We start from the raw sequence: 144,179 nt of genomic DNA on the forward strand, positions 1-144,179 counted from the left end.
TTCATTTACGGTCAGTTATTTATCTATCAATTACTAATATTTGTTCATTTGTAGAAATTGGCTTTTTATAAAAAAAAAATATAGTGATTAAGTATACTTGTTTTATATAAACTAATAAAAAAGTTATTTTTATTTTATTGGCAAAATGTTTCACAAAAAAAGCTCTTTAACAATATTCATGAATATTTTGTTTAAAGTTTGGTAAAATATTGGAAAACATCGTTAAATAATTGAGACAGAAGCTTTATAAATGGTCTGTTCTCTATTTTGAAAACACTCTCGTTTTGTTCTTATTGACGAATGAGAATTATTTTAGGGAAAGTAGCCGTGCACATTAACGTTTTGAGTGAATTATCTTGCAGTTGTTTTGATTATTGAAGCTCTTTTGACAATTGCTTATAGTAATATCATCAATAATTTATAGAAGGAAGTTTTACTACTTGTCTTTACTAATATGTTTCTTTTTTACCTCTCTAAATCATCCCTGACAGCAGTAAATATATATATATATATATATATATATATATATATATATATGCAGGTTTATTCATAATTCCCTCCGGGGCTTCGAAGCGTTATAGTAAAAAACGAAGACGAACATCGCAAAAAAGAACATATGAAATTATTCCGAAGGCATTCAAGTTTTAATTTAAGCAGTTGCCGGTAGATGGCAGTAACATGCACCACTGAAGCCAGTTGTAGTAAAGAAAAATAGCGTTTACAGGCGGATGGAATTATGATTAACCCTGTATATAATAAAAGTTTCACAACACGTTAATGGAAATGAATTTATTAGAGAAATGGTGGATATAGGTACCTAAATTGTAAATATAGCAAACTTAATGAAGTAAACTTTAGTTGAGATATAAAGAAAATGATAATCGTTCTAGAGAAAAAATTTGATTTTTTATTGAAATAAAATGTTTTTATCATTAAAAAATGTATATAAAAAGTTTTACATTGAGCTGATCATAAGTATAGTGTGCAAAATAAAAATAATAAACCCCTAAACAATATAAATTGGAAAAAAATTGACTAGACATTTGAAAAAAAGTAAGAAAAAATGTATGTTCACTATTTTTTTTTATTTCAATAAAGAAAATATATTTACAAGCAAAACAACAAAAAAAAATATTGAGTGAAAATCAATTTTTCGCTTTCAAAAAACCTCAGTTTTTTTCCGGAAAGTATTTTTAGATTCCAAAATCAAAAGATGGGTAAAAATCATCGTGTGGTTATAAATTAAGAAAATAGTTCTTTCTTTACTGTTTTAAGTATTATAAGATAAATAAAAATTGTAAAAAAGTAACAAAAACAAAAGATTATCGGAAATTAACATTTTGAAACAAAAATAATCTTGAATTATTTAAGCATAAATGATGCATTCAAATTTATTACTTTCTTAAACACCTTTAGAAACTAAGTTAATTAATTTCCTTTAAAAAGTAGGGATAAAAATAAGTTAATTTTCAATTTGGATGAATTTATTTTTTCGACAGTTTTTTCTGAACTGAATAAAAGGTGGTTAATCAAACTAATTGAAAAATTCTTTTAGTTAAAAAAGTCATGTTATTAACCGATACTTCTTGAATGATAAAAGAACCAAAATTAAAGAATTACGATGTTTGAGTCTTTGATATTCATAAAGTTTTTATTTTTGACAAACGGAAAAATTATTATTTTAATAAAAATAACAAAATAAATCCGTTTAATTTTTTTCCATAAAAATCAACTTAAATTTAATTTTTATAGAACGCTATATGTAACGTAATAGTGCAGATATTGCTATAGAATGTTAATGTAATAATAGAGATTACTTTTAGTTTCTAAGTGAAAAAATATAATAGTACTTTTGATAATATTAAAAGTCGAAATATAAGCCAAATAATAGCTGTTGTTGAAAATATTCTAATGTTAAAGCATGGGATTGGTTTGGCTGCGTCCCTCAATGTCAGCCTATTAGCAAGATATATCTTGCTATAGTCTTACAATTGTAGGATGTCTATATTTTTTAATAATGGTCTTGAAATGGGTTTCAATAGTGGACCAATATTATTTTCCATGTAATCCTTATGGACTTATAATGTTGGGTAAACATTCGGATGTCAGAATGTTTCAATATTCGCTCTAGAATAGCTTTCAATGATGGGCCAATATTTTTTTTCTATGGAAGACCCTTATAAGATTATATTATTGTGTAAATATTGAGGAGTATATATTTTGTAATATTGGTTCTAGACAGTAATGAGTCTTATTCTAATATTAAAAGCCTTTCTATGACCATTATTAACAACTCTAAACATCTCAATATTGTTCCCTCGGTGCATGATCTTATAGGACTCATAATGAACCAATTTCGAGTCCAACTGGGGCATGGTAAACTTGTTGCTGGGGATAAAGCTACTGTTTGTCAGAAGCAAACCGTGTAAAGCAGTGTTTCCCAACGTGGGGCCCACGCCCCACTGGGGGGCAATTTGATTGTTAAGGGAGGCAATTCGAAAATGGACTCGACACGAGTTTAACCCTTTTACTCCGGGCCATTTAAATGCAATGCTAGATTTCGGTGCCAAAATTGAAAGAAAAAAGCAAATTCTTAAATAATTGCGGCCAATAAATATTATGTGACTTAGCGATTTTTTAAGCGACAAACCTGAAATTAAGTATCTGTTAACAGCCGATGGTATAGCATTTGTGAGTTATTTAGCCGATATCTTTGAAAAACTAAATATATTAAATAAGCAACTTCAAGGAACAAATGAAACTCTTGGTGATGCAAAAGCGAAGATATTTGGTTTCATTACTCTTATTGAGTTATTTCAGAAATGTATTAACAACAAAAACTTTGAACAGTTTCATTGGCTCCAAAAATGTGAAATAAATGATACCGCTTTACTTGTTATTGTCGATCATCTGAAAATTCTATCGGCTGATTTACAAGAAAGATTTTCTGATTTAAAACAAATTGATTTTCCAACACGGGTGATGCAGTCAATGTTAGTGGATTCGTCTGATATATCAAATATGCAGTATCAAGAAGAACTCACAGAAATGCAAATTTATGAGTCAGTTAAAACTTTATTTAATATAAAAGGAGAGATGGCGTGGCTTTGAGAGGAAGCAGAAATCAAATACCCAAATTCAACCAAGTGTACAAGAAAACTATTGTTACAGTTTCCATCTTCATATTTAGCTGAATGTGGATTTAGTGCTGTAAATGATTTACTGGTAAAAAAAAAGAAATCGTCTGGATGTACGGGGAGACTTGAGACTGAGGATGACCAAATTGGAACCTAACATAAAACCTCTGTGCTGCAAGCATCAAGTGCAAGGATCTCAATAAATTAAAATATTATAGAAAAATCTTTATTGAAATTATTTGAATTTTAGTTTTTCATTATATGTTTTGAAAATTTACTTACTGTGTTTCGCTAACAATTTCCTAGTGATTTAAAACCTATTGTTTAAGTTTCTTAACTGAACAATTAAATTTTTTAATATTAAAAATTGCAAATTGTTACATAGGGGGGCATAAGAATTTTAGAAAGGCTTAGGTGGGGCATGGCACAAAAAAGGTTGGGAAACACTGGTGTAAAGGGTATAATGAGCGAAAATAAAAATAAAAAGTTATTCACTTCAGGATAAAGAATTCTGGATCAAAGTACGGTAAAAAGTGCTGGTCCCTGAATGCAGCATCTGTAAAATCCATTTTACCGTTAAATAAAATTCCAAAATTTTTTACATTGATATTTATTTAATTACAGTTCTTCAGTAATTTTACTGTAAATATTACTATTGATAAAAATTAAGGTATATCAGATTTTTTTGTTACGTAAACTTTTAAGATAAAAAGGGATTTTAGGGTAAAAAGTACTGGCACCTTGCGTGTCGGTACTTTTTACCACTATTTGATCCGGATTATTGAATAACTCTTAACCTAATGATCAGGTTTTTACTTACTAGGCTTCCATCTTAGCTTCCATAGCTCGAAAGCCTAATTTTGCGCATGCAGACAGTGTATAAATTTAGGAAAATAAACGTACTTGAACAAGGAAAACAATATTTCAAAGAGGTTGGATTTTTGACGATCAGATTAGAAAGAAAAAAACGCAATTTACAAAACATGGTCGCTATAAATTGGTCAACAGAAGTCAAAAGTTTAAACTCTATAATGTTAATTTCACTTTTCGCGAATTTCGCCATATCTCTTAAACACTTTAAACGCAGAATTTTTTGCATTCAATTATAAAAATCATTTATCCAAATGTACATAATTCTAGTTGAGAAATTATTTTTTATTACTAATTTATTTTATTAATTAGGGTATTTATTTTAATTACTAATGGGTGAACAATTTTGATATGCAAGGAAAAACGAATCTTGATCTACGTAACTTTAAATGACAGAATAAAAAATTTGAGAAGTAGAGAAAATATTGAAGAGTAGAAATTTATGAATATGCTTATTTTTTTTTTTTTTTTTTTTTTAAATACGAAAGTGCAGAAAGTGGAACAGGCAGAAAGCGTAACGGGTCCATATTTTAGAGATTGCGATTAAATCCTCTTCTATTTTGATGATCGAGAATTTCAATGCGGTGAAAAAAAAATATATTTATTCAAGCCCAATAAAATTAGATTTTTCTATTGAAAAATTAATACTCAACATATTTTTTCATAGATAGATTCGTTATACTATTTTAAATGATACTTGAAAACTTCCCTGCTCTATTAAATTTTTTCTAGACAGGCAAGTGTGCGGTGAGCGGTTGTTTTTGATGTAGTGTTATGTGCCTGTTTACGCACCTGATAGATCCTTCTGGTAAGTAATGCACTGTTTACTATGTATTTGTTTACTCTGAATCGAATAAGAACAAAATTTTACCACTAGAACAAATAATTAAAATATTGCAAGCTCTTTCCATGAATAAATGTACTTTACAAATATATAGATATACACTTGACATTGGTATTAAGAAGCTGTATATTTTCAAATTCCTTATCAATAAAAAGTCAAAACTAAGTAGGTTGGATTCACAAACTATTTTCAAGAATTAATTGTATTTAATTTTGAATTGAACATGCAAAAACGTATCAAAATGTAAGAAATAACAGTTAAAGCAGGCAGTTGCTCAAAACTGATAATTCGCGTTAGAAGCCAGTTAAAACTTTACGGTGTTTCTAACACTCGTTTAACAAATACTCTCTTTTTCCCTTCACAATCAAACTGCTTTTAGTGTTTCATGCACCTATTTCAACTAAGATTTGTCAGATTTGCGGAGATAGCTTTTATTTTCTCTTAATTCCAAATTATCCGCCCTTGCGAGCATTTTGAATTTTTAATTTCCAGCAAAATGTATATGGATGAATTATGATTTGTTCATTTTACGTCGCACTTGAGCTGCATAAATGAGCTATTGGCGACGCTCTGGGAAACATTCCTGAGGATGATCCGAAGACATGCCATCGCAATTTTGATCCTCCGTAGGGGGGATGGCACCCCCGCTTTGGTTGCCCGACGACCTGCACGCGAAGTCGAGCACTTTACGGTAGAACAGTTTAACGAGGACCAATACCTCGGTCCCTACGCAGACTGATCCAAGTGGTCACCTACCCGTACACTGACAGCAGCTAGTGATGCTTGACTTTGGTGATCTGCCGGGAACAGTGTCTTAACGATCAGCCCACTGCGGGACTATGGATGAATTAAAGGTGGGCTTTATGGAACCTCCTGTATAAATATTAAAACTATATAATGAATTAAAATCGACGTGCTTTTATATTATTGATACTTAAATCCATAAAAATACACTAATGAAAAAGGGCGTTTTATTTTACACTTTTTCAAAAATACTTCTCAAACTCGAACTTCAAAAAATAAGTTTTTCTTTGCTGTAAAAATACTTTTTTCCGAACAAGTACCAAACCAATAAGTTTTACAGCAAGAAATAGTCAACCTATATGCGTCAAATATTCATTAGGAATCGAATCTATATTTTGCTTTTCCGTAATAAGTAAAATTTGTCTAGACGTAGCATAAATACATCTAACTCATTAAAAGTAAAAAATAAATTATTTGGATTACTATATCAGTCTTGGTTATACGAAAGTTTTTGAATTTTTCTTTAATATCGCATTTAACGAGTTCAAATAGACAAGTCGTTGAACCAATCTAGCAGTAATTGGAACCGCAATTATAGAATCAAGTCAAGGTTTTTTTTTGTTCAATTGTTTGACGAAAGATTTTATATTTATTGCATTTACTTTATATAATTATAGAGGTCATGTTTTTATGACTTGAAAAGCTATAAAATTTATTCTAAATATAGCAAAGATGTTCTTAAGGCTTTAAAGAAATACTCTAAATGTAAATAATTCTCTCACAATTAAACTAGAAAAATCTTTACCCTCATGTTTAGGAAGTTTATATAAATAAAATATTGTATTAAAATACGTAAATAAAAAAAATTAAAATTCAAAAGATTGAAATACTTATCTAAATTGACGTCACTTCACTTGCTTGTGAACTCGCTATCTATCAATGATCAATGAGTTACAGAGAGCAAACAACAGGAATATGCTTCGATTGGGATTTGAATAAGAGAAGTCCAATAGGAAAGTTTCAAACAACATTTAATTAATTTATTCCTCTCAATGATATAGTTCAGCTTTTGGGACATCTCTATTTGTTAAATGCTGGATAACAAAAACAGAAGGTATATAGAATCAAGAAATCAAGGGTCGCATAAGCACTAAAAGCAAGGATAATTAGCATCGGGTGACTTTCTGATTAAGCGTACATATGAGACTGTTCTATATTTTATGAATCTGAGAAAAATTGCGTTTCTTGATTTAAAGATACTAAATGTATGCCAGCCTGTAATGCGTTTTGCGGTTTTTATTCTCTGTGTTATTTACAATAAATAACACAAAGAATAAACATGAATAATAAATGTTGAGTGTCTATTAAGCTATACAGTCTTCGTTTACAAATTACACAACACCGCTTTTATGTATGTAAACAGAGCTATAATAACTTAAAAATGTTTAAAAAATAAATATAGAAATAGATAAATAATAGGGAAAATTTAAGTAAACAAATAAATAAAAAATCATGAAATGCAAAAAAAAAAAAAAAAAAAAAAATGAATTAAGCTTCAAAAGAAAACAAAATTACGAAAATCCCCAAATCTCAATAATTGCTCAATAAAACTAATTAATTAAAGTTCAATGATTCATAATTTAAAGAAAAATATTAAAAAAAGTTGGAAAAAGTAAAATTGAGAAACCCAATCGATAGAAAAATTTTATTATTATCTACTGCTAGTTTTATTTTATTTTAATGAAGCGATGAACTTACCTTGGCGCAATAAAACATGTTGCCCTCTGAGACATGTCCCAAGGCTCAACATATGCGTGACTTTTAATATATTCTACTTTTTTGCTGCAACGAGATTTTTTTATATTCAGATGCAATATTTTAAGGGAAATGTTTAACTCTTTAAGTATATTTTATTTTGGTGTCCTAAAACCAAATAAGGGGCATGTATAGTCTGGTTGGTTGAACATTGGGCACATGTCCAACAGATCACGAGTTTGATCAACGCCGACAGAAGAATTCCCGTGTAGTAAATGGTGACTGGTGCTCGTTAAATTCCTCCGGTCACAAAGTTCCCCTCGTTTCCATAAGAAATCATACTTCTGGGGCTACTAAATTGAAAATTTATCATTCTCTGGTTAAGGTCAAAATTACGATCTGTGGATGGATGACTGGGTCCACCCTATGAACAGACAGTGACGTGTGTGTAGCTGATGTTGTACTCTTTGCCATAGATGGCATCACCGAAAAGCAAGAAACGCACCCTCTGAATAAAATTCGCTTGATTTCACCAAGCAGGCTTGCTGATATTGACAAGTGGCATTAGAAATAACAACATATAGCTTAAATGTACCTTAAAATATTTTACCTCGTTAGAAATGTTTATTAAAAATTAGAAGCTTGTTCCTGTGATTGCACCTATAGGGAGACTTAATTTTAATTATGTTGGGAAAATTATAAAACTGAAATCTATTGAAATTTACAAAAAGGGATCATTTTAAATTCCTTACTTTATTAGTTAGTTAAATTTTTCTGCAAATATATTCTGTAAAAGAAAAAAAAATCTTCGTCTTTTATTTTAATACCCCATAAAGAAGGGGAAAATGAATAAATAGTCATGCCCATGGGATGCAAAAAAATTGCGTCCAATGTAAATGTCATTTTTTCCCCACCAATCTAATTCTCAGGCAAATATTTTCCAGTACTTTGGTTCTTATTCGTATGCAATTATCGCCAGCAGTGAGAATAGTGCTTTACATTAGCAGTATTGCTATTTTTTCGCCAGAAAATGAAACGAAAATATCCATCAATTTTTTTCACTGACTCCAAAGATCAAGGAAAATGAGTAACACAAGAAGTATTTGGTGCATTTTGTTTCAACAGAAACATACGTTTAGTGCATTTTTGAGACATTTTGCTCTCCCAGAAACACTTGTCTAGTACATTATGTGCATTTTGTTTCCACAGAAATATTTAACTGTTACATTTGGTACATTTTGTTTTTACAGAAACATTTGACTGGTATCTTTAATAAATTTTATTTTACAGAAAAGGGATAATTTTTTTTCCTATTTATCTTTTAAAAAGCAAGAGAAATGCATAAAGCAAGTGTTATTCATTTCTTCACAAAAAAAGTTAACCAAATATATGCATAGTTTATTCACTTATCTTCCTTTCTATACACCATATGAGTAACGCCAGCAGTATTGAGGTGTTATTTTTCTCACAAAAAATAAAAGAATAAATGAAAATATCTACCATAGTTCTGCACTTAGTTTTCAAAGAACAGGAAAGAAATGAGTAACACAAGCGATATTTGGAGATGCTTTTGTTTCACAGACAGTTTTGTTAAACAGAAACATTCCTGATTTTGCCAACCTTCTGTCAAAGAGTGGGAGGAAATGAGCGACACAGGCGATATTAGGATGCCATTCAGATTTCACCGAAGTTTTAGGCGACACCGAAACGATAGATTGCTTTTAGAATCGATAATAACCATGAGGTCTTGCTAAGCCAAAATTTGATTGAGATTGGATTCAATATATTGTTCAAAATATTAAATAATTATACAATTGATACTTCTTCACTGAGGAAAAAAATGTCTGAAACACCAGATTTGCTTTATTCCTGGATCTATGGAAACACCAAAGAGCTCGATAATTTTGATCGCAGTGATTTATGATTTTTTATCAATTATGATTTTGGTAAATAAGCAAAATATGATTTTATGATATATTATGTGATAAAATTTGGTAATTTTATAGTGATATTTCAGAACAGGGTATAAAAAGCATTTATCCGGCGTAATTAACTTTTCAATTTTGTATTTCTTACTAAATGTGTGGTAATAAAATCCATATTTTTAAAAACTACAATTTCTAGTTAACCTTATGAACCATTATCATATGAAAGGAAAAATTACAAAATGAATAGTTTACATACCGTATATTTCGGTATTATTCAAAAGAATTATATTTTTCTTCTTACTAGAAATGTCATTATCATACAGTACTATAATTTTACCAGAATTTTTTTCTCGGTGTGAATTTCAAATTGTTTTAGGATTTGAATATATTTTAATTAAATACCGCATGCCTTTAAATACCATATATTTTGTTTTTTATTTTCAGAATTATGAGTATTTTTTACAAAGAATGCCATTACCAAGCAGTACTATAATTTTACCATTTTCCAGTGCTTATTTCAAATTCTTACAAGAAGGTTTCAATAAAAACTATATAATAATATAATAATAAACTATAATAGATATTATAATAAACTATTATTTACAATAATATTTTAAGCTTAGTTTTGGAGAGAAATTATTGCTCTGTTAAAAAGTTTAGCTATTTTGTTTTAAAGTTATTATTAAGTAGCGCAAATATAATGTTAAATGAATAATTATTTTTATTTAAAGTTAAATTTTGATTCTAAACACTTATATTTTCAAAAACAATTCAGAATGGATTCATAATATTTTTTGCTTAAACTATTTTTTATTTTATTACGTGTGTAAAAATTGTCGTTATGGTTGAAAATTATGTTAACATCAAAGGAGCAAAAAAAAACTTTTTTTTCCAATCATATTTTTGAAACTATTTCTGTTTAATCCCAAAGTTCACTTCACAATGTGAAGAGCAATTGACAAAAAAATATTTCCAATTCACGTTTCCTAACTTGGGTTTTGATATTTTTCTTCTTTCATTTAAAATTTTTTTTTTTCAGTTTAGGTGTATTAAATCCCATATGAAACATAACATAGCAAAGAAATTTCTTAGAGCAGTTATACTCCATTGTTCTCCTTGTTAGAACGAAGTAAGAGGTAATTCGGCACTTTTTTCTCTAATTTTATTTCATTGGAAAATTTCATTGCACAGCAGAAAGAAAGTTTATTTGTTTTTCGAATGATATTGTTTGAACTCTAGTGAGACTTTTTTTTTTCTAAATTCAAAAAACTCGAGAGATTCTATACCATCACCAAAGTGCAGTTTGACAAACATTATTCTTTATAATATTTTTTCTAACCAGCATTTGAAATAAAATATATTCTCATGCATGCTTTAAAATAATAAGGTCAAAGATATAAAATATTATTGCGATTCTCAGGTCGATTTTAGATATTTTACTAGAAACAGGTCAGTCTATATAAACTCACCGCTTCGCTTCTGTCCTGGTAAAAATGTGCTAAATAATTTTTACTGTCTATTAGGCGTATTACCCCAATAATTACAAAATGTCAAATTATTCTTTTTTTTCATGTTATCTTATGCATTTTTCGAAATATCTCGGTAAAGATGGTTAAATAAAAAAATTTTAACTGTTTTTTTTACCATATTCAACCAAAATAGTCAAATAACCATAAATAAATGCAATTCAAACTGTTAAGTATGCAAAAAATACTTATTGATTGTTTTAACCTAAAACGGTTTAACAACTAGAATGCTATTCACGCTAATTACACCCACCTTGTGAAGCCATTCTGTTTCATGCCACTGGGTGCATACTGCAACTGAGATAGCTAAGCTGTCAATCTCCAGAGAGGCAGAACAGAGGTTCGAATCCCAGCGGTGATACTATAATATTTCCTTTAATGCATGAAAAGTTTCTGCACTCTTCAGTAGGTGAACCTAGACTATGAGAATATGAAACTATAATCCATGCATAAATGAGGTAGCATCGAGATAGCTCCAATGAGCTTTTAAGCTATATTTTTATGGTTTTGAAACTACGCTAGTTGTAAATGGTTACTAAACCGCATATATTTGTACTCACGATTATTTAACTGTACCAGTTGTAAACGGTTTCAAAACCATAAAGCTAAAGAATCGTTCCTAACAATAAACTGTATGATTAATCAGATGGACAGACTGCTGCCGGCTATTTTACAGTAATTTCAGAATGAAAGTTCTATCAGTGTAAAGAGCACATGAGGTAAATTTGAGACTTCTTTTTCTGGCAAAAACGTTGTACTTAACTTTACGGTAAATTAGGCTATTTATCCCTAATTTTAAAGAAATATTGAAATGAAAAATTTTAGTATTTCTCTATATCTGATATGGAAGACATGTCCCAATTTTGTGACTTCTTTCGTGGTAAAAACGTGTTTAAGCATTACTGTAACTTTTTTTTAAAGTTTTTCGTAATAAAGAACACATGATCTGAAAATGAGACTTCAAATTTTTTAAAAAATTTATATTTAGCATTAATGTTAACTGGGCTATATGAATAATAGTGTTATTTTTATAACTACTTAGTTGATAACCTTTTATTCATATAGAAAAAATATTTTTGTGCCTGTTTTCATTGTGGTGTTGCTTCCCCTTAAATTATTGCAAGGAATTTGTTTCGGATTTAGGAAATGCTTGAAAAATAATTTAAAGAAAATATTACGTTGAATCTCCAATAGGCATCATTTTTAGACTTATGAAATAATAGTTTTATTACAGTTAGGGTGATAGTAACTATATATATATATATATATATATATATATATATATATATATATATGTATATATATATATATATATATATATATATATATATATATATATATATATATATATATATATATATATATATATATATATATATATATATATATATATATATATATATATATATATATATATATATATATATATATATATATATATATATATATATATATATATATATATATATATATATATATATATATATATATATATATATATATATATATATATCCCTCTACGTCTGATCGAAAAAAAAACTACATATATATATTATATATATATATATATATATATATATATATATATATATATATATATATATATGTGTGTGTAGTTTTTTTTTCGATCAGGACGACAAAATTCCCTCTACGTTTTCTTAAACAGATGTTTAAGAAAGCAATTTAAGGATTACATGGTTTTAAAAAAATTTCCTCGTCGTCAGAAAAGTTTTAATCTCTTATTTTTATATTTGTATATATTTTTCTAATTAACTGTAAAATTTTTTTGATTTGCAATGAAGATTTAAATTTGATGGATAAAAGAGAATATTTCATTAAGTGCACCTCCCTTTATTAGAAATTTAAAGTAAAATTTTCTCAAACATGCATACTACTTAACTCCAGTATGCATTTAAACCCCGCAACCTTACAAACCTTATTAGCATACAGCGCTGCTAAATGAGAAACACTGTTTTCAAAATAACCAACTACTGCAGCAAAAATGATTTGCAATTTTACAACAAAATTAGTAAAGGACTGTGTAAATATTTTAGTTGGTATTGTATAATATGCAACAGAAAACATTCATATATTTTTCTAGTTAGCACTACTATCTATTGGCAAACGTTTTTAAGCCATTTCTAAATTTTATGGGAAAATATTACTAGCAAAGGAACAAACGCAAACCATGCGTTGCTTTTTTCACGTATTTTCTTCAAGTGATGTTGAAGACCATCTTTTTTTGGTGTATTTGGTGAATGTTTTAACGCAATAAAGTGACAGAGTCATTTGAAACATGATTAGAATTTTATTCATATGACTGAAATCCAAACAATATATGAATATATATAATACATATTGTATCATTATCACGCATAAAAGAAATTCGACTTCTATATACTTGTAAGTACAACGATGATATAAAAATTAAATAAATTGACAAAGATTCTCTCTTTGTGATAGTTGAAATTTTACAATGAGCTTCTTTTTCAAAGCTATTAGTGTAAACAAAAATAATTTAACGAAATGAACGTGAAAACATCAGTTTGTTTTCTTTTACAATGCAAGCACCTCACTTCAAGAACGAATCAGTTTTTTTAATCGAACAAAAGTGTCTTCATTTTCTCACTCACTATGTCGGTATGACCTCAAGGTAACCTAGAAAAGTATTGCACATAAGTTATAAATGCTTAATGCAAAAAAGTAAAAACGAATAAGGTAATAGAATGTTGTATAAGTTTAGACAAAAAAGACAATAAGTAAAAAAAATGAATAATTGTTATCGAAAAAAATTTTCATTTATCTTCTCATATTTTAAAGAGTAATTAAAATATAAATTTTTGAATGTATCTAACTATTTTGTTTTACTTTACAATAAAATCCAATTTTTACAACTTTTAAAAATACTGTAAGACTATAATAAATTGCAACAATCACATATACAAATGTTTAGTTTTAGCTTTAAAAATGTGCACTCATTCTGTCGACTAAAATTCAATGCATGTAATCATGTTTTTATCATTAACTGGATATAAATACACTAAATTAATTTCGTTATAAAATGCAACTTAAACAGCTCTATTCTTGATATACAGTATTCATTTTCACTATCGCAACATTAACTGAACCTAACCTTTCCGTAAAAATCGATTCGCTTTGCATTTTCGCCGATTATATTGCCTGAAATCAGAAAATATTTCGTTAATACAGCTGTAAAAGTCTTTAAACTTTTTACGCTGGACGAATTTGGTTAATTTGTATTCCTACGAATTTTCAAATTCGAATTTATATGGATTTTATATTTGAATTCATCATTATTTAAATGATGGAGACTTCCTACAAGGATTACGTTTTTTTATTTGTATTCAAACGGATTCTACGCTGATGGAATTTTTCATTTCGAACTTATACGGATTTTATTGTTGAATTCATCATAACAGCATTAATTGGATGCAAACTCTATACAAGGATTAATTTTTTTTCATTTGTATTCAAACGGATTCTACGCTGATGGAATTTTTCATTTCGAACTTATACGGATTTTATTGCTGAATTAATCATAACAGCATTAATTGGATGCAAACTCTATACAAGGATTAATTTTTTTTTCATTTGTATTCAAACGGATTCTACGCTGATGGAATTTTTCATTTCGAACTTATACGGATTTTATTGCTGAATTCATCATAACAGCATTAATTGGATGCAAACTCTATACAAGGATTAATTTTTTTTTCATTTGTATTCAAGCGGATTCTACGCTGATGGAATTTTTCATTTCGAACTTATACGGATTTTATTGCTGAATTCATCATAACAGCATTAATTGGATGCAAACTCTATACAAGGATTACGTTTTTTTCATTTGTATTCAAACGGATTTTCCGCTGATTACTTTTTTAACTCGAGTTTTCTTGAATTTAACTGAGCTCATTACTACTGCATTGATTAGGTGCAAACTTTTTACAAAGACAATGTTTTTTTTTTTATAGTTATTCACACGGATTCTTCGCTGAGGGAATTATCTGAATTTGAATTTACACGGTTTTTATTGTTGAATTCATTATCACAACAATAACCGTAAGCTTTCTACGTGGATCAAACTTTTTAATTTCAATTTATGCGGATTCTAATGTTGAAAATCGACATTATTATAATCACTATCTACGTTAACTAAATGTTAACCTTCCGAGTGTCTCTAAACAACGACACACCTCTGATGGACGTTTTGGTCCTCTTTACCTTCGGGCTCATGACTACAGGTTGAAATTCCAATTTTGGCAGGACTTGGCATGGGAGTGCCCATAAGAGGACTTGGAGGTGGCTGAGGAGCATCGGTGGGGTCCACCTCCACATAACAACATTCGTCACTACTCTCTCCCGAACATGCGTCCATTCGAACAGATTGAACTTCCGGAATGGAACAGGCACCCATTATTCTTGTGTGCTTTGTTCTGACGCAGCCATCTTTGCCCACATCTGCTGTTACCTGAGGGTAGGAAATACTTCATAAAAACTCATTGCTTAATAATTTATCATTACTAAAAATTAAGTGCGTATACTACTGAAAAAATTCCAGATCATATAACTGTAAAAAGTACTGGCATTTTAAGAGCCGGTACTTTTTTTACCGTAATTTGATCCGAAATTCTAAAAATCTAATTAGCCGCAATTTTTATACTGTGTTATTTACTGTAAAATCACTGAGATATTAAATTTAAATAAATATTGATATAAAAATTACAGTATAAACTTTTACTATAAAAATGAGTTTTACGAAAAATATTTACTAGTTACAATACTCAGGATGCCAGTACTTTCTACTCTAATTTGATCTACAATTTTTACAGAGTACAAGGTTAGCAAGAAACATGTTTTCCTATTCAGAAGATTTTAAAATGCATTCTATTGGTCTAAAGGAATATTAATTTAATCTACAGCGAATTCGAATGATGCGTCTGACATATACTAAACAAAAAAAAATTCAGTATAAAAATTCGCATTAAATAAATGATATTTTTTAGTATATATTGAAGAGATGAGACATCGTTTAGTGCTACGTGTCCATCAACAATAAGAAGATGGCGGCGGCACGAGCTTTTAGTTATTCACATCATTCCCCACTTGCAAGATAAAGCGCTTCTACTGGTAGAAAGTCGTTCCACCAGAGTCACCAAAAACTCTGTTGCTTCAATCAGGCACTCTTTAGAGCTTACATAGCTTTTTTATATTTAGTCTTTCAAATGAAAAAACGATTTAAATTGATCATCCTTACACTCTCAGATAAATCGATCAAATATCAACCATATTATAGGTATATTGACACTTAGTACGGTGCAAATTTGCTCAACATTAAATTAGATGCAAAATTAAATTATGTTTTCAATTGAGACTGGCTTTTTATCGCTTAATGAAATCAAAAATGTTTTATTTCCTCCTATAATATGGTTCAATTCAGAATCTTAATTAGGCTGCAGCAAATTTGAACTTCTCAGAGCGATCTAGAAATTTATAAAGTATTATATTCAGGAAAATAAGCTTAAAAAGCAAATATGCTTAATAAGCAAATAACTGCGAATAGTTAGAGCAGCAATATATTTTTTTCCGTGATAGTTAAACATGATTTTTATCATTCTTCATTACTTCATTAACCTCATTTTATATTTTATAAAATACATTTTAATCACAATTTTATATTTAAAAAACTGTATTTATTTAAATTTTTTTGTTGCTTCACTAGTAGGTTTTGAAACTGTTTTTGAAAATGCACATAGCTGTTAAAAAAATAGAAAAAAAGAAAATAGAATCATCCCAGAATCTGTTTAAACTACTTACGCAGGAAAGCATAAAACGCATTAGATATAAATGCATGTTTGTCTAATACAATTTACAATTTCACACAATCACCTTAAGAGTTAATTTTTTAAATAATTTTTAAAGCATTTGATTTTGAAAACCGCAACTCTTTTCGTGGCTTTCTTCTGAGAACAGGTGTATTATTTTAAGATGGATGATTTTCAAAGTTCGAATTTTTGCGCAAAATTATCCTTCTTTAATAAATGCAAAGTTAAACTGCATTTGCACACAAATAATTGTTGCTTTTTGCATACTACCATAGATAGTACGAAAGCTAATTCGGTGACGATCCTTCGAGAAAAAAAAGGAAAGAAAACTAAAATTCATACGACTTTTTTGAATTCCTAATTTCCGAATGTTTTGTCAATCACCCCTAATTCTTTTCAGGGGGATTTATGAATTCTTCATTATCGTATAGAAATATCAATGTACAGTGGTGTAAGAAATTAAGAGAATTTGCTGACTTGCTCGATTATCTCTAGAACAACAGGACCGATTCTAATGAAATTTTATATGTACATACATTGATACAATACAAAACAAATAATCATTCAACAATTGTAACACGCACGCATGATCGTGCGTAGCACTCGTTGGAGTCGGAAGGTATGAAATTGCCACAGGACAATCCACGCCAATTGCCACAGGAAATGATAAACTGCCTTATTTCAAGTATGAAATCACACTGCAAGGCCCGTGTATATGTAAGAGGGGACCATACGCACCATTAACCCATTTTTTTTGTTTGTTCTGCAACCGCTGTTTCATACCTTTCGACTACAACGAGTGTTACGTACGATCATGAGCGTATATTGCAATTATTGAATAATTATTTGTTTTGTATTGTATCAATGTATGTACACATCAAATTTCATTAAAATCGATACTATAGTTCTAGAGATAATCGACAAAGTCTGCAAATTATCCTTTAATTTTATTCACCAGTGTATTTTTTAAAGAGTAAATAGAGTCATTACCGATTTTTTATTTGACACACATGGACTTTTTGACTGATTCGTCTTTTCGGACGGCGGTGATCCTTCGAAACAAGGAACAATGTAGTTTATAGGATGTTCTGCATCCGCAGATTCTGAATGTTTGGGTGATTTCCCAATTTCATATGTATTGCTTGTTCGCGTTATATCTGGCGCTGATTTTTTGCTGGGGCCAGGACTGGATCTCCTTTGGTGCCAGGTGTGCGGAAATGCAAGACTAGGAGTGCATGGAGCAGAGCGACCTGAAAAAAATATTTTAGAAAGCATATTTTAGAAAGCAATATTTTCAATAATTGTGTGTATAAGAAATAGATCTAAGCAAGGAATTTATGTCGATAAACTGTAATTATTCACTAAATGGCCATTTAGTTTTTAAAGTTTTGTAAATTTGCTTATGCTAACGGGGTAATCATGCCAAAAAGGGATGATATTTTTTTTTCATTTAAAAATTAAAAGTTTACTTTATTATCAATTTTTTTCCTTTGTGAAAATTGACATTTTCAAAATAGCCTCTTGATTTTGTTTTATATAAACATATTAATGAAGAAATACAATTCTATATAGAGTTTATGTTTCTGCAACCCATAATACCATTTACGCCACAATTCGAGAATAATTAAAATGATGCCTGTCATATTTTGTCTTTACAAATTTATCATTATTAATATCATAGCTATATCTACTTAGACCAGTGGTGACGTGACGGAATATATGATTAAATACAACTCTAACGAAGTAATGCAAGCACAATACTCATGATCAACATCGGGCGATTAAGAACTGAACTAAACTTGAAAAAGATTACAGCAATGATATTTGGGTATGGCTAAAAGATGGATTGACAGCACTCAAAGTCGACTTTAAATTCAATGTGAAAACAATGCTGAGGTAAAAACTCTGTGGAACACACACTTTTATCTTTTGGTGATAAGTGCGTGTTCCACTGAGTTCTTACCTCAAGGATTGACCTTCAACACCGTCGAAACTAAACTCAGTGGTGCGACAGCCAATAGAGAGACAAGGCTTACTGTGCCTATCTCAGTTTTCTTGACCTTGGGCTCTGGAGTGCAAGAGCAGATGTTTCGGTTAGGTGGTCAGCCGAAAGCAGAAACCCCAGTGTGTTTAGTTCCCAAACATGTTTGTACTCATTTATCGACTCACTGAAGGAATGAAAGTCTCAGTCAACCTTGACTGACCCGAGGATTGAACCCAGGATCTTAAATAGTGTTTACCTAGTGGATATTCTTTAAGGATAGGAAAGAGGATCGCTCTTAGGGAAAAGACGTCGCCCTAACCAATCGGCTGTGTCACGATCGTCACTCTGCGCCACACCATATTCCTAGTCACACGTCTGTATTTTTCCTCAAATTCCAACAACGTACAAGGTAGTATAACTGCCTCAGGCTGTCTAGATCGTCAAACTGATGCCCCGGATGACTACTTTCTGTTTTTTTGTTTTGATAGAATTAAGTTACCTAATCGGTACTGACAACAGCTTCAAAACCGGCAGAATGCGAAAGAAAAGCCTCCCCAGGCTCACCTATTCTGATAGTACATGTGCTAACTGACTATGTACACTTACTAATACGAGATGTGATGCAAGAGTCACCTATTCAGATCGCGTCTGTGTGATTTTGGAGCCCCTAGATTCAGAAAGACTCGTTTTATGAATGATGGCGTTGGCCATGAAATGGAAGTCGCTCGATTAAGTTTATGTGATTACGATACAGAAAGAGTTATGAGGAGTGGAGTTCAAGGCCTCCGAGGAGGCGTACACGAAATGATTTTGTATGTTGTAAGAGCGTGCTCGAAGAAATTATTTTGAAAACTGATACAACAGATATCGTCTATATCGAAATTGATGTCGTCAATAAATCTCTTTTTGAAAAATATACGACATGCACCTGGTATCCGAAACTCTCCAGAATGACAGCATATTGCATCCACAGATTATTATCTGCAAATTGGTATCTGAAAATTAACGTAACAAAACAGCATTTGCAGATGATTACCCACCTCAGAGTTTTAAAAAAAAAAGGGTAAATGAAGAAAAAAAATTGTAGCAGAAAAAACTGAGAGTAAATAAAAATTAAAGACAAAATGAGAAAGAAAACAGTTGTTCTATCTTTATGTATGAAAATTAAGGAATACTTTTCCTTTAAAAAATCTGTTACCTTCAAAAGAAGCTTAATGCTTATTTTTATAATTGTTGTTTATTTGTCTTAAAAATTACCTGTGGTGGTGCGGTAATGCTAAACATAATGAATTACATTTAAAAACGAGCAAATCAGAATATCGTAAAATAAAATTCTGGTAAGTCCTTACTCTAAAATTAAAAATATATATATTTTATATTGTAATTATAATCTGCTTGTTAATTAATTTTATAAATACAGTTTTTTTTACCTTTTCAGATTTTATTATAAATAAATATTTTTTTCCTTATTTTTAGGCAAAACTTATATTTGACTGTATAAAATTCAAACGAATTCTAAACATAAAGATTTTATTTAATTTACTAAACTAAATTGTATTTTAAAATAATAATCATTGACTGACTTCACCAGGAGTCGCAGGCAAATTTGAATTTATGAAGATTGTATTACAGATTAACTATATGAAATCTGCTACCAGGATCATGACCTACTTGTTCGAGAAAAATTACTCTAAAATTAGTTCAAAATATATATTTTCTGGTCTTGTAAGTTATTATGAAGGAAGAAATATCTGTTAAAAAGAAATCAATCTGTTTGAAAAAAATTATTACCAATGAAATTCCAAGAACGTCCTTTAGAGTGAGTAATCTTTGTAGGGGATGTCTTGAAGAAGCTGTGTTTTGCTGAACTTTGCTGTATGGAAAGAACTGCCTTTCTCGCTGACCAAAGCTCTACAATTCCTTTTAACTCTCGAATGATTTCCGTTCCTTTCTGAGTTCGAAATTGGAAAACACCTTCTCCCGTTATGGATCTCCTGCAGGAAACAATGCAATTAAGATAAATTTTGAAAACACTTCAGAGACAAAATTTTAAAATAAGCTTAATTTTTGCACTTAAAAATCATATTTGTCCTATTTTTTGATGCGATTGATTAACTGCCATTGGATTCAAACAAATTTAAATTGAATTCATATTGATATTGAATATTTTAGATTTAATGTTCTATCAATGAAAATCATGCATAGATATTGAGTTGGTTATCTCAGATTGAATATCCTATCATTAAAAATCATATATTGATGTTGACTTTTATGTCATAGATTGTGTTTAGTGTATTTAGTTTATAGTTACAAGTTTTTTAAGTGAGTAATCAATGCAAATGTACATGGAAAGCAATAGCAGAAAGAATGAGAGAATAGAACTAGAACTAGAATATTCCAAAAAAAAAGATATTTGTAAGAAGAAGGATAAAGAATACAAAACAAAAATTTATGATGACAGAAGTATTTTTTTTAAAAGAAACTTAACAAAGAAATAGATAAATTGAAAAAAAAGAAGACAAAGGAAAAATAAAAAGACACTGATACAAGCAGTATTAATTTAGGAAGGATATTCTTTTAATAATATTCCTTAGGCATTGAGGAAAGCTATTAGAAACGCAAATCGTGCATTACATGTATCTCCAAGCAAACGTTGTACTGCTCTATGCATACTCTGTAACCTTACTATAAAAACAAAAGAAATAGCCTAGTAACTAAGTTTCTGAGGAAACAAAAAAAACTTGTAACAAATTTCTACTCATCTGATAAACTTTTTTACCAAACTTCTGGTTGAGCTGAGTGCATGATTGTCAAAGAAAACGGACAGAAAGTCAACAAAGCCAAATGTGCACCATGATGGAAGCATATCAAGTATCAAAGCAAATACATTCAAACATAAAAATTGACAGATCTGAGGTTTGCTGTACCTGTTAATATTTTATGCGTTGGTAAACACCATATAAAATGCGTATGTGCTACTCACGAAAATGTGAATTTTCTATTAAAATCACAGTTGTTTGTCCAATAATTACATAGAATTACTAAATCTAGCCACTTGTGGCAATCTCTCAATTGACTTTTTATTTAATAACCGTCGTTGAACATCTGATCCAAATTTGAGTTTACGGCTACCAATGTTTAACTCCTTAGCCTTGTAATTTTGAACCCAATACAAAAGACAAGAGAACTATTCGACCGGTACCCCTAGAGGTATTGATTTGTTTTGGAAACTTTAAGGACTTTGGGCCCCGACATATTTAATGTACACCAGTCACAATTTAAAACACTGGGATTCTTTTGACGTTGCTATGGATAGTTTTGCAAGCGTAAAAAGTTCCAGGAAAAAATTGGGTAGTTAATTTCGTTGCCCAAATACCTAAAATTGAGAAAGAAACAACCATTGCACTGTTTTTTTTAAACAGAGTCTGGTAAAATAAAAACTTTCAAATCTAACTGCAAAAATGTAGCACGGGTTTCAGTTATAGCAGTGCTGCCAACTCCAACTTTAAATAACAGAAGAGTCACTTTTAACAGTGATATTTCCCATTAACTTTTTGTCAAATTTGTAAGACATGTTTCCTCTCTGTTGCGATGCATTATTTGGACTTAGAAAAAGGGGGGTTGGAATTCAACTATTTTTAAACTTTGGCTTAAGGAGTACGGAAATTATTTCCTAAATCAGGACACTAACTGATCTTTCATCAGTTTACATAGTTTGAAATCTAATCACAGGTCTGAGTGTTCCCAGTATCTACGTCACAAGACTGATTTTTCTAGTATCCCACTGTTTCCTGACATTTAGAAATCTGTTCTAATTTAATAATTTGAGCCCTAGGTTCTTTCGAAACCTCCTCCTACCTGTTCGATAATCTTGTTCAAACTTGTCCCCTGTCACTGTTGATTTAACTACTTAGTACGTGCTTGACTCTTTACTTCTCAACTATTATTTGGTTCTCAACTCTCACTCGGTCATTTTTTTTCTCTTTTATACCATATAGATATATTGATGAGGCAATGGCTTAAAGATTGTGTTGCAATTGTAAATAACATATTTTCGATAGTTTCAAATAAAATAACAAACATTTTAATAGAATGGTTTCAGATATGACACTTCTAATCCCTCATGATTTCGTAAAATTTTAAATTACGAAGGAAGATATAAATAAACACATCAGAAAAAGAAATATGAAAACAAAAAATAACATACTTGAAATTGTAAAACGAAATTCTATATCGCAGCTAGAATTATTTGCGGTCTTCCATTAAACTGATTGCTTTGGAAGTCAATTTTAATCTTCTGAGAATATGAGTGCTTGAATTTCGTAGAATGAGTTATAAAAAAATATTTTTACTGTTGTTTTAAATTCATTGGAGAGTAACCTTGTAGATTGACAATCAGCAGATATCTAACAGCAGGTATCACATTACTTCACAGAAAACGCTTGGCAGGGAAAGTAAGACGTTTGTTAACAGGCACATTCTAAAAGTATTCTAAAGCAAAAAAAAAATACGTATTATAGAAAGAGAGGGCTAAGATTTGGTGAGCGATAGTGTGCAGGTAAAGAGATTTCCCTAATAATTATTGATACAGACATTAGATATAGATTTGAACTTGGGATTATGAATTAGAGAACACAGAAATAAATGGCTCTTTATTTAAAAATAGCTAAGATAAAATATTCCAGCTGGGATTTTTTTTTTGAATTAAATAATTTGAAATCCGTCGCTTGTTAAAACAAAATTTTCTTATCAAGCAAATTAAAAAAAACTATATAAAAGAAGGCTGTGAATTATATGTTGTTTAGATTTAATTTAGGACAATTCTTTAATTACAGAGATCATTTGAATTGAAAATAATAACTGTAGAATAAAATAATAAATACTAAACTGTAACTGTGAAAATAATAAACTGTAGAATTAATTAACAAGGAAAAGGTCCCACAGTGGGCTGATTGTAAGACCACCAGTAGATCATTGAAGCCAAATATCAAGAATAGTCCAAGAACAGTGAACTGATTGTAAGACTACCAGTAGATCATTAAAGCCAAGTATCACTGGCAGCTATCAGTTAGCAGATGGGTGAACATTTTGATAAGCTTGCAAAAGTACCGAGGGTGGGTGTTGTTTGCTCTTGTTAAGTTTGTTTCGTACTCGAAGTCAGGCACTACTGTAAAGTACTCGTCGTTGGAATACCAAGGTAGGAAATCCATCCTCTCAGCAGAAGATCAAAATTGTGATGGTCATTAACAGCCCGTTAGTCAAGTGTACTGTGACGTAACTATACCAATACTATTACTTCTACTTTAATTGCTTTAATGATCTTTAATGATTGGTAACTATACCAATACTATTACTTCAACTTTAATTGCTTTGCACTTTAGCATCCAAATAGAGTCTCGGTGCTGCCATCTAGTGTGGCAGAAACTAGGCGTCCAAGTTAACTTGGCCAACGGTATCTCACCCATTGTGGTGGTCCTGAAAGAGTGGATACCACTTCTTGAGAACGCACTAGGTCTGCTCATCGGGAAGACTGATTGTGCAGCTCATTGGAAATTTAAAAAAAACTTTAACTGCTTTTAAAATTTATTTTCCCTCATTGCAGCTATCTCTCAGGATCATTTTTTCAAGTAATTATTGTGCTTGCTCGTATTGGGTAAAGTGTATTAAGTTTTGAAAATTTATGTAAGAAGAAGCAGTGCAAAATTTCAAAAAATAAATGTTTCCAGCAATGTGCTACGAAAAAATGATTATCTATCTCATTGCAATTTTTAATAATATATTTATCATTGTTTTTAATTTATTGTAAAATATGTCAAAGCAAAAGAGATACCTTCCTACTTCTAAAGACACAATCGTGGTTTTAGTTCTTCCCGTTGACCCTGTCGACTCGTGAAGATATTGCCGAATGTAAGCAACTGGCCATACAACAAAACACGAGGCCATACCAGGTTTCGCTAGTCCAACTCCATGACTGAATATCGCCAGCTGTAAGTCGCCACTCATGCCAAGACGTTGAGAGTCCTCTGTTGGATTGACTGAAACGTGGAAGATTTCCCGAGCAAAAGACACTACAGAAACAAATGATACATATTATCTCCATTCTGAAATCATACAAATAATCTGCTTTAAAAGAAATGGAATCACGAAAAAAAGTCTTAAATCTAACCGGAAAAAAATTCGTTTTAAGACGTAACTTGCTGATTATTGGATGGAAAAATAAGCTTAAATTCATACATAACTAACGAGTACTGAGAATTTATGTATTCAAGATTATCTATAATTACAGGGGGTGGACGAAATAATGAAAACACTTCTATACTAATACAATTTTTTCATATTTCTCCAGAAATACCTAACAAAATATTTTATAACTTCAAAAGTGTTTAGATCATGCGATTATTCGTACATATCAAGGAAGTTAAAAGCTTTTCGAGGTTTGAGGGGCCAACAATAAATAACAAACGGAAAATAATGCTTTTGAACTCCCTATGCCCAAAAATGTAGCAACAGATTTGTAACTTGTGGTTATTAGTTTGGTTATTATATGCAATAATAAAGCAAAATTTCGTAAGTCTGACTTAAATATTTATGGAAATATGAACATTTTTCATAAAAAAGCTAATTTAGTTTTTGTCTTTTTTTACTATAATGTTTAAAATGTTCCATTAAACTGAATAAATTTTTTGGAACACTTTAAAATTAATTAAAAAAAACATTTTCTTTGAAATTTGAGAAAAAATCGTTTAAAACTGCGCAAGCAAGCTGTTCTAACTATTGCAGGAAATATTCACCGACTCAATATAAGCTTCGAAACTAAAGTCTGTCTTCCAAAGATTTAAAGATCAAAACAATTAAGGATCAAAACAACCCCAGCGTCACTTCTAGTATTAAAAATGTACGATATGTATATCTTAGGTCACCTGGCACGCACACACATCAACGGTACGTTCTATAGAATTGTTTTTATAAAGGTCCGTCAAAGCTGTCCCCGCTCTGGAGGATCATAAACTTCGACCTTCAAAAATTAATACTTAAGATATTATCCTCACTTAAACTTTGTCATTCACAAGTTTATGCACGCCAAATGACAACAAAAATATTTACAAGGGGCATCCCTGCTTATGTGATGGAGACTGGATGAAAATAGCTATGGAACACAAAGGAGGAGCTGCTTCACCATCGGAATGTGTGCTCAGTTGGACATTCACAGCATGAACCAAAATCAGTGTAAGAGTATAAATATTCTATCACGGTTTCTTTAACGTTACATATTTCTAAAAATACAGTTCTTTAATAGAACAACACATGGGAGGAACTGGTTCACCATCGGAATGTGTGCCGGGCTGAACATTCACTGCATGAACCAAAAAGAGTGTAAGAGTTTAAATATTCTATCATTTTTTTTAAGCGTTACATATATCTAAACATACAATTGTTTGAATGTTTTCTCTTGCTTTACCTTGCAAAGGACCGCATCTTGCCTATTTCTAGCATGTATTGTTTCTCGCGCGGGAGAATTTCTTAGGAATGCAGCAGCCTTGCATAAGGGTTAGGAACATGAGCCTTGCACTACGCTGTAAAAAATTCCGGATTAAATTCCAGTAAAAAAATACCAGTACTTTGGATGCATTATCCGTAAAATCCCTTTTACCATAAAACTTATTTTTACCGTAAAATAACTTTTACAGTAGCATTTATTTAATTTGAGTTATTCAAGAATTTTACAGAAATTATTGCAGTAATTGGATTGCCAAATATTTGGTTTTCAGAAGACTTTTCGACCGAACGAAAGATATATGCGCTAATTCTTCAAATAATATGCGCTAATATGCGCTAATTCTTCAAAACAATGATGCCGTAAAAATATTTGGTTTCAAAAATTGATAATTATTGGCTTCCTGCACCAAACTGTATTGCTATTGAGATTTATTAACCAACGAAAAAAATTGATTTTGAAAATCAGCAAACAACTTTTTTTCTGTTAATTCCTTGATGGTCCAAATTTATTGGTAGTCTCCTTTGAAATTTACAGTCCAGAGTTTTTTAGAATATATTTGTGAATATATTTAAAATCAAAAATGTTTATAATTTCTAATATTTACGATATTTACAAATACTGTTGATTTTAATATATTTCCTTAACTTATGCGAAAAATAGCATAACTAAAAATAATTTCTAATATGCTACAACCAAAATTCAGCTCAGGCAGAGATTATTGCTTTCGCTTCAGTTATCTCTTTGAGAACTACTAACCAGATTAGAATAATTAAAAGACTAGACATGGGATTACCAGTCAAAATAGTTCTTTCCAAACTTTTTTTTCGAATAAAAAAAAAACACAGATTTTTTCTAATAAGGACGAAAGAGAATGAAAAAAATTGAGAATGGAGCAAATGAAGAATTCAAATGTATGCTCTGCTAAAATAAGCACTACGCCCTGTTTTCATTCCCTTTAATTTTTTATTATCTGCTACGTCTGAAACTATCTTTGCTAAGAGATTCTAACATTCGTGACTTGAATCTTATTAAAACATCCGATTTCATTAGATATCCTGCATTTCTATCGTAAATTAGTTTAAAGTATCCATTTGCTTTTATACTTTGTTCCTTAACTAACTTTACTTTCTTTTCGTTCTTCTATTTTTTTAAACTAAGGCAGTTTATTGATTTCAAGTACATGTGTGTATCTAGAATATCGGAAATTGTTTTTTATAATAGTGAAGTATGTAATTACTTCTTACCTAAGTAAGAATTTATGCTTAAATTTTGTAACAAAGTTTTAAGCTGAAGGTTGTGAAGATAATTTTTATTGCATAGTGTGCCCAGTAAAAAATATTCTGAATAACTTTTGATATAATTATTGGATTATCCTTTACCGGTATCCACGTAGTATGCACATGAGGTGCAAGGGTAGTTTAATTATTTAATTCAAATGTTATTTTATTTTCAAAATTTGAGCACAAATACGAGTAATCTTGCTGTAAACATTTTTTCTTTCCCATGTCTTTTTCCAATGGATTATAATTGTTAATCATCAAAACATGGAGTCTATAACAGGCCACCATGTTTTGATGATTAAAAGTTTTGAGGATTAGCAACGCCTATAATGTTAATTTCACATTTTGCCTTTATCCTCAAATCTCTGAAATTAGCAAACACAAATATGCTTCTAAGTAGTTACAAAATACGTTTTTATTGAGAAAATACAATGCAATTTCTTTAACAATTTATTGCGAATTTTTAATATTTAATACAATAATAAGGATCAAATCATGAATGATTTGCTTAGTGCGCAAATTTTAATTTAATTGCAAGCAATGTATTTTTAAATTTCAAAATCTAAAATTGAACAAAATATATTTTATTTAAAAGTTGATTGTAGAGGAAAAAAAAAGCTCTTTGGACTTGTCTAATCCAAAATATGAGCAACAGGTATATATATATATATATATATATATATATATATATATATATATATATATATATATATATATATAGCATTGGACTTCGAGGAGACTAGGACATCTGGGTCAGAATCTTGTGCCAAACTCTTCATTTATACATACTTTAGAAATAGCAACTAAGAATGGGGAACTTTATAAATAAACGCCATTGTAACTCGGAAGATCTTTTTGGGCACATAAATGATTTCGCTTGGTAATCATTTTTTTATATAACATTTAAAATTAAATATATATTGTTTTATCAAATTTGGTGAGTTACATCTTTAATTCAAATTTTTAGCCGACCAAACAGGCTGAAATATTAAAAGTGATTGCGCATAAAGCTGATCATTAAGTTCTAAAACATTTAACGGAGAGCTAGATTTAAAATATTAATTTCAAAGATAATAAGTTTAGACTTCGATTCAAGTTAGTTAATATTAAAAATGTTGCTTAAAAGGTAATATCCCAGAAGTACGTTATTATAACAAAAAACAACTCTTTAAGTTTTAAACTTTTAATTCAGAAAAATATCAAATACAGAAAAGTAATAATTTCGAAGTAAAATAAGAAATGGCTCTGATGTAGAATTGGGGCATCCTTGGTTTGGCGATAATTTTCGTTCAGTTTTGCTGAAATTCCAATTCTGGTTACCATGATATACTTAGCAGTCTTTGCTTTCAATGACGTCAGCTTCGGGTTACCGCAACTTTTGTCTTTCTTTTGTTTTCGTGATTTTTTCTTGTCTTATTAACATACATATTTGTTTAATTGCAATTTACTAAAAATGAGAGGGACTCCAGAATGTCAACTATTACCCAAGAAATATAAATATTACAGGCAAATACCTTTAAATTTCGGATACAAAAATATCTTACAGGAAAACAATGCTTTTATATTTTTGTATTAGTTTTATGCTGATGAAAACTAAAAAATATAGAAATTAATGTGAGGAAACTAGATCCTACCATGTGAATTTCGGGCCAATTAAAGTGCATCGACAACATTGGAAATTAGCTACGCCATCTATTAGACTTTTATATATATTTGTAAATAAAAGAAAATAATAATTTTCTTGTGAAAATTTACTGAAATTAACTAGTTATACTAAGCCCCTGAAAACCAAAAAACGAGTTTCTTTTAATGATATGGCAGTATACGCAGAGAAAAACACGTCCCTGTCCAGATAAATGCTTACCTTCCTTCCAATATATGGATTCACCTACGATCACTATATTGGCGTATAGGGATAAAACTTAACTCCCGGATTACCTAGAGCTTTGACGTAAGAAAAGAAACTCTTTTTTATACCTAAAATAAAAGCCGATCTAAACTTTATTCCGAATAAAAATTGAGTTTAAAGAGAAACAATTTGGAACAATAAAACGTTACTTTATTCAATGTAGAAGGAATATTTACTTTGTTTAAGTTTTCAAAATTTCTACAAGTGATGCAAAACATTTTTTTTCTTTCTTTCATTTAAACAATTATGTTGCATAAATAATTTTCGTAAATTTATTATAATATTTATATTGTTAAGAAACTATTTACAAGCATGCCATATGAAATCTATTTACATATCCCATTTTTATGAATTTAGTGAGTCCCATTGATTAAGAATTGGTGTGTTTTAACGGTTTGTATTCGCTAAGAAGAATTTAGTTCAACACTGATCCTTCCTTGCGCTAATTACTTTTGAGAAAGAGTCTGCATTATTTTTGACTTCTCACTCTTATTTAACATATTTTATAGACTTTTTTTTTAAAAAAAAAGAAAGGAAAATTTATTTTTCATTTCAATTGTTGTTTTAATTACTAAATTTTGAGAAACATGTTTTTGAATAATAAATTTCAGAATTTCTGAATTTCTTTAAACATATTTCATTTTTTCATCATTTGTACATGTTAAACCTATTCTAGAAAAAGCTACTGTCTGAATATTCAAGAATGTCAAATAATAGGGAGATTTCGCACTTCTACGTTAGCTTCCGTACTCTCCCGTAAGTAAGATTGAAGCAACTGAACATGCTTGCGTTTATTTACGCGAGCTTCCTTACTCTCCCGTAAGTAAGATTGAAGCAACAGAACATGCTTGCGTTTATTTACGCTAGCTTCCTTACTCTCCCGTAGGTAAGATTGAAGCAACTGAACATGCTTGCGTTTATTTACGCGAGCTTCCTTACTCTCCCGTGAGTAAGATTGAAGCAACTGAACATGCTTGAGTTTATTTACGCTAGCTTCCGTACTCTCCCGTAAGTAAGATTGAAGCAACTGAACATGCTTGAGTTTATTTACGCTAGCTTCCTTACTCTCCCGTAAGTAAGATTGAAGCAACTGAACATGCTTGCGTTTATTTACGCGAGCTTCCTTACTCTCCCGTGAGTAAGATTGAAGCAACTGAACATGCTTGAGTTTATTTACGCTAGCTTCCGTACTCTCCCGTAAGTAAGATTGAAGCAACTGAACATGCTTGAGTTTATTTACGCTAGCTTCCTTACTCTCCCGTAAGTAAGATTGAAGCAACTGAACATGCTTGCGTTTATTTACGCGAGCTTCCTTACTCTCCCGTAAGTAAGATTGAAGCAACAGAACATGCTTGCGTTTATTTACGCTAGCTTCCTTACTCTCCCGTAGGTAAGATTGAAGCAACAGAACATGCTTGCGTTTATTTACGCTAGCTTCCTTACTCTCCCGTAAGTAAGATTGAAGCAACAGAACATGCTTGCGTTTATTTACGCTAGCTTCCTTACTCTCCCGTAGGTAAGATTGAAGCAACTGAACATGCTTGCGTTTATTTACGCGAGCTTCCTTACTCTCCCGTAAGTAAGATTGAAGCAACAGAACATGCTTGCGTTTATTTACGCTAGCTTCCTTACTCTCCCGTAGGTAAGATTGAAGCAACTGAACATGCTTGCGTTTATTTACGCGAGCTTCCTTACTCTCCCGTGAGTAAGATTGAAGCAACTGAACATGCTTGAGTTTATTTACGCTAGCTTCCTTACTCTCCCGTAAGTAAGATTGAAGCAACTGAACATGCTTGCGTTTATTTACGCGAGCTTCCTTACTCTCCCGTAAGTAAGATTGAAGCAACAGAACATGCTTGCGTTTATTTACGCTAGCTTCCTTACTCTCCCGTAGGTAAGATTGAAGCAACTGAACATGCTTGCGTTTATTTACGCTAGCTTCCTTACTCTCCCGTAAGTAAGATTGAAGCAACAGAACATGCTTGCGTTTATTTACGCTAGCTTCCTTACTCTCCCGTAGGTAAGATTGAAGCAACTGAACATGCTTGAGTTTATTTACGCTAGCTTCCTTACTCTCCCGTAAGTAAGATTGAAGCAACTGAACATGCTTGCGTTTATTTACGCTAGCTTCCTTACTCTCCCGTAAGTAAGATTGAAGCAACAGAACATGCTTGCGTTTATTTACGCTAGCTTCCTTACTCTCCCGTAGGTAAGATTGAAGCAACTGAACATGCTTGCGTTTATTTACGCGAGCTTCCTTACTCTCCCGTGAGTAAGATTGAAGCAACTGAACATGCTTGAGTTTATTTACGCTAGCTTCCGTACTCTCCCGTAAGTAAGATTGAAGCAACTGAACATGCTTGAGTTTATTTACGCTAGCTTCCGTACTCTCCCGTGAGTAAGATTGAAGCAACTGAACATGCTTGCGTTTATTTACGCTAGCTTCCGTACTCTCCCGTAAGTAAGATTGAAGCAACTGAACATGCTTGCGTTTATTTACGCTAGCTTCCGTATTCCCCCGTGAGTAAGATTGAAGCAACTGAACATGCTTGAGTTTATTTACGCTAGCTTCCGTACTCTCCCGTAAGTAAGATTGAAGCAACTGAACATGCTTGAGTTTATTTACGCTAGCTTCCTTACTCTCCCGTAAGTAAGATTGAAACAACTGAACATGCTTGCGTTTATTTACGCTAGCTTCCGTACTCTCCCGTAAGTAAGATTGAAGCAACTGAACATGCTTGCGTTTATTTACGCTAGCTTCCGTATTCTCCCATACGTAAGATTGAAGCAACTGAACATGCTCGCGTTTATTCAGGATGATATTTATCCTTACGTTATGTTGGCGTAATTTGCGCTACAAAAAAAAGCTTAAAACACGCTGTGCATAGCTGTTAAATTTTGTTTTCTATTTAAGCCTACCTTTGAACTAAAAACATGGACATAGAAAATGAATTTGATGATATGTATTGATGATATTTAGAAATGAATCTTCTGATCTTACAACTATTTGTTTTTTCAATAAAAAATAATTTTATTGGTTTCTGTTCAACATTATGTTTATCCAATTGCACTAACGCCCAAAGAAACTAAATATCTTTTTGCTGTTTCATAATTATAAATTATATTCATTTTAAGTACAAAATTTAGTTTAAATAGGTTCTAAAATCAATGGAAGTTCAATAACATTTTTGTAGGTATAATTATTATTAATAATAATAGTAATAAGTTGCATTCTTTATCGCTAAATTCATCAATTCAATAATCTACGAAGTTTTTCTGCTCACAGATCCAAAGTTTTACGTTTAGAAGCATCTTGAATCATATGCCACAGCTTTAAAAAAATTTGTCTCCATCCATTGTAAATCTTTTTTTTGGTTTTTTGATCAAAGTTAAAGTGATATTCCACTAAGTTAGCTTTTTTAACTTATGGGTTTTCGCAAAATCGCTTACGACATAAGTTCGATATTTTTTCATGGGCGCGTGCGCATTTCACCAGAATTGGCACATGCCTTCAAAAAGAGCACTTGCGCAATTACTTGAGATCTTACGTGCGGGAGTGTACAGAAACTAACGTAAATTTGCGAAATCTCCCTAATAATTAGAATAATTACTTAACATGGCGTTGTTCTGATCAGAAACCATAAAATGCATTTATTATGGGGGGAAAACAGCTGATGAAATAAAATCATTGACTTTAAAAAATGAGAAATAAACAAATAATTTAAATAGAATGTTTCTTACAGTCCATATCATTGTCGTTATATTCTTCAGGCAGAAGAGTAGCCGCAGTACTCTCCACTGATAACGGGGCTGATGACTCCTGAGGTAAGGAACAGGTATCTCTGTAGGCAGCTTTGTTCCTATGAGTTCGTCTCTCCAGTAAGAGTGAAGGTGGTGGAATGAAGGATGTTTTCTGGCACTGAGCTAAAGAGGACATCACTCAATTTCAATTTTATCAGCATTATAACAATTCAGGACAAGATTATAGTACTGTAATTACATTTTCTAGCAAATTTGCAATCCTGCTTTATTACATACCGTGACAGAATAAGAAACGGAACCACCTTAATAACATCTGAACCATTAAGATACAGCGCTCTAAGGATGCATGTGGCACTTTAATATGTTAATTAATTAGTGAATGTCATATTTAAACTCAAGAAATCAGACGCATAAGCGTACTCTCTCTGATTAAACATATTCGATTTTTGACAAAAAATGCAAATTCGTGAAAAAATAATATATTTTTTTGCTAATTTGTATTGCTCATTTACTACGCTCAAACTAAAATACAGAACAAAATAAATAACGTCTGAACTATTTAGATGCAATGCCTAAATGTTTCGTGAGATTCTTATATATACTAATTAATTAGTGCCGATCGTAAACTCATATTTGTGAAAATTGCAACACTATGAAGGACTTACGCGAGTGAGCTGAAATTTTCAGGAAATGTAAAGTAGAGCATAATATGCAAATGATTAGAATTTCAGACCCGTAGCGCATGCGTATGCTGAGCCGCTCCCTCTGAACGGTGGATGAATCCGAATAAATAGACGGCTGTAGCGAGGCGTGTATGGTTATCGGTGGTTATCTGCTAGTGGTAAACGTTATCTCAGACGTTACTTATGCCTCTTTGACGAAAGAGAGCAAGATTTCAACAACTTACGGAATTTGAAAGGGGGAGAATCATCGGCCTTCGTTAAGCTGGATTGTCTCATCGTGCAGTAGCCGCTCGTGTGCAGCGTAACAGCAGCACAGTGATGCGCGTTTGGAAGCAGTGGACGGACGAGTGTCAGACAACTCGGAAATCCGGGAGTGGACCCCGAAATGTCACGTCAGCTCGCGATGATAGACACCTGGTCCGCATGGCGCTGACAGACCGTACGGTTCCCTTTAGACAACTGGCAGCACAGTGGTCCATAGCTACAGGTGTTTCATTATGTGCATCATCAATTCGTGGACGTCAGCTGCAGCGTGGACTGCACGCAGGGACTCCTTTATTCAGGATCACCCTCACGCTAAACCATAGCCGCCAGCGGCTACAATGGGCCAATCAGCATAAGGACTAGCGTGCTGATTGGCAACATATCGTGTTTTCTGACGAATCCCGCTTTAATTTGTGGTACCATAATGGCCGCATTCGTGTCTGGCGCTATGGCTGTGAACGCCACCTTCCAGAGTGCATTATCGAACACCACAGTGGACAAACACCCGGAGTTATGGTCTGGGGTGCCATAGCATATCATGGACGATCTCAATTGCTACGAAATGTGGGTAATCTGAACAACAACCGGTACATCAGTGAAGTTTTACAGCCCCAAGCTGTTCCCTTCCTTCAAGCCTTGCTAGGCGCTGTATTTCAACAAGCAATGCCCGCCCTCATATTGCTAGGACTGTTGAATCCTTCCTTGCATTGCGGCAGGTATATCTTCTTCCTTGGCCTGCGTATTCCCCTGATACGTCATTGATTGAACATGTGTGTCATTTCGTTGGTCGGTGCTCGCTCGTGATCCTCGTCCTGTTGCTTCTGCAGACGAACTTTGGGTACGCATACGAACTATATGGAATGTTCTTCCTCAGACACACATTCAAAATTTGCTTGACTCCATACCACGTCGTGTAACAGCGCTTATTGCGGTGCGTGGTAGCTACACAAAATACTGGTTTTGATCTCTTGTTATTGTTTTTTTGCTTTGAAAGTTTAATCATTTATTTGTACTACTACCACTCAACCGTGTAGTAAATTTCATTCAATTATGACGATTCCTTCATGGTGTTGCAATTTTCACAAGCAGGAGTTTGTTTAAAGTCATGAAAACAGACTTACATTCTCTAACTAAACGCGCTTTTTCTTGGCAGATTTAAATTTTTATCCCTTTAAGTATGGAATCATTACTAAAAAAAAATAATTTACACTTTATGATTCAAAATTAATAACAGTTCATATTGCTGCAAATATCGCTAATCTGTTCTACAAAAAGCTTTTTCTCTAACAAACAACATCATCTCTCGTCTGAAGATTCATGATGTGGTTGTGTGATTTTTGTAGCAAGTGGATAAGATGTCTGCTTTCTCGGCATTTAGAAGTGGTGGTTAGGCTCACTGAAATCTAGAACGTTGTTCCACATGACTGTCCCGTACTTATTAATATTATAATCCGTGGACAGATTAGGGATCTCCGAAGACTTAGGCTCGTGGCACAATAAACCCCATTAATTTACAACTCCAGTAAGCTATAACATAATCTCCATCTAGGTCAGGCGCGTGCTGGTTAGCATTTCTTCTTCGTTCACGAGGCATCATATTTTCTTTTAAGTCAAAAATAGCATTTAAATTCAAACTGAAGTATAAGGAATTATTCTCACGTTTCTGTTCCATAAGCATACTATAAGCACGCTACTGTTTCTAGCTTTGAATGAATATGCTGAACAGCAAATTACTTGCATGTAACTCTATGCTTTATTCGTCTTCACGTGTATGGCGTGCCATCTTCTCTGCTTATCAATTTTAATGGCGAACAGTGCATTTAACATTCCTTAAGTCAAGTTCTTGAACAATTGGTACTGCGACTTAGCGATCGAAAATCAAATCATATTTTCAAAAGTTATACTGCTGTTTCAAGGTTTAGTTTCTGTACAATATATTGCACGTGAAAGAAAGAAATGAAAAACCTAACAAAGCTTTTATAGTTTAACGAGCTAATTTACTTATTATAACAAGAAATTTCATTTTTTGAATAAGAATTGCTCAATTCGCAACTCATTTTAGAATTTTTTCCCTAAGCCATATTGTCATGGTTTCTCTTAGTGAGATTCTTAAAAATATATTTTTAGTAAGAAATATAATGCTGAACAACATTTTTTCCGACATTATTGAGAATTCAGTTAATATTTTTTTTATATTTTATTACTTTTGAAACGTCACTACTTTTCTGACTGCATTTTATATATCCATGGAAAGAATTTAAATAATTTTTCTCTTGTTGTTTTATTATGTTTTATACTGCAGATAATTTTGCAAGAGATTTTTATTTTCTCTTGCTCAGAGTTAAAAGAAAAATTATATTATTGTTATTTTTTGAATAAATTAAGAGGAATAAAATGGAGACATTTTAAGCATGCTATGCAATAAAATTGAACAATTTTACGAACTTCTTTTGTGAAAAATATTTGTAAACATTCGGAATTTAGTTTAAATTAATTCAGTCGATTTGATAAGCCATCTCTAGTCTAGTTCGAAATCGACTATTAAGATTTAGATTAAAAGAAAAGCACTTTTCAACACATTCATTTAAAAAATCAATCTATTAACCTTATAATAGTATACGATTACTTTAATATACGCTACGCTAGTCATTGTCATTTTGAACTATTATTTGATGTTGCATTTTTTTGAAAGGTTTCAAAACTGTTGTGGTTAACTAGCTACAGTTGTTTTGCTTTTATCCATGAACTATGAACGCAAAATAACTATATATCTCGTTATACCAGTCTATAATTATAACTGTTTCATAATATTTTTGATTTCTTGAATTATAATTATTTTATAATATTTTTGATTTCTTGAATTTTAACTATTTTAATAAAAGTTTCTTTTAAATTTAAATTAAAATAATACAATGTCTGCAACTTACATTCATTTAAATCAACAAGTATTCCAATTTAAAACAATTTGATTAAAATAAAGTGTTATAAATGCAAGTTAAAGGCAGTATTATTTCAATTATGCAATTCAGAGCGTTTGTAAATTTATTATGGTCTTACTAGAGTTTCCCTTATGAGTTATGAGACCTAAGGCCAGCAACCAAGATCTCGCACTTAATTCATCTTCTGCTGCTAAGATAAGAGGTGACCTCCCTTGGCAAACGATGACCAAAGCATAAGGAAATCTGGAGGAGTCGGAAGTGAAACCGATATGGACGCACTGCCCCAGGTCAAGGATCAATTTTGGTCCTGCAATGCCCAGAGGGGCTGTGAATAACTCATCTTTCTCGTACATCTCCAAACAGGGACTTCGATCCTGTGTTTCGTCTCTTAGTACGAAGTATCGCTTGTGCCAGGCCTGAAAAAAAAAACGGAATTAATTCATGAAAAACGAAATTTTTTCAGATAAAGGGCAATAAAATTGTTAATTGGAATATATATATATATATATATATATATATATATATATATTATATATATATATATATATATATATATATATATATATATATATATATATATATATATATATATATATATATATATATATATATATATATATATATATATATATATATATATATATATATATATATATATATATATATATATATATATATATATATATATATATATTTATATATATATATATATATATATATATATATATATATATATATATATATTATATATATATATATATATATATATATATATATATATACTAGCCGCCTAAGGCGGCCAGCTGTCCGCCACGCTGAAGGTTTTCACAAATAAAGTTTTTTAAAACATAGCAGGAAATCTGAAGATTAGTGGACAATTAAAGTGTTCCTGTCCTGCAATTTTGTCTTCATATCCAGTTCTGCTGTAGATGTGTTATAGCTCTTGAGGATGTTTGAAATTATATAGCTACAACGCTTAAGAAAAAAAAAAACTAAAATGCCAAATACATGAAAGAACACGAAAACGAATAAATTTTTTATGGTATCAATTTTTATTTCTATATAATTTTTTATGGTATCAAATTCTATTTCTATATCTGTTACGTCAAGCACTCAGGTATTATAATTTGATCTAGTTGTGCTTGTATAATTTTGATCTAGTTGCGCTTTCTACGTCATTTTGTTAACATCGTTTGATTTGTTATTTAACATAGTTTGGTTTGTTATTTCTAAGTTAACTTTCAAAAAATTGGCTGGCATCAGCATTTTTATTCTTTAAGTTGTTTATTTTTTCTTTTGGAATTCGTTGCTTTTTAGCGAAATGTTTTTCAACCTAATCGAATTCTTTGCCGACTGTTCTCTGTATATATAAAGAAAATAAAGTAAATATTTTTAAAGTGTTGTGAAAAGAATTTTTAGTTGTACAAAGTACTACAATATCGCTACAAAAATTATCGTCTTCGCTTAAGAAAAAAAATAGAGCGTGGAAAGAAGAAGAAAAACTTATTATAACAATTATGAACAGCGACAAATATATCTAAGCGAAGCGTTCTATTTACGTATCGAATATGTTGCAACATTTTTAATACAAAAGTTAAACTTTTCTCCACTTTAATAAATGTAAACTAATGCGAACTTTACAATTAAATTATTAATTCCTTCGTATATTATTGGTTTAAGTTGTCGAAAATTAATATTTCAATTGTAAGGTTCGCATTAGCATACATTTATAAGAGTGGGGAAAAGTATATGCATTTTTTAATAGTTTTTTGAATATGGCTCTTTGAAGACGAAAAAGCAGACGAAAAGCATAGACTTACAAAATGACTGATAACTAAATAACTAATCCAAATTTTTGAAAAAGAAAAAAAATACTTCTTCATTATGTCAAAACACAATTATGTGCCGAGTTTCGTGCCTGGGCGAGGCTTCTGGGGCAATATATTGTGATTACAGACACACACACACACACACACACACACACACACACACACAGCCGCTTTTATTATTATGTATAGATAGATAGATAGATATATATATATATATATATATATATATATATATATATATATATATATATATATATATATATATATATATATATATATATATATATATATATATATATATATATATATATATATATATATATATATATATATATATATATATATATATATTATATACATATATATATATATATATACGTAAAAAAACAAACATAGGAAACTCTGTTCCACTTCTTTAGAAACCAATATCAAATGCATAAATAGGTACTAGTACAACTTTGTATTTTTTGTACTTATAGCTCCCATAGCTTCTAAATTATTAGTCTGATTGTCTCTGAATTCATTAAGTTCAATTTAGCGAGAAAAAAAGAATTAGAAACGTTTACTCACTTGCTTGTCTCGAAGAAATACAATTCTCCTCCTCAAACCATCCTCATTTCCCTCGAAAAGAAAAAAAAAGAAGGAAAAAAAATAGTGCGTGGAGTCCCTCCGCGCGGAAGAAGTGAAACTTCGTAATGTGGAAATGAAAATAGGAAGGGGTAGAAATTGATTTTTAGTGAAATCATATTGTTTCTTTAAGACAAACTTTGTTAACATTGCTTACAATTCACAATTGATCGCATCTTTTAATTATCATTTTCGAGTGAAGAAATATCCAAATCTATAACATTTACAATGGGATTATGATAACTAAAGTAAGATACGAAATGTTTGAGTTCTATTTTTTCAATATTTCTTGCAAAAACTGCATCAAAGGTAGTTCCCCCTTTGGTTGTTGGATCATTCCTACCATTTATCATTTCCAATCCAAATTTGTCTTTAAGGAAGGTTAATAATGTTTCAGCTTCAGGTAACGAGAAATTCACATTAAAATCTCCTGCAAGGATCACAGGCCGCTCGTTGCCATGGTAGCGTTAAACGTTTAACGCAACCTTGCATTAGAAGTTTCACTTCAAAAAAGAAAACAGCGAAGGGAGCATGCGGAGAAGAGCTGGGGAGATTTTAGGTACCACACACATTTACATTAACATAGCAAAGTTTTTGTCCAAAAATACCTTGAATATTAATTTTTCTGATAAAACACCATTTTTTTGGTATAATTGCTGGATTATAAGAAACGTCAGTAATGAATAATTTTAGAATCCATTGTCAAAATGAAGAAAGCATATAAAATACTGGGGAACTAAGGCCCTTGTTTGCCGCTGCTTACCAACCTCGTTTCGCAATAATTGTTGTTTCTTAGCATAAAACTGTTTTTGTTTTTTGTATAAAAAGTTGAAATTATTCACTTAAAATGTAAGTACTATTTTCTGTATGCTTACACTTGCGCCTCCACTTCCTGAACGTTAATTTCTTCAAATTAAAGGCATGTAGTCAAATTTGATTGGTAAATCGTATGAAAGATCTCGTAGGATTCGATATCCCTTATGACTCTATTATGATCTTTTAATGAGCATAAATAATTGTGTTAATTAATCATTTCTTAAAAACATTTAAAATTGAAGGTATATTGTTTCAATAAATTTGGTTAGTTCGCAGCCGTAATTTAATATTTTCTCTTACCAAACAGGCTGATATATTAAGTACAATTTGTGCATGCATTGCATTGTACGCAAATCTGATCGTCAGCAAATTACACCATCAATAGATTTTATACAGTATAGTTGCATATGGTGGAACAAATTAATATTTCAGCGCGGGAAAAAACCAAAGGTATATCGCAATCTAATGAATCACTACTGAGATAAGAGAGAATGAAAACATCTACTGTTGAAATACCGGATGAAGCAAAGAGGAGTGGAAAAGCAGAATAACTTTACACAATATGTTTTCGAAATTTCTGTCACTTTTGTATCAGTAGTGGATCGTCAGACCCTAACAAAGTTTTCATCCCATGTCATATTTTTAGCATATATTTCGCTACATTTTAAAATTACACATACATATACAAAATACTAAAATATATATTTAAAACTACATATAAGACTATAAATGATATAAAATTATGTATCTCGAGTGTATTCCATAGCAATTATTAATTACTATTTATAAAATATATTAAGGATGGAGATTAAGAAATACTCAATTATATAATTGACAGTGCGTAATAATTGCTAACACTGGTTGAAATATAATTAATTTAAATTTTCATTTGAAATAAAATTGCTGTTCATAGATATTAAAGACAATGGAGCAAACTAAAAGAAATATTTTTATAAATTAAGGTACTTCACTTCTTTGAAAAAATATAGTTCGTTTCTTTTCAAGGATCTTTAAAAGAAGTAAAAATTGCACTAACTGGTTTTGATAATTATAATTTTAGTATTTGTTTTAATTCTAATCAAAATTAAGGTAATTAATTTACGAAATTAAGGTTTATTTTTAAGGTAATTAATTTGTTTTATTTTTTAATGGGTATTTTTAATTATCATGAAATCCAAAAGTCTGTAATACAACCTATTCAAAATTATTTCAGAAAAAAAATTACATCACCTAAACAATTTTCAAAAAAGTGAAGGAAATTTATAATGTTTTTAGGATATTTTTCTGTGTTATTACTTATAATATAAAATATATAAAATATAGATTTGTATTATATAGATATGTAATTGATAGATATATAATATCTAAATATTCAATAAATAAATGTATAATATATAAATATATAATATATAAATATATTATATATAAATATATAATATATAAATATATTATATATAAATTTTAGATATATAAATACATAATATATAAATATATTATATATAAATTTATAATATATAAATACTTCAAAGGTATTAATTTACTTTTAAATTTCGCGAATAAAGTGTCAGAGCTGTATATGCTGTTCTGAACATCATATTTCTTTAACGTATCATTCCTTCAGAAAATTTATTTAATTTTTACTAAACGCGTTATAAATGAGGAAAATAAACAATTTAATCAACACTATATTCTGAACTTTATTTTAATGTTTTTTAATGTCAGTAAATTAGCAATTTCGAATTTTAGGGTCAGATTTATTTCTTTAATTGTAATATAAACCTTTTCAAAGAATCACTAATAATTTTAAACAGCTCACTTAGAGAAATGTATTAAAAATACGGGACTTTGAAGCAATATGTACGTTTATTTCATTTGTGTAACTACCACCATTCATTTCTGTACAAACTCTTCATCAAAAATAGAGGATATAAATATAATTTTACAAAGTCGAAAAGTAAAGTATGTGCAAAGTGTAATGAGATCAAAATATGATTTGACCTTCATACAGCAACACTACTAAACTGCATGGAGATAATATGAGCAGACGAGTCAATTATATAAATGTTGCAAGTTAGAATCACGCATGGAAGGTGATTCAACGCAATTAGAATAACATCGGATTCAAAGTTTCGTACAAACTAATCAAATAAAAGTCTTGAGCCATTGGATAGATTGGATCCATTGATGTCAATTCTCTTAAAACTAGTTGCTTTAATGAAGGAAAGATTTAAAGTCCTGCTGTATGCACTAAATAATTTTATGGATCATGTTTTACTTGTATAAAAAATTAACTTCATACAAGAGTTAATTTTTTGAGTATTTCTTGGAAGAACTGAATGAAGCACATTGAGTTTACGAATTTGGTAAGCGGTAAGGAAATTAAAATTATTATTCCAAATTTAAAGAATTTTTTTGTTGCTTTTATTCATAAAAAATGTATGCTACTTAAAATTTTATCAGAAAATTATATTTTTATGAAATTTTAAAGATTATTAAGCTTTTTTGTGCATTTATATTATAAATATTAGGTGCCCTAAATTTGTCTGATGGCTCAAGAAAAATTAAATAGGTAACGGCTGAGGTTTTTGAAGAAAAAAAATTTAATTCATCTTAAAATTCCAAGTGAGACATAATGAGTTTCTCCTTTAACTGTTTTTAGTTCATCATTTATTCGACAGATGTCGGTGCAATTAGTAAAACTTCAAATAAAAAAATAATAAAATTTTCAGAAATGAAAAAAGAATTATAAATTTTCGAGACCTCTCAATGAATAATTATCGAAATATGTTACTTTAGAAATGTCCCTCATCAGCCATAATGACGTATCGTAATCAGAGCACTAATTTTTTATGCATAATAAAGAAACGGGTAAAAATTGTGAAAGGAGCTTGCAGTGCCATCTGACGAGAAAAAAAACTAATTTAAACTAAGAACTCTGGAACAAAAAAACCATGCCCTAGCACATAAGTTTTATACAAGTATTGTGTTATTAACATGAATTGTTTTTCTATTATGAAGTCTTGAAAACCGATGATATAATGTAGGTCACAATGCACATAAATTATTTCAAATATTTATAATTTTCATTAATCATGCAGTGCATTTTTTTCCATGTTTCCGATGTATTTAAAACCAGCTTTCTAAATTAACTATTGTAAGGAAATATATATCATTTCAGCACTGAAATGTCAGCTTCAGAACATGTGTCAACTAGAATGGTAATAGACATCTTCGTGTTCTATTGTGCCCTACGGTTAGGAAGAATAACATTATGACCGGAGAAAGCAGGAACTTAATGCCATTATGTCACCCAATTGTTGAAAACTAGCTATTTTCTAAAAGTATCCTCTGAGTCTCTTTTACTCTGATTTAGTAGTTCTCCATACCACAGTCCAATGTATGTTAAACACATTTGGCTGTCAAAACTCAAGAGTGCAGCCAAGAAAATTAATTATCGTAGCCAAGTTCATTTTATTCTCGAGCTCAGAAACGATGATGGGAATGTTGCCAAAACAATTAATTCAGTTTTCAGTTTTGTAGTGGATGTAGAGTTCTTTATAAACTATATTTTATAATTTCAAGACACGCGTAAATATTTAAAAAATGTGCAAATATCGAGTTTTTTTAAAAATATTAAGTACTTCAAAACAGTTACTATTTTAAATTAATAATAAATATATCAAATTTTTAAAAATAAAGATTTTCTAGCAGAAGTAAATCATAATTTCTCATCATTTCAGATTAGAAAAGTTTTCGGCTTTGAATTTGTTAAATGTGAAGTGATATTTAAATTTCATGATGTAATTTTAAATAATAATTTACTCAACTTTTTCTACCAATATTTTTTATATAAAATTAAAAAAAAATGATGAATATTTTAGAAAGGTAGATGTTGTGCATGAAATTATATTACGATAAACATGCTTGACAATGATATGATATAAAATTCTTTTATTTCATTTAAATGGTTTCATTGATACTGATAAAATAGGCACTTCATTGATAAAATAGGCACTGAGTGAAATTGGTTTTAAGGGTCCAAACTTTCTACCACTTTTCTTATTAAACTAATGGGACAATATTTTTCCGACCTCGGTTGCAACCCATATTTTGAGAGAGAAAAAATTAGAATCAATGGAAAAATATGGTATATTTATTCAGCGAAAGTTAGTATATCGTATGATATCGTTACTTAAAATGTTATTGTCTGCATGAATATCTTGGCATATTTAAAGCTATCGCCACGAACTATTAAAATTGCATGTTACTAATACCGAAACAACATTTTTCTTTAAAATAAAATTACATCTCACACATTATTTAATGGATTCATATGTTAGTTCATGTGTGGGCTGAAATTATTAAATTATTTCTCTAGAAGAAAATTAATATTAAAACTTTATTCGCGAATAGCTAAAATATATATTCAAAATAATGCAAAACAGTTTTTTAAAACTATTATTTATGCCTTTTACGTTCAATTTTTTTTCTTGCAAGTATAATAATGTATTGTTTTGATGTAAATAAATTGCTTTTAAGTTTAGTTTCAAAATTCAGATCAAATCATATACACTTTTATATACGCTGTAAGAAATTTTCATAAAAATCAAGTTAATTTATGCAGCCAGATACCTATTTTGAGAAAAAATACAGTTCCTGCAATTATAACACACTTCAGCAAAATTAGTGACTGTTAATCTAAACGGTTATATAGTTTCTTGCTTAATTCGAGGGAATTTGTAAATCCTTAACCATATTAAATCTAGAGTCGGAAAACGGTCACAAAGATTCTGGGTTCGAACCCAACCAGCGCCAAAGTACACCTCCTAGATTGGTGACCAGAGTTAACGAGCACGCAACTCTCTTCCTCCTGAGCAGATGGTAGCACTATATTATTTAGACTTTTTGCACTATTTGCATTTATTCGGCAAACAAATCGCTTGAGTCCAAATAACGTCAAAGTTTCACCTAACTGAAGATTACGTGCATAACGCTAATTTACGTTCTGTAACCATATAAAATACGCGAAGCAATATATCTTCAAACCTGTATTCTTATGATTATGATAGCTTTACGGGCATAAATTTAGTATCACGTTCGGTAACTGGAACATTTTCTACCAGTCACTGACCTTAATATAGCGGGGAAGGTCTTTTAAGTGCATATGAAAAATAGAATAAAAATTATGCGTATAATATATGGTCTTGATAAAAATTTTATTTTTAAAAATTAATACTTTCTAAAGACAGTATAAAAAATTATTCGAAGGAATTAAAGCTATTCACATTGATTATTCGTAAACATGGAAAAAACTTCGCATTATCATGTAAGTAAAGATCGAAATAAAAATAATATTTTTAAAAGCCAAGTTTTTGCAGTGGAGAATAATAATTAAAAAACAAAAATTTGAAAACTAAAAACGTGGTGTGCATGAAATACATAACAGTAACAGTATGTGTGCTCATGAGAATATGTGTGCGTATATTTGTAATTGTATCTGAATATGTATGTGTTTGTGGTTGTATGTGTGTGCATGAGTAAGAAAATGTGTATAAGTATGTGTATTTTTACTGTTATGTATTTCATGTGCCAAACGCTTTTCGTTTTTCAAATTTTTGTTTTTTAAATTATTATTCTCCACTACAAAAACGTGGTTTTTAAAAATATTATTTTCATTTTGATTTTTTTTTTGTACTCACATCCAAAATTTCAATTTTTTCACTCACTGTACACAAAACTTTTCAACTGACATGTGACACTAATTTGAAATAATCGAATCGACAACAAGAGACAATCGCGAAAATGTTAATTTTTCTTTAATTTCAATTTCATTTTACTTTATATGTCTTTTCTCTCTTCATTTTCGTGCATTGTTATCCAATTCTGAACTATGTGCCATTCTGAACTATGTCGGGAAGTTAGTTTAAAATCGATTACAAAATTCCACCCGAGCAGACATGCACGAAGGCAAGTTAATATAAACGTGGTAAAATAGATCACAACATCTAAAGCTGGAAATATAGATCACATCTGAACCATACAAGAAATAAAATGAAAGAGTAGATAGAATTAGAAAAAAAGGGGGAAATCGAATTCGGTTTTAAATGTGTATTTGACTTCTTCGTTTGATGATAGCTTTCTTCGAAAAGTGTATTTTTCAGATAAACGGAAAATAATATTTGATATTTATATTTATTTTAGGTTTTTAAAGATACTAAAATCTCAGTTTTATAAAAAATACTGATTCTAAATTCTTTTTGAACTTAAAACATTTTAGTTCCTAACATTTCGAAAATGAAAGGGTTCATTTTAACTTTATTTTGATTTTATTTCCGTTGAAAATTTTAGTGCCTCTAATAAAGTGTATGCTTTAGTGCAAGACTCATGAAATTCATTATAAAAATATCAAGATATAAAGATATTAACTAAGCCTAGGCTTAACTTTGAAATAAGAAAGGCAATCATATTTTGGTATGAAATCCAAAAAGCTTTTTCGTGCTCGTATAAAGCAAAATTTAAATGTCGAAAGCTTCTTCTAAGGCTGAAAAGCATATATATTGGATATGTACATCCGAAACCACTGTAGCTCATTAACAGATGTAGGGAAAGATTTTAAGATAGCACAGACTTAAATCAAATGTTAATATGATTTGATGGTACATAACAAAGGTAAATAATGTTAGAAATATATTTGGATAGTTCATTCAAAGTACTTGTGGATTTATTAAATGCATCATTAAACTTCCAATTTTTATTTATTTCTTACGGAAGTTTCATTATTTCTTAAGTAACTATGAAAGGTTTTGTAGCGTAGTTACTTTAAAAAAATTAATTAGTATTCTTGGAAATAACTTATCTTTTCTCCCATTCAATATAAAAATAAGGTTTAATTCAAAGATCCTAGCTGTTTTTGTCAAATAAAGTTTCAATACCTTAAAAGCTTTTTCAACAACCAACTATTTCTCAGTATCAACAGCTCATTGTAATTTCGGTCGAACCATGACTTCAACAAAACATTTCATTAATCATTAAATTAGATAATTCTGGTGCAGTTTTGGCTAAGCTATAGGTGCCTTTGCCACCAACAAAATTATCTTTCTGAAGTTATTGGGGTACTTTGCTTTCAAAATAAACAAAAGAATAAGATGCTCGGCAGAAACAGCAATCAGAAAAAAGAATTTCATACAGTCTAGAGGTTGTGCATCAGGGCCCAAATTTCCACATCATTTTTGCTGATATCAAATTCATTAATAAGTCAGAAAACCAAGTTCAAGTAGATTTTTAAATTTTTTAATTTCATTTGAACAGGAGGAAAATACACCATCATCCAATCACACAGCGTCTGCTTCAAATCAAAAGTTATTAACAAAAAGTCGCTACACTATATGCAATGAGGTCTATTACTGGCGATATATTAAAGAAAACCAAGCCAAACTATTGAAAAATTATTGTTTAGTTTGTAAGATAGTGAAAGATCGGCATTAAAAATTTATGGCAAAATTTAACAGATTTCTATTTTTTAAAACAAGTTTTAACACTTGTAGGGAGATCTATTTTTAGAAATTAATATCCACTTTGCCGTGTCTACATGAAAAAGAAATTGATGACTGATTTTATTCGATTAAAGGGCTAAATACAAATTTAGAATTAAGTGAAAACAAAATATTGGAAAAATTAAATATATATAATGCATCGGGGTAGAAATAGTTATTTCAAAAACATGAAATTTAAAACTTTTATACTATACTTATATTGTATTCAACCGATTTTTATCGAATACATTTGAAATTATTCAAAACCACCATTATACGAGGGTTGTAAATTAAATAGTGGCAACTTAACCTTTAAACTCACAGAAGGACGGGCATGCGCAAATTAGATATGGGAGCTGTGAGGTGGGGCTGTTGTCGATGTGTAGAGTGCAAAAAAAAATCGATTAGCTTAGAAGGGTAGTTGTTGTGTGGCGTTAAAGTGAGGAGTTTCGTTTCCATCGCTCTAAAGCATGTTTTCAAAAGGTGATCAGCGGTCGTGGCTTACAATCGAGGTTGCCCGTGGCAAAAATGCAACAGAATGCTATCGAGGATTAGTGGAAGCCTTTGGAGCAAATATGCTTTACCATATAGGACAGTAGCACGATGGATTCAAGCATCTCGTCTTTTTTCGTCATTAAGCCTTTTCACAACATGCTTTAGAGCGATGGAAACGAAACTTCTCACTTTAACGCCACGCAACAACTACCCTTCTAAGCAAATCGACTGTTTTTTGCACGCTACACATCGACAACAGCGCCACCTCACCGCACCCATACCCTATTTACGCATGCGCGCCCTTTTGTGAGTTTCAAGGTTAAGTTGCCACTATTTAATTTACAACCCTCGTATATATATATATATATATATATATATATATATATATATATAGAGAGAGAGAGAGAGAGAGAGAGAGAGAGAGAGAGATTTTTTCTTAACATTTATTTAATAGTGCCTGCGCTCTATTTTACTAATAAAAAATTTCGCATTACATTGCCTCCAAGATTGATTAGCTTTTCTTTACGAAGTCTTTTTAAAGTTAAGGAAATAGTGTTAATCATTTATTTTTGAAATATTGTGAAGCTTATTGTTTTTAAATAGTCTTGCTGTTCAATCTGTTTCTCGAAATAAAATGAAAGAAAATTTCACAATGGCCGTGTAAATTATGGCCATGAGGTATAAGTTAATAAAATGAAATGTAAACATCAATTAACTGCTTGGTTCATAAATCATACGACAATGTAGACTAGATGGAAAACTAAATTTTAAACAACAGTAAATTGAAGGAATTTGATAGTAAATCCAGATAAGAGATTACCACGATTTTAACTTTCATCAAGGGTATATTTATATATCAAGAGTATATATTGGTATCCAACGAGGTGACCCGGGTTCAAATCCCAGCGATGGCTAGGATTCAAATTCCGAACCCTACTCGCACCGACCACAGTGCTGATGCAAAATGTCTTCAGTGGTACATAGATCATGGGTTAGTAGATCCTTTACAGTCAGGCTTACTGTGGGAGGTTTTCATCATTTTCCTCTCTATGTAACACAAATGCGGGGGCTAGTTCCATCAAAAAGTCCTCCATGAAGGCTAATTTCTCCTAATACTTGGTTCAGGAGTTCCCTTGTCTTCTGGATGGGATCAATGTCCCAAGGCTACGGAGTTGAACATTGGTATAGTCGTAACCTCAAAATTGGGTCGGCTGTTTACCGACGGTTATAAAATTATATAATTATAAATGTAAGTATTACTGGAAAATCACTGAATCAAATAATTATTCACTGTAAAAATTACGGTATGAGTTTCACGATAAATATAGATTTTACGGCAAAAATGAATGTCACAGTAAAAATAGATTTTACGGTAATGTTAATTTTACGGTAAAATGTATTTTTATGGATGCTTCACTCAGGTTGGCAGTATTTTTTACTTTAAGTTGATTTGATTTTTTTGACAGTGAATGTAAATTTCAAAACCTGAGTATCATAAACATATTACATGTCGAAAGAAACTTTATCTAACACAAAAACGAAAGGAAAAATAACATGTATTGAAGTTGGTATATTAAGATGGTGGTATATTAAGATTATTAAAATATTGGTATATTAAGATTATATTAAGTTAGTATATTAAGACTGTGGTACATTAAGATGGCAGAACCAGTGTTTAATGTAAGAAAATAAACATAATGGAAGCAAACATAAAGGAAATATATATTAATAAACAATATCATTGATAATATCTGTAAAATGTCTATTTTTTACGAATATAATATTTACATTAATAAAAATATAATAAAATTGAAGAAATACTCTTTAACTATGCATAAATTTTCTTCATCACATCAAAATAATTTTCCTAGTTTCCCTAAAATATCATTTATCTTTAAAAACGAGACAATCTCCCTTCCCTTGATTAGCTACGAAAGCTATTGAAAGAAGTTATGCCTTAATAAAATGTGATTACTATTGCTCTGCAACCTTCGGAAAAGATTGCTTTTTCAGAATACAGCTTTAACGAACAAATTGATCTCATATATACACTTCTGCAAGACTTCTAATGGAATTTATTGACTTTTAGCGTTTGTTTCTTTCTGTTGTTAACTGTTAGAAGACAAGGGTTTGGAAAATTTAAATAGAAATTTATTGCATTTACATTACCTGATAAAGATTAATAAGCAAATTAATAAGCAAATGTTTGTTTGAATAGTTAGCAGTAATTATTGTGTTTGAAAAATGATTTGCGCTGAAATTATTTTAAAAAAACATTGTTTAGTAGCGATGGATTATTAATTGATGCAATATTACAGATATTTTCATTAGTTAAATTTTTTAAGTAATACCAGATGCTAATTAATATTCTATGCAAATTTAAAATAAGCAAGTATTTTAAAATATAGTGATTATCTAATATTCCTTACAAAATAGAAGATACTAATATAATTATTGTAATATTGAGTATCTAATATTTTGGGCAAAAAAACCAAAAGTATTTTTAATCCCTTGAATTATATATACAGAAGCAATTGAAAGAAGTTATACTTTAGAAAATATGACATATTGCTGTGCTTCATTTGGAAATGATTGATCTATCAGAGCCCATGTTTCAAGAGCAAATTGATCTCATGCATATACATTTTTGCAAGATTTATGAGAAATGTTGTGTAATTTTAAGCATATTTTTTAGCAATTATTATAAAATAAGGGTTTAGAAAATTTAACTAACAATTTATTGCACTTAATCTATTAATGATTTCAATTAATGTAATGTGTTCAATATAATGAGTTTCTATTAATGATTTCAAATGCAAACAGATTATTATTCGAATTACACGATTGAATTAAACATTGTGCAACAATTATTAAGTTTGTAAAATGATTGGTGCTAGAATAATTATTTTCAAGATATGAAATACATATACAGAAATTTTATTGCTAAGTAACTATATTCTTATGCTCTGAGAAAAAAGTATAGTCAGAACTACAAGATTATGTTAAAATTATTTACTTCCAAGTTATGTATTTTAACAAAATGTGTGGTAATAAGATCCGTAATTTTTAATACAAGAATTTCCAGTAAACTGTTCTCATAAAAACGGAAAAAATGCCTAATGAATGGTTTAAATGCTGTATACAGTTTGGTTTTATTATCAAAATTAATTTTTTTTATTAGAAATGTCATTAATTTTATCAAATTTTTCTCATCGTGTGCATCAATATATTTGTTAATCATTTAGTATTTATAAAACTGTCCGATAATTCAAATTTATTGCTGATAATTCTATAAAAGAAACAATATCAGATATTTTGTAAACTTAGCTGTAAAATAGATATTTGTGCAACATCGGATATTTAATATTACCTGACATTTAATGCAATATTCGATAATAATTAGTCGTCATTATTTGACACAATATCAATTACTTGGTGATTTATTTTGATTATCTAACGATTGATTAAGTTATTATGTCAGGCGGTGAACCATGATATTTTTCCTCTCTCGCATTAGCTGCAAAAACTGTTGAAGAGGTTAAAGTCTTAATAAAATGTGATTACTATTGTTGTGCGTTTTTCGAAAGAAAAAAAAACATTTTCTTTAGTATGCAACTTTCACAAGCAAATCGATAAATCGATATCAATTGCACTGCAAGACTGTTATGATATTAAATGATTATCGAATTATTATCGCATTATCATTTATATATTTTTTTCGTTCCTGATATTTGATGCTGCAGTTTTCATTTAGCATCCTCTGTTTATTTTTGTTTATCCTATAAGCTACTCTAAGTTTATTTTAAATTGTTGAAAATTCTAGATAAATTCAGCTTCGAATGATAAAACAAAAACAATGACCATTATTATTTATTTTTTCAAATTTTTAACAATCATTTGTGTATAATAACGAGAAAATTCAATTTACTGTGCTTTTTATTAATAAAAAAAATAAATGCTTTTTCTTCTTCCGCTAAATCTAGTTCATTTTCCACTGCAGAGTGTGAGTGATGGTTTGACATGAATAGCCGTCAGACTTGAAAATAAATTGTTGGTTAATCTTCCGTTTGGGAGTTCTGCAAGAAAACTTTCAATTGATTGTTTGAGGAAGTAATACGAACTTTTCTTCAAAAAGTCATTGACTTCTATTCATGATAATCAATTTAAATTACTTCAGGCTAAAAGTATTTTAATCTAAAATTGATTAATAAAACGTTTCAATACAGTCTTAATGCCCTTTATGTTAATAAATGTAGCTTGAAATGAAAATGTGACTAAAATGAAATTAAGCTACAAAAACTGGTATCGCTTTTACAAATATGTTACTCGTTGATACAAAATAGTATGCATAATTTTATTTATCGGTACCCAACAACCTTTTTTAAGCCGATTTTAACTAAAATATTATTTTTCTGTTTTTTACATAAAAAGTATGCAAAAAGATACAAAATAGTATGCATAATGTTATTTATCGGTACCCAACAACCTTTTTTAAGCCGACTTTAGTCCCGCAGTGGACTGATCGTTAAGACACGGTTCCCAGCAGATCACCGAAGTCAAGCATCACTGGATGCGGTCAGTGTGCGGGTGGGTGACCACTTGGATCAGTCTGCGTAGGGACCGAGGGTGTGCGGTATCGGTCCTCGTTAAATTGTGCTACCGTAAAGTGCTCGACTTCGCGCCCAGGTCGTCGGGCTACCGAAGCGGGGGTGCCATCCCCTCCGCAGAGGATCAAAATTTTGATGGCATGTCTTCGGATCATACCCCGGGATGCTTCCCAGACCGTCGCCAATAGCCCATTGGGCAGCTCTAGTGCGACGTAAATTAACAACAACAACAACAATAAGCCGATTTTAACTAAAATATTATTTTTCTGTTTTTTACATAAAAAATATGCAAAAAGATACAAAATAGTATGCATAATTTTATTTATCGGTACCCAACAACCTTCTTTAAGCCGATTTTAACTAAAATATTATTTTTCTGTTTTTTACATAAAAAGTATGCAAAAAGATACAAAATAGTATGCATAATTTTATTTATCGGTACCCAACAACCTTCTTTAAGCCGATTTTAACTAAAATATTATTTTTCTGTTTTTTACATAAAAAGTATGCAAAGAGATACAAAATAGTATGCATAATTTTATTTATCGGTACCCAACAACCTTTTTTAAGCCGATTTTAACTAAAATATTTTTTTTCTGTTCTTTACATAAAAAGAAATTATAAACTTTTGTCTTTCTAAAACCGTTTTAGTTTTATATCTAGGTCAAATCGAACCAAAGTTGTTGTGTAACGAAAAATTATTTACTTGTATTATTACATCGATAATTTTGTATTTTTTGTCCTTTTTCTCAAAACTAATTTTTTTAAGTTATTTTCTTTAATTTAAAATGCAATTTCATAAGATATTTTTGTTCTGATACCTGAAATTCTTCATGGATATTATATATATATATATATATATATATATATATATATATATATATATATATATATATATATATATCAGTAGAGCGCCGATTATCCGAACTATGTCCGAATTCGCTTTTTTCTTCTTCTCTTTTTTAAGTTTAGAATTTTTTTTAACTTATCGACAATTTTTCTAAATTTAGAGGAATAGATAATATCCACTACATCTGAAGACCATATTTAATTTACAACCTTTTTCAGCAGTTTTCTTATAGTAGCCATGCATACATGTATTGTTATACAGTTAAACCTACATACCCCTTTAGCCCTCTTCAACTGAAAATTATCATCAAAGAATGCGAGCTTCATTTTGACAATTTACAATTGTTGGAAAGCGGAATGTGTTTATGAATAGATAAGTGCTGAAATTCTACAATTGGGGGATGGGTAGTTGTCATTCATGGTTAATGATTAGTGATTACAGAGCTTGGAATCTTAAATCTTGGAACAAAATTCTTATCAGAAAAACAAACAAAACTGCAGTTTGTGAATCGGTAGATCTTTCGGGTGAAAATATGCCAGGTTATACAGCAGAAGAAATAGAAGACTGGTGTCGAGACACTGAAAACGACTCAGGATTTCAAATTTTAAATGATCATGAAATTGTTTCTGATATTTTGAATGAAAATCGGAACTCCCCAGATTAAGAGGAAGAAGTACGTGATCAAGTTCAAGATAGTGGACCTTCTCATAAGAAGCATGCAATTCATTAGATATTGCAATGAATTGCCTAGAGCGTCAAAATGATCTTGATCCAATTCAGTTGATTTATTTAAAAGGAATAAGGGATATGGCTGCACAAAAAAGAGCATGTTCTTTGAAACAAAAGTCTTTGCTGGATATCTTTTGCAATGGAAAATAAAGAAAAATGTGGTAAAATCAGTAATTGACAAAAAAAATTATAAAAAAGCCCAAATATGATAAAAATGATTCAAATTGAAAAAAAAAGTTTAAAAATATATATTTAAAAATTGAAAAAAAAAGTCTTAAACTCGCCAGAGCTATTTTAGATAGTACTGCCAGTCCTAATACTAGAAAAAGTGTGAAGGGAAGTTGGTGCATAAATAATAATCATTTAAACTAGGTTTTAAACAACTTTCCAATTATCCGAACATTTCATTATCCGAACCACGTTCGGTCCCGAGCAGTTCGGATAATCGGCACTCTGCTATATATATATATATATATATATATATAGAGCTCCTAATTTTTTTTCATATTTTTTTTGTATTTATACCATGTTTTAGTGTATGATACACAAATACATTTAATTTTAGTGTATAATATAAAAAATTGCAAGACAATATATTATTTTCCCCCCTAAATGAATTTGTAATATTTCTGCATTACTTATGCCTTTAAGAAAACAGCTTACCTTTGAATTGCTTACGAAACTCTTGTTTACGAAATCATGCACAAAACCAAAATATATACCGGTATGACTAATAAAACTGAACAATTCCATTTTTTATTATTTTTTGCTCTTCCTGGCAGCTATACTTCACGAGATTAACTAAAAATCAATCAAAAGTCCATCTCATCAAAATAAAGATTTATTATTTGAAGTATCATTCGGCATAATGCTCGAGGTTGTCTCTGATCGGTGCGAGCTGGGAGCAGAATTCATAATTACCAGCCATCGCTGCGGTTCGAACCCGGGCAACCTCAATGGGAGGCGAAGGCTCTATACCCTAAGTCAGCACGGCTCTTGCGAAGCATTCCACTGCACCAAAATCAAGGATAGTTTCTGATGTACTAAACCTTCTGGAATATTCTTTTATACTACATAATGCAAAATAGCCACCATGTTTGTTGTTCAGTATCATTAAAATTTATAATTTCAGTAAGAAATGATGCTCCGAAGAATCAGTAAAGTCTATTTTAAGTAAAATCGAAAACATTCTAATGTTTCTTGAAATTCGATTGTTTATCAAATATTCAAACAGTACGCCCAGAATGTTAATCGGAATTTGAGTAAAACTGAGGTGAATATATATTATAAACTTGTTTTATGCAATTGGCAGATCTATGTAAATTTTGGAAGAGCATAAATATCTGTATTATGAACACAAAATAAAATACATGGATTTTATCACAATTTATGCGAGTAGTTTGTCAAATCAATCTAACAAGAAGATTGAAATTACTTGACAAAAAATTTACCTCAATCCAATATTTCTTTATCAGTCAGTTAAGAAGATTGAACCATACTTAGTGTAATATATGATAAGGACAGCCTCTTAGTTGAATTCGAAGAAGAACTCATATTTTACCAGTATATTCCACATAAAGACATGAAAAGCCGCCATTTTGTCTATCATACTGTTACCATCTTGAAATTGAACAATTATTTGCCATTAAACTTCTAATAATGGTTCAAAAGCACTTGTTAGACGTTTAAAATATCCCTTCTTCCTTTCTTAATAACCTTATGTATATAATTAGTTCTCCTTATCCTCCTACTTAATTAAAATATAAAACAGAAAGGTAAATTTAATTGAAAAATTCATTAATCAATAGCCTTTGGTGCTATTTGATTCATCTGCATTACTTGGACAAGACAACCACAGCAATTGAAAAATTGACTAACTCGCCACACACTTTTTTCCTTAATAATTCATCACTATGAAATTATTAGATTATTTTAGAATTAAAACATACATATTTCTATTATGTATTAGAAGTATTAAAACATAAATATTTCTATTACGAAACTAAATATCTGTATTATGCATCATTTTGTTATTTATTTGGCAATTTTCACATTAAAAATGTCAAGAATAATGCTGGCAAGTTTTTGATTAAAGTAACTCTTACTACTAGACTACTGCTTTGACTATATATAAAATATAATAGTTATTTATAATTTTGTGTCACTACGAAATATTTTGCTACTTATACAGCAGAAGCAAAGAGATTGCCATGATTCCAATACCGAAATGACACAACGGAAAAGCTCGGTAATCTCTCGATCACGTGGTCAGAGATTCTAAATTAGTGGATAGCAATTTTACTATTGAAGTCCTTATCGAAGTTCGATGGTAAAAAGTTGAGTACTTTTTAGTTCTTTATAGGTGGAAGGAAATACAGCAAACTTTATTTTTTCCTTAATTTTTACAGTAATTTGATCCGGAATTTTTGACAAAATACCTGCGCCACTAGTTTTTCAAAACACGTCTTATAACCTCTACCTATAATAAACTAGCAAACTTTGGCAACCATATCGCCCACTTCTCATGCGTGTTTGGTGGTAGAAGCTAAAAGTAAAGCCCATAGATACTGCTCAGCTTATCTTAGTTGGTAGATTTGACCTGTTGATGATCTCTATAAATGGTTATTACCAGCTCCTCCCCAAAAAATCATTAATAAAAATCAAACTTTCAAAAATTAAGACTTAAAACCATTGCTGTTGCATAATAATTTGTGTGATTTAATTTGTGGTTTAACAATTTTCTATTTCAGAGCTCACCATAAGAAGAGGCATTACCATTTATGACATTGCTATTTCTCATGATTCTTCAATTTTACATTTAGTTTGGATGAAAAACCTTTATCGTCAAGTATAATTTATGAATATGTTACAATAGAACGTTTTCAACTTATTTCTTGAGTTTTTTTAAAAAAGAACTCTACAAAATACATAGTTTTATTTTGCAAGTAAAACTCTGCCTTGAGCAATAAGGACTTCGCAATTTTTTAAAGCCAAAACTCATTGAATAAAAAATACCAAATGTTTTATGCAATTCGTCAGACATTTTAAAACTTTCGTAAATTAAATGCATGCAAAATCGGTGTTAGCGTAACACTAGATTTATTCAACGAATTCTCATTCATGATCCATAAGAGCGGGAAAAAAAGTTTTTATTTCTTTCCCATTCCTCAATCTTGATGTAAAACTTTACAGAAGAGAATTCCTATCCTTAAAATACAAAACCAAATTTGGACGCAACATCTGCGACACTTTCACTTATTAAAATTATAGTACTTTGTAAGGAGAATTTCCAAAAGTCCCTTTCACGCTACATTTCTGTAAAAAAAGATTCTATAGAATATTTTAGTCGACAGGAAAGGCTGAAGCTTAACGAAGCGGCATTAAGCACGCTTTTTCTCTTGAACTCCGCCTTTTCAAACGTCTCTGAGTTAAGAAACGAAAGTGCCTACTTAGATCTTGACATTTTGGACCGTTTAGAATGCATTCTTATTCAAAAAGATGCCCGGAAGCAACGGTGCTTGTAAATTTACAGTTGGGATCACGAGACTTTTACGAGCTTCCACTTTGAAATATCTTTTCTCATATCCCCTGGATCACAATATTGACAACGTGTGTTCAGATATTTTTCAGAAGAATTCTGAGAATGATATAACAGAAAAAATAAGGTTCATATTTTAGTTATCTTTTATATATTTTTCCGATTATAAAGCTACAATAAAAAGAGAATGATTTATTTAATGGTTTTATTTTTGTTTTAATGACCATACAGTTAAACGTGTAGCAAAAAATATCATGCCTGCCGCTGCGCTGCCTTTAGTAATTTTTTTATGGATTTAAAATTTGACAAGCAAAAATGGTCATATTTTTATTTATGAATCGGTAACAAAAATCAATTCACATTCGTAATTTTGCTATATTTACTTTTTTTCCTAAATTTTACTAAGAATCAAAGGCTATAATGTAAAAATCACCTAATTTCTAGCGAATTTGATATGAGATTCGAATTGAGATTATTCCTAATACATAAATTTTATTTGCAGAATAGATTGCATTCCAAGTTTACTTCCTAGAATTAAATATTACACAATAACATTATTAGCATCTCTTTTAATATTGAACTCAAGGACAGAAGTAAATAAATCATATTATAAATTAAGGACATCAGGTCACGTCGAACTACACAGTAAAAAAATCCGGGGCTAAAAGTACTGCCTCATAAAATCAATTTTACCGTAAAATCCATTTTTACCGTTAAATATTATTTCGTAATTTTAACAGCATTATTTTTTTATTTACAGTGATTCAGTTATTTTCCAGTAAATCTTACTGCAAAAGTTATGATTCATTATATTTTTTGTTCTGTGAAATTTCACGGTAAAATGTACTGGCATCCAGCATGCTGGTGCATTTTTAAATAATTACATCCAGAATTTTTTAAAGTATATTTCACGCCGTGCTTCAAACTATGCTTCAGAGCTCTTAAGTCAAATCATGCTTCAAAACTTAAAGTAAAACAGACGATGTTTGCATATTGATTTTTATTTTTAGTCTAAGGACAAAATCAAAGGAAATCATCACTCAAATCAAAGAATTTTAAAATAATTAAAATTAATATTGATTATCCAATGTAAGCATCGAAATAAAAGAAAAGTCAAGTACGTCAGCAAAACGTCGATTTCAATAAAAGTCACTAACCTCTCTAAGAGTTCTATTTTTAAAGAAATTTACTCAAATGCTTCAAAAGAAGCCAGCAAAATCGAAATTAAATTCCGCACTTATCCTTAGAACACTTGTAAGAGTTTCGAAAAAAAATTCTCTTCCTTATCAACCTCAGTCTTTTTCGCCATGTTTATTATTTCCCATTCATTTTAAAAGAGTCTTATTGGTTTTTTTAGCTTTACCTCCAGTTTTATTTGCAAATAAAAAGAAAAGTAGAGAAAAAAAATTAAATTTTGACTTTTATTGACTATTTGTAGTTAAGAAATATAAATAAGAAAACATGCAGAAACTTTCATGTGACAATTTATCGAATTCATTCCTTTATCCTAAAATATCGCTAAATCATATTTTACGCAATATTTGGCAATTAAATGTTCGTAATACTTACATTTCTTTTGAAATATTGTTTTTTCTTTGAGTATCATAGTTAATATTACAAAGCTTTGTACTTCGTGTACAAATGTACGTGCTAATGTTAACAAAAAGTACTGTGAAAGACATCAGCACTACAAATCATAAATAATAATGTAAATGAGGAAAAAAAAACGATATCAGTAGATTCACTAGTGAGGAAGAGCGGATGAAATACATCAAAACCCTTCTGATTCTCCATTTATTGTTTTACTGATATTCGCTTTTCTTTTCATCTCTGTTTCCTTCGAAATCAAAAACGTTTTTAATGTTCTCAATCCTACTTTACAATACTGGTAAAATAGTTTCTTTTTTCACATTTTGAATACTAAATTAAGATTATCTTAATTAATTAATTCAATATTAATTAATTAAGATAATTAATTCAACCGATTTTCATTTCAATTAAGACTTTTTATTTCAATTTTGTGAAGGGTTTTAAAAATACACATTATGAGTGACCATTATGGAACACCCCGTTTATAGTAATGTCAAAAACATAATACTTCAGTTTCAATCAGTTGCTTAGTTTGTTATTAAGCTTCTTAGAAAATACTATTAATGTGTGTTTTTCGGAACCATATGAAGTCATAAAAGTATAAGTATTGGATTCGCAAATTGATATTTGAACAGAGTAACGACAGTAACGATATGGAAATCTAAGGAACTACAATCGAAGAAAGTGGAAGAGGAGAACATCAAGACATCTTTGATTGCAGTCATTTATAATAATCTTATTTTATTTTAAATATTAACTGTATATATATACACAGAGGAGCCATTACATTATGACCACCCATCATCTATAACAATGGGCTCGCCCAGGTTTTCACGGTTTCTTGCCCAGAAACAATGTTTTCATGGGGGCACATTAGGACCCATAATTCGCATAGAACAATCCCTGACATCTGTAAGCGACTTGAACATAGTTGCAGACCAGATTCACCCATTCATGGCAACAGTTTTTAATGCGGGGAATGGTGCTTACCAACAGGATACTGCACCATATCATAAGGGTCGAATCGTCATGGATTTGTTCGAGGAAGATTCCAGTGATTTTCAAGTCATGTCTTGGCCCCCAAATTCACCTGACCTTAATCCAATGGAGCATTGTGGTCCTTCTTGGAAAACCAAATTCGTGCTGCCACGCTACCCCCTCGCAATGTGAGGGAATTGCAGGACCAGTTGGTGAGCACTTGGTACCAGATACCTCAGACTATCTATCAACAACTTGGTCATAATGTAAGGGCTCTTCGGTATATATATATATATATATATATATATATATATATATATATATATATATAAAGAGAGAGAGAGATTATTCGACAATTCATTAAATATCCCTGTTGCAGTGGAAGTCAGATAGTAAGAGTTCTATTGTAATGTACTCTTATCAAAGCAAATAAGTATTTAATGTTTACAAAATAAAAAGCTCAAACCGGCATTAAATATTTTTCAGCTCAGCTTAATCAAAATTGATAAAAAAAAAAAAGAATTTCATATCTTTTGTTAATACCCATTGTATATGAGAAAAATCTATTTCCTGCTAAGAATAGAAGCTCCACCTAATTATTCAAATCTAAGATTTAAACCAAGGATTCTTTTCTTCGCTGATACTTATACCAAACAACGCAACGGAAGTGATTTAAAAGTAATTTCTGACTTAACTAAGGGGATTAGTTTCTTAAAATGGTTGCCGTAGTCCATAGATTGCATCACTAAACGAAACGTAGGATTAGTTTTCTCGTTTTCAGCTCTTCTCTAACAAAATTAATCACTATTTACGAGTTGTATTTCACTTGGATTACATTTTAAATATGCATTCCTTACTTTGATGGGAGGAAAAAATATTTGCAATCACAGTTTACAAAATATGCAATTAAATTCGGTTTAAAGTTGTTAAATAAGTACTTTGAATCCTCTTTCTTTTTCTGAAGTCTGTCTAGTTGAACTAAATTTTAATTGGGTAATTTTATTAGTTTGACTTAATAAAAATATTTATTTTAAATGGCAAATTTTACTTTAAAATCGGTTTACATTTTTATATGGTAAAAGTAGTTTAATTGGAATTCCAGTAATCTCTATCTATATTTCTCATAAGTTTTATCACAAATTTGAGTATTTCTCTATCTGTCAGCAATAATATAGTTATAATTCATTTTATTTTGTTGTCTGAAGTAATGGTTTAAGTAGTGTCGAAATTAGTTGTACGTTAAGTTATTATTTAGATTCATTTGTTAAGTTGCCGTAAGTGATAGCTTAAATAGTGTTAAATAGTTAGTTATGCTTTAAAAAAAAATGTTAAAAGGAATTAGTATTATTTTGTATATATATATATATATATATATATATATATATATATATATATATATATATATATATATATATATATATATATATATATATATATATATATATATATATATATATATATATATATATATATATATATATATATATATATATATATATATATACTAGCCGCCGAAGGCGGCCAGCTGTCCGCCACGCTGAAGGTTTTCACAAATAAAGTTTTTTAAAACATAGCAGGAAATCTGAAGATTAGTGGACAATTAAAGTGTTCCTGTCCAGCAATTTTGTCTTCATATCCAGTTCTGCTGCAAATGTATTATAGCTCTTGAGGATGTTTGAAATTATATAGCTACAACGCTTAAGAAAAAAAAACTAAAATGCTAAATACATGAAAAGAACACGAAAACGAATAAATTTTTTATGGTATCAATTTCTATTTCTATATAGTTTTTTATGGTATCAAATTCTATTTCTATATCTGTTACGTCAAGCACTCAGGTATTATAATTTGATCTAGTTGTGCTTGTATAATTTTGATCTAGTTGCGCTTTCTACGTCATTTTGTTAACATCGTTTGGTTTGTTATTTAACATCGTTTGGTTTGTTATTTCTAAGTTAACTTTCAAAAAATTGGCTGGCATCAGCATTTTTATTCTTTAAGTTGTTTATTTTTTCTTTTGGAATTCGTTCCTTTTTAGCGAAATGTTTTTCAACCTAATCGAATTCTTTGCCGACTGTTCTCTATATATATAAAGAAAATAAAGTAAATATTTTTAAAGTGTTGTGAAAAGAATTTTTAGTTGTACAAAGTACTACAATATCGCTATAAAAATTATCGTCTTCGCTTCAGAAAAAAAAATAGAGCGTGGAAAGAAGAAGAAAAACTTATTATAACAATTATGAACAGCGACAAATATATCAAAGCGAAGCGTTCTATTTACGTATCGAATATGTTGCCACATTTTTAATACGAAAGTTAAACTTTTCTCCACTTTAATAAATGTAAACTAATGCGAACTTTACAATTAAATTATTAATTCCTTCGTATATTATTGGTTTAAGTTGTCGAAAATTAATATTTCAATTGTGAGGTTCGCATTAGCATACATTTATAAGAGTGGGGAAAAGTATATGCATTTTTTAATAATTTATTGAATATGGCTCTTTGAAGACGAAAAGCATAGACTTACAAAATGACTGATAACTAAATAACTAATCAAAATTTTTGAAAAAGAAAAAAAATTCTTCTTCATTATGTGAAAACACAATTATGGGCCGAGTTTCGTGCCCGGGCGAGGCTTCTGGGGCGATATATTGTGATTACAGACACACACACACACAGCCGCGTTTATTATTATGTATATATATATATATATATATATATATATATATATATATATATATATATATATATATATATATATATATATATATATATATATATATATATATATATATATATATATATATATATATATATATATATATATATATATCCATGAAATGGAGCATTTGAATGAGTTGTTATCGATCTTTTCTCGCCACGGTGATGAAAGTAATTTCAAAATTTCTGCTTCCTACTGTATTGAAATGTCCCAACGTCATACTCATGGTGGTTTGGATGATTTAATGGCTTTAAATTTTGGTGGTTTAACAAATTGCTGCAGACAAATATTCAACACATGAAGAACTTTGACGATAATATTTCGGACACATCTTGAAAAGAGTTGAAATTGAAGTCGAAGTATTTCCCGGGGGGGGGCGATGAAGTGTTCAACAGCTGTTTTTAATTATCATGCTGTTTAAAACTGCTGACCATAATTAATGTGTTTTGATTGGAGGAAAGGTGGAAAATCAGAAATTTTAAATATAGTTCTGTAGTGAAATCTGTTTGGTTACCATTAAAGTTTATGTTGTATAAGATAATTTTTTAAGGATATCAAGCTTATCGCCAAATATGGCTAGTTGTAAATGTAACTTTAAAAGATTGTAGGCATATAAAAACAAAAACAACAGGAATAAAGCAAAAAATAAAGGTGCAGAAATGTTTCCGAAATCACGAAGTATAGTTTTATTCTGCGTAGCACAAAGTATACAACTTCTTCATTTGGTATTATAACTGTAGTTTAAAACAAAAGCAATCAATGTCGTTGCAATATACATTCGTTATAATACGGCGAAACATTTTGCAAATAAAAAATACATTGTTATTGATTAATGCTTACATAATATCCAATCAGGCATAAATATTCAATGCATGTACACGGAGAAAAACATTCTGGCAAAAATTACAGAACTGCATTGTTATAATATTTCTAGAAAAAAAAAATTTCTGGTTTAGAAAACCAAAAATTACAGCATTTAAACCATTCATTTTAAAATTTTCACTCTCATATGGAAACAGGTTATTGGATATCCTTGCTTTTAAAATTATAGTTATTATAACTAAACATTGAGGACAAAATACAATACTGAAAATTATATTTTGCGGAATAAATTACTTTTATACCATGCTCTGCTGCAATGTAAGGTAAAATTACTGAATTTTATCATATTTATGAAATTGTATCACACACTACATAACTATATTGTATTGTTAATTTTACAAGAATCATTACCAAGGTGCTTTGGCGAATATTTCCGAGCTTTTTGACGTTCCCATGGAGCCAGAAACATGATAATTCCTACTATATTCTGGTAGTTTTGACCATATATTTTTCAGAGTAAAAGGTACAGATGAGAAATATAAAATAACTTCAATTTTATTTTATTTTAATTTGTTACCATTTTTGGTAACCTTACTAGATTAGATTAAGTAAAGAAAACATCTTCCGAAATTTAATTCGTGAAAGCAAAATAAGAAGATTCGAAAATGATGCTATCGATTGCCTACAACTCATCACTGTCAAGAATCACCACAACTATGCAATTTCGGTGAATTGGCATTTTCACACAGAATTCTTTTTCATTTAAACTATCGTTGGTTTTACATCACTTAGGTTTATCGAAGCATTTCTTAAAGTCGTAACTATGAGGGAAGTAAGCGCATGGTTGCAGGTAACTTCAAAAATTCGGAAACGTTGCCTAAACATGTCAACTTTGTTGAATTTACTTGTGTTTAGTTGACAAAATGAAGAAAAGATAAATAATTATGGAACATTCCATAGATTCAATGCAATATTCCCTTTTATTAGAATATAGATCCAAGCTAGAAAATATTAGTGATATTAACTGTTAAATAATTATAAAAAAGTAATCATCTAGAATTTTAATTGCAACAATGCGGAGTGTTTCGTCTATAAGAAAAAAATCATTTTTCACATGTCTCTTTAAAACTAGCGAATGATATTTTTTGAGCAATTTAAGGATACTTGAATTATAATAGGGGATTAAGAATTTAAAAAATTTAAGGATTAATTCTAATAAAAGATTGGGGACTAAACTTACACGAAGAAAAATAGCATAGCGAAATCTACCAGAATATCGCAAAATTTACTGTGCTTCTGGCTCTATATGGACACCACAATACTCAATAATTTTCGGCGAAACGCTCTTATCACTTTGGTAAAATTAACAATAAAATGTGGTTTTATAATATGAGATAAAGATATGGTAATTGCGGTAAAATTTAGTAATTTTAAAATGATAATAGGGAAGGGTAAAACACATTTATTCGGTTAAATTTACTTTAAACTAAATACTGGGTAATGAGAAATACAATTTTTAAAACAGGAACCGTTATCATATGAAAGGAAAAATTACCAAATGAATGATTCAAATACCATATTTTCTGGTTTTATTAACCAGAACTGCGTTGTTTTCTTAACAGAAATATCATTACCATACAGTTCGGCAATTTTACAAAAAAAAATGTGTACTCTTTGCAATCGCTCTCAATTTTTAACTAGAACAAACGATTTTCCAGTTATGAGGCAGGCACACACATGCACACGCAAACTTTTTCTTTTATTATTACAGATCGAGAATAAAATTTAGCTTAATCTATTTAATAAGAGATGCTTGCGACAGCACACATAATGTGGCTAATATAAAATATATGCTGCGATAATTTTTTCTTCAAAATTACTGCTGCCATCTAAAATTTATATCGTTCTTGTATTCATGAAAAACAATCTTGTTTATTTTTGTACGAAATAACATTCTTTCCTTTTCAAAGCATTAAAAAGTTGTTTTGAAGGATATAATGTTTTTTTTTTAATTTTATTTTTATATATTTATCTTGCATTTTTGGAATACAATTAGTTTATATTATTTTATTGCTAGTTACTTACGAATTTTTTATGTACTTTTAAATGCTACGTATTATAATCTGCACTATGAAAGCATACAACTGATATAATCGCAATCATCAATTGCCGTTATGTTTATAGAGTCCGTATAAATAATATTTCTTTTAAAGTATAAAATGAATGTTCTGAAAGATATTATAACTTTTTTTTATACTTTTCCTGGTATTTTTGCTATACTTGTATTTTATCTACTTCTAAAATACATCAGATAAACCGAAATCCACACTATAAACGTCACTGTCTGGTGTCATCTCATTAATAAATTGTAATCCTGTTTATTGTCACGGAGAATAATAGCATACATTATATTTGAAATTAAGATCTTAAACTGCGTGATCTGAAATATGTATTGGATTTCATTTTCAAATAGAATTATCTATTAGAAAGTCAGCTTATAAGATTAACTTCTATAAACTGCCTTATCTAGTGCGTGTTTATTGTTCTAATCTTTAGGACACTTTATTTAATGAATTCTCTCGCCTTACTGCGTAATTTTAGTCACGTTCGTAAACTGATTCCTATCGCTTGGAAAATATCAGATGAGGGAGCATCCGTTTATATTATGCAGTGTCGTCATAACTTACGGTGTATGGAACAGTAATTTTATTATCAAAGGAGCTATTTCGGACACATTTGCGTGCAGAATATATTGCGGAATTTAAGACTATATTCCATGCCAAGTTATTTGAAATTCCTACAAGGCGGAAGTTGTGATATAAATAGCTTGAATGAGGTTGTTGCGGATTGGTGCTAACTTGAAAGGAGGTGCAAGGTGCAAATAATAAAAAGAACGGACCACGTTCATGTTCTTCACGTACTAGGTCTCAAACATAATGACTTGAGAGGGTGACTTAGAATATACTAATTAATTAGTAGTTAATTAGACGATATTTTAAGTTACGAAATACGATATTTTAAGTTACACCTTAAGTACCTCTACGTACCCTTTAATGTTAATCTTACTTTTAGTGTATTTACTTGTCTAGAACTTTTTAAAAGAATTGAAAAATATTTGCTCACGATTATAATATTTGTTTTATCTAAAGATTATTTCACGGAAAATATATCTTACAGTATATATTTATTATTTTTCATTATTTTATTCAACAATAGTCAAAAAAAATCTCAAATCGTAAGATATAAAATTTTTTGCAGCATTTTAAAGAATTTCATTTTATATGGTAAAATAAAAAATTTGAGAGTAAACGGTTGAATAGTTCCTGAGAAATCGAAATTTAAAAATTTAATTTCTTTTAAAACTGCGCAACTTCCGATACGTTTTAAACTATTAATGAAAGAATTTAAAATCTAAAAAAAAAATAGATTTATATTAAGGAAAAAAACATTATCTAAAACTTCTTCAAAAACTGACTTTTATTTCGTTGCACTTTCTGAAAGGTTGAGAGAAAAAAGCATAGTTAAGTAGCATAATTAAGGAGTTGCATGGGCTTGTAAATATCAAGAAGAAGGTTGATTAATCTGATTGTCAAAATTGGATTAGAGCTACACTGATGGAATTTTTACGAACGTTTGGGATTTAATTATCCTTAGTGATGATTCAAAAAAGAAATTTAGATAGTAATAGTAATTACCAGATGTCTTTATCACGCTCCTCAAGCACCCAAATATGTGCAAATTTTACTTACTATGGAAACCAAACCTCGAAGTAGCAATTAATAAAATTGCAGACCATTCGAACAACCAGCATTTTTCATCGGGAAACGAACCCTTGCTCAAGCCGGGATACGCGAATACTTAATCCATCACACCGACTGAGTGACGATAAGTATCATAAAAAGTATAATATATTAAAATTATTTTTTAAAATTTAATAGCAATTAAAGTATAACTCTTGGAGTAAGAGCCTTTGTCCTGAGAGCCCTTGGAAAAACAGCCTAAAATTCATCGCTTTATAACTCGATCAGAGAGATGCGAAAGTAGGAAAATGTTTTCCTAAAATACTATTTGGTGAATGCGATTTCTTAAATACTAGCGCATCGAAAACATTAAAATTTTGCAAACTCTTTAGTATAAAATTTGTTAGTGATTAAATGAAGATTTTTTTCACCATTAGATGTAATTAATTTACAAGGCTAAATATGAAGTAGACTTTAGAGAAAATCATACTTTCAAAAAACTTTGCCAAAAATTAAAAATTTCTTTTTTTAAAAAAATGTGTTTAACTAAACGTAAATTTCATCTAGAAATAGGCTCATTTTCTATAAAACCTGCATATTTAAAAAAAAAAAAAAAAAGAATCATGTCCCCCTCAAAGAATCTTCTTATTCCAAAAAGCAACTCTCATTGGCTTATTTTTCAAATTCTTACATTGAAACTTTTTAAAATAGAGTTCAAGTATTTTTCTTATATGTACTTCCAAATTTAACAAAACAATTCTTTCATTGCAATAAAAAGAAACTTTAAAATAATCTTTTATTTTTCTTTACAAAAAACATGTGACCCTTTGAATGATTATTTGATCATCGATCTTTTTGAAGAGTGCCGCGAAATATTCAAATCTTCGATTTTTAAAGATTTTTTCTCCCGAAAAGCGACACTCATCCTATTAGAACAGCAAAACAAATGTATTCGATTTCCATTTCCTTATGATTGATTACCGTATTCTATGAATTGCAGAGCAGGATTTGTTATATTTCTTCATTTAATTTTTCGCAAGTATTTTTCTCAAATTTCTGTATCATACCAAAAAATAATACTGACGAAATTTTCAAAATTAAAATATAAAGACAACTAAAAATTAAAAGCATTAAGAATATACTCTATAATGCAGAAAAAGTATTTTTTAGATTTTATTTTGACAAAGCGTAAATCAGTTACGAGACATGGTTAAACATTAGAATGTATGGTAAGACATTAGAATGAAGAAAATTATTTTGAAAACAGGAAAATAAACGCTCTAAATTTTTTGGAAAAATCCTAATGTTCTATTCGAGTTTCAGAAAATTTTCGACTAGTTTTCTATTTTTATTGTTTCGATTATTTCTGTACATGATTTGGTTTAAATGTTTTTTGAAATAAGTTCTCTATACATTTTCTCGACAAAAAATAAATTTTCAAACCGATTCAATTTTCGAAAGATTTTTCTAATTTATCCTTTTGTCATTATTTGTTATTATCTAACATAGAAATTTCTGTTTCTCATTCCTATTTTTCTTTAAATTTTAAGTCAGTGATTTTTTTGATGTTTAAAGTCGGTTTTAAAACTTTAAAAAAAATAACAATAATAATACAAATAACAATAAAAACTGCGGAATTTAGACTTTTAGAATAGTAAAGTATCGAAACAAAGGAAAATGTTTTCATAAATATGTAATAATATCTGATAACAAATAGTTCCTCAGAAAAATGGCATTAAAATAGCTAACATTTTTAACAAGTGTTGTATGAGACCATGCTTTTTGCTAAATTCTACAAAATTTAATTAATACAACAAGTACAGCCACCTAATGGGCCGTGACGGCTCAGTTGTTAAGGCAGTAAGCTAACAGTGTGAAAAACTGAGATTCGATCTCCAATAGCGGCTTGGAGCCCATCCAGCTTCAGATCGATGGGTACCAGAATGTCTAGAAAGTAAAGGTGGCTTATGCACAGAGTTGACCCCATTGTCTGCCGTTGGTGACAAAATTATGGAGCCTTAACCTCCTTGACAACCCTTGTAAACAAAGGGCTGTTGCGGGAATGATCTGTATTCTTACAGGAACTCGATAATAAATAATAAAGACAGTGTAAATTTCGTAAAATCAAAAAGAGTTAGTGAACTAACTAACAAAGCAATATCAGTTCCAAATCAACAATACTAAAATACACAAGATATATAAGCAGTCTTCTTTTCCCAAAACAGTTGTTGATGATGAATTTACGTGAGTCAAAAGTTACCTGCGGGTATTAATCAGGAGGTTACGTGACAGGAATTGTTTGCAAAGCATCAAAACATCTACTGGACAACTTGTGCTTCGAACAATAAATTCAGAGAGTATATGGAAGGAGAATATAACGGTTAACTTAATCACTATTATTTTGTTAATGATCATGATCTTTTCCAACAAATTAAAGATTATGTAGAAATTAAAAAATAAAAATAATAGAAAAATAAAGCAATTAACGAAAATTAACAATTAACAAACAATAAAAAAAATTAACGAAAGCAAGATTAAGTGGAAATGAAGCCAAAACTTAGGAGATAACATTAGAATTGAAATCAAAAATGGAATTGACGATGTGGAAATCAGAATGTCCCAATTGTAAATCGCAGAGCTTTTGAAAGATTAGGATCAAACGAGGTTATTTTTAGTAGGCTCGGTAGTCGCATAAAATGATGCTTTTTAGGGAATAATATGCTATTTTCATTACTATCTTTAGTCAACAATCTCTATATTTATTCTGGAAATGGCACAAAATTTAATATGGAGAAAATTTTCTGTTTTGAGAAAATGAAAAGCGTTTGAAGTCTAAGTTTTGGTTATTTAAAAAATTACACCAATGCTGCATTATCTGGGCTTAAAAAACTTCCAGAAATGGGAATAAGGCATTGGTTTTGATTATTTTCATATTAGGTGCAAAAAATTTCGCCAAATTGGCATTTTTTATAAAAGTTTCGTGGTTTATAAAATTGATTAATAATTCCTTACAGCAAGATGGCACTTTCAGTGTAAAATTATAGCCTTATTTCAATTGTAAGGAAATTAAACTGTGACTTTCTTTTCCTTGGTGAAAGATCTTGACCAAAACCGTGTTATTAACAGGTTCAGGGGACAGAAAACACACCTCCTAATAAGGTGACCCAGGCTCGAATCCCACCACTGACAGGTCTGAGAAATTTTGTTTGCGTGAAATATTGACATGTGGTGCAAGAACAGATTTACTTCGCACCTTTCTCATAGAAATTTTTTTCCCACGTGCTAAAAGTCTGACAATAGATTTGATAGTAACAGTTAAAAAACCAATTTGATTATTAAGGATTTTTTTCGCAATTTTTACGGGAAAAAATTGCTTTCGTATGATAAAAACTGGTTGAGACAACGAACTTTCTTTGTAAATTTTACGATTTTACACAACCAATAAAAGGTGCTGGTTTTAAACCGTAAATTTTACAGGTTTTTATTACAGTACAGTGAAAGTGAAAATCAAAACAGCTACAGTTATAAGAATGCAAATTTTTAAGATTGAAAAGAAAACTAAGAGCATTTCCTTTTTTTTTTAAAAAAAAACTATCTCTAAATTGAAAAATATTTTAGAAAAATATGCTTTTATTTGCTTTCCTAATTTAGTTATTATAATTATTAGTTATGGCGAACGAAGTTAATCGATTTTGGAGACCAGCTGTATTTAAAAGAAGCTAACCACTCCAAGTTTTATCGAAAACTCCTTAATTAATTTACTTTTTTTCATTTCCTGAAAGTTTTTAGTGTATAAAACAGTTTGTTCAATTTAGTAACTGACTCCAGTGCAAAGTGGTAAAGAATGAAAAACAAAAGAATCTTCGTCCGAGTTTTCTAGGAAAATTTATTTTTCAATCTTTTTCAAACGTAAGCACTGAAACTATCACTCCATTTTTGTTTTTATTGTATTATAGAAAATCAATTTCTCGACAATGTATCGTAGGGTTCTTTTCGAAGTTCCTGTTTTTTATGTTTTTTTTTCTTCACATTTTATCAGTTTTAGATTTTTTTTTCTATCTCTGTTTCAGATTTTCGTGTTACACAGTTTTCCACAAAAGTAGCAGATGCAGAAACATGATTTTCTCTTTATTAAATTAAGAACATTTTGAATTAAAGGAAGTGAGACTAATAGTTGGTATTATTATTATTATTTTAATTTTTTATTGCATAATACAATGTAGTTTGTCTGTAATAGATTTCAATATTTTTCTCTATTATATTAATTAAAATATTACGTAAGTGATATTTAATAAAAGTCAAATTTTAAAAATTTTAATCTGTTTCATTTTTATCAATATTTTTTCAAAAAAAATACATGTTTATCAAAATTTTTTTTTATTATATTATAATATATATTTTAGTTAGCATGAAAAATTTGGGGGAATAATATCAGAAGATGAACATAAATTTATGGGAATATGTTCAAAACCCAAGCGAAGTAGTTTGTTTTAGAATATATGAATAATATGTTGCATTATTTTAAAAAAATAATTGTTACATAAACATTTGGTTTAAAAATTATTATGAAAAAACTAAAACTATAATGAATTTGATCAAGCCATATAGGTTTCGTTACCAACATAGACGATTTTAATGAGTATTTCGTGGCGGCATTCCAAAAATTTGAAAAGTTCTTACAAACATAAATTTTAAAATATTCTTAAAAATAAAAGCTTAAGAATTTGAAATAAAATTTCTGCTTTTACTGAATGATATTAATGTAAATTACTTATAACATCTAAGGATGAAAATATTGAAATATGTGCAATAATGGGAAAATAAAACATTTTCAATTTGTAAAAAAATGTTTCACTTCCCGTAAGTCGAAGGATTTTCAAGCATGTCTTATACGCTTTAGCTGTCACATGATAGGGAATATGATTTAGAATAAATTTTATTCCATTATAAACTAAATGTTGGTACTTGGAATGCTACAAAATGATATTTTCATTGAGCAGGAAAGTTTTTCGATCCAATTTAAAATTTCAGCAGTCGTTCCAAGTTATTAGTAAATTGTGGGTAGAAAGGTTTCTGTGTTTTTGAGGAAAAAAATTTCAAAATATTAGAGTGAGGCATTTTTCAGTAGAATAAAATGCGTATAAAAATGTTTATTCCAGCTTTTGAACTTAAGTAAAGGAAATGATTTCAGACATAGATATCATTTATAATTTGCTATTTAATAAAGAAACTTGTATGCAACAAGTTATACAATCGTAAAAATGTTAGTGCGGTTTTCATAATTTCATAGGTATTTCATAGGTCATGCAGAAATGGTAAGCATTTAATATTTTTTTGTCCATTTCGACAGTTTACTTTGTGTTAAGGTATTACACACGAGGCTATTTTTCCGATTTTTTCACGTGCCTCTTTTTAATTAGTCATTTTAAAGTGGTTTAGTTTGTTTACTTCAAAATTTTAATGCCTTCTGTATTATGTTGCGCTGAAAATAAAAACCATCCTGAGTAACTATTGTTATTATGATCGGAACTTCAGGCTCTAGGACTCAATTTTAATGGTTCGAGGGACTTGGAATAGGCTAATTAATTTGTGCAGATAATGTAATTAGTTAGTGCACAAAAATATATCTGCATATTTTAATAAGCTACTAAACATACTCGATTAGACTGCAGTTGTTTTTAGTGAGCAGTCGCTTTCAGATGGTAGGCCATATTAAACATTGTTTTCACTATATTTGCAATCGCTTATCAAACATTATTGAACGGAATAACTTTTCTTACTTCAGTAATTACTTATGAAACTCTGCTGAACGGCAGCCACTTTTATTTTTGAATTTTCCTATCAAACTCCACACAATTGCAATCACCTTCTTTATTTTCAAATTTTAGTGTGAAACTTCATTAAATTGCAAGTACTTTTTTGCGCATTTTTCAACATGCGTATCAATCTTTACTGAATTGCAATCACTTTTTTTTATTTTTGAACTGGCTTATCTCTACTTGTCTGAACTTGCTTGAACTTTACTGAACTGCAATGAATCTTAGTTTCGAAATCACGCATCAACCTCAACTGAGCCTGCTAAAACTTTGTAACTTTTTCTACCTCTTATCGAAATCTATTAGACTACAACTAATTTTATGCTTCACACAGATGTAGATTACAATAGCTTTAAAACTGCTCTCGATTTTTAGTAGCAGTTTTATCAAAAGCAGTTTCACTGGTCATGACGTAGCTAAACTTATTATATTGATAAGAAATGACGTGTCCCGCAGTGGACTGATCGTTAAGACACGATTCCCAGCAGATCACCGAAGTCAAGCATCACTGGTTGCGGTCAGTGTGCGGGTGGGTGACCACTTGGATCAGTCTGCGTAGGGACCGAGGGCGTGCGGTATTGGTCCTCGTTAAACTGTGCTACCTTAAAGTGCTCGACTTCGCGAACAGGTCGTCGGGCTACCGAAGCGAGGGTGCCATCCCCTCCGCAGAGGATCAAAATTGTGATGGCATGTCCTCGGATTTCCCAGACCGTCGCCAATAGCCCATTGTGCAGCTCTAGTGCGACGTAAATTAACAACAACAACAAGAAATGACGTGTATCAATTTCAAAGTAGTTAAAACTTAATAAACTAAAAAAAAAAGGAATGACATTTAAATAATAACGATATAATAAACAAACAAATATTATCTTAGTAAACGATGGTGCGGTTAATATGAAGAAATAGCTAGAACATTGTCATTAATTTTTAAATATCCATTGAATGACGTTATAATTTATTAAAAAAAATTAAAAAAACATAATCAGTTATCTTCACATTTTTATTTCTCTTTTTTAATACTTTTATTATATTTTCGTATACTCTAAATTGCATACTGTTTTAATAAAACATGATATTTTAGTTTATTTTAATACATTTAAATTAGGATTCAAATTAGGAAAAATAATAAAAATGGGACAAAACATGGACAAATTTTTCCGAATAGTAAGAAATATTTTCTTGAGTTGAAAAGGGAAAACTTTTCTAAATCTGCCATTTATCTAACTCAAGTTGAGGTTGTTTTCCCGCAATCGTTTCCTAAAATAGCACAGATTTTTCTGATAATAGAACATGAACAACATCATGAGATACGACATCGGCTTGAAGCAGTGACGTTTAGAGCCAATCACATCAATAGCCTCAAGGAAATAGCTAAGTAGGTTTCTTCAGTTTTCTCAACTCTAAGATAGCCACCAGTATCCATGGCAACAAAGAATAGTTGGTAATGAAAGTAAATAAAATATGTGTGGAACTTTTCTCATATTAAGATATTTTCCTAATTTTAGATTTGAATCTAATTTGAACTTGAATGGTATATTTACTTTACGAAATTCAAACTTTATGATGAAGGAAGTTAGAGATCTTTTGCATTGTAGTATGTAGTAGTACACATGAATAAACATAAATTTATGTTGCTTATGATTATGCACCTAATCAATAACTAGGATGAATTAATAATAATAACTCAGTAAATCAACATTAATTTAATATATAAATATTAACAATAGTTATACTTCTGTCATTCTTTAAATGCAAACTTTGAGACATGGTTAAAAATAATAGTTCTCTAATCATTCATTAAAAACTGGTTAAAAATATAGCACTCAGTTCTGCATTTTTTGCGAAAAAGAAGCTTATGCAATGTATCAATGTTTTCAAATAAAATTTAATGTGTTTTATTACGAATTGAATAAAAGAAATAAATCAGACAAGTTAAAAATTTGGATCTCAAAAGCAATTTAATTTGGGTGAAAATCAGAAAGTAGAAGATGAAGACAAATTTATTTCGTTTAATTTACTTTCTGAACACAAAATCTCTAACAAAGGAAAGAGTAACACTTTGCGCTATATAGACTAAAACAAAAAGGCGACGTGAATAAGGCAAAGATGAAAATACATAAAATTTCAATTTATGCATTAATATGAAAATGCATAAAATTATAATTCATGTATTTTCATTTGTACTTCATTCACAAAAACTCTATTCAAATAAGTGAATATATCAATAACTTTATATTAAATATTTCTTTCTGAAAATACAATATAAGTTAACAAAAGGAATCTGAAAAATATGAACAACAATTTAAATGTAATTGTTTCTACTTACAAATCAAATGTAATTGTTTTAACAACCTGTAAATTTTAATGCTATAAATTATGCTACACATCAGACAGAAGGAGAAGCAACTTAAAAAAAATATTAAAATGTGATGTGTTTTAAATTAAGATTCTTTGTTCCAGAAATAAGTCTAACCCCAATCTAATTTGAAATTTAGTTTGTTGAAAACATTTCCTATTTATTCCTTCTTACATTAAATGGAAAACATTTTTAAGATGGCATTTGTTTTGAAAAAGTATTCCGTACACATTTTTAAAGTGATATGAAATAAATCTAGAAGATTTTTTTACTATGCTTACGTTGTAAAAATATTTCTTTTATTAAAAGTAATTGTAATGGGATGTACGGTGAGCAAAATAAAAAAAACGGACCACAATGAAAGCATTTTGATGTAAAGACAGTATTCCCTCGTTCTAGAACACAATCTTAAAGGCTAGAGAGATGAATGCAAATGTGTTAAATAATTAGTGCAGACTATATTTTAATACGAAATCACAACAAAAACAAACCTTTTTTAGACGGAAAGAAATTTACAAAATTTTTACACTCAATTAAACAAAATTCCACACATTATTCTATACAAAAAAACTTTTATTATTTAATAATAGTCAAAAAAAACTTAAATCGTAAGGCATACTTTTCATCCTTTTAAAGTATGTAATTTTACATGGTAAAACCCAAAATTTGCGCGAAATTGGTCGATTAGTTCCTGAGAAATCAAATTTAAAAAAAAACCGCGTATTTAAAATTTAATTTCTCAGTAACTATTTTACCGCTTTCGCTCAAGTTTTGTATTTTGTCCTTTACAATTTTATTCCTTAATAATGATATCAAAAATTGTATGCCTTACAATTTAGATTCTTTTTTACTGTTATTAACTAAAACACTAAAAGATAATGAATATTTACTAAAAGTAATGTTTTGCATGGAATTGTCTTTGAATAAACGATTTTAAAAATGGATGCAGAATTTTTTCTCGTCAGTTAAAAAGTTCTCTAATTGTGGTAAAATACGCAAAAAGTAAAATCAGAAAATTATTATAAAGGGGCCTAAATTTTCAATCGCTCTCCTGACCAAGCTATTAGGATTTTCCAGATTTAGGCAAAACTCTAAGAATCCGCCGAAAATAAGGTATATTCTTTCAGAGAAAGTTTTTTTTTTTTTAATGGCGGGCACTTGGAACTATTGTCCGTTGGCCACAGAAAGTGCCAGAACTGCTAACTCTCTTTTCGTTACCCAGTCGGCACCTGTGGCGAAGCCACGGCGTGGGAGCAGCGTCACCCACGTCATCCTACCACAACCCGTTTATAGGGCGGGTCACATTCACACACAAAAGAGAAAGGACGTAGAATACAGATAGAGAGAAAGACACATCCATGCCTTGCCCGGGATTCGAACCCAGAACCTTTCCGACGCAAGGACAGTTCCCTGCCCCATACACAGGTCGGTCGGCCTTTCAGAGAAAGTATGTTTTTGTATACAAAACAAATGAAATAAAATAAAAATATGACCACCGAAGCCGACGTCTTCAGGGGGTACCGGCCCCGGTAGCCATTAAAAACAAAACCATTTCTATTTGAGGGAGAAGCAAAAGCTTAAAATATCTCCCTCAGTACCCCGATGGTTTTGTATAGAGGTCCAGGAAAAACAAGATACATTCAAAAGAATAAACAAATTACGAAAAGAAAATCAATAAAAATCATCAGAAAATTAAAAACTCACAGTCACAGGTCAAGAATCAACTTCAAAAGCAAGTGGAGGAAAAGAAAACACTAAAAACTGAAAAACAACGCCCCCTATAATAATGCGCAGTAGAAGTTTAAAAATGAAATAAAAAGGTCAGGAGAAGGAGATACGTAGATAAATTAATAGAATGCTTAACTGGGGCTGCTCAATTAAGACTAGAATTGCGCCCTGTTAAAAGAAAAATAATATATAAAAACTTAAAAACCATCAATCATTTTTTTAATTAAAAAATTAACATTACAAAAATTAAAAGGAAAATCATTTTTACTCAAATTATTTAAAAAATTATCCACAGCTTCCCGAAAACTTTCAACATTATTACAAATTTTCTTGATCCTAACTAATTGCGAAAAAACAAGATTTTTGAATATTTTACTACACAAATTAGTTTTAAAGTTGCAGAAAAAAATAACATTAAAATTAAAGGCTTTTCTTTTATCAAACACACCAATTTTAATAAAATTGTTAACAATATCAATTTTAAAATCTAAATATTCAATATTAAAGCAATTTTCATTAGTTTTTTTCAGGGCCAAATCACCAGGATAAATATTATAAATAAAATTATAATCGTCACAATTAAACAAAATCAAATCATCAATGTATCGGAAAGCATTAAGTACTTTATGTTCAGGAAATTTAGCCTCAAAAAAGTGCAAAAAAATGTTGGCAAAAGCCCCAGAAAAGGAATTACCTTGTGGAATTCCAATAATTTGTTTATAAAAATCTAAACCATTAAAAAGAACATTCTCAAAAAGATTAAACTTGCATAAATCTAACCAGTTAAACCTATCAATTTTTTCATCAAATAAATACTTGTCATAAATACCTTCACAAATCTCAATAATTTTTTCATGTGGTATGCTGGTATACAAATTTTCAAAATCAAAAGTGTTAATGCTGGAAATATCATTACTTTTAATAAAATCCAAAACTTCAACATTACTTTCAATAATAATATTTTTCTCTTTTTTAATTTTAAGCAAAATAATTTTTAAAAAACAAAAAAACCTTTTACTAATATCAGAATTATAACTATTAGTACCACATGCTATAAACCTAAATTTAATCGGATTTTTATGAAATTTAACTATTGGAAATAAATATGGAAATGTAATCCTATTTAATTTAAATTTTAATTTTTTACTAAATGCAATAATTCTTTTTTCAATAACTTTTTTATCTTCTTTTAGCTTTAAATAGGTATTATTTGCATTATATTCCCCAATAATCAATTTTTTAAAAAAATATTTACACATAATACAGAAATTATTTGAAGCTTTATCTACAACAGTAACAATGAATTTATCCTTAAGATTTTTAATTTTTCTAGATAAATCAAAATCAATAAAAGTACCTTTAGGAAATGAACTAAAACTGGTATTAAATAAATTAAATTTAACCCTTTCAATAATTTTAGCTTTCCACTCAGAAAAACCTTCAACAGGCCAATGATATTTTCTGGAAATTTTTGCAATAAAAAAATCTAGATCTTTTTTAATGGATAAAATAAAATCTTCTTTTTTCATCTTAACTCTGGTTCTAAATTTTGAACCCTTACTTAAAATGCTAATTAGATCCTGATCACCCACAATTTCCAAATTTCCGGTAATAACATGTCCATAATCATTATCAATAAATTTTGAAAAACCCTCCTCATTACAATAACAATCAGATTTAGAAATACAATTAAGATTTCGACTTAAAAAATTATAATTACACACCTTTTTCCTAAGTGTAGAAGAATATTTAAAAGCAGCAGTAACCCTAATTTGTTCTAAAGGAAAGAAATCAGAAAGACCATGAATAATCTGTGGTAACCTAGCATTTTCAAAATTCTTATCATGAAAATTAATCGTACAAAAAACCCTTTCGACTTTAGAAACATTATTAAAAAGCAAATCAGTTTTATTGACACCAATTTTTGATTTAATTAAATCCAAAACTATAAATTTAACAAGTTCAGTATCAAATTTAATTTTAGAACCAAATTTAATAAGGAAATTTTTTAAAACTTTATTTTTAAAACCAAAAATATATTTCCTAATAGTGAAAATATTATTCAAATTAACAGGTAAGTTACAAAAATTCGAAAACTCATCAAACACAATAAATTTACCCTTACCTTTTCCACCTCCCCTTTTACTTCTAAATTTTGAATCACAAACACCAGAAAAATCAAAAACTTTTAATTTATTATAAATACAAAAATCTTCATTATTAACAGTACCTTCCCCATTAAATTTACTATTTAATCCATAAGGAAAAAGAGTTTTAAGACTACCAATGTAAATATTTTCTAAATCAAGTCTTTTATCTAAATTTTCCATAAAATCCAAAATAAAAAGAGTAACATTATTAAAATCATGAAATTGAAAATGTAAAATTTCATAATCCGTGGAACAATTACTATTATTAAAATTTTTTATAGCTGATCTGTGGGAATTAATCCGCTTATGAAATTCAAGACCTGTCTGACCAACATAACACAAATTACAACAATTGCACTGAATTAAATAAATAATATTAATACTTTTACAAAAAAATACATTAGAATGACTGTCAATTTGAGAACTATCAGCCAAAGGACAAGTTTTACATTTTTTATTACAACATTTCTTAAACTTTTTAAATTTTTTTATATTTTTAAATTTATTTAAACAAAATATTTGACTTAGTAACTTTTTGTCCGAAGTAATCCCTAAGTCAAGACTAACTTCAGTGCTCCTTGTTTGGGCGCGCGACGAGCCAGGCGCCATAAAATATTTATATATTGTACTTTGCATTATTTTAAAATTAACCTAAAAGGAAATACTAAATTAGACATATAAAACCTAGACATCCAACAAAACCCTTTGACGCTTTAAATTAATTAGAAAACACCTAAAGCAAGAAATAAAAACAAAATAATTTTTTCCTTTTAATTTTTGTAATGTTAATTTTTTAATTAAAAAAATGATTGATGGTTTTTAAGTTTTTATATATTATTTTTCTTTTAACAGGGCGCAATTCTAGTCTTAATTGAGCAGCCCCAGTTAAGCATTCTATTAATTTATCTACGTATCTCCTTCTCCTGACCTTTTTATTTCATTTTTAAACTTCTACTGCGCATTATTATAGGGGGCGTTGTTTTTCAGTTTTTAGTGTTTTCTTTTCCTCCACTTGCTTTTGAAGTTGATTCTTGACCTGTGACTGTGAGTTTTTAATTTTCTGATGATTTTTATTGATTTTCTTTTCGTAATTTGTTTATTCTTTTGAATGTATCTTGTTTTTCCTGGACCTCTATACAAAACCATCGGGGTACTGAGGGAGATATTTTAAGCTTTTGCTTCTCCCTCAAATAGAAATGGTTTTGTTTTTAATGGCTACCGGGGCCGGTACCCCCTGAAGACGTCGGCTTCGGTGGTCATATTTTTATTTTATTTCATTTGTTTTGTATTGATACTTTTTTCTGAAATTTCTGCTGCTTCTTAGCGCGTTTTTTTCAAAGAAGTTTTATCCTTTTGATCTTAATTATTTGTGTTTTCTTTCAGTATGTTTTTGTATCTGATTTCTAACTAAAAATACCGTCAGCACTAATTAATTATCATATTTGAGATCGTCCCCTCGAACCATTAAGATTGAGTACTAGAACATGAAGATCTGATGATTAAATTGAAAGCAATTTAGGATGGCCCATTTGTTTATTTTTTATCACTGTACATTAATGCATCAAAGCATACACTTTTTCGTTTATTCATACAAGAAGTAAGTTTTTCTTCAATCATGTATCACCCAGAGAAGCTGGCACTTGTTTGCACTTGAAACTTGCACTTGAAGCATGTTTTCCTTTCCACTTTTTCAATTATGGTAAAGCGAAGCTTTTACTTTTGTTATTTATTGCTTGAGTTTCCCTTCTTTTAATTTAAAATACAATTAAAAATTTTTAGATATGAAGTTAAGAATATTCCATTTTTTTATAAGAACTCTTTAATGGAGTAATTTGAGAAACTTAATGTTTGTTAACAATATTATTATTCTGATTTCCCCATGAATATTTTTTTTAAAACAAAATGAATAATTTTTTTTTATATATGCAAAAATGAGAAAGCAAATTTAAACGAGTTATAAGATTTATGGAAGACAAATAATGCGTCCCTCAAACAGTAATTACTTATGATAATAAAATGAAATATTCAACTGCAAACTGCTTGTCAAATTTTCAGGCATGTTTGATAAATGTTTGCATTTGAATAATATTTTCAGATTCTTCTGTTTTAAAAAACAAGTTTTGTGTGAAGAACAAAAAGTTTCTTCGCAGAGAATTTATCATCTGAGATTCTAACAGGCTAGCCTTATATCAGATTGAATGATGGTACGTAAGAAAGGCTTTTCAACAATGTATTTAGCATTATGATGGATTATTTAGAAGCGAAATATTTTGCAATTCTATTTTGTTATTTTTTTTAGGAAAAGTTCTTAAGAATTAGGAAAGAAACAACAAAAATTTTATTTTCATGCATTTTGTTTTATTAGTCATAGTTAAGCTTTTAAAGCAGTTTACATCTACATTGGATTCCTTACATCTAAAATTGGTTTTTGGTTTCTTTATATCAGGTTATGTTACTATTGCTAGTTTTTCCCAATTAAGTTTAACTTTTGTGCTGTAAGAAATACAATGTCTATTCTTGAAACATACATAACTGCTAATATATTGGGAGTACAAATTAGTTCCCGCCGTTTTCTATCAGAAATTAGCAATTTATTGGAAGAAAAACAGTACATTATTCTTATTCAAAGTATTTTCCATTACTAGACACTACTTTTTCCCATCTTTCTGGGTACATTTGGATACTACATAGGAAGAACTATCTTTCGAGGATATTCACGAATCAACCCACTCCTTGGTTTCTTTAAATGAAGTAAATTTCTGCTCAGGCAGACCACGTGAAATCGATCGGAATAGGTGATAATCTAAAGATTCAAGGTCTGGCAAATAGAACGGGTGAGGTAGGACTTCCCATCGAAGTGTTTTCAAACAGCAAAATCAATTTTCTTACGAAATTGGCATCGACTGTCACTTGGCTTCAGTTCGTATGGAACCCAACTTCCTTGTTTTTTGATCATTCCCAACGATTTTAAACGATACGAAATTGCTTTCTGAGTCACTTGTAATGTCAGAGAAAGTTCTTTTTGCGTTTGGGACGAATCTTCTTCTAATAATTCCTCCAGTTCCTTGTCTTCGTACAATTTCGGCATTCAACTGAGTTCCTTGTCTTCTACGTCAAACTCACCGCTTTTAAACTTCTGAAACCACTCACGACAATGCTTTGCCAAGGAATCGATGCTCCTCAGCTGAAGATTTCTTTAAATTAAAGAAGTAAATCGGAAGTTGAAGTTTGAAAACAAATACGTAATGCTAACACGGAATCACAAATACTTTAAGGTTATGTTGTTTTACCAGATGAAAAAACGTACAATAAAACGTTTAGCACCAGTAGATTTCTACATAACCTTCTTGTAATGTCTTCTTGTGACGAACGGTGGGAACCTGTTTGTACACCCAATATAAATCGAGATAATTATGCATAACTATGCATTAAGAAACAAAAATTAATCGAGAAATTGTAAGAATTCGTTTCGGAAAAAAGTAAAAAAAATAAATGCAAAACTATTACTGACTCTAATGATGCTCAATTAGTTCTGATAATAGGTACTAATTGAAATTTAAAAAAAATAAACTATGTACTAAAAAGCAAAATTAAGAAAGGTAAAAAAATACCATTGACGCTTAAGATTATTCATTTACTTTGGCAATCGGCCTTACTTTTATAATAGTAATTAGGCTAGTTTTTTCAAGTTCGAAATAAACTAATGTAGGGACAATTTATTATATTAGCATATTTGGTACCTATTTATACCTCACCAATACTGTGCAGTTTCAAGATCTACTATAGCATTTTTCTATCTTCATCAAAGCAACAGATCTATATCTATGCTATTTAAATTCTAACATTTCATTAAATTCTATTTTAAACTTTATCATTCTATTTTAAACTTTATCATTCTATTAAATTCCATTTTGAACTTTATTATTCCATTAAATTCTATCTCGTTCTCCATTTACATTGTACGGATAAAAGACAGATTTCACGTATACAAGGAACATTCAATTTCATCAGTCCTTGATAGATTGCGACATTACACTAGTTCTCCTTGATTCAATAAACAAATCGTCTGAGTCTTAAACAACGTTAAGGTCTGAACTGAATGTAGCTTTTACTAGCATAATGTTAATTTGCTGTCAATAACGATATATTTTGAAAGAAAACATTGCGAGCAGCCAGAGTTTTACAGTGACTTCTCATCAAATTACAAGCAAAATGTTAATTTCAAGTTTTTCATGCAGACAGAAGCAAATTGATTCTCAAATATAAATGCTTTTATTTTAGAACATACGAATGTAATAATAAGTCATTATTCCCAGAGTCTAGTTTCTCACAGTTAATTTGTTATGTTTCTCATTTGATTTTTTTGAGTTTAAATGCATAGAAATTTTGTTATCTATTCTTCTGATGTCTGCTTGGTAACTATATCATATTGCCATTAATATGAAAATAATCACATTTTAGCACGTCGTCAGCTTTTGGAGAAATATTTGTAGCAAAAGAGATGCCATATACCATGATATAAAAAGTGTAACATTAGTAAGAATGTTAAATTTGGAGAATTAGTTATAAGTGCTAAAAATGGCACCGTTTTCTTTTAACTCAATCGATCACATCATTAATATTCAAGACTAAAATGAAACTATTTTCATTTATTTGTATTTTAATAACCAAATATGAAAAAAACTAAATTACTTTATTCTATATAGAAAGACTCTTTTATTTCAATCTAAAACTTTAAAAAAAAAATGTTTTGAAAACTGAAAGTGTTCTTTTTGAATAGAAGTACAACAAAAATGTCTTACATTTTTTAGTCCAAAAATATGCATTTTCTAATTCATACATTTTCCTTTAGAAATTTAAAAACTTTTTTTTAATGTTTAATGATAAATATTCCATTTCAATTTCTTCATAATAATGCATTAGTCAAACTCATTTTCAAATATTTCTTGAGATCATGTATATTTTATTTTCATCAGTGCATCAGCATTCAACTATGTCTTTCTAAAGAGAAAAGTAAAAAGGTGCTCTACTTTCGAAATATTTTCAATAAACAGATTAAACTTCTGAATAATACGAGAACAAGTCATTCAAATTAGATGAGGCACAACGCATTTACAAATTCTAATCCACAAATATCGGATAAAAACCATTCTCTAAAGTAAAAGATAAAAGTGAGATGAATAAAAATCATCTTAAACATCGGTAAAGAAAGACAATACTGCGAGGAAAAGGTAATATTTTTAATTTGTATACAAATTTAAAGCAATGAATCTGAAAAGGAGGACATATTGTGGAAAACTAACTGCAAGTGTTAAAAAATATACGACGAATACATTTTTATATTATAAACGGAGAAAAAAAATTCTGCTAAAACTACCATTCTACAGTTTCAGAAATAAAATTTTCCTTCTTTTAATCCCTGAGTTGTATTTCAATGATTTTAAGAATCAATTCGTCCCAAAACATGAAATTTGTGACGAAACACGAACTCTCTGATGTATGACAAAAATGTTTCCTCAACTAGAAACCTTATCGTAATGCATTGTGGGAGATTGTTAACCAAAACAACGAATCTAGAATGAAGACTAAACTATCGAAAATAAAGTGACGGGTCAAACTGATGGCCTGTATGGTGGTCAAGTAGTTAACCTAAAACCAGGAGGATCACTGGTTCGAATCTCGCGTCAGGGATGAGTGTAATTTATAGCTCTGTTCTATATGTCATTCTTGTGTTGTTTGGACGTCATTGATCCACCTATTCTGTGCCCACTATGAATATATTATTATTAAAGTTCGATATATACGAACGTATTTTTTTTCGAAAAAAATGGAGCGACATTATATTTCTTTAATTTTGACATTTGTTTCTTCGAAGAAGTTACAACAGCTATTTCACCCCTTTAACGATTGCTTGGAGCATATACCAGGAAACGGTTGTGTCAAAAATGAAATAAGTCTTATAAAATTTGAGTATCCGTTTCTTAAATTATGTATAGTAGAAAACCCATAATTCCGGTAATTAAACCGAAATATAAGGTATTGAAACGATTCATATTGTAATTATTTCCATACAAATGGTAACGGTTTATTGGATATTCCGGATTTCAAAATTAATATTCTTATCACACATTTATGAAAAATACAAAATTGAAAAGTGAAATAAAGAGAATAAATAGTTTTTTCGCCGTGCTTTAAAGTATCATGATGAAATTACCAAATTTTATCATATTTACCATCATACATTTGTTCCGATCCTACATAATTTTGATTTACGTGCTAATTTGTATAAAAGTGCAAATTTTTATAAATCTAAATAAGGAAAACTCGACAGCAATTGAAATAAAAAAGTAACTCAGTACCTTTCACAAGTAGCTCACTCTTTAAAGCCATCACTATGGACAACTGAGAAAAAATCATGGTAGAAACTATCAGAATATGGAACTCCGATGTCTCAGTGGTTAAAGAACTGAACTGTCGGTAAGAAGAACTGAGGTTCGATCTTCGTGTGGCAGCTTAAAGTCCATGCTGCTGCAGATCAATGGATGCCAGCTTGTCTAGGAAGTAAAGACGGCTTGCGTGTAATGCCAACCACATTGCCACAGCCATGCCATTTGTCTCGAAATTAAGCAGCCAAAAAATCTATGGTCCCTCTGGCCCACAACGAGCTGTTGTGGGAATACTTTATTTTATTATCAGAATATAGTAGCATTTACCGTGTTTCTGGCTTTGGGGGGAATACCAAAAGGCTCCGCAGTTTTTACCGAAGTGCTTTGGTTACAATTTTGGCAAAATTAACAATCTAGTTTCATAAGATGTTAATTTGGCAAACGTAAAAAAAAAAAAAAATTGATTTTACCATGATACCTTAGAGCATGGTATGAAAACTGTTTATTTGATTGAATCTGCATTTCAGCTTTGCATTTTTTTTACTAAATATGGAACAATAAGAACGATAATTTTGAAGACCAGAGTTTCCAGTAAAACGTTACCATCTGAATAGAAAAATTGCTAAATGAATGGTCTCAAAACCGTAGATTTTGGTTTTATTAAACAGAATAATATTTTTTCACCAGAAATATTATTATTAAACAGTACGGTAATTTTAGTGAATTTTTATCTTCGTAAATTTAACGATAAAGACCACAATAATGGGAATAAATTAGAACTATTTTAACTAATTTTTGTTGTGTCCAGTATATGGCTTTCAGTTCAGTGCAAGATTTCATACCGAAGATAAATAGCGATTTAGTGATTGTTTGTTTCTTTTAAGGACAAAGGAGGAGAAGTAAGAAGAACGGGCCTCTCTCTAGTTTTCATCTAAGATTGTTTTTCCTACATTTTGTATCCCAAAATGCGATGTTTTGTTTTGTATTTGTGAATAGTGTATACTTTGTCAAAATAAAGAATTCACTTTTTCCAATAAACAATACAAGGCGGAAATATTAAATTTTGACACTATTCCAATAATTATCGGAAATATTTTGCGAATTGCATGATCCTGTTATGTGTTTCAATGAAACCTGCATGTACCATAAAATACTTTTGTGCTCGGCTGTAAATGATTAAAAAACTACCCATAGACTTTATATGGAATGCTTTTCAATTTGGACATTTCAAATTTTTCCAGATTGCTGAGTTTTTGTTTGATTTATCAAGTATTTTAGCTTTGAAAGTAAACAATTTCTATTGGATATGGAGAATCAACACAACTTACAAAACAAAAATAATTGCCAAGAATGTCGGAAAGTTTAAAATGGCTCCAACGTTTTAATAAAAATCATCCCGAAAGATAACTTTAAAGAACCTTTCTGAAGCGTTTTCATTTAATTTAGAATGTAGAGCTCGAAATTTAAATGAGTTTTTAAATTATCAAATTTTAAAAAAATCTTAATTTTTTAAATTTAATTTCTCAAGAACTATTTAACCAATTGCCTTTCAAATTTTGTATTTCTGCATTTAAATTTACTTTCTGAAAACGGTCTATTGCAAGAAATATGTTTTTAAATATAAATGTCTTTCTTTAAAATGTACTTAAAATAAAATTTCAAAATTTGTGTATTTTAATATTCAAATAATTAAATTAAATGATAAGAAAGAGTAAATCTTAATTACAATTGTTTTTTGCATGATCGAATTTTAAAATTTTGTGCAGATATTTTTCGTTTCAGATGAAAAGTTCTTGAGATGTGGCGAACCAGGTGATTAGTAAAATTAAAATTACGGTGACCAAGCCCTCGAAAGCTCTCTGAGTCAAACAGTTTGGACCATATTTTCCAGATTGCGGCTACCCTCTCCCAATTTTGAGGGTCAAAATTTCGAATCCGTTGAAAAAAGTTTACATATTCAGAGAAAATACTTTCTTATGCCCAATCTCTCAATTTGAAATAGCGCCTGCGCTTATTAATTGGCATATTTGAGATAAGGCCCTAGAACCACATTGAAAAAAATTATGATCAAAACTACCAAAATATGGTAAAATTTACCGTGTTTCTGGCTCTTTTGGATCACCAAGGCTAGGAATTTTTCACCGAAGAACTTTGGTATTTTAAACGATAAAATATGATTTCATAATATGGGATAAAAATGGTAAATTTGGTCACGTTTGGAAATTTTATCGTGGTACATTAGAGCATTGCATAACCCTATTTATTAAGGTAAATTTACTTTACAGTTTTGTATTTTTTACTGAATGTGAAGAACCATGTTAAAATCTAGTACTTGTAGTAAGCCGTTAGATTATCATACGAACAGAAAAATTACCAAAATAAATAGTTTAAATACTGTATATTTTGGTTCTATTAACCATAATTATAGTTTTCATTTACCTGAAATGTCATAATACAGTAAGGTAATGTTACCAGAATGTTTTTTTTTTCGTCCATTAAGATTGAGTATTAGCACGTAAAAATCTGATGATGATATTAACAGTAACATTTTCATAGTGTTACTCTTTTAGAAAGCACATTTACTAGGTTAATAAAACCTCTGTTATTCCATTAAAATATATTTCAAATGAAACCAAAGCCAAGAATACACACAAAAATAAAACGCCACTAATTCCATTTTTACCTTGCCACAAAGTGACCTATTTTCCCTTCTTCATTTGCTTTCCTAAATAAAAACGCATTTATTAAGATTTGATTTAAAAAGGTTGCAATCTGGACAAAGAATAAATAAAGAACTTTCATTAAAAAAGGATGAAACAGCTTGAACTTAAAAAGTTTAGTAATTAAAGTTCTTGCTCTGACTAAATACTTAATGCATTTGTCATTAGGGACCAAAGGCTTCGTGGAAAATTATCTACTAATTAATGCTTTGATGCAAGGAAAATCAATTACAAGTCTTTAACTGATTTTAGATAAAAGATTAGCATAATTAGCAGTTATGTTATTTCTCAAATTAGGCTTAAATATTTAGTTATTTTCAGTTGTTTAATGTACGTTCCGAAATGGTATCGCTGGTGTTACTAGAAAATGTATTCCAATATTTCATGTTTAGGGTTTGAATGATTTGCGCTTTAGTACCGAATATCAAGTATGTTATATTAAAACCAATAAAATAAATGCATTTAGTATTTTAAAATTCTATGAAATCTCTAAATCTATCGATTATTTGGTAACTTGTAGTGTTTATATAGTTTAAGTAGAATACTCGTATTACAGTCGTAAATAGGAAAAATATTAGAAGCTTATAATTAAGAAAACTATTAAAATAAAATTCAATTTTGAGAAGAATTTATGATAAAAGCACCGTTTAGTATTTAAACGTGTAATGCATGCTTAAATATTTTACGAATATAACAAAAAAAGTAGATTATAATTCTTTTTTTTAGTATTATATATAATTTAAGGAACAATATAACTCGAAACACATTGATTTTTAATTTACAAAACATATGCATTTTTCTTCCTGAAGTATAAAATGCTAAGTGTGCAAATAAAATATATAAAATAAATAAACGGACCACGCTGAATGACTTTTGATCTAACGATCAGATCTCCACATTCTAAGATTTAATCTTATTGGTTCAAGATGATGACCTCAAATATATTAATCAATCAGTCCAGACAATATTTTAAGTAAGTTATGAAATCAGTGGCAAAAACGTAACATATTTTATAATTCGACTCGAAAATGCTTAAATTCACTTAAAACTTCCACGAAATAATACAAAATATGCAGAAAGTATAATTGACATTAAGGGGTCAAAACTTTGTGACAAAACTATGGCTACCACATTTCACAGATTATGGCTACTCCCCATATTTAATGAAGTCAAAAACCAAATCCATCATAACTATAATGCCTGTTTATTCAAAGGAAGGACGTTTTTGTATTTAATTTCGTGACTTAAAATATCGTCTGCACTTATTAATTAGCATAATAACCTCGAACCATTAAGAATGAGCTCTGGAACGTGAAGTTCCAATCATTAGGTCATTCAGAGTGGTACGTTATTTTTCCTTGCACGCTGTTCAATGTGCTAATGCTGTAGGAATGCTGGCAAAACGTTTAAATTTTGCTGATAGATAAAGAAGCAATTGTTGCTGAATATTAGTTAAAGAGTAGGAAAAATTCGTCTTCATCGAAAAATTCATTAAAAATGATGGCAAAATTGACGCCAAGGCTATAAGAATATGCAATACTTCGCGAACACACTGTTAGATTTTGTTCATTGAGAATAAGAAGCGAATTTGGAAAATTAAGGCATCAAAACTAAGATAAAATATCCTCACAGAATAACCAATTCAGCGGAATTGGAGGAATTGTTAGTTTGGAAGTTACTCTCAAACTTTGTTCAGTTACGTTCAAAATTTCTTTTAAGAATTTCTAGTACTACTTCTTTCAATTAATATTTTTTATGAAATTTATTTTCATCTATCAATCATTATTTATTTATCTATGGAAGTATCTGAACAACAATAATTCAAGAAAGTTTCTCAGCATGCAAGTTCAAAAACTACTAAAAATGTACACAAAGAAAAAATAATGATAAATATACAGCACTCTATGGTAATATCATTACAGGTAAAAAAAAACATAATCAGTTAATTGGAGCCAGAAACACGATAGATTTTGCAATTTTTTTCTCAGTGTATAGTTTGCAGAAATACCGTGTTATAATTCTAGAATCAAAAAAGTGCTATGAGCTATAGTTCTCTGCCTTTAGTTGCAAATTATTAAAAAAGGGTTCAACGTTTTTATTATGTGGTGATTTAAGAGTATTATTAAGATATTGTTTTGAGGGATTAACGCAACACACTAAAAAAACTTCAAAGTAATGATAGTTTTACGAAAAAAATTTATCAAATTTAATTTTTCGATTTCTACATTTAAACATTCTAAGATGGAAAAAAAACAGATTTAAAAAGATTATTTACTGAGTCATTTCTTTTTAAAAAAGAATGGGGACGAATAAAAACTGACATATAAACACCTACAATAGTCTACAATTAAAATTAAATTATTTTATCTTTAAATAAGTTTTTAAATATTTTTCTACCCCTATAAAATGTGCATAATTCATTAAAAAAAACTCAATGTTTTCTGAAGAAATGAAAATATGTGTTTTTGTGGAACTGCCCTAAATAGTATTTTTATTTATCTCAGCATTTTTCAACGCCTACTGATTGATGATGGATTTTAAAATCACATTTAATGTACTACTTCCTATCATGTCTCGTTCAATCATTAAGTAGACAATAAGACGAGACAAGTCTAAAGATTTTAACAAATAGTGTCGCGATAACCATATAGTACAACCAAAACAGATCAGCTTAAAGCATTTCCTATCCATCAAACGATTAAAAGAAGTTCAGGATTTATCGACATTTTGTCAGACAAAACACAACCAGATAAAAGCAGCAGATATTGTGGCCATAAAACATTTTTATGAGCCGTTTTTTATCAGTTATGGTTCGTGCAGTTCTAAATCTTCTGAAAAGTACCTCATTTCAGAGGCATATATAGATAGAAAATATTGTTTTTGTTTTGTTACATTTATATAGTTACAAGTAATAAAGCTTTTTTTTTCTTCAAATATTTCATTTAAGTTAAAGGCTTTCAGAAGTACCTACTAAAATATCAAAATAATCTTTTAAAACATCAAGCAGCAGTTTTTTTACTGCATTTCTTAAGTTTTATCGCATAACAATTGTTCAGGCTTATAAAGCAGACATCATTTAAAACAAACTAAATGTTTAACATATTCAATCATAAAATTTGCAGCAGAAAATCTCGGGAAACATATCAGTCACTTACACTCTTGAATATTCACAAAAACGCAAATACCAATTATTAATTATGAATTAATGTGTTGAATTATGAATTATACTGAATTATAAGTCATGTGGGCTTCTTTTCAAGTATAAATTCGGCGTATTTAAAACAGTAACATTTGATGAAATCTGTAACATATTTAAACATGAAAATTGGGCTAAAAATGTTTTGAGGAAAAAAAAGTCAGAACGACCAGAATATGGTCAAATTTACCGTGTTCCTGACTCTATGGAAACAACAAAAAGCGCAGTAATTTTTACTACAGTGCTTTGGTAATGACTTTTGTAAAATTAATAATAAAACAATGTTTTACAATTTGTGTTTAAATTTGGCAAATGTGATAAAATTTGGTATTTTCATTATGATACCTTAAGGCGTATGCAAGGTTACCACAGTCTGGAAAAAAAATTAATTAGTATTAGCTAAGATTTTTCAAGCCTACTGAAAAATACGTAAATTTAGCTTTAATTTTAGAATAATGAAATTTTTCCAGGGACATTTTTTGCAGCCATACATATATTTAAATTTAAAGGTACAATACAATTTAAACTAAAAAATTTTGGAAGCTTAAAGCATCAAAATTTATCACAGCCACTACTTTAAAAAATATTCGTAACCATGGGTACCGCGATATGATATGAAAGCCGTTAAATTTACTTTACAGTTTTGCATTATTTCTAAATGTGCGATAATAAGAACTAGAATTCTCAAAACCGGAATTTCCAGCAAATCATTTGATAAATTCTAAGAATAAAATCAAGCTATGTTGTTGAGTAAAGGTTTGCATTGTTTCGATTAATGCATTTCATTTTCAAATATGGATATCCCTATTAGTGATATTATAATTTTCCATGTAGTAATAACATTCATTCAAAATGCTTTAGTAAAAAATGCAATATAAAGTTATGATTTTTTAAAGTAGCATAAAAACCTTTAGTTATATTTCGGAAAAAAAACTTTGGGCATATCAAACAAGCAACATTTAACAAATGCAATTCTTAACATATTAAATTGCGAAGATTTGACAAAACAGATATAGATAATGTAACACTTGTTTTTGATTGAAGTGGCCGAACATTAATTTTAAGCTATGTATCGTTTTGTGTTAGGTATAGTTGCATTTTTAAATTAAAGTTTAGGACATTAAAAACAAAAAACGTTTCAAACATTCTTATTGAATTCATGTCGAAAAATTGGGGCAGTTAAATTACAAAATTAAAATTCTCTCTTTTTATGAAAGAAACCTAGGATCTAATGCCGGCTACAGTGATCATTATTACACGTTGCATTGTCATAAAATTTTATATAGTTATTTAATTCATGATTATTTTATTATTATTCATGAAAAATTAGACTATGGTGTTTACTCTTGGACGATGCACATGGTCTATCGTTAATTGAATACCTGCAAGTGACGTCATAGGATGTAAATCGTGGTATTTGTTGATTCATGCGCCAATCAGATTCGACGCTTACGCGTGACGTCACTTACATGCATTCTATTACATCTGATTCGAATCACATGGTTAGGCAAAATCATTTCACTTTTTTTTGAGTTGTAAGTATCCAATTAGTATATTTATTTATTTATCTTTCCATTTTCGATATTATTTTTGAATTTCTTCTCTAGATGCTATATGGGTACTTACAACTTGAGAAAATTGAATTTATTATGCCTAACCATGTGATTTAAATCAGGTTCAAGTCGATGCCTGTAAGCGACGTCACGCCTGTGTATCGAACGTGATTGGCTTCTGACTCGACAATTACCAGGATTTACATACTATGACGTTACTTGCAGGTATCCAAAGGATCGACAACATGTCTTATAGCAATTTCTATATTAATTTTTTTATCTTGTTTTTTACTTGAATTATTTTCTGTGGTATCATTCTATTCAATCTTTTCTATATATTAAAATTTCCATATTATTTTTTTTCGCCTTCAAAACATGAAATTATTTATATGATCGTGTTATCTTAAAATATGCTAAAAATTATACCGCAGAAAAAATTCATCATGAAAGCATTGTGATTATTGTTAATATTTCTGTAAAGGGAATGTTATTGGAAAAACAAAATGAATAACATATCAATCATTTTCTTCAAGTGAAATAAAGATAAAGAAAAGATATGATCATTCTGCAACCTGCATGAATAATTCATCTGCTATTGAATGATTTCAAACCTAAACTATTCTTCACCTTCGCAGTTATCGGAAAGGCAATAAATTCAAATGATATTACTTGAAATCAATAGTTTACTGCATTTGTACGAGAACAAAAATTTTTAGCATTAGTTGTTATACACTTCATTGTGTTACTTTATTATGCCATTACATTTTTTTTAATATGTAAATAATATTTTTTAAATAAATTAGGTAACAAGTATTTGTTAACTTTTATTACAATTTTCAAACTAGGTTTTCATTTTCAAAAACAAATCTTGATCAAGAAATGAAGAAATAAGGAATTATAATTAAATTATAATAAATTTTTCAAAAAAAGGTAAAGAGTTATAATAAGTTTAAAGAAAACATCACAGTTATGAATGTCTTGTCTTGAATTGTCTTGAGAAAGTAGGAAAGACATAAAACATAAACGTATAAAGCTCATGTTTTAAGTGTTAGACTGCTGAAATACTTTTTTTTCCTTTACATCAGATTTAAAAAAGTGAATTTCTATTAAGTCTCCAAAATATATTACTCTAGCATGATACTATTCACAATTTCAACAATGAAATTCATATTAATTTAGAAGATTATTGTAAATAATTCGTAACAAACCTTACGAGTTCATTACAAAATGAAAGTGTATTTTTATTAAGTATTATTAAATAATACCAATTATTATTATTTTCAATACTGAATGGTCATAATTAGAGGTGATTAAAATCCTATAGCGACTGAACTGCAGAGCTGATTCAACCTTATTAACGTTGTTATCCCTTAAAACTAAGCAGTTTTGGATTGTTAAAGTCAAGGTACAGAAAACTGCGGAGGAGCTTTTTATTCTAAACATAGCTCTAAATGCGTGTTCAAAAGAATAAACATAGCTCAAAACATGTATGTTTTAAAACAGATTCTGGTCAAAAGGTGTATAAGTAATTAGATATAGTTATTTAAAAATAGTTACAGTTTTTGATTCAGATTTTCAGAGTTCCTTAGTGATCCCTTAGTCCCTTAGTGATCCGTGATCCCAGAGTCTCTTAGATTTTCAGAGTTCCAAAATTCCATTATTAGTTGTTGAAATTGAAAAGGCTCATTTTGTAATGTGTCCATTTTCCTAAATACTCGTTTTGAGTCATGCCCATTTTCTAAATATGCATTCCGAGCTATGCCCATTTTTTTCAATGCTCATTTGGAGCTACCCTTAAATTCTAAAATATGTATTTTGGACGAAGCCAATCTCTTTAAATATACATTTCGAATTACAACCAATTGCATATTTTAAGTTAAATACGCATTTGAAGCTATTTACGAAATAGAAAGTTCACCTTTACATTCCAAATTGAAAAGTAAGGGGCAAGAATGATTTTTGTCCAAATTTTACAAAAATGGCTAATGGATCACCATCTGTTGCATTTTCAGGATTAATAAGTCTTAACAAATCAATAACGTAGGAAATCAGTTCTCCCCCTGAGTTATTACACTTTGAAGATGAGCTATGATGAGTCAAAAATGCTCCAGCCCGCGCGTTGATACTGCGAACAAAGAAAAATATAAAGAAGACGGCGAGAGTTTAGTAATTAATTGGATAGTTATTTCGAGGTAAAAAAAAGTTACTCTAAGTTACTCTAGGTTGAATAACTCAGATTTAATTACGTTGAATGACTATGATTTAAGAAGTAATCAGTTTATGATAACTCATGAACCTTTAGATTTTTGCAAAATATGCAAGAATGAGAACTCTCGTAAAAAAAAAGATATTACCTCGTAATCGTATATTTTTACTTACTTTTCATGCATTTGTTTTCATCAGACAAACACATGAAAAGTCAGTAACATTACAGTTAAACTTTGTTTAGAATGCAATAATGGCAAACTGCATTTTTTTGAAATATTTAAGAACAGTTAAAACACGCGAGACTTCATAGATAAGAACACTGGAAGAAAAGGTATGTACTACCAGATGGTAAAATTTACGGTGTTTCTGCCTATATGGGAACATCAAAAAACTCGGTAAGTTTTATCGAAGCGCTTTGGCTATAATTTTCGTAAAATTAATAATGGAATATGATTTTACAATATGTGATAAAATTTGGTAATTTCATCATATTACCTTGAAGCATGGCATAGAAATCATTTATTTAGTTAGATTTACTTTTCTTTTTTGTATATTTTACTAAGTGTGTAGTAATAATATCTATAATATTGAATATCAGGATTTTCGGTAAATTTTTGTGATATCAAATGAGAATTATCATTTCAATGGTTCAAATACCATAAATTTTGGTTTTATTAACCAGAATTATGTTTCTCTTTACCAGTAATGTATTATCAGCACGACACAGAGCGATATTTTTACCAGAATTTTTTCTCGGTGATAATGAAGAAAGCTTGTGCTAGAAGAGCGCTTCGAAGTATAGAGATAGATCTATTGTGTTTGCTTTATCTAGAAAGGGCAATGCTAATCGAGGATCAAACCAATTGACTCAACCACTCGATACCTAGAATTTATATTGAAAGTAATGTGACAAAAGAATTAAATCACGAAATTCGTCAAGGAATTAACGCAATTCGATAACTTTGCGAAAGCGATTGGAAAAAAAAATTTAAAAAAATCAAATTTTTGATATTTGGTGGTCATGTCATTGAAAAAAAAATTTCGAACCCTTTCATTGAAAAAAATTAACTGTTATATTTATTGAAAAAGGAAATTAGAGTCAAAAATGAATATACATTTCAGATATTAAGGGATAAATGAAACCCGAAAAAAAAACTGCACAACAGTCATACTTCAACTAATTTTTTTCTTCTTAATAACGGCAGGCACTGAACTTTCGTTCCTCGCCTTAGAAGATGCCGGAAGTGTTGCTCATTTATCGTTACCCAGTGGGCACCTGTAAACCAAGTCACGGAGGCGAGCAACATTACCCACGCCACACTGCCACAAATACCCGGGTCACATTCGGGCCAATATGGGTCACATTCATACATTCATACATCAGAAGACAACACAGAGAGAGCGGAATTCGAACCCGCAGCCATTGGCTTCGCAGTCAGGCACGCTAACCACTCGGTCACCTATCCGGCACTTCAAGTTCGATCTTATTAGCTTTGAATTTTTCACCGAGTTCAAAATAAGAACATTCGACACTCTCTGTAGCAGTTTGGATAAAACATACATTTTTTGAGACTGCAAGCAACGAACCTATAAACTTTTTTGCCGTGATCCAAAACTTCAGGTTAAATAAAATGTGCAACTAGATCCATGAAAAATTAATTTAACTGATTATTTCAGATAGGCTTTTCGTCAGGTAATAGGTATTGGGGAGTGCAAGACACTGAAATCTTTTCATGCGTCTTAGGGAATGGGTGAAATAATGCGGTGTCAACGCTGAGACTCGAACCTCCGTTCTGGGGACCATGAGCCTAACATATTAACCATTTCGGCTCTAATATGTAGGCAGTTTCATTAGGTAGACTTAGTTGGTGCTATAAAATTCTGATTTTTTTACAGTATCACTTGAAAACAGTTTGTGGCGTAACTACCACTACGAAAATTAAACATCAATTCACTGGTATATAAGACATGCTAACTGGATTCAATCACGAGATTCTTTTTGATAGATAAAGGTTGGCATTGTCGATAATTCCACCCCCACGTTGGTGATCTTCGGACGTGATTTGAAAACGCAGTAATGCCCACTACGATCTGGTAACGCCTACTTCGATGGATGATCCGCATTGAACAGTTGACTTGCTACTTGTGAATGCGACATTATCCACCTCCTCGCGCTGTTACTGCTCAGTCTCGTCTCGAACATACACAACGTCAGCCTGCATACACTCGACTGCTAAAGCCAATACAGGAGCGACTACGACCGTGAAGTTAATACACCACTCACATTCAGCACTCAAATAAAAGAACCCGATGACATTAATTCCAGCTCTCCCGCTCTTTCACAAGTACAACAACTAGTGGTATCCGTTCATCGAATTCTATCCCTGATAAAATTCTGATGGGGGAGTATTGTGGCGTAACTACCGCTACGAAAATTAAACATCAATTCACTGGTATATAAGACATGCTAACTTGATTCAATCACGAGGTACCTTTTGATAGATAAAGGTTGGCATTGTCGATAACTCCACCTCCCACAAGTTAATAAACGCTTTTTCTAACAGTTTGATTACCATCTTATATATGGTTCTTTGATTGTTTTGCTTGAATATGGTAAAATAACAACTAATTAAATTATTGCTTAACCTTTTTCTGAGAAATTTCTAATAGTTCATATATCTGCCAAATATAGAATTAAATATACTATATTCCCTGTAATAATTTCCCAAACCAACTCCTGAAACAACTCCAATTTTCTCGCCGACATGATAGTTTAAGTAGTTTTATGATTTCTTCCACTCCTTTATTATCTCTTAACAGAAAAAAAGTTTTCTTATCAAAGAAGAGTCTCCTAATAAGTCATTTTTACGACGTGCTTCTTTTTTTTTCTCGAATCCACAATTTCTTTTAAAATTTTCTTGAAGTGAAAGGAAATGGTCATCAGACTATTTTCTTTTCTTAGATGAAACTGAAATAGAATTTTCACTTCGAATGAAACGAACGCAGCTCCCCTGCCGCAACTAAATCGCTTTCGTTTGTTTCTGAAAAAGAATAAATTTTGAATGGTGACATAAAGTTTGGAGTGCTGTGCTCTTGATGGTAATGGGCTTTATGTATTATAAAATGAAGTTGTATGAAGCGCATGCATTTCTTTGAATAAAAATTTCCTCATAAAAAATTAACTGCTTTGTCTTTAATTTAAATTATATAACTGAAAAAATACAATGAATATGAGAAACTTGCTTAACTTTTGTCATTATTAAACTTTTTGCTTCAGTGTAAAAGCTGTTCAAAATGTTCCTTAGTTTCTTTTAATTCATTCTTTTGTTCTCCGTAAAATAAGGCTTGATTTTTTTAATTACGATTAAGTAGATAGTTTTAATTTTCATGATTTTATTAATTATGGAGGAAAAATTTGTAAAATATTGTTAGTTAAGAATACTTTTAAGTTCATGTTGAGTATATTTTATTAAATTAAATGTAACAATATTTCCGCAAAATATTATATGTAACGATAGTAACATCTGTGTTGCCTATCTTACAAATCAGTACAACTACAACAAATATTAATTAAATTTGCAAACAAATGTTATAATACGCTAGAAGTAAAATTAACATTAAGGGGTTCAAATTTTGGAGCACTTTCCTGATCAAACTATTGGAACCATATTTCCCAAATTGTGGCTACCTCCTATATTTAGGGAATCACATATACGAATCCATCGTAAAAAATACATGCAAATTCGGAGAAAGTACGTTTTTGTGCCTGATTTCGTAACTCAAATATTGTCTGCACTAATTAGTTAACATATTTGAGGTCACCCCGTTGAACTATCAAGAAAGAGTCCTAAATGTTAAGATCCGATCATTAGATTAAAACTTATTCAGGATGGTCAGTTTTTAAATTTTTTTCTGGCACATCGTGCAATATCGATTTCCAAAACTTGCTTATATTACCCCAAAAATGGCTGTGTTCTTAGCACGGCAAATTAGGCTGAATTCGGTTTTTAAAAAAAACGTTCTTGTTTTAATTAGATTTTCTTTAATTGTGACAACTTGAAACACTGGGGCTAGGGGAAAGAGAGTTCGTCTCCCTATGAGTTGCTTTAAGTTCGAACCCCAACGGTGGCTGGTTGATACGAATTCTGCATCCCGCACTCACTCACCACAGTGTTGAAGTAAAATATAGTCTCTGGTATCCTCATGGCTTAGTGTACATTGTGCTGTGGAGCTAACCGCTTGAGGTTTTCGTGGTTTTCCTTTTCATGTTATGCAAATGAGGATTAGTTTCATCAAAAATTCCTTTACTAAGGTTAGTTTGTCTCAATGCTTGATCCAGGAGCTCACCTATCCGGGTTGGGTTCAAAATTCAAGGTTACAAAGTTTAACATTGATAGTCGTAAGCTCAGAATGGAGTCGGTTGTTTAACGCTGGTTGTTGAAAATAAATAAAAATACGGTGATCTTGGATGAAATCCGAATAAATGCAAAAATTAAAAATAGGAATTTTTAAAAATATTCATCAAACACTTTTAGATATATTTAATATTGAAGGCCTTAAAGTAATTTCTGGCTTATTCTTCACTAAAACTCATTTAATCCATAATTTGCGGTAGCTAACGGTGCTAAATTTTAATTGCATTGTGAAGAGACATAACGCAAGTTTATTAACACGTGGATTCTCCTTTATTAGGTGGTAGTTGAGAACTTCACGCAAATTAACATAAAATATTAATGGCTATTTTACAACATTTTCCCTTTCACGGAATAAACTATAAGCTGAAATAGTTTAAAATTATTTGCAGCTTGTGGTGGAATTTTACATAATTTTGCCAAATATTTTACAGGTTTATATATTTTTCATTGAGAATGTGAAACTTAATTGAAATATAATCGTGAAGCAAATAAAGCTTCTAATAATTGAAATATTGCATCAAAATCAAACAGGATTTGTTTTTTTTCTTAACTTGAATTTTTCTGAGTGAATTTGGAAAAATTAATAATTTTTAAGTGAAAAATATGTAAGAAATTTAAGCAAAATTTTTAAAATCAGTATTCATATGCCATTTTAGTGTTTCAATTGTTTTATTTATAACTTAAATTTTAATAAAATGCTAGTATTATTGCTAATTATGAATTTCAGTAAATTTTCATAAAGATAATTCACCATTTTATTATAAAGCTACATTTTCAGTTGAAATTAGCATTTCAGTTTAACTTGAATTTTTTAAGATTAAGATGCTCTTTATAAATAATATTTTAAATTATTTACGAACTCATTTTTAAAATTATATATTCTTTTATCTAATATCTTAATTGATTATATATTAGACCTCATAAATTATCAACTTATTAATTCAAAAAGTGAAAATTATCTTCATAATTCATTCCGTATCTTGAATAATTTTATATTATTTTAGAAGCATTTTTCCACAGCTCACTTTTTTACGAATTTACAATCTTTCAACCATAGTAATAATTAACAATAAATGCTGTTTTCTAAGAATGCTTAGCATGAACGAAACAAAGTTTCGAAGAACTAGTGGACAATAAAACAACTAAGGAAATGGGGGGTCGTACTAAAGAGCGTTTACTATATCTGCTGCATATTACTGTGCGACTTAGATTTTCTATTATATTAAATTTACCAAAATATGAGGTAAAACTTCAACTTCCTAAATAAAGATTAACTACGTAAATAGTGTCAGTTAGAGTATGATTTTCAGAATTTGCCACCATTTTCCATGGCTTATGAGATAATTTAAATTTTATTTTATTTGTTGATGCTAAGTTTCCATAAATTAATTTTATAGAGACACGCTTTAGAAGCGTAAGTGGTAAAAGTAAAATAAGTTTGAGGTTTATTTAAAAAATGCAAATTCGCTGAAGTCATCACCATAATTAATGAAATTATAAACATTGATTTTACTTGTGAAAAACTTACATATTAAACCAAAGACAAATAATTCACAAAAACGTATGATGAAACTAATTTTTGATTTTTTTTAAAGCGGCAAGCAAGCAATTCAATCCTATTTTAATTTTATTTTCTAACCGTCGTTGAACAGCTGACACAATTTTGAGTTTACGACTAAATTACGTTCTCCTGGATAAAGAATTGGGAAAAATTAGCCTTCGCAAAGGAATTTTTGATGGAACTAACCCGCATTTGCGTTATATGGAGAGAAAAAACCACGAAACCATCTCATGGTTAGCCTGACGGCAAGGGATCTCTAACCCATGATCCATCTACCACTGATAATATTTTACGTCAGCAGTATGGTAGGCGTGAGCCGGTTGCATAATTCGTATCGAGACCAGGCGTAGCTGGGATTTGATCCCAGATCATCTCATTCAGAGACGAATGCTCTATCCCCTTAGCCACCGCGGCTCAAATTCTATCCTATTTAATCTTAATTTATATTCGCCGTTGAACAGCCGACACAATTTAATTTTTACGACCATTATTGTTCTACTCCGTATCCTAGTAATTTTTAACCCAATCCAGAAGACAAAGGAACTCCTGGATCAAGCATTGTAGGAAATTTGCATTCATGGAGGACTTTTTGATGAAAAGCCAGGCACATGCCAGGCGAAAAAGGCGCATGCGTAAACTACATTTTTGCTGTGCAAATTGGCAGATAGAGGTAATAGACATTGGGTCTCCGCACCATACTTCCCAACCATACAATCGTGTATATAATTTTCTAGTTCTACATGTACTTGGATATTATATCAAATTATTAAAAGATAGTTGGAGAGAGAGAAACAAAATCAAAGATTTAGTCTTTACCCAAAGAATCAAACTCTAACAAAAACCATGATAGGCGAATGCACTCTCCAGTGTACTAGTTAGGTGGGTTTAAATAGTTAAAATCAATATCAAATACTAAAACCTCTTTATTAAATAAAAAAAGATAAAATGCTTCATATGAAAATATGAATTCATATGACTTTTAACGACCTTAAAAAATTTATGAATCAATATTGATTGATTTCCTAATATTTCTCTTCTCTTATAACATCATTCAACTTTTAACACAGTAACGCAATTCTATGTAACTGAAAATTCTTGCAAAATTAAATGCAATTCTGAAAATAAATAGAGGAGATAAACAAATCAGTATTGGAAAAAAATGTTGAACATCTCTTTAAACAACTGAATACTTAAAATGCTAAAAGATGTTTAATATGATGTTTTGATTTCTTTAATGATATCATTTACCATGAAGTGAAGTAACTGAATTTGAAAGATATATCGAAAAAATTTGAAAGATAGAAAATAGTTATATCAAAATCTATCAAAGTCGCTATCAGCAGATACATTAAATCTATCAGAATCAATGGCAAAATTTATCAAAATCAATACTCAGAGAAATGCCAACAAATTATAATCAACCAAAATGCCAAAACCAAAGATCTAAACATGCCGTACAAATAAGAAATAAAACACATTAACTGTTTACATTAAAAAAATAAATAAATCGGACTTAAACAGGTAGCAAAATTTAACTATATCTCACTGGATAAATATACTATTTTTTTAGAAAATTTGAAAGTACCCATACATATAAAACAATTTTCTATCCCTTCTTATCCACTAGATATTTTTAACCATTTATTGATTTCTTTCAAACCCAGATTTTCATGGAATTTATACTAAATTAGATTTGAGTATCAAAGAGACGATCTTTCACAAATATTTCCAACTAACTCGATATACTATTAGAACTAACGTAAAGAAAGACGAACAATATAGTAAATCCTTTCTAAAAAGCACTCGAGATTATCAAAGATTTATTCTTTAGTCCATAAATCAGTTTTCTGATTCATTTCAAAACTGATAATTTAGAAATATATTGATAGTTTTGAAGCGTATGGAATATAGAAAATTAGTATTTTTAGTACCTGTTTAATGTAGTATTATCACTGATTAAAAACAAAGCTGCGTTGAATGATGGAATACTGCAATACACTGCAGCCGTTTGAGTTTTAAGCACAAAAAAAAGTTTCTTGCGAGTTGTAATTTTTATTTAAGGATGTGAGCAATTCCATCTTCAACAACAATTTGCCATTTAGTGTGCAATTTTTCGCTGTAGCGATGCGAATAAATGGAAATTTGATGTTACAATATCGGGCAAGTATGGTGGATGTCGCAGTATATTTTATCCTAATTCCTAACTTTTTTTTTTTGACTTTCTGATCAATGAAAATTGGATAAATAAATATATCTAATTTTAATTTAAAAACCCACTTTCGATATTTAGTAACGTAGAATGCACTTGGATTAAAATTTTTTAGCGGAAGCTGTTGATTTAGAACACATTATGAAACAGAAAAAAGCACAGAATGCCTTATATGTACCTCCTTCGGTAATTGACTGGCTATTTTTTCATAAAGACATGCTTAATATTTAGTTATTTATGAGAATAATCTTAATCTTATCTCTTATCATAAAATGTCTTTGGCACAATTTAGAAGCGCACATATAGCTCATAAATTACTAATGAATATCGGAATCTGTATTACTTTCCTTTTCACTTTCCTGATACTTTTATATTTTCTTCTACACCCTAATTTCAAATTGGTGAATTAACCAAAATTCATTGCTTTGTATCAAAAGGCAAAAAACCCAGCAAAAAGCCACTGAATCATTTTTTATCAATTAGTAGTTTGCAAGTAGTTTATAATATTAAGTGTTCAAATTGTTAGGAAAAATATTCAATATTTTTTTCTTAACGTAAAGGAAATCTAATCAAAAAATGGTCAAAGCTTTAACTAAAATATTCAATTTTTTTATTTGACATAAAAGAAATCTATTCAAAGAATGTTCAAAGCGTTAATCAAAAAATATTCAATTAATGCTTTTTTAACTTAAAAGAAACTTATTCAAAAAATGTTCAAAGCGTTAAAAAAATATCCAACCATTTTTTTTTTTGTAATGCAAGAGAAATCTCTTCAAGAACTATTCCGTTAAAACGTATTCTTACGCTAAGTATTCAATTTCGTCATGAGACTATTTATTTAGTTTTGACTGTTTCATAAATTGCGAATGAAAGGAAGTGTTTAACTGTAATAATTTATCAAACTGATAATTTCCATTGTGCAAATATATTACACTTAATGAAGATAATGAATCCATTCTGTGTGGAATTCTCTAAGAATATTAATAATTGTGGATAGATGTAACGAGTTCGTCCCATTAATTCATAAAGTTACACTCAGAATGGTTAAAAAAATATCCCTTAAATTCGCTGGTTTATAAACTTATCTTTGTACTTGAAATATAATTTTCAATTCTATAAGAACGAAGAAAAAAGTTGTATTAGCGTCATTAAATTAATGTGCTAACTCAGGAGTGTTCTCCCTCACACACATTTTTCGTTCGCAAATGACCTCGTTATCACGGAATTATAAAACAAAATATTCACGCTTAAAAAAAAAAGGAAAACACACAATTTATCGCGTAAATGAACATATTACTTCCATTAGAAAAGTTCAAGAGTGACAAACTTAGAAAAAGAAACTTAAATAGAAGCGCCTAGCGAACTGAAATATTGCTTTAATGTATCTGAACTAACTTTCACATAACTGAAAGTAAGATTACGAAACAAAGCTATTTTGCTGTATATCTGATATGAAGTTTGTTTAGTAAGTTTAATTTCATTTCCCGTTTCTTTACACGATAAATTTGACCATATTCTGGTAGTTGTGACCATATTTATTTTCTCTGTGTATCGATTTTGATCAATTTTGTTTTCCACGTTTTAAAAGTAGAAAATGTTTATTCAGATATATATGTTATACTTTTAAAAGATTGTACCTAGATAGTAAGGAATTTTATTTCAAAATGTTGTATCTGCGGTTTCTTTTTAAATGCACAACAAAGTTGACTGGTGAATCGAAATTCCTACAAAGCAGAAATGTTGCATTGCAATATTAATATCCATTGAAGATGAATACAGGCAATACAATGCAATATAAACAAATATATAAATTCTTAGCTTTCGTATACTTCGTATAACTTCTAATACTTTTTTTTTCTTCTGTATGGTGAAATTCTGAAATGCAACAATTTTTTAATGATGATGCGCAGTGATTTTCGATTCAATCTCAATACAAAAGGGATGTTTATGCAAGCTTAATGCAAATCTCATTGTTTCAATGAGGATAAACTGGAATACTAGAATAGTTAAAATTAACATTGCTTCAATAAGGCACTGTTTATTTACTAATCATTTATAAATGTTAGGGTTATTAGTTTGGGTTTTGTGATAAAGTTTTCTGTTATATTAAAATCAACCTCACGATGCTATATGGATAAATTTTAAAAAATAACAATAAGCGCATTGCTGAAACTAATTATTAAATTCATGTTGTTTAATGCATAAATCATAAGAAAGTAACTCAATTATCCCCCGATAAATTTTTAAAAAAAATTCACAAGTATGCAGTCAATGAAACTAATTATTTAATTGAAGTAATTCAACTTATTTAATAATCATAGAAACAAAACAAAATTATAAATACGGAAAAATGAATTTAATCTTTGAACTCAAAAGATTAAAAAATATTTAAGAAAGATTTCAAACAGTTCGGGAAATATTTCACAATATGAGCAATATTTAACAATTTTAATAACTCTGTATTTCATATTGATAAACTTTTACATAAGTGATTCGACAACAGAGGGACAGTTAAATATTGTATTTTTCCGCAGGTATGTGTAAAAATGAAACTATTTTCATTTTTTCACTTTTAGTGCTTATAATATTAGTCAATCAAGAATTTTGTGAAACATTTAAGGGAATAATATTGAACAGATTAATTAATTTATTTCAGACATTAGCTGTGGAAAAAAACCTTAGAAACATCCAAATGGTTAAGGAAATAAATATAAATATCAGTTCTTTTTAATAAATAACTTAATTATACAGTGGAAATTTTTTAAAAAAATATGTTAATTAATTAATTTTGTATTTATCATGTTTTCGTTATTTATGTTATAATTATGTTATCCAATAGTAACAACATTTTTGGCATTACTTCTTAATAATAAATTAAGCACACTTGAATGTTATTAAGTAAATTTACTTTATTATTATGTAACACACAATGATTCTTTTTCTATATGAAAAGCTTAACTTTTCGCCTTTTTATAAAAACTCTTCAGATATTATCATTTATCAAATTTATAATCATGTATTATACAACAACTGTAAATACTTAGTTAGGAATTTCTTCTGACCGAACAAAACTTCAAGTAAAATCTGGCGTAGGAAAAAAAACATTATTTTGCTAACATTAAACTTGATCTGTACTTTTCGATTTGAAACCACAGTCCGCGAAATCTGCTTTAAAATCTAGAATCTACTAAATCAAGCGTATCAATCCTCTACCATTTTGATTGGAGAACCATATTATTATTTTAAAAATATGAGCTGTGCGCCAGGACACATCATCTGATTAGAGTTACGTAATTTTCTTATCGATTTGAAAGCTGAATACAGCACTAGTGGTCGAAAACTAGGATGTAAAGAATGAGTTATGCGGTCTGAAAAGTTCAGCTCCAGAGCCGGAATTCTTCAAAAATATTTTTGATTTCATTGTTATATTTAGTGTCTACTGCTTCTTTGCTTGAAATGAAAAAGAACAATTATCGAAATAAATTTCATTCCAAACGTAATTTGTAAAATACTGAGCAGCTTGATTGCTAAATAAATATTTCAGTGAGTAAATTATTATAGCTTTTCTAATGAAATTTTTAATTCATTATTTTCCTTTTTAAAAGACCGTATTTTTTCATTCAGCCTAATAAAGTTCTAAAATATCTACTGTTTGTAAAAAAATAAAAATAAAAATATTAGGAACAGCAATATCGCACTGTACTGTTACTTTGAATCAGTTGAAATTAACAACCTTACATTTTTTGTTTGTGTTTTATTAAGTTTTTGAGCATAACTTTTAAAGTATACTAATATGACTTAAAATATTATATTAATTATAAAAATTAATTAGTATTTTGAATCAATCATTTAATTTAATTCCTAAATTTATACTAACAAATGAAAGTAATCATTATTCTTATTAATAAATATAAAACTAATTGAAAATGTGATTTTTTTAATTTTCATAAAATTTAAGTGAGTATGGAAACAAAATAAATCAAGTAAATAATTGGTATGCAGTTTTACGAACAACGCTTGAACTATTGATTATGCAAATTAATTTGTATTTATCATCATATGCTTAGTATTAATTATTAAACTTATGCTAATGATAAAAATTAAGCCGTATTTTTGGAAATAAGTACAATATTTACTGTAACTTTTAAGCACCAAAAAGATTTAGAGAAACTATTGAAAAAATTTATATAGAAACTAGATTCTTCTATTTTTATAATTTTTGAAAACGCTAGAAAAAAAAACATTAAATAAATAATTTTAACCTTTCATTAGAAAATGTTTTCAATTGTCTAAGAAAAAGGGAAAAAAATCTTCAAATCTGAATAATTATCAGAACATATAAATTGAACAATTTTAAATACATGTGGTTTGCACAATTTTAAATATGATTTGCAAAATTTTTAATACATGTGCTCTGAATAACATTGACTACTACAATTATAGGTAAATATAGCAGTTCAAGGTCTAAGCTGATTAATTAGATTATAATATATCCGATTTATTTATTTATGTAATCAACATAAAACAACACACCTTTTAACTCATTTCAGCTGAATTAAATCATCGCTGAATTGAATTAAATCACCGTTAACATATCAAACAATTGTTATTAACAAATTCATTAAGAGTTGTTACCATTACTATTATTATTATTATTATTATTATTATTATAATTATTTACAAATCTAAATTAAAAATTATTAATAATTTATTAATTAGTAAATTTAAATTCAATGATTCATTAATCTCTTTCAAACAAATAGAAGCAACCTTTCACTTCATAATTATCATCGCTATCTGAAAAATTCTAGCAGTTGTAATTACTTACAGTAACAAGAATATTCCTTCAAAGACATTCCAGATTACAAGTAACGTGCTAGGTTTAGAGCTTTGATTTACATAATGTTATTCTCTCAATAATCTTGAATGCTTAGATCCTTAATGTAAACATGGAATAATAGATAATTTATCGAAAGTCCTTGCTCTCTGTTAGATATTTTAAGCCCTTGCGAACATATTATCGTACTTCTTAAACAGGATTGCACTATTCTATCACGCAACAGAATTTTGATTCAATTTAGTAACTTGTTACTATAGCAAAAATTTGAACCACATCATAGTTCAAGGTAGAGATATTATTTTGAATAATTTTTACTGATTTTGCGGTCTAATTTTGTAGAAACTTTGCAGCAATTTAAGTTAAATATAGCATAGTGAACTACTCCCTACTGTAGACTATATTTTGTAACCATCGTTGAACAGTCGATCCAATTTTAGGGTATACGACTTCTTATGTAAGCTCTGACCTAACGTAACCTTTGAATTTTGAACCCAATCCAGAAGACAAGGGAACTCCTAGATCAAGGATTGTAAGAGTTTTGCCTTAGTGGAGGACTTTTTGATGGAACTAACCCGCATTTACGCTACATGGCGAGGAAGATTACGAGAACCTCCCAGGGTTAGCCTGATGGCAAAGGGACTCTAACCTATGATCCGTCTACCACTGAGGATATTTCACGTCAGCACTGTGGTCGGTGCCAGCCGGATGCGGATTTGCATAGGCAAGCCATGGTGGGGATTCAAACCCGATTCACCTAATTGGAAGGTGAACGCTCTATCCCCGGAGCCATCGCTGCTCTACTATAAACTATATGACTTTATGCTGCAATTTCAGCTGGAACTGTATATCACTTATAATTAAACTAATATTACTAATATTAATACACTTATAAGTAAACAAATAAACTAATATAACTAAATACCACTTATAATTAAACAAATAAACTAATATGATCCCACACTAAGCAGCCATGGCCGGGCACGTAGCTCCGTTTCTCAGGGCCCTTTGTTAAGGCAGTCAAAACTCGACAGCCATGTAAATGTGACTCCATTCAGACTATGTGGACATCACCTGAGCAGCTATTCTTTTCTCCAAGCTTCCACACCACAACTAACGATGCGACAAATACAGCAGCTACTCATATTAGCCAGGAATTTAGCCTGCTGTCAGGATCGAACTCGTTGCTTTATGCCCTCCTTTATTACAGTGAGTGACGTCTTAATGAGGGTAATTGCGAACATTGCCTTGCAATTTTTAAGTTGTTTCTTATTGATGATTTTAATTGCATAATTTGACCAGTTACAGAATTGTATAAATTTAAACATAAAAGTTAGTATGAAAACTTGAAAGTATAAAGGAGACCTATTGACAGTATGATAATTGTAATACTGTAACTAAATATACTTTATCATAAGATGTTTCGTAACAGGTTGTTTACGATTTTTAAAAAAAATATAGTAATATAAATCCACTTTAGGTTTTAAGCCCTTAATTTTGATTAATCATCAAAATTGAAAAAGTAAAAAGTAAAAAATAATAATATTAAGAAAAGACTATAAACAAATTTAGCAGTAAATGCCACTGAATAAGAATACCTGGAAATAAATAAATAATTTAAAGGCAAATTCCAACATATTTTTTATCAATTTTTTGCCGATGACAAAGATATCTTAATTTTTTTATAAATATATTCCTCAAATATCATAATATTTCAATGATTTATGCTGGTTGCTGCTGCAACGTTAAAAATTCCAATTCAATTTACGGTAAAAAGTATGGGCATCATGGATCCCTAGCCAAATTATTAGACGCACTATAAGATTTTAAGTAAAATCTTAATTATCAGGTGATACTATACAGCTCTATTGTATTTACGTGACTGAAACCGGTTTGCAGTTGTTTACATTCGTGTATCAATTGGTTAAATTAGACGATATATAATATAAATTCGACGATTGTATAAATTGGACGATAGATTATATAAATACGCAATACTTATTATATCAGGTATTATATTAAAATATTATAACAATTAGCCCAAATTATTAGACGCACTGTAGAGTTTTTATAATTACATGCTATGCACTAGTTTATATGTAATACTTTTCTGTTTAAACATACACGTAATAAATTTTTATTCAGGATATTTTTCATTTACCTCCAATTTGTATTTACTTAGAACTTACTGCATTACAAATGGTAATCAATTGATACACGAACGTAAACAAGTACAAACCGGTACAAAGCGTACAAAGAAGTACAAACAAGTACAAAGCGTAAAAACAATAAACCTGCATAGTATCACCTGATAATTAAGATTTCACGTAGAATCTTAAAGTGCGCCTATAATTTTTGGCCAGAGACTGTACATGAAATTTCTTCCTCAGCAAAATAAATTTTTATCGTAAAAATTTATATCATAATTTTTACGGTAATATTTATTTAATTACACTGATTCAGCGATTTTATAGTAAATACTACTGTAAAAATTACAGTAAACCAGATTCTTTATTCCATAAAATTTTTACAGTTGAAAATATTCGCACCCAAATTGCAGGTACTTTTTACCATTATTTGATCAGAAATGTCTTTGCCGTTTACCCATGCAAGAGTTTTCACTAAAATATTTTTAAGTATAGTCAATAAAGAACAATTCATGGATAATTAATTAAGAAGTTAATTATGTACATGACGACCCCTTTAAAATGACTAAATGATTAAATATCTAATAAATTAATATCTGATTGCAATTCAATATCCAGAATTTAATAATTATCACATAAGTTCTCACCTTAATTTTGCTCAGGTACTTTCTTGGCGGCAAAAATTTTTAAGTATAGTTAATAAAGAACTGTTCATAGATAATTAATTAAGAAGTAAGAAATTAATTATGCACATGACATCCCCTTTAAAGAGACTAAGAGATTAAATATCTAATAAACTTATATCTGATTGCAATTCAATACCCAGAATTTAATTAATATCACATAAGTTCTCACCTTAATTATCTATGTATGTCTAATTATCTATGTCGGGTGAATCCGCCCTCAGGTACTTTCCCGGCGGCAAAAATTTTTAAGTATAGTTAATAAAGAACAGTTCATAGATAATTAATTAAGAAGTAAGAAATTAATTATGTTCATGACATCCCCTTTAAAATGACTAAATGATTAAATATCTAATAAATTTATATCTGATTGCAATTCAATACCCAGAATTTAATTAATATCACATAAGTTCTCACCTTAATTTTGCTCAGGTACTTTCTTGGCGGCAAAATTTTTTAAGTATAGTTAATAAAAAACAGTTCATAGATAATTAATTAAGAAGTAAGAAATTAATTATGTACATGACATCCCCTTTAAAATGACTAAAAGATTAAATATCTAATAAATTAATATCTGATTGCGATTCAATACCCAGAATTTAATTAATATCACATAAGTTCTCACCTTAATTTTGCTCAGGTACTTTCTTGGCGGCCTTTTTACAAACAGGTATCCCTGCTTGACGACGTCACCAACGGGAAAGCTTAAGGGAGGACTACACTGAAAATCACTAGCCATCACAGAAATGTCATTTTAGTCTCAAAAATTTTTTTAGTTGATTTCGTTTTTAGCATAAACAAATTGAAATAAATTTATACAATTTATAACATTCTCACACTTTAAACTCTTTTTAATAGCACCTTATTAAGCTCTAACTAAGGGGATCAAATGATCAGTTAAGTTAGCATGATCAGTTGGGATCCCAAACAATCTTCACACTATCTTGGAGCCAGTGTAATCCAATGCACATACAGTTTTTAAGTACTGCACTTAGCTTTGGACATAATCCTGCTTAGTAGTGAATTCATTGTATAAGAAATTTTCCCATTTTATATGCAACGGGAATAAAAAATGTGAAAGAAAAATATATTTCAGAGCGATACTAGCATGATAATCTTCCAAAATCGAGAGTTAAAATACATTGCCTTATATATATAAGAAATTATGATTCATGGAATATTTTGCAAATGTTTATTGAAAGTTTTTTTTTACTCTGGAAGTAATGGTTTAGTGCATTTTCCTTTTACGCATTAAAATTATCCAGGGGTAATTTAATTCGTACTTATTGGATTGCTTAGTTAAGGAAAGTTTGGAAACTTTCATGCAGAGAAATAAACACATGCTATGAAATCAATAATCTGCTTCTCGGCTTCTCTTAGTATTCTGAACTTCTAGATCAAAATGAGAGAAGTGATGAGACTTTAGTCCGGCTTGGGAGTTTTAGATTCACGATCGCCAACCAGAATCCAATATCACGCCAGAAATCTCGCCAATATAGAGAAGTCATCCAACTCAAAGTAGTGCAGAATACTAATAAACTTCTTTTTTAAAGGTATAGGTACGCAATAAAAACTCTTTAGTTAGAGAAGAACTGTATTTATATTAGATAAAAAGGCGATTCGAGAGGAAAAATTGTCAGTTAAAGGATTATTTTTAGATTAAGACGACGTCTATTGCCTGCAAAAGTCGAATAAAGGGTTTTTAAGGAAATAATGAAACCTTTAAAAAATATGACACAAATTAAAATAACAAAAAATTATCTGAATATATTTTAGAAAAATGTTGAGTACTTATATAAGTTAATATTGTACAGATATAGGAGGATTATTTTTGGTTTAGGTTGATATCAATTTCTACGAATAATTGTAAGAAAAACAAGATTTGATGCAATATTAAAACTTTAAAAAATAATATCAAGTAAAAATAAATATAAATATCTACCATATTTTATCTTACACTATCTCTTATAAATATTGATAAAAAACCTAATATATAATAATGTAAACTATATATAGGTATAAAATAATTTCAATTAAAAAGTAATACTTTGTAAAAGGGGTCATATATTTCAATAGCAGACTCTCTCTAACTTCCGAAGATTGATATGCAATTTCATATGTTTTGCTTATATAGTTTGAGTGTCTCAAATAATTCTTACTAAATTTATATTTTTTGCTTATATAGTTTGCATTTCTCAAAAATTGCTATGCAATTTTATATGTTTTGCTTACATAGTTTGCGAGTCTCAAAGATTGCTAAGCAAGTCTTTTTGTAATTTGTTTTGCAAACCAAGCTTCCTACACTCACTACTATGTTAAACCCATTTAGAATGTGTTACGGCTTAAAATGTTAAGAATTAAAATCAATTAGTAAAAACTTTAAAACTAATTCCTATTTAAAAATTATCTTTTAGTGACAAGACAAATGTTTTAAATGAAAAAAATTAAAGTGAAATTAAAAAGCATGCAAAAGAAGAACTTACGGAAACAAAATAATATTTATACTTTATAAAACAACATGTGTGATGTAATGTCTCAGGTCACGTCTTTCATAATGGCTCTAAGCACTTGCGTGTCGTTTTTGATAATACTTAAGAAACGTAACAGTAAGACTAATAATCATTATTATTGAACCTGCATACGTATAATTAAAGCAGAATATGGAACACATTGTTTGTTTGTCCCGCCGTGGACAGATCGTTAAGACACGGTTCCCAGCAGATCACCGAAGTCAAGTATCACTGGCTGCGGTCAGTGTGCGGGTGGGTGACCACTTGGATCAGTCTGCAAAGGGACCGAGGGTATGCGGTATTAGTCCTCGTTAAACTTTTCTACCGTCAAGTGCTCGACTTCGCGTGCAGGTTGTCAAGCTACCAAAGGGGGGTGCCATTCCCTCCTCAGAGGATCAAAATTGTGATGGCATGTCTTCGGATCATCCTCAGGGATGTTTCCCAGATCGTCGCCAATAGCCCATTGTGCAGCTCTAGAGTGACGTAAATGAACTACAGCAACATTGTTTGTTGATACAAACTAATGGCCTTTAATCTTTCAGCTCTTCCCAACTTGTAGCTCAGTTAATTTCAGATTTTCGTGTAGACACGAGAAAAGAAGTTTCATTCAGAAATTTAAAAACAAGTACATTTACACTTTAGTGTTTATGACAACTCACGTGCTTTATATTTGAATTCCTTGTTTCCAACTTGAAAAACAATTTCTGAATTGTGCTCTTTTTAAATTGCACTTTTAATGAAGAAAACTTTTATAACTACAAAACTATTATTCTAATCAACTCGAATTTTAACTCATTAAATTCAGTATAAAAATTTTCATCGCAAAATGTACCCAACACTTTCAGATAACCCAAGATTGCAAATTAAAAATTGCATGAAAGTTATTTCTGAAATAATACCTTTTATGCATGAAGACACTAACAACTTCGGAAACTGTTGGTTCAACTGAATCGCGTATAGTTTCGTTCAATTTAGCGCAGATTTCTCCATTTTATTTAATAAAATCAATATTAAGTTTGATATCAAATCAAATAACGGAAACCGGAAAGTCTACGGTAAATATACAATGCGCAGAAAGGTGGATTCAGTAATAAGAAAATCCAGACGATAAGAAAAATATTTTAATGATTTTCCGGAAAAAAAAAGAGTCTTGTCGATGGGAATTCTTTAAGATTTCCATTTATATATCTAGAAAACATTTGAAATGTAATGTATTTTTTTTTGGTATAAATGTTTTCTTATAGAATTTAAAATTTTTGAACTGATGTAAATGATGGATTCCAAAAGAAAGTAAATGGAAGTACAAAAATTTATTTGCTTAAGAAATTAATTCATCTTTCAAAGATTTTTTCAGTTCATTATTTAAGTATAATTTTGTGCTGTTCAAGGAAAATACGACTTAGTCATTAAAATTTGAACAATATTTCTAGTTCATACATTGTTAGAATTTTCATATGAAATTTAAGGTGAAATAACCGTTTGCAGTCTGTCTATCCAATTAACCATAAAGTTTACGGGTAAAGAAATTTTTTTTTACCTTTATGGTATTGAAACCATTTACAACTAGTATGGTGTTAAGACTGGGAATTTTAAAGCTATACGGTTTTTCAATCATTTACAACTAACATGGTTACAAAACCATAAAAAAGAAATTTTACTGAACATTGGAGATTTGTTAGGTGATAGGCACTGGAATTATGTTGTATCAAATGAACTCTAGAATGTGGCTTAATTAGTTTATCTGGTAATTTCACCAATCGTAAGAGATTAGAAAAACTGTTTTTTTGTGCTAAGTGGATTTATGGTGCTGCCATCTGCACGTGGATGATAGTATCGTATTCTAATATTCCATGGTCACAAATCGGAAAGGGCTGAGAACTGAAACTCTTCATGTGTTGAAAGGAATGGAGGAAATATTGCGGTGTTAACGCTGAGACTCGAACCCCCGTTCCGTCAGCCAGGAGTTCGCCCATTCGGCAGTAATATGCACCCAGCTACGAGGAACCAAGTTGCTTCAGTTGATGGGCCTAGTTGGTGCGATGAAATTCTGGTTGTCCAGCCGTATTAGGTGAACGAACGGTTTTTCTCGCAGTTAACAGTTTAAATAGCATTTTATTTATGCTTATTTGACTGTTTTGTTTGAATATGGTGAAATAAGAATTAAATAAATTGCGTTTGAAAAAATTCATATGATAAATTCCTAACAGAGTATCAATGAACTAAATATTTCAATCAAGTTTATTAACCAAATACTTATATTTAAAATACTAGTTATCTCAAAATAACACTGAAATACTTAACTAGTCATATTTAAAATATCAGAATGAATTACATAACGTATGGATTATCATTTGGCTAACCAAAGAAGGTTCGCACGATAATTTTTATAAATGCAAGGAAATATAGTCAGGAAAATATAGTTAGCATATTAGAGAACAGCAGCGTCATCTCATTTGTTGATAGTTTCGTTGATGCTGCTGTTTAGTTCTCAGCAAATTTTAATTTCAATTCCACTTTGAAGAAGAAATAATAGCAAAGCAAATGGTACTGCTGTATGGAGATAAAAAAATCCTTGTAAAATTACCGCACTATAAGGTAATGGCATTTATAATTAAAAAATGGTAAACAAAACCGAAATATATGGTATAATTACTCATTTTGTAGTTTTTTCGTTCATATGGTAACTGTTTATCAAAAATTCTTTTTTTTCGAAAATTATAGATCTTATATCCACACATTTATTAAAAATACAAAATCGAAAATTAAATTTGGCCGAATAAATTGCTCTGCTATTAGGTATCGTGATAAAATTACTAAATTTTACCACATTTACCAAATTTCATCTCATATTATAAAATCTCATTTTACTTTCAATTTTTGCTAAAATTATTACCAAAACGTTTCGGTAAAAATTACTGCGTATTTGGCGTTGCCATAAGGCCAGAAACGTTAAATTCTACTATATTCTAGGTAGTTTAGGCCATTTTTTTCTCAGTGTAGAGCTTATCAATTTCGAATTCCTTACGATTGTACCCCACATGAAATACAGCAGATTTTAAAAACAATTTCAGCACTCATATTTGTCAATAACTGTAGTAAAGCCAAGTTTGAGGGGAAACTATAACTGATACTCTTGGTAAAGAACTGTTTTACTGTTTTGTTTAATATCTCATTGGAAGGTAGAAAATAAATTAAATATTACTTATAAATAAATTCATAAATTAATTTAATTAAATTAATAAACTAACTTATAATAAACTAACTTAATTAAATTAATAAATTAACTTAATTAATAAATAAATTAACTTAAATAATTTTATTAAAATTGTTTCCTTTACGGTTCGTCCCGTCCGGGACAGTGATCTATTTTCCTGACTGTCCCACTGATAACAGGTGCTGGGCACTGTTGAACTTTCCTGATTGTCCCACTGACAATAAGTGCTGTAAATTGCTACGTTTCTCTGATTATCTCACTGACAATGGGTGTGGGACATTGTTCCATCTTCTTGATTGCCCCAGGCGTTTTATCAGGTGTTTATTACCAACCTTTATTTTACTATTGGTTTTCAAATAGTAATTTTAATAGCTAATGCAGTTTATAGCTAATAGACTTAGTTTTTTGTTAGTTAAATAAGTATGCCTTCAAAATTTAATAGTTAAAACGATTTTGACAAATATTTTTTTTCTATTTTCTCGCATTGTGACGAAACAAAACTATCTCATAAAGAAAGAAAAAACATTTTTTCAACTAATATCTATTTAATGTAATTTTACTCATTAAAGTTATTTAACGATATGTAAATTTTACAAAGAATAAACATGTTTACTGATATCTCGTTAGAATTTCAATAGAGTAGAAAGCTCCCGACATCATAACTTATAAAACTTCCTTCAAAAATCTAATCGGCTCTTCTGATATCTCTTATTCCATCCAATGAAGTCAACACCCCGATTGATGTTAACTCAAATATATGAGTTAAGTTGGTCGAGAGTAAATACTGTTGGAAAAGAGAAATTGATTTAAAGGAGGGGAAAACCCTGAGGAGAAAACAGTTTTCCATCAATTTTAAAGGAAGTATACGTCTTGTTTCTAACATGAAATTTGTGTGTAACGTTTGGAATATAATGAGAAAAATATTGATGTTAATGATTTATATGAAGTTTGAAACGGCGAATGCATTAATGAATAATTGAATGAAGTAACGAGCAATATGAAACTTTAAAACAGCTTTCAAACGTATACGTTAATAAATCAATTAAAAGAAAAATCATTTATTGGTGTCTCGCCAAAAATTTGACTACTTCAAATTAGAAAATTTTAAAAGCTAAATGTGCTTTAAAAAGGGTAAAAAAATCATACTTACTCTTTTTAAGGCACTTAATCATTATGTCAAAAATTATTCAGTGTGATCCATTTTTTGCACACTGTTCATGATTTTAATTTTCGTCAATGCCATTTTCTTTCTGATGTAGCACTTAGTTGTAGTTGTAGTTCATTTACGTCGCACTAGAGCTGCACAATGGGCTATTGGTGACGGTCTGGGAAACATCCCTAAGGATGATCCGAAGACATGCCATCACAATTTCGATCCTCTACGGAGGTGATGTCAGCCCCCCCCCCTTTGGTAGCCCAAGGACCTGCACGTGAAGTCGAGCACTTTATGGCAGCACAGTTTAACGAGGACCAATATCGCACACCCTCGGTCCCTACGCAGACTGATCCAAGTGGTCACTCACCCGCACACTGACCGCAACCAGTGATGCTGGACTTCAGTGATCTGCTGGGAACCGTGTCTTAATGATCAGTCCACTGTGGGACGCGAAGCACTTAACAGCTTGTTGCTAAGTCCTGAAGATTTAGGCTTAAGAAAATTTTTCCATTAGAATCATCAAATATATGATGTGGTAATAGAAAGTATTAATTTGAAAACCAGAGTTTCCGGTAAACTGCTGCCATATGAATGGATGAACTATCAAATGAATGGTTCAATAACAGCATATTTTGGTCTTATAAACCAGGATGATAGTTTTTCTTTACAGTAATGTTATAACGATATAGTACCGTTATTTTTCCAGAATTTTTTCTCCTCGTAGCCTCGAAAGCTTTCGGTATTTTTTTAAAAGAATACTAAACTTTCATTCTATTCCCTGGAGAAAATTAAAACATTTAATTTTTCCCAGTTCCTGTCTATATATATTGCAAATGTTAAAAAAATAATGGATTCAAATCACTATTGAAATCAGATTTTGTGCGTATGCTGTGTAAAATTTGTGCATTATAAAAATTTCAAATAAATGATCTTATTTGAGACATTTATTTGTTCTGTCAGAAACGTAGATGAAAAGTTTCAATCGTTGAGGAAAAAAATAGACGACTTTTCCTGTTTCTGGTACTAAATTTAAACATTTAACTTTTCCCAGCCATCTTCTACATTGTAAATGTTTAAGAACTTTAGAGATTTAAATCGATTTTGAGATTATTTTTGAGTGGAACAGCTTGAAACTCGAATGTAAGTTACGTAAAGTAATCCACAATTTTTTCAGCTAATCAAATCAAAGAATATAATATTAACTATGGCATAATAATCTTCGTATTTCAGACAAATCTGTTACAAAACGCTTATTTATTTCAAAAGTGTCCAGACACTCTAAGAAGGGATAATATGATATTTTCATGCATTGTCAATATTTCGAAATATTAATATGATAATTTAGGAGCATTGATTTACTGAAATAATTTGTTATGAGAATTTAATATTCCGTTAACATCTGAAAACCCTTAAGAAGCTTTGAACTATTAAATTAAAGATTATGTTGCTAACGTATTGAAGAGATTTCAGTACTGTATTAGTAAAGAAAGTTATAAGTTCGATAGATTTATGGAAAATTAAAATGTTATAAACTTTGATTAAAAATTTATAGTGGCATACAAAAAAAAAAAGAATACTTCACAAAATTGGAAAAAAATGTGCGCAAGGAAGCTTCGAACAATTTAAAGATGAGAAAAACAATGCGGTACCCTTCATATTATTCCAACAACCTATTTCATCTTACGCAGAATAAGTAAGCAGAATAAGTAGAATACGCAGAATAAATACGCTGAATAAGTAGCAGCATGCCGCCATCTTGATGACTGCAACTCGTTTGAGTTTCAACTCTCAATTTATACGGAGTTTCTATTCTCAGTGACACTTTATATTGATCACCATTTCAAAATTCTTGAAGATAACTTAAATTTACTATTTATTCTTTTAATCATTTTTTTTCTCTCTCTGAAATTATATGTTTTATTTTTGTTATATTTACTGAAAATAATACATTTTCTATAAATTGAAACTCTCTCATTTCGTTTTTCAAAATCTGCTATAACGTATATGATATTCTTTGCGATTATAACGTATATGATATTCTTTGCTGTCGGTTTTTTTATGAACTTCTAAAGGTGATAAGGTTTGGAATTTAGATCATTATAAATAGTATCAGTGTTCAAAGAAAAAGTTGTTTTTCCCCAATAGTTCAAATCTTTTCCCTCCAAATCCATACCAATTGTTATTTGGTCTTTTATAATAAAAAATTGCTAAAAATTTAAGTACAATAAAATGAATTTTAAAATGAAATCTTGATTAAAATTTTAGATGCAAATAACAAAATTGGAAAAAAAATTAAAATTGCTTGTTAATTAAAATATTAAATAATTTAATAAAGATATATTTGCCACAGTTGAAATATAAAGGATATAATAAATATTAAACAAATAAATTCACTTGAGCAGCATTAATATTTTCGGAAAGATTTCTTTAAAAATACGATAAACTTGTCCTTAATTGTATTATTTTATCATCATCTAATCGGTATTGAAAAAATAAGAGTTAAAGCTATTTAGTTTATATATTTATATAATAGATACATAAGAGTTAAAGCTATTTATTTTTCCCCTTCACCGTACCAAGTCATTATGGTGACTGCCAAATTTATTTTACATAAGGTATTGATTATAATAAAATAGACAAAAATGCAAACATTACGTATGCAAAAATGAGAAAAAAGAAATATTTAAATTTGAATCACTCCCAAATTTATTTTCATGCTTGCAAAATACAAAATAATGAAATTATTTCGGAGGACAAACGCATTTTTCTACTGTCTTATATAAAAGTAATTTGGTTACAATTGCCCATCACTAGCGGCGTTCGAAAACGTGATAATCAAGTATTATCACCGAAGTTAAGTTTTGGCAATTGGTTTTAGATAAGTGCCAAAAATGTTTTTGCATTTTAAAAATTTTTTAAAAAGAAAAACGTTTTTTAAAATCGAAAAGTTTTTTTTTAATCTAAGTCGTGACGAATGCATTAGTATTAAAAACAATTGTAGTACATATAAAATTTAAAAAAAATTTATCTGTCCAAGTCAATAATATGTACTCGAAAATAAAATAAAAAAGTACATAGACCAAAAATATGACCTTTATTACTTTTTTATTATTAGTGTTTAAAAAATGTAAAATCAATGGCATATTTCTTCTCTAAAATAATGTTTTTTTTTGTTTCAACTTAAAATATCAATGCATGAATTCATATTTCGTAGTTTACTGAAACTCAAATTACTTACTAAGTTTCTAAAAGAAAAGTCATAGCAAAAAAAAATTATCATTTCTTAAATGCATGTAAAAAAGTTTTTATACATTTAAAAAAGACCTTTAGATAAGTTTTACATGGCTATAAAGCATCTTTTAATAAAAAAATAAATGGAAAAACTTGTCATCAATATCTGGAAATTAACTTATCTAGTTATGGACATACCATTCGTTTCACACAAACTTTTCATAATCTTGAAAGCAATTTAAGAGGGTACCATGAAGAAAGATTCTTGGCGACGTCTAGAAAAGCAATCGATTTCATCTGGCGATTTAAAAAGAATGAGATTCTTGTCGACGTTTTCACTTTATAAGTAAGAAAAAGAACTTTTCTTTTGATCAGTATCTGTGGCGTATTTCCTTTCTTTTTGCACATTAGTAATTTGATAGGTCTATCGAAATCTTCCTAAGAACAATGAGACTAATTTTGAATGGGGAAAAAACTACGAAGAGCGTATAAGGATGAAATAAAATTTTGAAAAAAAATCATTTTTTCTTTTGCTGTTTTTATCTTAGTATTACGATATTTTTTTTCAATTTTTAAGAAATTTTATGCACAGTAAAAATAATTTCGAAATATTTTTCTTTTTTTAAAAATGGAAGAATTCATTAAAAAATTCATTTATAATTTAATTTAGCTGTATGAGAAATTAAATTAATTTTTATGAAGAAGTTAATTTAAAAATATTATTACTTATTCATACTGAGCGGCAAAAAAATATGAAAAATGTAAAAAAAAGAATTTTTTTATAGTTATTTAATTTTTCGGACATATTAAATTTTTTTTAATCACTAAAATTCTTTGAAACGTTTGAAAAGTGAAGGAACCTTTCAATCTTTCAAAAATGAACCTTTCAAAGATCTGCGGCACACAGAGGTTAAAACATTGAGTAAGGTAAGACACATTTTTTTATGAAACAAGACAGGATTTTAAATCTTATGCTATCTTAATTGAACTTCGTCTTCCTAAACTTCAAAAGATTTTGGAATTCCTAAATCCTATAACCAGAAATAAAAGATATAAAAAAAATAAGTTGGTGAATTACGGACAGTCGAAGAAAATTTTCTCAAATGTTTGTAGCTTTGCAATAAGATTAAATATGGTCTATATATTGTCTATATAAAATATTTACATATTCGTCCCATGTCGTATTATTTTCTTATTTATTAAAAAAATTAGTTAGCATATTTTAATAAACATATAATTTCTCTACTATATGAGCCAATAAAATAAAATTTCTTTTTGACTCTTTTGACATAAAATGTCTTTTTAACTTACAAAATTCGTGAATTCATAATTAATTTATTGAAAGCTTCAAAATTATTTTATGCTTTAGTTTCATATAAATTAAATCTGAATCTTTAAATAAGTATAAAGTAACAAGGATTATTTCAGTTTTAAAAAGTTCAATACTTTTATTATAAATAAAAAACGCAAACAAGTACATTCAAGTATATTCAATAGAAATAAATTATATGAATTGAGAGTATTAAGAGCTGAAAACAAAAATAACTAGAATCTGTTTCCATTTTATTATATTCTTTGTTCGAATAAACTTATATCAAAGTTTCGCTAATAACTTCTACATCTGCAATAATTTAGAAACATACTACATATTAATTTTCCCAACTGGCATTGTTTTAAACATGCTATAAGTTGTAAAATGGCTTAAATAGTTTCCCAAATAGTGTTATTAAGTATTATGTACAACATTATACTAATTAATTTATGAAACTACATTCCATTAATCGTTTTAAGTAAGTTTCACTCCTTGCTGCAAATATTAAAGAGATATATGTCAAATCGACTAGAAAATCAAACAAAAGAATTGAATTAGGTTCTTTTGGAACCAGACCAAAATTATTTGGAAAGTGACAGCATTTCCCTTAACACCAGCAATTTAATTTACGTAAAGAAAGATTCTTTGTCTTTCTAATTGGCGCTTATGACTTAATTGCTAAGCTGAAATAACAAAAGAGAACTAGTTTAATGACTTTAAGGAACGATAGAAAAATTAACATTTGGTTGCTAAACCAATTACTTAGCAGCAAAAGTAATTGCAAAGCAAATAACGCGTTTGTTGCTACTTGAACAACTGCTGTTAAAAGCAATTTCAACTTCGTCTTTATTGAAGATTCCAATGCTTCGTTATAACATTTGTTTCAACTGCTTTGAAGCAGAAGAAATTTTTTCTCGTTCAAATTACTAAGCTTTAAAGTTTTTATAGATTAGAATGACTAAAGTTTTATGCCATTAAACAAATATGACTTTATAACTACAAGGATTTGAAATTATTTCTATTAGTTTATTCATTATTGACATTCAATAATGTCAATAATGACCTCCAATTTATTTCTATTTCCACAACTATTTTGCAGTCCATAAACATTCTATGCAAAAATTTTGTCTTCTAAGTAAATATTTGTCTCCATTTGTGTATGTTCAAAACTTCATAGTAAAAAAATTTACATTGTTAGAATTTTTAAGAAAAAATAGTTAAATGACATTTTATTTGAATGTTAGGCTTTCATATTCAACCAAAGCAGTCTAATAACTATTAAAAAAGATGGTTTTCAAACTGTTAACTAACCTAATATGGTTAAACAACAAGAATTTTATTCACAACTAGACCAACCTTATGAAGTCACTTCGTTTCTTGATGATGAGTGCATGTTGTACATGACTACATATACTTTAAAGTTTGTATAAACGATTGAATAGGTATCAACTTGAAAAAAAACATTTTTTTGAGATTTTTGAGACACTATTTAGAGCGTATGAAACCATCATGTTTGTTTAGATTTGGAACAAAGCAGAGATAAATATGTACATTCTGACTATAAATTAGTTTAGCATTTAAATTTATTTTAGCTAAAACTATTAGGTACGATCCATTTTACAAAGACGTGGGTAATTAAATTTAAAACAAATTGAGTTAAAATAAATTTTAAAGAAAGTTTGAGCAGAAATAAAGTTTAAAAGCAAAACACAGAATGTGAGTTATGCTCAATGTTTTAAAACCCTTCCTAATTTACGCAGGTTTAGCTTAATAATATTTTAGATCTGTGGTTATGAATCTTTAGGTTATGTTCGGTTTCGGTTTGGTTATGAACTATTGCGTCTTCAAACACAAAAAATTAAAAATGATTAAAGAGAGAAGTCTTAGGAATAATTTATTTAAAATGCATTTCTAACTATAATTGAAATGCCTAAATCAAATCGTATTTTATATAAAATGCAGACGGAAAGAAATCTGATAAAATTATCACACTGTATAATAAGGACATTTCTAGTAAAACAAAATTTAAACGTCGTATTAGAACACAAAATATATGGTATTTAAACCATTCGACTGGTAATTTTTTCCTTCATATGGTAGCGGTTAACCATACACTCTTGTTTTTACTTCACACATTTAGTCAAAAAACTAAATTGAAAAAAAACTTAACCTGAATAATTCCTATGGCACGCTCTAATGGATCATGATAAAATTACCAAATTTTACTATATTTTCCGAATTCTATCACATATTACTAAACTATATTTTGCTAATTATTAATACTATAATTAATTTTTCCAAAGAGCTTCGGCAAAAATCACTAAACGTTTTGGTGTTTTTATATAGCCACAAATACGGTAAATTTCACCATATTCTGGTAGTTTTGACCACACTTTTTTCAAGTGCATACATTAATATAAATCAAAGTTTTTACATGATATGTTGTATATTTGCTGATTACCATAGATTGGAAAGAAATTAATAAGGGGTGACTTATTTCACGAAGCTACTGGAATTTTTAAATGTTTTAGCTTTATTGTACTTAAGAGAATCTTGTGTCAGTTTTAGCGCAAATTATTAAATTCAAAATTATATTGTAATAATATGAAATAGTTATAATATGATATAGTATGGTAAATATAATATAGTATGTAGGAATTAACCAAAGTATCTTTCCAGACTGTGGCCAACCATGTGTACCACCATTCACGCAAATTTCCACTAAATTACATAAGTATCCAAATGCAGAAAGAGAAACCAGCTCGCAGACATTGCAAATGCAATTTCGAAATTTTACAAAGCAAGGAATAGAGCTTCATAGTTATATTTTACATTATAATTGAAATAAATAGTCAAAGCATACATTAAGATATTGATTGAAGGCTAATTATTTTGATAATAATTACAATTTTTCTGCAGCTTGACCATCCTGATTTCAAAATACTCATATGATTGTCAAAAAATGATAGAATAATAACTGAATGCCTGTTAGAGTTGTCATTGTAAATAAATCGTAGTATTTGTCAATTGAAAAGGCAATCAGGTACGACGCACACAAACGGGCGTTGCTTACAGGTATCCAATTAAATACGATTTAAATCAAATTCTTATGCACAATCAGTTCACTTTTTCTCGAGTTGCAAGTATCAAATTGACATATATCCAAGAAATACACCGATAATAACGAAAAAAGAAAATTAAAGAAAGAATTATGCTAATAGGGTACTTGTAACTCGAGAAAAAGTGATTATGCCTAACCATGTGATTTAAATCAGATTGAATTGATCTGTAAGCGACATCACGTGTGTATGTCGAATCTTATTGGCCTCTACATCTACAAATGTCACGATTTACCACCTGTGACATCACTGTCCGATATCGTAATGTACCCAGTTGTTATAAAAAATATATAAATAATAATTTAGTTTTAGTAATAATTTAAATGACAAAAAGGTTAAAACAACTGTCTCGTCAGATCAAAAAAGAGAGTCTGAAATTACATCAGTAATTGACTACTGGTTAATAATAAGACAGCCATAAGAGCATGACAAAATAACATATAGGGGAGAGTTGGACAAAGCGGGATACCATTATTATTTTTATTTACTACGGAATATCTATTAAGCAGAACCCTACATTATTTTTTTTTGTAGCTACAGCATTTATTGAAGCACACAAAAAACGTATTTTTAACTAATTTTAATGACTGTGAAATAGAAGAAAAAAATTAATTTCTAAACTCTTACATATCCCGTTTTAGCATACCTGGGTTGGATAAAACGGGATAGGGTTTACAATGTTTAATTTTTTGCATAAAACTAAGTGAAAAGCATAATTAACTGACAGAGAAAAAATTTCTATAAATTATATTCATGTGATTTTACTGTTCTAACACTTTTATATAGTTTGTTCTTTTATAAGTAAGTACACAAAAAAATATGATGCTACATTTGCTTTTAAAGACTGCGAGTTTTCAAACATGAAGGCTTATTTCCGCAATTTTCATTGTCGAGATGTGCCTTGTGCTCGTAAGAGAGATTTCTTAGCAGCTTTTTCTTCAATTCTCTTGGTTCTTTTTTGTAGTTTAATAATCCTTTCCTTTTCTTCCATTTCTAATTGAATTTTATTTCTAATTCACTCCATTGATGTCGCAGCATCCCTGAAAGACTCTTTAATAATCAAGTATTTAAATTCTTCAGTAAACAAAGAGAAGAATTCTTTTTAGAATCGAATGTAAATTAAATTGAGTAATTTAGAAAATTACGAAGTTTATATATAAAAAAGCTGAAGTCTTCATCAGAGAAATACATTACAATTAGTTCTAAAGAAAGATGTGAAATCCTAGAGTCGAAAATAAAATGCCTAATAACGAACGTTAATAAACAAGTTTTGCATTACTATATAAAGAGACTAAATTTTACAAAAATATATATAGCTAATATAAATAAGCTGTTCAAAAAGTCTAGGCCTACATATGGCTATTTTAAAATGTAATAATCCAACAAATAAATAGGTGGCTAAAACGGGACATGAAAAACTCTATCCCATTTTATCCAACTCATAAGTGTCCCGTTTTGTCCGACTCCGACACTTTTTGAAACAAACATGGCTGCTGCCTAAATGTGAAAAGAAAATTAGATAGACTGCACATAAAAATATTGGTAAATAAATGATTAATCAAATTTAATACTCACCGGAATTTTATTCCCATATATGTAGGCAGTACAATATAAAAAACAACGCACGTAAATGTAAAAAATGGCAAGAAAATAGAATAAAGAAGTTCTGAGATCTACAACTTTCTATCAAATAGTGATCTCGAGACGGCCGGATCATCACGACCGAATAACGCGTTTCTGTCGTTGTCCACTATATAGCTGCAATAGTCTGGTCCCTTGGAGACGTATCCCGTTTTGTCCGACTATCCCGTTTTATCCAACTCTCCCCTATATATTTTTTTTCAAATTAATGGAAATTGAATTAAATACCAATTCTTATATGCAAATTATATCCTGAAAATATTTATTATTTTATTCATTTTATTAATATCAGGAAATATTTCCTTTAAACTTTTAAATTTACAAAACCATATACTTTTAAACTTCCAAGATATTCAAAAACGCAGAAAGCAGTTTTTGTTTCAGATATCTGTATATCTCGAGGCTTTTGAAAAGCATCGATAAAATCTTACGTGGATCTAAAATGTTGAAAGACATTTATATTTTTCATGTTGAGAATCAAAGACAAGTTCTAAGAAAATACAGAAACAGAACGGTTACAATCAACAAAAAATATGTACCTTTCGACATCAAACAGAAGAGTGTTTTGCGTCTTTAGGGAGCTTTCTTTTGATCTTATACAATAAATACACTCTTTTCATTTATTGTACTACTTTGCACATTGAGATTAAAGATGAAATGTATAGTAATATTTTTTTACTATTCTGTTTCGGAAAATTTCGATGTAACATTAAATTATTTCTCATTCACTCATTTACAATTTGCAGGGTCATCTAACGAAAGATGTATAAACATGATACTTAACATGAATTTGTTGCAGTAACTGCTTTTTAAATATAACGATACATGTTTAAAAATGCTCTGTCTAATTTAGGTCTTTATGTATAAACACGCACAAGCGTAAATATTCCTTAAAATAATGTTAGTAATGTTGCAATTAATTAATATATATGTCTCTCTCTCTCTCTACATATATATATATATATATATATATATATATATCAGAAACGCTTAACCCCGTCCCGCCCCCTGTCGGGGGCATCCGGGGAGCAATTTTATTGATCAACTAAAAATACAAAAACAATTCCCAGTTTGAAAAACAAAGGGAAGATGAGTATTTACAATGAGGAATAGAAAGGGTGACTTGAATTCAAAATATAGATAGCAAAACAGATGAAAAGATGACTCCATCAACACAGTAACGAAGAATGTAAAAATGCAAGATATGTAAAAAGCAGATATTTGAACAGATGAAAAGTTAACTCGGTTTACAAAGTTGTTAATTTTAACAGATGGAAAGCTGATCCAGTCCATGTATCAAACAAGTTTAAATGTGAATGTAAGTACAGGTGAAATGTTAATTCCATACACAAAGTGTCCTATATTTAAATGATAAAACTCAGGGTACGTGGAAAGGGAACTTTCTACCTTTACAACAAATCGAAAAGTTTGATGGGGTTTGGATAAGTCTGAATTTCAATGCGTGATGTCAATGTTCTGAGTTCGTTATTATGACGTGTCTGGTGGCAAGCCAGCGCTAAAGTGGCTTTCGATGATACGTTCTATGCCCTTTTGCATAGCTGGTATCCTCCAGTGTTGTTTGAGGGAGCTATAGGTCAGGTTTACCGGGAAATTTGCTTTTCTTATGTTATCAAATAGAGAGCAGTGAATCAGTATATGTTCCAGGTCATCTGTAACTTTGCAGTTATTGCATAGGGGAGATTTATTGTGAAACTTGGATTGGTATGTACCCTGGGTTCCGTGGTTTGTGATAAATTGGTTCAAGTAGAAATTTCCATAAATTTTACGGTAATTTACCCTCGGGATTAGATGGTGGGTATGCCTGCCCTGGTTTTGATCATCATCCCACATATTTTGCCAAAGATTTATATTTCGTTTGAACATCATCATCATCATATCTGGCTAGACAGCCCAGGGTGGGCCAGTGCCTTCCTTTGAATTCGAATCCACTTCTCTCTACTTTTGACACTTGTTCGCCAGTTTTTCTCCTTTAGAGTAAGGAAATCAGTCTCAACTAAATCCAGCCATCTCAGCCTGGGTCTACCTCTTTTCCTGTTCGTTAGGGGTTTGTGTAATAGGATTTTCTTTAAATTTGAGTCATCATTCCCTCTGAAAATGTGAGCTGCCCAGTTCATTCGATTTATTTTAATGAATTTCACAATATCTGGCTCTCTGTAGATTTTATACAGTTCAGTATTATATCGTCTTCTCCAGGAATTATTTATTTTTATCCCACCAAGGATGGCCCTCAAAACTTTTCTCTCAAAAATGGCAATTTTATTTTCACCAGCAAGAGTTAGGTTCCAGGTCTCAGAGCCATAGGTAAGTATTGGCCTAATTAATGTTTTATAGAGTAAAAGTTTTGTATTTTTTGATAAAAGAGATGATTTGAAAAAACGTTTTAAACCATAAAAAGCCTTATTTGAACAAATTAGACGACTCCGAATCTCATTGTCTATGTTATTGTCGGCAGTAACAGTTGAACCAAGGTAGGTAAAATTCTGAACAGTCTGAAACCTGTGGGAACCAATCTCCAGATAGGATTCACTAGAATTTAATTTAACAAGTACAGGCATGTATTTGGTCTTATCGGTATTGATGATTAGTCCCATATCCCTAGCAGCAAGCTCCAAAGAAAGGAAAGCTTTTAATGCAGGAACAGTTCGTGCAATGATGTCTAAATCATCCGCATACGCCAATATTTGAATAGATTTTGAAAATATGTTGCATCTGATATTGATTTCAGCATCTCTTATAACTTTCTCTAGAACAACATTAAAAAGAAGACAGGATAAGGAGTCTCCCTGTCTGACTCCATTATTTACTTTAATTTCTTCAGATAAAGATCCCAAAAGTTTGACTCTGCATACGGTGTTTGACATGCTTGCTTCTACAAGTCTAATTAGTTTTGGTGGTACTTGAAACTCAACCAGGGCTTCATACAAGCGATTTCTATTAATACTGTCAAAGGCTTCTTTGAAATCAATAAAGAGATGATGTGTGGTAATACCAAATTCCCTGGTCTTCTCTAAAATTTGTCTAAGTGCAAATATTTGATCTTTAGTAGATTTTCCCTTGCGAAAACCACATTGGTAGTTTCCAATTTGAGGGTCTATATATTGTATAAGTCTCTCAAATAAAATGTTTGACAAGATTTTGTAGGTAGTAGAAAGCAAACTTATACCTCTGTAGTTAGAACAAACCATGGTATCACCTTTTTTATATATTGGGCACATAATGGCAGTGTTCCAGTCAGAAGGTAAAATTTCAGCATTCCAAATATCAGTAATAAGTAATTTTGCCAAAGATTTATATTTCGTTTGAACATCGATAACTTTACTGAACTTTTTGGCTTCTGGTCAAAGAGATCAATTTCGGGTCTTTGGCAGGCCAATTTCGCCTGACTGTCAGCCTCTTCGTTGCCGTGGTGTCCGACGTGAGCCTTAATCCAATGGATTATCATGTTTGATTTATATTGGTCTTTTATCAGTTTAATTAAGCAATCGTTTTCCTCGGGGTTTGCCAGTGATTGTAATCCCGAAAGGGAATCTGAAAAAATATGAACATCTCTATTTAATTTGTTCTTAATTATCCAGTACATTGCCTGAAGAATTGCCCATAATTCTGCTTGAAAAACGGATGAGTAGTTATTAAGTCTATATCTATAACAATCTATTTGAATATCCCCATCGTACACCACGAAGGCGCATCCCACGCGGAATTCGTTATTATAAATTAATCTCGATCCATCTGTGTAGATCTCTATATCATTGCCTATTGGTGGATGAAAATTATAAGGAATAGAGATGAGCCCCGCAGGGTGTCTGGGCGTGATTTCCGGTTTTGTTATAACGTTATAGTTATGTAAATAAAGATTAGCCATATTAGAATTTGTCTGAATAATCAGCTCCAACGGAACCGTCCCAGCCAACACCTGAAGTGCCGATGTTGAGGAGGTTCTATAAGCCCTAGTGATGCTCAATAAGGGTGTTCTTTCGATCTTTTTAAGTTTATTAATGATTCTGACCTGATTTTTGTATGATTTTGTATGATATAATTATATATATATATATATATATATATATATATATATATATATATATATATATATATATGCATATATTGTTGTTATTGTTCATTTACGTCGCACTAGAGCTGCGCAATGGGCTATTGGTGACAGGCTGGGAAACATCCCTCAGGATGATCCGAAGACATGCCATCACAATTTTGATCCTCTGCAGAAAGGATGGCATCCTCACTTCGGTAACCCCACGACCTGCAAGCGAAGTCGAGCACTTTACGGTAAAACAGTTTCTCGAGGATCCATACAACACACCCTCTGTCCCTACGCAGACTGACCCAAGTGGCCACCAACCCGCACTCTGACCGCAACCAGTGATGCTTGACTTTGGTGATCTGCTGGGAACCGTGTCTTAACGATCAGTCCACTGCGGGACAGATCGTTATATATATATATATATATATATATATATATATATATATATATATATATATATATATATATATATATATATATATATATATATATATATATATATATATATATATATATATATATATATATATATATACGAGGGCTGCTTTCTAGTATGGGCCGTTTGCAAGTAAAAACCAAATGAAAGAAATTTTTTAAGCAAATTTATTTTTTATTCTACACGCGTCTCTCTTGTTTTTTACAAAATAGATACCAAGGGCCGGGATAGAGTGGTTGGTATAGCATTGAGCCCATGTTCAAGAGGTCGTGGGTTGGATCCCCGCCGACAGAAGAATCCCCGTGTAGTACATTGTGACTGATACACGTTAAATCTGTCGAGTCATGAAGTCCTCCACGTTCCCATAACAAATCATACATCTGGGGGTACTGATCCAGAGTTTCCTTGTCTTTTGGATTGGTTCAAAATTACAAGGCTTCGCAGTCGAACATAAGTAGTCGTAAATCCAAAATTGGGTCGGCAGTTCAACGACGGTTATAAAATAAAATAAAATAGTTGCCAAGCTTGGTTAAACACTTATCATACCTTACAACTTGATTTAGAATACCCTTTTCACAGTAACTTACAGCCTGGTCCGATAACCAAGAGACTGTGACCGTTTTCACGTCTTCATCATTGTTATACTGGTTGCCGCCAAAATGATGTTTGGAACATCGGAAAAGATGAAAATCGCTTAGCAGTAGGTATGGGTTGTATTGAGGGGTAGTCCAAAACATCCCAGCCAAACGAGTCCAATAAAGCTCGGGACTGAACAGTGGGGAGAGTCATTGTCATGGAGTAGCAAAATTTCTTATCAACATGCCAATACAGAAATCTGCTGGTGAATGCAAGTGGAAGACAGGTTTTTTGCAGCACGGAAAACGTATAGCATTGAGCCCATGTTCAAGAGGTCGTGGGTTGGATCCCCGCCGACAGAAGAATCCCCGTGTAGTACATTGTGACTGATACACGTTAAATCTGTCGAGTCATGAAGTCCTCCACGTTCCCATAACAAGCACGGAAAACGTATATATATAATAATATATATAAATAAATAAATAAATAAATATATATATATATATATATATATATATATATATATATATATATATATATATATATATATATATATATATATATATATATATATATATATATATATATATATATATATATATATATATATATATATATATATATATATATATATATATATATATGTGTGTGTGTGTGTGTGTGTGTGTGTGTGTGTGTGTGTGTGTGTGTGTGTGTGTGTGTTACCGCAAAGTATGAAATCCGGCAAATATATACCGGGCAATGATACTTTACCTTAAAAAATATCAGTGTAGGATATACCGGGCAATGGCACTTAACTAGACCTAGTATATATTTCGGACATTTACCAAAGGTCTAGTCATACTAGATCAAGTTAAGTGCCACTGCCCGGTATACATTTGCCCGGTATACATTTGCCCGGTATACCCTACACTGATGTTTTCTTAAGGTCAAGGGCAACTGCCCGGTATACATTTGCCCGATACTCCAAACGCTGATGTTTCTTCTAATCTATCGTCAGTAAGTATTAAAATACTGAATAAATCTAATTATATCTAGGAATAAATTAATATCAAATCGGATGTAATAAATATTTAGGACATTCACCAAAGCGACTATGTGATTGTCAACATTCACCGGTGAAAGTCAACAATCACCGATTTCGGTCATTTACAGTAACATGCACATCTTTTACATAATAACCTCCTCAGGACGTTTTTTTCATACTTTGCCTAAATAGCATCCGGCATTATATTGAATGCCTAGGCATTATGTACAATGCCTAGGGAAAGTACGTAATACTTCTCATATTTCATACTTTGCCTAAAAACGTCAGGCATTATATATAATGCCGGCGTTGCATACTTTGCCGGTAACATATACATTAACTTTCTAGTACCATAATTAAAATGTCTCATTAATTATTAACTGTTCTGTTTCATAAACAGAATAAATATATTTTGATGGTAAATGCTATCATTATGGTGTTCCCTATCGGCAATAAAATTATCATTGTACTGAAAAGCTAAATCTAAACATAAATATATTAGAAAAATTGAAGAAAATGTTCTCCGTTTCACAAACTGTAGATTACAGTATACATAGACACAATATTGTTTTCTTTTTACATTTTTGTTTCGATTATCTTTACGAAAATTTCAAAAAAAATTGCATTTTCAACAAAATTGAAATATTTCAGCGACCATAATAGCCGTATAACGATTACAAAATCTTAAGAGCTATGTGATACTGCAGTTTGTCCGTATGCGTTGCCAAAACTTGTGATATAAGGTAAATCTATAACAGAAAGTAACTCGAATTAAGATCTGGTGAAAGCGGTGGCCATGTAACCTTCCAATACAGGCCATTTTAACCTTCGTTATTTTAGCAATTGTTTCCTCTCACAAAGTGCTTTTCTACCTTTTGGATCACTCGACATCAATTATTGTGTCTTTTGAATTAAAAATAGTTTTGAAATTTCGATGAGATTTCTTATGCGGTGTGAGTGAGTTTACATTAGGGAAAAATAAAAAAAAAATTTAACGCATGAATGGTTTCTATCGTTGATAAATATATAACTTAACTTGAAATAAGAAGCATCTTTACTGCTTCAAGTATCGACTTAGAAATGAAAAGAAACATAAAAAAGAAATAGGAATTCTGAATTTCGAAAATTTTAGAAGTGCTTTTTCAATATCTGGGAAAGGAAGGAAAGAATCATCCTATCTTTTTCAAATGGATATTTGCTTTGGTATTGTAAGGAAAGTTTCTTCTTAGTATTATAAAAATAGAAAATGTAATAAATTTATGTAATAAAATGTACGGTAATATAAAAATAAATAAATCTTTGTTCTTCAGGAAGTATTTGAGAGAACAATTTTGAGGCGTATAGTTCATAGAAGTTTAAAAAAAAAATATTTTTAGAGAAATATATTTTTATAAGATTATAATACAAACGGATGTTAATATAAAACTGATAATATATTTTCTTAAGTAATGCACTATTACGCCATATTTTAAATAGTTTGGAAATTTTTTTTTATACTTTTAGAATAATTTTATAAAAATAAAAATTTAGTTACGGAATAATTATTTCGATTTAGTTTCGAGCCTTTCTAAAATTGTTGTAGAAATTTAAAACATCTTTTTTCGAATGACAGGCACTGAACTTTATTCGTTTCGCCTTAGAAGATGCCAGAGTTGTTACTCATTTCGCGTTACCCAATGGGCACCTGTGAACCAAAGTCACGGAGCCGAGTAACATTGCCCACGCCACACTGTCACAAACCCGTTAATAGGGTGGGCCACATTCATTCATCACACAAAGCAGAGGACAACACAAAAGAGAGAAACATCCATGCCCAGAACGGCATTCGAACCCGCGGACACTGGTTTCGCAGTCAGTCGCGCTAACCGCTCGGCCACCTGGCCGGCGAAATTTAAAACATAAATGGTGCTATTTTCCTGCATACAGTCACACCAAATAATGATGTCGGAGCTTGCTTATTTCCGGAAATAGCAGATTTATAAACATCATACAATACTCATATTATGGCTCGAGAGGTGTGAAAGGAAGTAGTACAGCACGTAATGGACCATTGGGATGAGTTTTCTTTTTTATTTCGTAACAGATATGGAAAAATTTTTAATACTTCTGCAGTCTACTAAATTGAAATGTCTCAAACTCATAGTTACGGTGGTCCGTGTGATTTAATAGTTGCCCGATAGTTTTTAAATTATTACTAAAATTCAATGCATAAAGAGATAGCTGTCATTTCTGGAAAATAGTTAAATCTGAAATTAAAGTAATAAATATTATCAATTGAAAGTATTCAAATTTTAATTGGTGAAGGACGGCAAACAATTTGTATAAGTTTGGCTGATTTCGTAAAATTAAATAAGAAGTTATGACTGTATTAGAGGTTGAAAAATTAGAATATTCAAATGCAGTTCAACCGTGCATTTGGCTTGCTTATCATTAAAGTTATATGTTGAAAAAGATAATTTTCAAAGGTTACCAAACTGGCTTCTAACAGCGGCTAGCTTTATTTAAACTATCCATTATTATTTTCAAAGATTATTGGTCTCCTGGTACATTGTTTATAATTTATTCCATGCTGTAAAATAAGGGAATTCAAGACATTATCTTCATGGGTGATGCAACTATTTAGCGCGTAACCAGAGAGAACATTTTATTGCGAGGCCGGGATTGCCTGGTTGGTAGGACGCTGGACCCCTGTCCAAGAAGTCGTTTATTCGTTCTGGCCGACCGAAGACTCCCTATGTAGTAAATGGTGACTGGCGCACGTTAAATATGTCTAGTCAAAAAATCCTCCATGCTCCCATAACAAATCAACACCTCTGGGAGAATTGAATAGGAGATTTATTGCTCTCTTGTTCAAAGCTCTGAATAGGAGATTTATTGCTCTATCGTTCGTATTCTTGGTCAAAGATTGTGGAGATGAAAAACAAGAAATGTACCATCTGTATTAAATTTGCTTAGTTTCACAAAGCAGGCTTGCTGGTATTGGCAATTGGCAATAGAAACAACAACACATTTTATTCCATTTTTCACTTATTGGAGGATGAAGATTTCGTCAACGGCACACGATTTAATAGTTTTTTTTTTAAATTGACTTAAGTGCAAAAGAATATTTGTATGTCAGATAAAAAATTATTACAAATCATTACATACTAGAATGATAAATCGCACATTATGTTCAAGACTTTTCACATGATGATACAGATTAATTTGGTTGTTATTATGTCATTAGCAAATAAGCATTAATAAATTTTAGAATAACTTGATAGGTTCTTACATTTACAGATATGTACTTTCTGTTCGTTTTCAGCTATTTTAAAATTTTTGTTGTAAGAGAAAATTCAAATTTCAATATTCAAAACTATTACTTGATGCTTTTTATTATTTTCCCAGCAGACTTTTCTATCATAAATAACAATAATTCTTTTATTTTCATAAATAATAAGGTGACTGGCTGATGTTGTAAATGAAATTTTCAACTCTAACCAAATTTGCGAAAGATGCATAAAGTGATCCTGGTTCGAATCCGATGGCCCACTGCTCGATATGAATTTTGTTCCTACTTTGCACCGACCACAGTGCTGACGTAAAATATCCTCAATGGTAATATTCAGCTCAGCGATAGTGGCATGGATTACGATCCCCTTTAATCTGGGTTAAAGGGGGAAAGTTTTCATGGTTTCAATCTCATGTAAAGGTAATGCGGGCTAGTTTCTACAAAAAAATCTGAAACGAAACAAAACGTTCCTTAGTTCTTGATCCAGTATTTCAGTTGTCTGCTGGGTTGCCTTTAGAATTACAAATTCTGCGAAGCTTTACATTGGTTGTCATAAACCAGGAAAAATTGGCAAACTGTTCAGCTCCGATTATAAAATAAATTATTATTTAGTTGTAGTGTTGAATCGGGTACCCCTGAAAAATTGTGATAGCAAATTTCTTTTAACTTTGAGCAAATTTCTTTTAACTCTGTTAAAACCCGTGTTGTATTTTGTATATTTGGAAATTAGTATATTTGGAAACAACATTACAGTTTTGTTTGATGAATTAATATTAAGGATAAATATTTCAATGTTTCTTAATTATTTTAAAAAGATTTGTAAAAATCAAAACTCTATTACTTTTTGTTGCCTATAGTAGAAACAAAAAATAATTTTATCCAAACATAAATTTTTACCTTGCGAACCAAAAAAGTATGTTAGAAGTAAAACCCTATTGGCAAAGATTTAATTTTGATTCAAACTTAAAGTATTAAATTTAGATTTGAATATTTAGTTACCTTTTTAAAATTAATTGAATTGAATGATTAGCAAGTTTTATTTATATTTTAATACGATATCATTATTCGCATCATTATCATATCGATATTCGAATAATTATCATACCGATCATATCGATTTTTATCGATATCATTATCATATTACGAATTTGAAAAACAAGTTTTAGAATGAATTTTTATTGGTAGCTCAATCCTAGCAACAAAATAACGTTGGCCCTAATTCACGAATCACCACGATATACGCGAATCATCACCGCCAATATTCATGAATCTTAGGTCAATAAGGGTTCAAAAGGTCGTTATTTTCCGATACTGGCCTATATAGAACTGTTCGATTCACCCAATATTTTATATTCATTATTCAGCCAATATAGTCACTATATTGGTCTTATATAGGCCTCTATTGGCCCTATATAGAACTAATATTTAAAAATCTAGACATCTCAATATAGGTCCCTCAGATTATGTTCAAATAGGAAACATATTGAGTCAATTTTGAGCTTAACTGGGGCTAAGGTAGAATTGTTGCTAGGAAAAGAAAGGATTTGATTTAAATCATATCCCAACAGAATCTACGGCACCAAATCATTCACACTGTAAAAATATTTTTAATCGTTTATTAAAAATATGTTTTTACTCTGTAAAATATGTATATTGTTTTCGATAAGAAAAAAAGCCTCAGAAGTCTTGTTTTTGGAGGAAAATTCGTAATTACAATTTTTTCTATCTTAAATAATTTACAACTAATTCAACATGTCAGCAATAACCCTTTGAATTTAAAGAAAACTGCTTTTACTGAAACAATATTTTACGAACTACCTAGAAAATTTAAAATTTTAGTTTAAAAAAATCAATGGTCTTAAAAAATTTTTCAAAATAGGCAAACAAATTTTACATACTATTTTCCTGCTTTGAAATCTCCGTTAAGATAAAATTTTTAGTTCAATTGTCTTGAAACTCTTAAACCCTCTCTCAAAGTGTCTCATTGCATTCAAAATAAAATTAAATTCCTCTTAAGGAAAGATAAAGAGGTCTAACACAGATGTAAGCTCAACATGTAGAAATCTAATTTAAATCCTGCTGATAATTGTGTTTTCAATGGCTTTTAAATTGCAAATAAACATTCATAAAAGAATTTATAATCTCTTCTCAAGCTTTTGAATTAAAATGTATTCAGAATTCAAAGAAATTTTAATTAAATGAAGGAATTTAATTTTTATTTTATATTGTAATGAAAGAGATAAATAGAACTTTAATTCTCCATTTATACATACAGGATATTTACTACTTTTTTTGAATTTAGATGATTCATTTAAAGAACAATTTAATGTTGTAATTCAGATACATGATTTTATCTAATTAAATATTTTAATAATTTTTTATGTTAGTTATTGTTATTAATATCCTAATGTATAAAGGATATAAGATACAATTATATATGTAAATTATAAATATTTATTGTTTTATATTAATGTTTTCATTGTTCTTAATTGGAATTGTTGTGTATAATGTAAATTTTGTGATGTGTACAGATATATAACCTTTAATGTTGTATAATATGTAGATATGTTTTATTTAGTAAGTAATACTGAGAGATTTTGATAGGTTTTATAAAAAATAATTTTATCATCCCATTCGCAAGAATACGTTTTTGAAAAAAGTAAGTTTTTCTTATGTAAGTAACGTTGCAAAATGCATACATAATCTTACATAAGGTAATTATTATGTAAGTAAGTACTATAGTTATATATGTACCGAATTTCGTATTGCAATGTCATTGATATATAAATATGTTTAACTACAGCACATAAAAATATATTGATGAAAGTTCATAATTGCATTGCAGCATTCAATACACAACGTTGAAACATTACAATGCATATTAAATATATTATCAATAAACAATGAAGTTCCAAATATTTTCTACTGTCATTGACAAAATGCTATAGTACTATTTACTTGTAAATTACTTATTTATTCCCATATAGGGACAATATTTACTGTCAAATCTGGTATACCATATAAAAATTATTCTTCGGTTTCGTTACGATTTTAATTTTTATTGCAATATAAATTAATCTAAGGCCGTAAATCTACTTATTATGTAAAAGGTTGGTATGCTATCTTCTTACGCAACATTTAATTATAAACATACGTCTGAGCTAACATTTTTCCGTTATTCTATAGTAAATAAATTTAGTTTAATTTTCAGATAAATTTTATTTTAGCAGTGTTTTAGTAGAAAAATCCAATCAACATCATTGAGTTAGAAAATTCGTATTTAAATTAAAAAAATTATTCTAAAAATTACTTTTTCTCACGACTGTCAAATATACTTTTTGTCTAAAAGTATCTATGATATTTTATAATGACTAAAGATTGGATAAGAAGCTTGATATATCTTATTGTGGTGAAGAATTTTTAATAACATTATTTTTAAAGCTTATAATTTTGAATTCATTAATAAAAAGAACTATTTTTTTTTAAAATTATGATTTAGAATTGAGTTTTTTATTTCTTTATAACATTAATAACTGATTTATATTTAACGCATTATGCAAATTATAATAAAAAATATTATGTTTTTAAAAATATCAGTATCGGTAAATAACTTATTAAAATATTATTAATTATATTTTTAAAAAAATACCAGCATATTTTTCTCTAATATTAGGATGCTTTCTAGTAGGAGGAATTGTTTAATGTTAATAAAGTTTACTGCTAGCTCTTTATTACCTTTATATTTAATACATTTTATACATTATAGAATTTAAGAAACTAATCAAAGTATTATGTTTCCTAAGAGAAATTATTGTGAAAAAGTTTTTTTTTAAAACTAAAATTGAGTCTTATTGATTAAAGAACATTAATAAGCTGTCAAGTTGCAATCGGTTTCCAACATATCAATTATTAAAACGCTTTTTCAAGTTAATATGTTAAACAATTGTTAAAAAAATATTTAATGTTAATAAAATTTACAACCAGTTTTATTACTTTGATATTTAATACATTTTATACAATACAGTATTTCAGAAACTGTTAAAAATATTATGTTTTCAAAGAGAAGAAATTGTGAAAAAGTACTTTTGAAATCAAACTTAAAAGTGATTCTCATTGATTAAATGACTTTTATAAGCTGTCGATTGGTAATCTGTTTAAAACATGTCAATTATTAAAAAGATTTTAAAAGTATTCTGTTTTCTAAGCGAAAATATTGTGAAAAAGTATTTTTGAAAATGAAATTTAAAACTGATTGTTATCGATTAAATAACTTTAATAAGCTGTCTAGTGTTAATCGGTGTCCAACATATCAATTATTCTCCAGTGAATATAAATTAAACTAAACCAGACTGCACCATTTATTTCACGGTTTCAAATTTCTAAAGCATTTATTACCGTTGAATAATACTCCAAAGTGAGAACTTGACATATTCTGAAATAAATTTACCATGAATTAGTGCCATTTTAATGGTAATAGAGGATATGGATTCCCTGGTATGAAATTAAATTCTTAGATTTTGTAAGTTGTTCACATTTACTGTTTTGTAACCTTTTTAATGTGATATGATGCATGAGAAGAACACTTCTAGATTTTTATAAAATTTAAAACAAGAGGACATAAATTCAAGAAAAATTCCAGAATGATATGAATTAGGTAATTATGAATTCAGTGCTACTAATTAGGCAACTGTTTTCCTAAATCGTACCACTTACAGGCCTTGTGAATACAATTACTTCTCAAAATTTACTGTACAGTTATGATGCCAAAAATAATATATGTAGCTGAATAACTGTAATTTATTATTAAAATATTTCAAATGCAACTGTTCATGATTTGAGACTGATAAATATTAAAACTCAAGAAATGGTATATTTTAGGCAACTCTCCTGTCCGGGATAGTATCATATACACTCTAAGAAACTGCAGATCAAATTATGAGAAAAAGTACCACACTGAGGATGGAGGTACTTATGACCATTTCACCCGAACATATTGCGGAAAATCTGTAAGAACGCAAATTTTACAGTGACAGTTACAGTAAAACCACTGAATCACTATAATTAAATAAGCATCACTGTAAAAATTGATTTGACGGTAAAATGAATTTTACGGGTGATGCTCTTAATGTGTTGGTACTGCCGTAATTTGATCCAGAATATTTTACAATATAGTATTATATAGAAATAGTATCGTACTCCTTTATTGTAGTAAAGTGACAAAAGTAAGTGTATTTATAAATTTATTTAAAAGCAGATTCATAAATTGAATATCAATTTTAAAACATTTTTGATTAAGTCTGGAATTAATTTTCCACAACATTAGTCTTATTTCATTTAAGCAGTTTAGAATAAAATAAGAAAAAGTGCAAAAATTCAAAACCATGTGAATTATCTGTGATCTTCTATAATGTTAAAATACATATATATATATGTTATATCAACATATATATATTAAAAAATATTCCTATTTCCTAGATTGCGGTTATACAACCAGGCATATATCAAAAACAGGTATGTTTATTCATCGAAAGTAAATAATGACTGATTTCATAACTTAAAATATCGTCCCCAGTTATTAATAAGCATATTTGAAATCAACCCCTCGAGTCTTAAAGTTTGAGTCCTAGAACGTGAACATCCGAAAATTAGATCAAAAGTTATTTAGTGTGGTCCATTTTTTTGATCATTGTAAATTTTTTTTGCGCATAATTTTTCGTAAATGGTTTTAATTTTGGTCAGTGTCATTTTCTTGGTGTGGAAATACCACTCCTGTTGGCGTCATGAAAAGATGAGGAGAGGGTTGTTTGTTTAAGATGCTTTTTTTTCCAATTTAACTTTCAACTCTATAAGTAAATATTTGTTAGTACCGTCAGATATATACATATATATATATATATATATATATATATATATATATATATATATATATATATATATATATATATATATATATATATATATATATATATATATATATATATATATATATATATATATATATATATATATATATATATATATATATATATATATTTACGGAGGTAGCTAAGTAAAATTTTAAAAACGAAATATTATGAAATTTTTAAATTTACTTAATATATTTTTAATTAAATATTTATCAAAGAAAACAGTACGTTTTAAGTTTTTCTAAGTTTGGACAATAATTTTATGTTTCTACTTTACGGGGAATCAATGTTTAAGTCTAGACTCAAATCAAAATTAATTATGAAGTATATTAAAATAACTGCACTGAAATCTTAAACTGCGTAAATTCAACTTAGAAGCTAAATTTAACTTTAGAGACTATTTTTAGGAATCAATTTGATTTGGATAATTTTATTACTGCCTGGGTTCTAAATTTATCATTTTACAAATTAATTCTAAAATAAATAAAAAGATAAAAAAAATATTGCGACATGTTATTGAATTCGAAATTATTTTTTATTCACTTATTCTGATTGATTCAATTTTACTTGGTTTTATTTTATATTGAAATAAGAACTCGAGTTCAGAAATATTACCATTTGCTTACTTCTATAGACAGTAAGGATTTAAAAAAAAATTTAAACATTTACTTAACATGCAGCATTTATATAGTCACTAATATTATTCGGTTAAATAAAAATTTTTAGTTGTGCATTCAGCATATTATTATTATTATTATCGACATTATTGTTGCATAACGGATCTATATCGAATTTGCGGCTATTAATTTTCCATTCTGTAGCCAATTTCAGAATTAAGAAGACTAAAAAACTCTTGAATCAAACATTAGGACACATGTTTTTGAGGATGACTTTTAAACGAAAGCAACTCCAAT

The 144,179-nt window shown here is 29.6% G+C and overlaps 1 protein-coding gene across 2 annotated transcripts; it reads right to left on the bottom strand.

Annotated features, from left to right (window-relative positions):
* Nucleotides 1-13,092: 13,092 nt before the first annotated feature.
* On the bottom strand, nt 13,093-113,225 carry LOC107451933 (uncharacterized). 2 transcript variants are annotated; one of them, XM_016068177.4, is made up of 8 exons: nt 112,435-113,225; nt 37,085-37,382; nt 33,060-33,242; nt 24,462-24,699; nt 20,423-20,625; nt 17,638-17,897; nt 15,047-15,293; nt 13,093-13,462 (listed from the first exon to the last, which is right to left on the bottom strand). In XM_016068177.4, the coding sequence occupies exons 1-8, from the start codon at nt 112,546-112,548 to the stop codon at nt 13,437-13,439; spliced, it is 1,569 nt and encodes a 522-aa protein (XP_015923663.1). In that variant the 5' UTR covers nt 112,549-113,225; the 3' UTR covers nt 13,093-13,436. The 2 variants fall into 2 exon arrangements, with proteins under 2 accessions (XP_015923663.1, XP_015923662.1); XM_016068176.4 differs by having other exon boundaries at nt 15,019-15,293.
* Between the last annotated feature and the right edge of the window lie 30,954 nt (nt 113,226-144,179).

Source organism: Parasteatoda tepidariorum, chromosome 10 (assembly GCF_982258835.1).
Source record: "Parasteatoda tepidariorum strain Cologne lab strain chromosome 10, Ptep-v5.0, whole genome shotgun sequence".
NCBI lineage: Eukaryota > Metazoa > Arthropoda > Arachnida > Araneae > Theridiidae > Parasteatoda > Parasteatoda tepidariorum.

Coding starts and splice junctions, on each gene's coding strand:
- LOC107451933 (XM_016068176.4), bottom strand. CDS start 112,548: ATGGCTAGTGATTTTCAGTGTAGTCCTCCCTTAAGCTTTCCCGTTGGT. Junction 37,383..112,434: donor AGTACCTGAGCAAAATTAAG/GTGAGAACTTAT, acceptor TTTTTTTTTCAG/GCCTGGCACAAGCGATACTT. Junction 20,626..24,461: donor GTGTCTTTAGAAGTAGGAAG/GTATCTCTTTTG, acceptor TGTTTCCTGCAG/GAGATCCATAACGGGAGAAG.